The sequence below is a fragment of the Hemitrygon akajei genome, chromosome 16, assembly GCF_048418815.1.
Source record: "Hemitrygon akajei chromosome 16, sHemAka1.3, whole genome shotgun sequence".
Classification (NCBI taxonomy): Eukaryota; Metazoa; Chordata; class Chondrichthyes; order Myliobatiformes; family Dasyatidae; genus Hemitrygon; species Hemitrygon akajei.
In genome coordinates, this window is record NC_133139.1 from 89677519 (window position 1) to 89821697 (window position 144179).

The window sequence follows — 144179 nt, forward strand, 5'->3', positions numbered from 1 at the left end:
CTAGGGGTTTTTCTACCTTAAGCTCCCTAATCGCCTCCGGTTCATTACATAACACCCAACCCAGTATAGCTGATCCCCTAGGAGGCTCAATGACAAACTGCTCTAAAAAACCATCTCTCAGGCATTCAACAAACTCACTCTCTTGAGATCCATTGCCAACCTGATTTTCACAATCAACCTGCATGTGAAAATCTCCCATGAACTACCATAACATCGCCCTTTTGACTCGCCTTTTCTATTTCCTGCTGTAACCTGTGGTCCACTTCCCAGTCATGTTGGGAGTCCTGTTTATAACTGCTACCAATGTCCTTTTACCTTTGCAGTTTCTTAACTTAACCTACAAGGATTCAACATCTTTCAATCCTATGTTGCATCTTTCTATTGATTTGATGCCATTCTTTACCAGTAGAGCCACACAATCCCCTCTACCTATCTTCCTTCCCCTCCGATATAATGTGTAACCTTGGACATTCAGCTCCCATCTACAACTATCCTTCAGCCACGATTCGGTGATGGCCACAGCATCTTACCTGGCAATCTGTAATAGTGCATATACTTGTACTCTAGTCCTCTCGAAATTAATGATAACATTGCATTTGCCTTTCTTACTATTGACTCAACCTGCAAGTTAACCTTCAGGGAATCCTGCACAAAGACTCCCAAGTCCCTTTTGCACCTGATTTTTGAATTTTCTCCACTTTTAGAAAATAGTTGATGCCTTTATTCCTTCTGTCAAAGTGCGAGACCATACACTTCCCTACACTATATTCATGCCACTTCTTTGCCCATTCTCCCAATCTATCTAAGTCTTCATGCAGACTCCATGTTTCCTCAACACTATTTGCCCCTCCGCCTACCATCGTATTATCTGCAAACTTGGCCACAAAACCATTAATTCCATCATGCAAATCACTGAAATATTATGTGAAAAGAGCGGGACCCCTACTGAACACCATTGGTCACTGGCAGCCAACCATCTCCCAGATAGGGTCATAGAGAAGTATAGCACAGAAACAGACCCTTTGGCCAGTTTAGTCTATGCTGAAAAACTGCCTACTCCTATTGACCTGCACCGGGGACCATAGCCCTCTATACCCCTACTATCTGTGTACCTATCTAAACTTCACTTAACCTTGTGCTGGCAACTCATTCCACACTCTTACAATGCTCTGAGTGAAGAAGTTTCCCCTCATGTTCCCCTTAAACTTCTCACCTTTCACCCTTAACCCATGCCCTCTGGCTGTAGTCCTACTCAACCTCAGTGGAAAAAGCCTGCTTGCATTTACTCTATCTATACCCTTCATAATTTTGTACACTTCTATCAAATCTCCTCTCAATCTTCTATGTTCTACAGTCCTAACCTATTCAATCTTTCCTTATATCTCAGGTCCTCCAGACCCGGCAACATCCTTGTGAATTTTCTCTGTACTCTTTCAACCTTATTTACATCTTTCCTGTAGGTAGGTGACCAAAACTGCACACAATACTCCAAAATAAGCCTCACCAACATCTTATACAAATTCAACAGAACACCCCATCTCCTGTACTCAATACATTGATTTATGAAGGCCAACGTGCCAAAAGCTTTCTCTATGACCTCATCTACCAGTGATGCTACTTTCAACAAATTATGGATCTATATTCCCTGATCCCTTTGTTCTACTACACTCCTCAGTGTCCTACTGTTCTTTGTGTAAGACCTACCCTGGTTGGTCCTACCGAAGTGCAATACCTCACACTTGTTTACATCAAATTCCATCTGCCATTTTTCAGCCCATTTTTCCAGCAGATGCAGATCCCTTTGCAAGCCATGATAGCCTTCCTTGCTGTCCACTACATCCCTAATCTTGGTGTCATCTGCAAATTTGCTGATCCAGTTAACCACATTCTCATCCAGATCATTGGTATAGATGGCAAACAACAACAGACCCAGCATCAGTTCCTGCAGTGCACCACTAATCACAGGCCTCCAGTCAGAGAGACATCCGACTACTACCACTCTCTGGCTTCTCCCACAAAGCCATTGTCTAATCCAATTTACCACCCCATCCTGAAGGCTGAGTGACTGAACCTTCTTGACCAGCCTCTCAAGTGGGACCTTGTCAATTGCCTTACTGAAGTCCATGTAGACAGCATCCACTGCCTTGACTTCATCAGTATTCCTGGTATCTTCCTTGAAAAGCTCTATAAGATTGGTTAGACATGACTGACCATCAATGAAGCCACACAAAGAATATGCCACTAACTCTGGATGGGTTCCACTGTACTAGTTCTGTAATAATAGATAAAGAAAGAAAAAAAAATCTTACTAGACACTTATTTGAAACCTCTGCCTGTTCTCACTGAACCTGTTGAATCTGACACTAGCCCACTCCAACAATGACCCACAAAAGGTCCACTTCTCAATGCACAGATTAAAGGGAGAGTGATCCCACGGGATGGCTCACTCAGCTGTGAACAGGGGCATCGACTGAGGGGAACGTGGCCCCAAGTCCAATTCTAATCTTACCTACACCCAGGGGCAGGGAGAGGAATTTGTGATCTATTTCTATTTCCTCTCCAACTCAGAGATCTGCAACTGCCACAAATAGTTCATCGCCAACCTGCTGGAGCTCAGATTAGTCTGGACCCTCGTCATCGGGAGGACCCAGTTCTCCACTGCCCACCCAGAGGTACAGCTGTGATTTCATTCTTCAACTGAAGCTAGGAATGTCCTTTAATCTTCCTTTCCTTCCTGTACAAGTTTATATGGTCACACAAAGGTTATTCTTCTGTACGATGTGATAATGAGATGAAATTGTTCATATGCTCACATGACAAAGGCTGCAGTGACTGATTCAGTCTGCCTAAGACTTGTTGCATCCCTAATATCTATGGGAAATCAAATAGAGTTATCAACTGTTTCAACCTGCACTGGGTTAAGAGTCTAAGGCTTCCAGCCATACATTTCCCTCCTGATTCCAAACACTTGATTGGCATAACCATGGACCATGCCCTGGGCTATATCACCCTGTTGGCAATTTTAAAATTTCAAATACAGAGAATGTTCATAACAAAAATCTATACAATCTATACAATAGAAGAAACCATGCAAAACTTTATATTCATGGTCATTACATTCCATTGTTAATTGTTTTACACACACACACACACACACACACACACACACACACACACACACACACACACACACACACACACACACACACACACACACACACACACACACACACACACACACACACACACACACACACACACACACACACACACACCCCCAGATTGATTCACCCTTTCATTGTTCGGGGAGCTTCAGCCCCCTTTACGTACGGTAGTGGAAGGAGCCCCAGACAGTGGATCTTCCCTACAAAGCCTTTGTGTTGGCTGTGCCAAGCTTCATTGCATCCCTTAGCATGTACTCCTGCAGCCTGGAATATGCCAGTCAGCCCTTGCAGACACTTCACGGAGTTGGAAGAACAAGGTTCTTTCCTTTCCCGAGCTTATGACCTTCGAGCAGTGTGTTGGTATGTCACTCCGAGAAATCAGAATCCTTTCATACAACTGCTGGGGGTGAACCGAGATGAAGAGCCTTGTATCCTTCTAAACAACGTCTTGGTAAAGAGGTGGGTGCCCTGAGAGCAGCATGTGTTAGAACATAGAACAGTACACCACAAGAACAGGCCATCCAGCCCAGAATATTGTGCTGAGCCAGCTAAAATCCGAATCAAAAACACCCAAATCTAACCACTCCTATCTACACCATGTCCATACCCTCCATCTTCTTTACATCCACGTGCCTATCCAAATGTCTCTTAAAAGCCTCTGATGTATTTGCCTCCACCACCAGGCAACGCATTGCAGGCATCCACCATTCTCAGTAAAAAAAAAACTTACCATGCACTTCCCCCATGAACCTACCCTATCCCCTCTCACCTTCAATGCATGCCGTCTGGTATTAGACATACCAAACCTGGGAAACAGATATTCCCTGTCTACTCTAGCCATGCCTCTCATAATCTATGAAGCCTCTGTCAGGTCTCTCCTCAGCCTCTGGTGCTCTAGAGTTTATCCAGCCTCGCATGATAGCACATAAACCAGGCGGAATCCTGGTAAACCTCTTTTGCATCCTCTCCTAATCTTCAATATCCTTCCTACAGAGGGGTGACCAGAACTGTATGCAATACTCCAGATGTGGCCTCACCAGAGTTTCATAAGGTTGCAACATCAGCTCGACCTTTGAACTCAATACTCAATTAATAAAATCAAGCATTCTATAAGCCTTCTTAACCTCTCTATCAACCTGTGCAGCCACTTTCAAGGAGCTATGAACTTGGATCCCAAGATCTCGCCGCTCAGCAACACTGTTAAGTACCTTGACCTCGCATTTGCTTTACCAAGGCGCACACCTCACATGCTGGGGATGGTCTGTTGTGTGTACAGAAAAGATCTGACTGTAGGGCTTCTCTCACTACCAACCAAGCCAGGGCCTGGTGCTTGTTGGTGAGTTCAGGTGACAGGGCATTCTGGGATTGGGAAGTCTAGTGATGGTGTTGGTACCTAATTCAGGCTTCACATTTATTGTTTGTCAACCCAATCCAAATCACAGTAAGAGGAGGTAAAGGATACTGACATAGCTTTCTGTTAATTTTCTCTATTTCGTTCCGCAGTGATTCACTTTCTTCCCAGAGGAATGATTTGCTGCAAGAAACAAAGAGAACTGAGTTAACTGCTTGATCCTGATAATTGCACAGAAAAATTTACAATCAACACGTAGAAAAGATGTTTCCCCAGATCACTCAGCTCCTCCTCTTTCATGACTGGTCCAATTACGATAACAAAATATTCAATAGTTACTGTCCCCATCCTTCCCCTAAATGCATCCCAGACGAGTTTAAACTAGTTTTGCAGTGGGCTGGGAATCAGAGTCCCAGATTAGTAGGGGAAGGATTGGACCAGAAGGTAGATGTCAGGGGAAGAATTGAGAGGCAAAGTCAAAATAAACTGGGACCTTCTTAGTGCAAGGGGTTTAGATGGGGGAGAATTTGTTAAGTGTATCCAGGAAGGTTTCTTAAATCAATATGTGGATGGTTCAATGAGAGGAGGGCCTGTACTGGACCTGGTGTTGGTTAATGAGCCTGGCCAGGTGACTGACCTTTCACTGGCTGAGCAGTTAGGGAACAGTGACTACAACTCCTTAACTTTCAGGATAGCTATAGATAAGAATAGGTATGGTCCTTGGGGGAGAATTTTAAATTATGAGGGCATCAACAGGAACTAAGAAGCGTTAATTGGGAACACCTTTTCTCTGGCAAGTTTACATTAGACATGTGGAAGGTGTTTTAAGATCAATTGCACAGAGTACAGGAGAAGTATGTTCCTGTTAGAAGGAAAGACAGGGATGGAAAGATATGAAAGCCTTGGATGTCCAGAGAGGTGATGAACTCAGTCAAGAAGAAAAAGACTGTAAAGCTTCAAAAGATGAGGAGTATAAAGAAGCCCGAAAAGAAGTAAAGAAGGGAATTGGGAAAGACAGAAGGGGCTATGAAAAGTCCTTGGCGAGTAGGATCAAGATGAATCCCAAGGCATTCTATAAACACATCAAGATCAAGAGGATAACTAGAGAGAGGATGGGAGCACACAAGGATAAAGGTGGGGGGGGGGGGGGAGCATTAGCTTGGATGCGGAAAATGTGAAAGAGTTACTTAATGAGAACTTTGCTTCAGTATTTAGTAAGGAAAAGGGTTCAGAGGACCAGGAGATCAGTGCTGAATCTATAAATACTTTAGGGTATTAGAGGTCAAGGAGGAGGAAATGTTGGGCCTCCTAATGAGTACTAAGGTAGATGTCTTCTGGGCCAAATGGGATTTACTCCAGGTTATTGAAAGAGGCAAGAGAAGAGATTACTGGGACCTTGCCAGTATCTTGGTGTCCTCTCTAGCCACAGGCGAGGTCCCAGAAGACTGGCGAGTGGCTAATATTGTGCCTCTATTTAAGAGGAAAACAAGGGAAGATCCTGGGAACTATAGACAAGTGAGTCTCATATCAGTTGTAGGGAAATTGCTAGAGAAAATTCTTGGGGATCGGATATATGAGCATTTGGAAACCCATGGCCTAATTAAGGAGAGCCAGCTTGGCTTTGTGTGTTGCAGGAAGTATCTTACCAAATTTATTGAGTTTTTTGACAAGGCGATGAGAGACATCGATGAGGATTGGGCAGTAGATTTTGTCTATGTGGATTTTAGTAATGCATTTTTCAAAGTCCATCATGGGAACTAATCCAGAAGATTAAGGTGCATGGGGTCCATGGTGAATTGACTGTTTGGATTCAGAACTAGTTTGCCTTTAGAAGACAGAGGGTAGTGGTTGAAGGGACTTATCTGAGCCGGGGGTCTGGAATGAGTGGAGTTCTGTAGGGAACTGTGCTGTGACCTCTACTATTTGTGATGTACGCTAACTTCCTGGGTGAAAGTGTAGATGGGTGGGTTAGTAGATTTGTCGATGATACCAAGATTGGAGTGGTAGATAGTGTAGAAGGCTAGCAAAGAATACGATATAGGGCGATATAGAGCAGTTGCATATATGGGCTGAGAAATAGCAGATGGATCTTAATCTAGATAAAGGTGAGGTGTTGCACTTTGGTAGGGCAAATGTAAGGAGACAGTACACTGTTAAGGGCAAGATCCTTCACAGTATTGCTGAACAGAGAGATCACACGTCGATAATGTGGTTAAGAAAGCTTATGGAATGCTTGCTTTTATTAGTCAAGGCATTGAGTTCAAAAGTCAAGATGATACGTTACAACTTCATAACATTCTGGTTAGGTCACACCTGGAGTATTGTGCACAGTTCTGGTCACCCCACTATAGGAAGGGTGTTGTGGCTTTGGAGAGGGCGCAGAAGAGGTTTACCAGGATGCTGTCTGGAATAGTCGGCATGTGCTATCTTGAGAGGCTGGATAAATGTGGGTTGTTTTCTCTGAAGTATCAGAGGCTGAGGGGAGATCTGATAGAGGTTTACAAGATTGTGAGAGGCACGGATTGGACAGAGAGTATCTGTTTCCCAGGTTTCAAATGTCTAATACCAGAGGTCATGCACTGAAGGTGAGGGGGGTAGGTTCAGGGGGGATGTGAGGGGCAAGTTTTTTGTTCAGAGAGTGGTGGATGCCTGGAATGAACTGCCTGGTATGGTGGCAGAGGCAAATACATTGGAAGCTTTTAGAGCCGTTTGGAAAGGCACCTGGATATACGGAAGATGGAGGGACATGGACATTTTGTAGGTAGGAGGGACTGGGTGTTTTTGATGTGCTTTTTAGCTGATCCAGCACCTCATTGTGGGCTGAATGGCCTGTTCCTTTGCTGTACTCTTCTATGTTCTGGAACTCATCAGTTCTGAGAGCTTGACTGGGCAAGGTTGCAGAGCTCCTCGGGCAGCCCAACCGCCTTTCTCAGGTGCACAGGCCAAAATAAAATAAACTAAAATGTCACCGAAAACTAGCAAATGTTTACAGATGTACCGTGGAGAGCAATCTAACTGGTTGCATCACCGTCTGGTCTGGGGTGGGGCACTGCACAAGGTCAGAAAAAAACTGCAGAAAGTTGTAAACTTAGTCAGCTTCATCATGGGCACTAGCCTCCCCCAGCATCCAGGACAAAAGGCGATGCCTCAAAAAAGCGGCATCCATCATTAAGGACCCCCATCACCCAGGACATGCCCTCTTCATATTACTACCATCAGAGAGACGGAATAGGAGGCTGAAACAAACTCTCAATGCTTGAGGAACAGCTTCCTCTCCTCAAACGTCAGCTTTCTGAACGGGTAATGTACCAACTCATAAACACCGCCTCACTATTTTGCACTACCTTTTTAATTTAATATACTGGTTAATTGGGCCATCGGTTAATAGGGGCAGCTGTTTATGTGGGACAACACTTAAAGAACAAAAACTAATAGAGAAAATAGCAAGGATTCCTGTTGTTTGGGACGCAAATGCTGCTTAACTGGGGAAGGAGACTGTTGCCAAACAGGTTCTAACTGCACCAGTCACACCCACTTTCATGAGTGTTAAATGCTACACCGTGTTTAGAGCAAAGTGTTTAAATAGTGTCTGTTGCAAGTGCTTGTGTTCAAAAAGCAGTGATTTTTGTCACTGATTGTTGGCGAGAAATAAGCAGCAAGACAATTCAGAACTTGTTTGCTCACTGCGGCTTCACGCATTCAGGTTGGGAGAGCCAGAAACGACTGGGAGTAAAAAAAATCAAACAAATTCAATGACTTAGGAACCATGAAGAAATTGAAGGTGTCAACAATCATCTTGAACATTACAATGAAAATGAAGATTTGGAGGATGCAATCGGTGGCAGTATTGTAGGAAGGCAGTCCACTGTCTGCTCTAGGTGTGTGTGCTGATTTTGTTCATACACTGGACAAGTTCCTCTGTTGATCACTATTAGGAACTAATACAGCTGTATAGTACAGTAGAGCTTTTGGTAGTGTTCTAAACTGTTCAGTATTTCATTTAAATACATGTGTTACTCAGTTTTTGTTTTTATACCTTTTTAATTAATTCCATGGCACTGAGTGATTGGGGTAAAATGTACTGGTCCTGATGTGTCCTAATTAACTGGAATCCACTGTATTTCCTGTTGTAATTTATATTTTTTAATGTGTTGCACTGTACTACTGCTGCAAAACAACAAAGTTCACAACATGCAGTACGTTAGAGATATTAAACCTGATTCTGAAAACCTAGAACAGGAGAAAGCCCTTTATCTGATCAAGTTACATTCACAAAACATTTATCACTATGAACCTTGTCATACACTACGGTAATTAAAATACATGAGCTGCTCTATTTGCATTATTCTAACATTAAGCTCCCCTTTTAGCTAGATATAGGTCTAATCTCCTATTAAAAGATACTGGTTGCTATCAATGTCCAGTCCCTGAGTCTTTGCCATAAATGATCTTCTGTGTGAAGGACACTGCTGAACTGAAACAACCAGTGAAAGTCAGAACACAAATGCTTGTGGAATCAAGCCTATTACTCCTTGTGGTTTAGTACTTCAACAATGTGGTTATCAGTCACCACTAATCGGAACAATTACAATACTGAGCAGGAGTTAGTAAGAATTTGGCCTGGACCTCAGATCAGCAAATGGTGCTGGAAGCAACAGCGGCTACAGACCATTGATATGGTTCTACAGGTTCTAGAATGGTAAGCCTAGTCCATGCATGACCATACGTGGCTTGACTAGGGAGGGTTGACAATCAGTGGTCAGCTACAGTGGTCCAGAGGCCAAAGAGGTGGTTGGATTCTTGTCCACCTACCTGCCCCCACTGATCTTGAGTTGGATGTGCCCTAGTGGATTTTGGCCCAGATAGCATAAGCATGAGATAAATGGCACTCTGGTGCCCTGTTTAAAGCTCTGTTAGGAAGTGTAAATGTACTTTGCTGTGGAATCCTTCTCTATACTTGCATGTCTCACCTCTCATGCATTTCTGTAGCAGGATTTTCAGCCTGGTTGGCGGTATCTGTTGACTGCACCTGATTTTCTGCTTGCTGGCCGGATTGTTGTGGTTTGGCCAGGTTTGAGGACAGCTCTGTTAAATGTTCAATCCGTTTGTCTATCATCAAGCTAATCCTGTCCTCTTCGATGTTGCTGCTCATGTTGAGCTTCCTCACCTCCTCTGTGAAAGATACATGCAGCAATGAGACGGAAACTCCCTCGATGTCTGTCAATTCTAAGAACTGGTTTCTGGAGAAGACCCACCATGGCCACCTCAAGGCTTCCAGGCTGGGGTGCATTATAACATTATAAACATGTTGAATCACCTCACCTCAGCCCCACTGATGCTGGAAGGAGGTTTTCCCTACTGAATGTCCAAATTTCTCATTTGAACACAAGAAAACAGGAACAGTCTGCTCTGCCAAAGATGCTCTTGGCTGATCTGCCCCAACCTTCATCTCCCCACTTGTCACAGTACTCTGTCTGGAGACTTGATGTCAGGAGAAAAATCAATGATACAGGCCAGAATTATAACTAAATGAATATTATCTGATCCTTGTGCATTCTGGACAATAATTTCACATTTGTCTCAATTCAACAGTGTACATGGAGGAACTCAGCTGAGATTGGGATTGGGCTTGGCTTTGAGTAGATTTCCCCACTGATTGAACAACCTGCTGGGGTTGATTGGCTGGACACAACAGTGAGTGCTGAAGGGAGATAGGAATGTCAGCAAGAATTAACACCAATACCATGACGGGGATGGGGTGGCTTTCAAAATTAGTCGGAGGTCCACCTTTCAGATGAGCTCCATCTCTCCCCAGGATGGACATAAACGACGCCACAACATCATAAGTTACACCAGACTAAAAGACAGGAGGCCTGTCTGCGTGTGTGAGTGGGTGGGAAAGGGGCTTGGTTTACTGTTATTTTGTATTTTGTTGCTGTTGATGATGCTTGAGTTGTTCTTCTGGGCATGCCACGTGGGTGCTGGAATGTGTGGTGACACTTACGCCCTGTCTTCAGCACATCCCTGGGTGTGTTGGTTGTTAACACAAATGACGTGTGTGTACATGTGATAAATAAATCGGAATCGGAATCTCAGCCACACAGACCATCAAGTACCCATTTGAATGTATCCTACACTAGTTCAATATTTTTTGAATGATCCCCAAATTCCCATCGATTTCCAACCCCCTGCCCAACATTATACCACGTGCCTGGATCCTTTGGAAAAGTTACAGTGACCAATTAACCAACCAACCGGCATGTCTTTGGAGTGGGAGAAAACTGGAATACCTTGGGGAAACCCACATGGCCGCAGGGAGAATGCGCAAACTCCGTTCAGACAGCACTCACGGTTAGGACTGATCCTGGGTCACTCCACTGGCTGTGCTTCTGTGCCTGAGGTACTGAGGACAACAGCAGTCTCTAACGCGTCAGATCCCAGAGGATGTTTAGCTCACCTGCTGCCACTGAGCCACAGGGACCTCATTCAACCTCTGTGTAAAAGATTTTGGGTGGTCTTGAAGTTAGCTGACAGATTACAGGGCAATGGACCAAACCTTCTTGGGTACCCCACCCTCTTACCCACTCCAGACACTCCCCACCCGACTCCAGCTCTGACTTATAGCACCACAAAAATGTTTCCGAGAGATCCTTGCCCTTTACGTACCCTCCAACTGTTTGATCCTCTGCTGATGGCTGACTATCCCCTTCGCTAAGAGGCTCCCTGTTTGATTCAATGATTCAATGGTCTAGGAATAAAGCACACTATGAGAAGAGGAGCAGCTCTGCTGTGGCACCCAGCTCTAGTTAAAACAAACTACCATTTCTATTATGGCTATGTGTCACACCCATACTGTACTATGTGACGGAGCAAATTACACAATACAATGGACCTGTGGAGGGAGATGTGGACACTGAACAAATGATTGGGCAGGAAGATATAGGATTAGAACCCAGTGTAGTCTTCTGCTGCCATAGCCCATCCACTTCAAGGTTTGATGTGTTGTGTGTTCAAAAATGCTCTCTGCACACCACTGCTGGCTTCTTGAGTTACTGTCACTTACCTGTCATCTTGAACCAGTCTGGTCATTCTCCTCTGATCTCTCTCATTAACAAGTCATTTTTGCCCACAGAACTGCCACTCACTGGATGTTTTTTGTTTGTCATACCTTTCTATAAACTCTAGAGACTGGTGTGCCTGAAAATCTCAGGAGATCACCAGTTTCAGAGATGATCAAACCATCCCATTTGGCATCAACAATCTCTCCACGGTCAAAGTCTTTTCTTTCCCATTCAGATGTTTGCTTTGAACAACAACAGAACTTCTTGGCATGCCTGCATGCTTTTATGCACTGAGTTGCTGCCTAATGATTGTCTGATTAGATGTATGTGTTAATGAGCAGGTGTACACATGTACCTAAAGTGGCCACTGAGTGTATATTGTTTTGTTGTTGCTCTGCTTAGCAATGTGAAGGTACAGCTTCATCTGCTAATGTTTATGTCACAAAATATTGTATTCCTGAACTGGAGCTTGCCTGACTCTGTACTATGCAGGGAAGGGTCATTCTACTACAACTCAACTTTCAGAGCCCAGAAGCAAAAAACAAAGATGATGTTAGAAATCTGAAACACAAAGAGCTAAATGTTGAAAGACACAGAAGGGCATGCAGCATCCACAGAGAGAGAAATAGAATTGATGACCCGAACTCCCTACCCTCTGCCCCCGCCTTATCATGAAAACTCACTGACCCAAAAAGCCAACTCTGCCCTGAGTATGCCAAGTAGCAGTCAGTTCTGATACAAACTGGAAAGGCTGATTATCTGAAATTGTTGAATCCAATATTGAGCCCTAAAGGCAGTAGAGTACACAGAGGGAGGATGACGAGAAGTTCTTCAAGCTCACGGTGGTGTTTATTGGATCAGTGTGAGAGGGCAGAGTGGGAGATGGATGGAAAATTAAGGTGCCATGCAAAGTTCTTGTTTTTCTTCCCATTCTCTTTTTTCCTCATTTACATGCCCTCAGACAGATTAATTGACATTAGTGTTTTCATCAATTCCAACAAGCATCATCTATTTTCTGATGGTCTCCACTTTGTTAGACATTCTGTTTGTTCTCTCCTGCCTTCTGTGACCCTGCAAGTTAATACATGCCTGGATTCTGTGTTTCTCAGTTATGCTAAAGGTTTGTAAGAACATTAATGCTGTTCCTCACCCCCACCCATTCTGCATGACGTCCTGAGTATTTCCTTCATTTTCTCTTTTTAAAAAAATTTCAGATTGCAGTATTTCACTATGGGAGGTAAAAAATAAGCTGAGAAGTCATAAAAATAAATTCCTGCCTGAGTCATACTTTGGTTTGGATTTCAATCTGGAACTTGATGATCTCGAGTTCCTCTATCAGGTGCTTGATGTCTGGTGGAGATCCCGAGTGTGTGCCAGTTAAGCACTGTATCTCATTGAATGTGGTGTCTGAAACACAGGAGAGGTTCGTTATACCTGTTGATCAAACGATGTCTGTTTGTTAATCAGTTCTGATGGACGAGACGTCTGAGCTGAAATATTAAGATATATCTGAACCCACCTTTCTGGTGACAACTGCCAAACTTCAACATCTGCTGAGAAGGAAGAAAATAACATCAGTGACTCAAAACCAACTTCCAGGAAAGCTTCTCACTGACTGAAACCTTACTTGTTCTCTAAGCAAGAAAGGAATTCTCTTTGAAGTGTCTGCCACACTTGGTTAGCAAAGGCTTCTCCATCTCTTTGTACTAACATTTTTCCTGCTTAACAAAAAACTTATGTTGTTGTTCAACTCAGTGGATTCTGGAGTTTCAAATAAACCATCTCCCACTCTGCCCTCTCATACTGACCCAGTGAAGCCCAAAATGAAATCCTCACAAGTCATTAAGCCTCGAAGTTTTTGTTATCTGTACATTTAAAAAGTATGCTTCAGTGACCCCGGTCTAATTTATTAATTAACAGAAGAAACACAAGCTGACCTTGGGTAACAATGGTTTCCAGTTTTACAGATGTCTGCAAATCAGTTTTGTCCTCAAGTTGCAATCTGCACAAAATTAACTCTATGGGAACCATTCCTCCACAGTATTGTAATGAACGTCATCAAAAGCACTTAAGATCACCCCACTATAGGCAGGATGCTGAGGCTTTGGAGCGGGTGCAGAAGAGGTTTACCAGGATGCTGCCTGGTGTAGAGGGCATGTGCTATCATGAGAGGCTGGACAAACTTTGGTTGTTTTCTCTGGAGCAGCAAAGATCTGATAGAGGTTTATAAGATTGAGAGGCATGGATGAGCAGACAGAGAGTATCTGTTTCCCAGGCTTGCAATGTCTACCAGAGGGCATGCATTCAAGGTGAGAAGGTATAGGTTTAAGGGGATATGAGGGGTAAGATTTTACCCAGAGAGTGGTGGATGCCTGGTAGGCGCTGTCTGGTATAGTGGTAGAGGCAAGTACATTAGGGCTTTTAAGAGACGTTTGGATGGGCAGGTGGGTGTAAGGAAGGTGGAGGCATATGGACATAGGAGATAGGTGTAGATAGGAGAGATTAGTATTTGGGTGTTTTTGATTTGTTTTTAGCTGGTTCAGCACAACATTGTGGGCCGAATGGCCTGTTCCTGTGCTGTACTCTTCTATGTTCCATGGAAGATGGATAAGAAAGACCAATTACTAAAAGTAGAGAAAAGCCATGACTTATAGAACATAGAATGTATGCACATATGTTGGACTTCTGAACTTAATAATATTATGGGGGATTGTTTGTAGGGATGTCTTATCAGTGGGGTATTTTTAACCTGGGAATGGCCTGCATTTGAAATGTAAGAAAACTGCAGATGCTGGAAATCTGAAGTAGAATTAAAGTACAGGTACTATTCAGCAGGTCTGGAAGCATCTTTCGAGGTAGAAACAGAGTTAATGTTTTGGGTGGATATATCTCCATTAAATGTTTATAATGCCTGATATGCTGGGTGTGGCCAGCAATCTGGTTTTGTTACTTTCATCAGAATGTAATTAAAATCAGGGATGTAAAATCTGTTTCTCTCCCAGGAGGCCCTCTGAGCTACAGTTTGTGAAACGTTAACTGTTTCCCTCCCACTGAGCTATGGTATGGCTGATGTCAGTACGTGACCTACCATTGTATCTCCATTGTCATCAGTGACCTCTTGAGACAGTAGAGAAATATCTATATTCATCTTTCCAATTCAGTGAACTGCAAAACAAAAAGAAGGATCATTTGAAGCATTTCAAACTGCAAATGACTTTGACTTTGACCAATGACGGATGCTTTCCAGCAAGTCGCTGCCTTTTTTACCCTTGAACAAAGATCCTTGATAGGCATCAGTGTCCATCTCTCATTGTCCTTGAACTGAGTAACTTGATGCGATGTCAGAAGACTGACAGAATTGCTCTGGAAACATATGGATGAGGGGGACAAACTTCTTCTCCCAAAGAACATTAGTAAATTGGTCAGATTTTCATGATTCCAACTTATTGCTTTAAATTCCAAAGAACTTATGCTGAGATGCCATTTGATGCCACCGCTTCAAGCCATTATTCCATCCCTCTGGACCACCAGACTAGTCCAGTATCATTCCCACCAAACTATGTGCACTTTAGTGCAGGGTGTTCCAGAGTTTGCAAGATTTTACAGACACCTGAATGAGTTTTCCTAGCAACCCAATGAGATGGACCTTCAGATATTGTTGATTGAATTGGCTTCCATATCTTCCAAAGGAAGATTTTCTTTGTGGTTTGCCAGTGCTTTATGACAAATGGCAGAACCCCTGTCCTGTACCAAGCAGATAGGTTTCAGCTCTGTGCTCTCCAGTCGTGCTCCCTCCCTCTTCAGATTCTTTGTGATACTGCAAGAAAGTACAGGAGGTGACCATTCAGACCATCTCAAGCAATCTATAAACACTCTGCAATAAATTACCAACTTAATATGCAATTTCACACCAATATTTCTATCTGTAAATCCAGTCCATATCTTTCTCTTTCTGTAAAGTGCAGGATCCCCCAAAGATTAACTTGCAGATTGAGTCAGTGTTAAGCAAGGCAAATACAATGTTTGCATTGATTTGAAGAGGACTGGAATATAAAAGAAAGGATGAAATGATGACCATATGTGGGGAAAATGCAATTCTGGGCCCCATATCTAAGAAAGTAAGTGCTGGCATTTGGAGATGGTCAAAGGGAGGTTTACAAGAATGATCTTGATAATAAGAGCATTTGAAGGTTCTGGGCCTGTACGAAACAGAGTTTAGAAGAATGGGGAGGTTTACAACAACGATTCCAGGAATAAAAGGGTTAATGTATAAGGAGTGTTTGATAGCTCTGGGCCTATACTTGTTATAGTTTATTAGAATGATAGGGGATCTCACTGAAACCTAGATGAGATCCTAGAAAGGCTTAGAAAGAGGAGAGGATGCATCCAATTGTGGGAGAGTCTAGGACCAGAGGACATTGCCTCAGAATAGAAGAACATCCCTTTAGAATAGAAATAAAGAGGAATATCTTTAACTAGAAGATGGTGAATCTGTGGAATTCATTGCCGCAGTTTGGTGTAGGGGCCAGCTTATTGAGTACATTTAAGGTGGACGTTGATAGGTTCTTGATTAGTAAGAGTGACAAAGGATATGAAGAGAAGGCAGGAGAACGGGGTTAAGAGAAAGGTAAATCAGCCATGATCAAAGGAAGAGCAGACTTGATGGTCCATCTGGCCTAATTATGCTCCTGTGTCTTCTGCATGATGGTAAGAACTTTCTAAAATCAATACACATTTGTTCTGTTGTCATTATTTGGCTTGAAGTAATTTTCCAAAACCCTCTTTTCTCATAACATCTATATCCAATGTAAAGGGACTTCAGTGAGCCAGACAGACAATAATTACAATTTTGTCATTTCAAGGTTACTGCTTCTGTCACATAAATCCTCTTACTGTAAAGTGGAATTTGCCAGATAGAGGATTGTTCAGCCACTGATGTCAAATGCATAAGGTTGGGATAAAGGGTTGTGTCCACTGGAGGAGAGTACCAGAGGTGATGATGGCAGATGGCCCCTCCTTGCTCCATCTGTGGTGTCCATTCGTCTCCAAGCAGGTGGCACCTAGCAACAACTTAGAACTGATGTAGGGCTGAGGAACCTGACTGCCCGATTAACAACCAATCTCTGACGAGATTCAGAAGCTAATCCTGGAAAGAACAATGGGGCAGACACTTCCTATCTGGAATACATAAGTGCCCGCAGCCACAGCATTCAATATTCACCTGTACGTCCTTCCTCCTCTTCCCGCCAGCCTGACATACTTCCTACCTCAAGGACCTCTTCCTCTCTACCAACTAACATCTTTCCCTTGCTTGCTCTTATTCTGGATTCCCAAAGCAATGACTTGCTTCATTATGTTTATGGAAGCCCAGAAACAGCACGTTGTTGAGTTTTTCACTATTTACCAGTACATCAGAGAGGTTGGTCCCACAGGGTACTTCCCTTCTGCATTTATATTACCAGTTGTATTTTAGTTTAATATAATTGTGCAGATGGTCTAAATATTTGCATGAGATTATCACTTCCACTATCTTCCATGTTTAAAGTACATTTATTATCAAAATATGTATATATTGTACAACCTTGGGATTTGTCACCTTACAGGCAGCCACAAATAAGAAACCCAAAAGAACCCATAAAAAATTACCATGAAACACCCAATGTGCACAGAAGAGAGAGAGAGAGAGAGAGAGAGAGAGAGAGAGAGAGAGAGAAAGACAAATCGAGCAACCAAGAACAGTAAGCAAATAGCATTCAGAATGAAAGTGAGTCCACAGACACAAAGCCGGAACAGCCAGTGCAGGCCACAGACTCAGCTCTATGGAGCACTGAGTAAACATTGTGGAGTCCTCAGACACAAAGCCCAGAGCAGGCCTCAGCCTCGACCTTAATTCAGCACAGAGTCAAAACATCACGGAACAGTGAGCAGAACCGGCCCGGCCCTCGCCCGCCTTTTCAATCCACTTGGCTCGTTGTTTAGGTTGTCCAAACATCGGGTCATTCCTTGCTCTGAGACCCAGGCCCTGGACTCTGCCACCACGTTTCAGCCCATCCCCAACCCTTACAAATCAGCCTGGCACTTGGATCGATCAAACCTTACTCTCGGTTTTAGGTGGATGGGTCTCGAATCTGCCTCTCCCTCGCTCCAACTTGGCCTCAGATATGCCTCCATCGACCTTGTCTCATATCCGCATGCTCCGACCCTCAATTCAGTCTGGCCTTTGCTCACCTCCTCATTATTTGCAGTGATTGTTTACCAAGAATTTTACAAGAACAAGTGTTATTAATCAAGTATTTAACTGTATTCTTTGTTTTGCTTGCCATGACCAGTAAGTAGTTGCTGGATTTCACCAACACTGTCTTAAGCCCACTTGTATAGTTTTGAAGACCCAAGCAACCGATCAACACATTCTTAGACAATACAACGTCAGTGACGTTGGCACGTTGCACGTTGAGCTGACTTGAGAAGTTAAAGTCTGTCCCGAGCCATATAAGCTCATCAGGCCGGTGCTTATTTCCGGTTTCCGTGGCGTGAAGCGACTGAGAGTACGAGACTCTCCCCCGGATAGGACGCCAGTCTATCGCGAGGTTAACCCCCAGCATTTTTGCCGGTACCCATTTTCAGCTGGGTGGACTGGAGCAATGTGTGGTTAAGTGCCTTGCTCAACGATACACACGCTACCTCGGCTGAGGCTTGAACTCACGACCTTCAGATCGTTAGTCCAACACCTTAACCACTCGGCCATGTGCCACACGACTTGGGAAGTTGGGTAGTGGTAAAGGTACTCCCATGTAACCCAACTTCCATAGATAGAGCGAGAACACTTGGGTGCCTCTGACTTCTGCATAGTACTGCAGTAAATTTACAGATTGCGCACTCTACTGCTGCTGCTGCAAAAAACCCATGACCTATGTGAGTGATGATAAACCTCGATTTAGATATTGGTCTCGATTGTGGACTGGGAGCAGGAGGGGAGCGGGGAGAGGGGAATCGTGGTTGGGACACCCACTCAGAAACCAGAAACTGGTGGGGAAACTGTCGTTGCTGGGTCTCAACACCCCCCTCTGCAATTGGACACTGGACTTCTTAACGGTAAGGCCACAGTCAGACCGGGTGGGCAGCAATGTCTCTTGTCCTATTATGCTGAGCACAGGCGCTCTCCCCAAGGCAGTGTGCTCAGCCCGCTGCTGTTCACACAGCTAACTCGTGACTGTGTTGTAGGGTCCAGTTCAAACTGTGTCACCAAGTTTGCAGATGACACAACAGTGGTTGGCCTTATCAAGAATAACAATGAGGAGACAGAGTATAGAAAGGAAGTGGAGTGGCTGGTGGATTAGTGTGAGAAGGACAGCCTAAGCCTGAATGTGAAGAAGACAAAGGAAATTATTGTGGACTTCAGGAAGGTGCAGACGAATGATAACCCTCTGTGAATATATGGCTCCTCTGTAGAGAAACTTAAGTGCATCAAATTCCTGGGAGTTTACATCATGGATGACCTCACCTGGTCGCTTGATATCACTTCCCTGAACAAGGCAGCACAGCAGCGCCTCCACTTCCTAAGCAGACTAAGGCAAGCAAGGTTCCCTTGCCTGGTCACTCAGGGCATGCCAACCTTGACCCTGGCACTCTTTCTCTGCCACCTGTCCCACACCCTCCCTGGAGCACTCCTCCCTTTCCATTCCCATCATCCTTTGTTCCCACCAGATGTATAAACTCGCTCTCTTCTCCTTGTTGAAAAATATGGTACTGTGCAATTCCCCGTTTCAAAAGGAGAATTGTTGGACAAACGTGAGAAAGAGTTGCAGGGGTACAGGGAAATAGCAGGGAGAAGGAGTGATCCCCCGGAAGATGGTGTGGACCTGATAGGCCAAATGACTTGTCACACCTTTTTCTATTTCTTCTTCTTGTAAAGTTTATTGGTGGTTGGCAGATCAACGTAAGGTGCATGACCTTCACCTGCTGCGTTGGAGTGTGGAGGAAGTATACCCACTGAACTGCACTCCCCCCCCCCCCCAACAAGAACCTCATGATATCAAAAAGTCTAGAGCTTCAGAAAGTCAGATACGCACTACAATATCCATTACAATGTTGGTGATATCCTAACAAACTTTCCATGTTCAACCCTGTCTGTCCTAAAAATCTCAATTTAGTATCCAGATGTTTCCTTTGTGCCTCAGAGGAATTGCAATCAAACAGTGTATGCTGCACTGTTTCTTGACAAGTGCTCTCCTACAAGTGACCTTCTTATGCATATTAATTCGGAACAAGGAATTATTCAACCTTGTTTGACAAATACATAAACATTTAAGTATAACTTTGTCTCTCCTTTTATTCACCATCTCACAGTCGAGTTCTCACCATCCTCTGAATTTTATATAAACGCTGTCCTTTCTTTTCCTTATCCCAACTTTGTTGCCATGGTGATCGAAAAGACTTTTTAGTTAGGGTTTTCATCTTCCCTTTATGCAAAGACACCACTACTTTTATATCCTTAATCTTAAGTGATTGCTTGGCTAGAATGTCTGCCACCTCACTACTTTCAACCCCAACACAGGCGGGAACCAATAAGAATTGGATACAGAAGCCTGGCCCCGCAGCTTCAACAGATGCTGTCAAATCTCAAAAGGAATGTCTGGCTTACGATTTGAAGTACCTGTTTTAATTGATGTGAAGAGCAAGAGTGAATCAGAGCATAGAAGTACCTAATCAGGGCGTTCTACTTCCAATCATTCCAAGGCCAAAATGATAACAACCATCCCAGACGGGAACACTGATACTTTGATAATTTTTTCTTATCAGTCACCCAATTCTTGGAAACACAGACAGAAACACCTGAACAACTTGTCAGTGGATCTTTTGAACCATCTGTGTAGATTTGCCTATTGCCACCACAGACCTACAGCAGATTCTATCTCAATGGCTCTCTGAGCAGCCTTGGATCACCTGGACAATGGAAGTACCTATGTCAGGATGCTGTTCATAGACTATAGCACAGCATTTAACACCATCATTCCTACAGTCCTGATCAGAAAAGTACAGAACCTGGGCCTCTGTACTTCTCTCTGCACCTGGATCCTCGACAATCAACACTGGCACACTACAGGGACGTGTGCTTAGCCTACTGCTCTACTCCCTCTACACCCAAATTGTGTGGCTAAGCACAGCTCAAATGACATCTATAAATTGTTATGATACCATTGTTGGCAAATTCTCAGATGGTGAAGGGCGTACACAAGCGAGATACATTGAAATGAACTGAATTGGCTTTATAACTTATATCCTTCCTATACAAGGAGCAAAAATCTTTATGTTACGTGTCTAAATGTGCAATGTATAGTAATTTATAATAAATAGTATGTACAACAGGACAGTCAATATAACATAGAAATACAATTGTATCAGCATGAATTAATCAATCTGATGGCCTGCTGGGAGAAGCTGTCCCGGAGCCTGTTGGTCCTGGCTTTTATGCTGCAAAACCGCTTCCTGGGTGGTAGCAACTGGAACAGTTTGTAGTTGGGTGACTCGGGTCAACAATGACGCTTTGGGCACTTTTACACACCTGTCGCTGGAAATGTCCTGAATAGTGGGAAGTTCACATCTACAGATGCGCTGGGCTGTCTACACCACTCTCTGCAGAGTACTGCGATCGAGGGAAGCACAGTTTCCATTCCAGGCAGTGATGCAGCCGGTCAGGATGCTCTCAATTGTGCCCCTGTAGAATTTGGGGGGCCCATACCAAACTTGCTCATCTGTCTGAGGTGAAAGAGGCGCTGTTGTGCGTTTTTCACCACACAGCCGGTATGTACAGGCCAGACGAGATCCAGTTAGTTGAGTGGTGTTGCAGCAACAACCTTGCACCCAACATCAGTAAGACCAAAGAGCTGATTGTGGACTCAGAAAGGGTAAGACAAGGGAACACAAACCTACCCTCACAGAGGGATCAGAAGTGGAGAGAGTGAGCAATTTTAAGTTCCTGGGTGTCAATATATCTGAGGACTTAACCTGGTCCCAACGTGTTGATGCAGTTATAAAGAAGGCAAGGCAGTGGTTATCTTTCATTCAGACATTGAGGAGATTTGGTTTATCAGCTAAAACACTCAAAAACTTCTACAAATGTATTGTGGAGAGCATTCTGACTGGCTGCATCACCGTAGGTATGGGGGCGGGGGGGGGGGGTGTTGCTACTACACAAGATCAAAGTAAGCTGCAGAAAATTAGCTCCATCATAGGTACTAGCCTTCATAATATCTAAGACATCTTCAAGGAGCAGGGGTTCAGGAAGGTGGCAACCAGCACTGAGAACCCCCACCACCAGAACATTCAAGATTCAAAAACTTTATTGTCAATCTAACCGTACATCAGCTCTGCAGGGCAGAATGAGACAGCATTTCCCAAGAACAGTGCAATCAAACGTAACAAACGCAACACTAAATAATAAACATGCCCTCGTCTCATTGTTACTGTCAGGAAGGAGGTACAGGAGCCTGAAGGCACATACTCAACTTTTCAAGAACAGCTTCTTCCCCTCTGACATACGATTTCTAAATGGACATTGGGCCCATGATCACCATCTGACTAGAGGTACAGGAGCCTGAAGGCACATACTCAACTTTTCAAGAACAGCTTCTTCCCCTCTGACATATGATTTCTAAATGGACATTGAGCCCATGATCACCATCTGACTAGTTTTTTTATTTCTGCTTTTGTTGTTGTACTTATTTTAACTTAACTATTTAATAGACATACATATACTTACTGTAATTCAGTTCTTTTCTCAATGCTTATTTATTATGTATTTCATTGTACCATTGCCATAAAGTTAACAAATTTCACAACATTTGCGGTGATATTAAACCCGATTCTGATATATAAGAATCCATATTTGCCTGCATATATTGCTGAACTACTTGTGCCACTGATATATAATCATTCTTCATCTTGATTTTTTTCTTGAAGGTTTAAAATTAACCACAGGCAAAGGGAAAAACCATGCAGGAGTGGCAGAAAGGGGTACACTGGGAACATATTCCACATTAAACAACACAAGATTTTGTGCCCATTCATTTCTCATCCACCCACAACTGAAGTATTTATGAATGCCCCGCTCACAACACTGCTAATGTCACGATTATTGGATGACCAACTTTATATCCTCAGAATCAGAATGCAGTTACTATCACTGGCGTATGTTGTGAAATTTGTTGTTTTGCGGCAGCAGTAAATTGCAATACAAAACAATAAAAGCTGTAAATTACAATAAGTACATATAAAATTAAATTAAATTAAACAAGTAATGTGGAAAGAGAGGAAAAAATTACTGAGGAAATGTTCATGGGCTAATTGTCCATTCAGAAATCTATTGGTGGAGACGAAGAAGCTGACCTTGAAACATTGAGCATGTGTCTTCAGTCTCCTGTACCTCTTCCTTGATGGTAGCAATGAGATGAGGGCATGTCCTGGATGATGGAGGTCCTTATTGATGGTTGCTGCCTTTTTGAGGAATCGCCTTTTGAAGGTATCCTGGATGCTGGGGAGGCTGGTGCCCTCGATGCAGCTGGCAGACTCTACAACTTCCTGCAGCTTTTTCTGATCCTGTGCAGTGGCCCCTCTATACCCAACAGTGAAGCAGCCAGTTAGAATGCTCTCCATGATACATCTGTAGAAGTGTGCAAGTGTCTTTTGTAACATATCAAATCTCCTCAAACTCATAACGTAATCTAGCCACTGTTGTGCCTTCTTTGTAATTGCACCAATATATTGGTCCTAGGATAGATCCTCAGAGATGATGACACCCAGGAACTTGAAACTGCTCACCCTTTCCACTTCTGATCCCTCAATGAGGATTGGTGTGTGTTCTCTCGACTTCTCCTTCCTGACATCCACAATCACTGATGTTGAGTGCAAGGTTGTTGCTGTGACACTACTCAGCCAGACGATCTACTTCACTCTTGTATGCTTTCTCATCACCATCTGAAATTCTGCCAACAGTAGTTGTGTTGTCGGCAAATTTATAGATGGCATTTGTGCTGTGCCTAGCAACACACTCATGAAGCAACACGCACAAACTGCTGGAGGAACTCAGCAGGTTAGTGTCTATGGAAACAAATTACAGTCGACGTTTCGGGCCGAACATAATCTCACTGCTTGAGCTTGAACTTTATCTAGCGGCATTAAGACTCCCCGTAAGCAACACATCCATACTCAAAGACAGATCTGATTAAAGCAATAGATGTTTGTTTAAGTGACCTCCTACTCTCACCCCAAACAGTCCCAACTAAGCACAAGGGCTTTTTTAACACTTCTCTAGAATTTTATTCTAAAGCACCTTCCATGTTAGCCCCGTCTCCATCCACATACCTAGAAACATTACCACTGTCTCTCGTGTAAGAGATTTACCAGATAACTTGTGATCAATTGTTGGTGTAATGTTCCTTCTACAAAAACAAATAACTTGAGTCTTTGCAACAGCAAATTTAAACCCCCACCAATGACCCCATTCCTCTTCTTCATGAATAGCTGCCTGCAGTTTCCTTTCTGTCTAATTATATTCCTGCCTCTCTTCCGCACTCCATCATCATCAGCACATAACGATTTGGAAACATCCAAGCCAACATTTAGGAAAATATCATTAAACATAATATTAAAGAGTGGGCTACACATGCTACCCTGTTGAGTCCCATTCTCTATCTCATACTCCAAAGAGAATGTTGTTCCCACCCTAACTTGTATCTTCTTATCACATAAAAATCTTGAATCCAATTGAACCACCTGGTCCCATCTTTTCCAGAAGCCATGTGTACATAACATAAGGTTTCTCTACATCAAAGAAATCTACTACCTCAGATTCTTACTAGCTTGAACGTTATGAATATCAGATTCCAATCATAACATAGCCATTCTCCCTTTATGAAATCCAGTTTGGTTTACAGCTAATTTTCCACTACTTTCCACAAAATAAGAAACCCTTGCTATAGCCATTCATTCCATTATCCGGCATACATGTGATGTTAGCAAAATAGGTCTACAAGATCACAAGATATTGGAGCAGAATTAAGCCATTTGGCCCATCGAATTTGCTCTGCCATTTCATCATGGCTGATCTATTTTCCTTCTAAGCCCCACATTCCTCCCTTCTCCTCATGTCCTTTCATGCCCCGACACAGCAAGAATCTATCAACCTCTGCCTTAAAATATACCCAATGATTAGGCCTCCTCAGCAACCTGTGGCGACAGATTCCACAGATTCATCACTCTAAAGAAAGTCCTCCTCATCTCCGTTCTAAAAGGGATGCCCCACGATTCTGAGGCTGTACCCTCTGGTCTTAGATTTCCGCACCCCCCCCTCCCCCCCAACCTCCCACTATCTTTACCAGGTTTCAATAAAGGGATTAAAAACTGCTCATTTCCAGGAAGGAGAAGGTTGCCCTTTAAGTCACATTGTATTAAAAGATTCCAAAGCCAATATCAGTTTTGAGTCTGATAACCCTGTAAACTTATTATAGGAAATAACTTTTTCCCAGCTGATGTCTGAGCAGCACCATTAATAGCCCTTTTAAGTTCAGATAATATAAATTCAGCATCCAAGCAGGAACTGGAACGTGACTCCAATACGTTTTCTTTGCCCTTCTCACCACTTTTCTAAACATAGCCTCAGCTTTTTTTTGTAAACTGTATGAAAGATGAACAGGAGTAACACTGTCTAACTTTCCTAAAGCCTTACTCCACTCCCTCACAGCTCTTTTACAATCATCCGTTCACCAGGGAACAGCTTTCCTTTTATTATCTCCAGTGATCTGGGAATTGATTCTTTAGCTAATGATCAGGACATGTACTTTCACATAAATCATCCAGACTATCCTAAACAAGAGAAAATCTGCAGATGGAGGAAATCTGGAGGAACTCAGCAGGCCAGACAGCATCTATGGAGAAGAACAGTTGCTGTTTCAGGTATTTCCCAATTTGCCTTTTTAAAATTCCACCTGGAGACACAAGATCCTTTCCTCTGCACAGAAAACGGGGAAATAATCACTCCCCACTGTTGTATCATTATGCGTTTCCCAGTTACATACACTTGCAATATCCTCAAATGGATTTATCCTTGTACTCTTACCATCATTCAAGCACCCCCAAACACTTTTCTGACAGAAACTCTTCCACCACCTATTCACATTTATGTCACTGCAACCCCACATGGTAGGGCCAGCATTAAAATCCCCAGACTTTTTATTTCCCATTTCCAGCCACACTTCCCGATTTATCAAGGTTATAAAACTTATTATCTATGCTTTATTATTCTTTCCTCAAATTTCAACTACAATAGCCTCATAAACAACTCCAAATTCCATAATTTTACGCGCCGTCCCATTTTTGACAGGAGGTAGCCACTCATTCTCAATGATCGCGTCTTATATCAATGTAACCTTGTATCTTAGACAAGATTTCACCCAGGTACCCTGAACACATCAGGTTTATTTGTGGTCTAAATGAAGCGCCAGAGAGCGGATAATTTACACGGTCACCGGTCGCCGACCTTCGGCCCTCCGGCTGCTCCTATCACTCACCTAACTCGGCGCGCTCGCCACCTCCAGCTGTGGCAGCGGATTGACAGGCTCGTTCATCAACCAGTGACAGGGAATCCCGTTTCCCACCGGCCAAGCTTGTATGTTGGACCTGCAGGTTGAAGGAAAGTTGACAGTTTGACCCACTGAGCACCTCCAGCATTTTATACGTATAATGAAAAATTATATTGAAAATATATTCAAATTTTAGATGCTAAATTATCTTCACTTAAAATGAGCCTTTTTAACCTGAGACTTTGTGGTGTAAGATCTCTCTTACTGCTACTTCGTACGCATCTGTTATTTAATTTTGTAATTAAGCAGAAACGCGTTACGCCGCGAGGACTCGTTTGTTACACACCGACTTCCGTCACTGAGCTTGCCGGTGGCCCGCCGCCCAGTCTGTCGTCAACCAATTGCGGAGGCAGGACTGTAGATCCCGCCTGTATGACCGTGATTGGCTTGACCGATGAAAACCGACGTCAATCACAGGAATCCCTGTTACTGATTGATGAAGGAATCTGTCAATCAGCTGCTAAGGGTTTGGGCTGCGAGTCCGCCGAGTAGGCGGGTGATAGGAATTGGTGGAGTGGCCGAAGGGCCGGATAGGCAACTGTGTAAATTATCCGCTCTCTGTCGCTTCGTTTGGACCACGATTCCTGGTTGGTAGTCTCATTACCCCTATATTTAATTGAAATAGGAAATACCGGTGTGACAGGCGGTGACTGTCCTAGAATGAGACCATTCGGCCTGTCCTGTCTACAGACATCCCACTCTGCAAAATCTCATTTCAGGGAGAAATTCACCATTTCTCATTTCACCACCCCCGCCCCCCCAACGCCATATCCCTCCCCCCCCACCCCCGTCGACCTCCAAGGGTGTATGTATACAGAACATTTGATTATGAAAGAACACAACAACTTATTTGATCACATATTGAAGCTAATCACACACATTTTTTTTCCTTGTTGAGTATTTTGTTGGCAGTCTCAATGTTAATGCAAATAGCTTTTCTATTCTTTTGCAAATTTTCCTTGTACTGTGATGTGGCTTGCTTGGCAGATTTGAGCTCCTAAGCAGCTAGCTAGCTAGTTTAAATAACGTTAGCTATGCTAATGAACGAATGACACCTGTTAAACTCACCTCAACACGACTTTTACAGTCTTTTTTTATTAAACAAAATATACTTTATTCAAAAATAAAATTATGTACAATAAACCATTCAATGACTCTCAGTCCTTCACAAATGTTTCCTTTACTGTCTTTTACAGTCATTTAACCCACCATGAGCAATAGAAAAGTCACTGTTGCAAACAGTGCAGCGAGAAACACTCATTGTTTTGACCCCTATTAGGCAGGGGTACACTTTAGTGTAGTCTGGGGTGAAGTACGTCTTATATTTTCTTTTTTTGGAACACTCTGCCATGGTGGTGCAGGACACTAAACTGAACTGATGGACAGTTTAAAAAAGTTTAAGAAAGAGAGAGAGAAAGGTCGACTGTAAAGACCACCCACAGAGAAAACTGATAGGTCTACTTAGCACAAAGAGACCAATCAGGATGCTCTCTCTCTTATTCTCTCGCTACGTCTGTCACTTGCTCTCTCTGTCTCTCTCTCTCTCTCTCACAAAAAAATCAATTTCCAGGATATTGTATATAATTTGTAGGCGTCAGGGAGCTGCTATCCTGCTATCAATATGTGGGAGACTCCCGGAACTTCCTGGAGAGGCAGGATGTCTGTGTCTAAGCCGGCTCTCAGAGGAATCATCTTTTCTCCTTGCCATTTCCCTTCACCCTTGCAAATTATTCACTCTCGCGCTTTTCTAACTATTTCCCTTTTAGAAATGAAAAAAGAGAAAATATTGTAAACACTCAACAAGTCAGTCAGCGTCTGTGAAGAGAGAAACTTTACTATGGGTGAAATTACAGTGGGTAAAAAAAAATCCTCGCTCTCATTCCTCACAGGAGGATTCACAACTCTTGTCTCCCTGCATTCCTCCAAAACTATCTTTCACAAATACAGTTTGTCTACTGCTGCTGTCTCCTCACTTTGATTTACCTTTGCCCCTCTACATTGAATCCCTGTGTGTCTGGCACTGTGTCTCCCCATCTCCAGTCAGTATCTTTATTAATTTATTTATTGTTGCCTAATTGCAACCATGTGATCAATTAACCTACAAACCTGTGCGTTTTTAGAATGTGGGAGGAAACCGGAGCACATGGAGGAACACCATCCAGTCATGGTGTGAACCTTATAGACTGTGGCAGGAGTTGAACCTGGGTCACTGGTTCTGTGAAGTGTTACACTACCATGCTGCCTAGTCTCAGAATGAACTCCCCTCTGATCTGCTTATTCCCACCAATGCCTCCTTCCCATTGGTTCTGCCACACCCGCACTTCACCTGACCTTTTTGATTTTCCTTCCTCCACTCAAATTCCTGTTGCTGACTCCAACCACCCCCAATTCTGATGGTTTATCCCTCTTCCTCCCTGGCCCTATCACTGCCTTCTCCTTATTGCCACTTTCCCTCTGTCTAATCACCTACCCCCCCACTAGCCTCTGCATCCGGCCACATAATTCTCCGTAGCTACCGCCACCATCAAGCACATTTTTCCTTCCCCCACTTTTTGTTTTCCACAGTGATCACTCCCTATGCGACTCCCTTGTCCTCTTGTCCCTCCCCACTGCTCTCCCTCCTGGTACTTATCCTTGCAAATGGAACACCTTCCGTTACCCCTCATCCCTCACTACCATTCAGGGCCCCAAACAGTCCTTCCAGATGAGGCGACACTTCACCTGCAGGTCTTTTGGAGTCATCTACAGTATCCCAATGTGGCCTCCTGTATGTCGGTGAGACCCAATGTAGATTGGGAGACTACTTCGCCGAGCACCTTCATTCCGTCCGTCACAAAGAGCAGGACCTCTCGGTGGCCACCTATTTCAATTCTTCTTCTCTTTCCCATTCTGACATGTCAGTCCATGGCCTCGTTTACTGTTGCGATGATGCCGCACTTAGATTGGAATAGCAACACCTTAAATTCTCTCTGGGTAGCCTTCAACCTGATGGCATGAACATCGGTTACTTGAACTTCTGGGAATTGCCCCCCACCCTCACCATTCCCCATTCCTTTTTTCCTCTCTCACCTTATCTCCTTACCTGCCCACTCCTCCCTCTGGTGCTCCTTCCCCTTTCCTTTCTTCCATGGCCTTCTATCCTCTCCTATCAGATTCCCTCTTATCTAGCCCTTTATCTCTTTCACCAATCAACTTCCCGGCTCCTTACTTCACCGCCCCCCAGTTTCACCTATCACCTACCACCTTGTACTTCTTCTTCCCCTCCAGCCACCTTCTTACTCTGACTGCTCCTCTTCCTTTCCAGTCCTGATGAAGGGTCTCAGCCCAAAACGTTGACTGTTTATTCATTTCCATAGATGCTGCCTGGCCTAGTGAGTTCCTCCAGCATTTTGTGTGTGTAGTCATTGTTACAGCCTCTCATAGACATACTGTCTTTGCTGTCTCCGACTGTCCCTCACTCAGTTCCTATCCAGAAACACTGTCTACACCTGACATTGCCCGCCAACACTCTACCTCAAACACTGATCCTGGAAGATGCCACCTAAATATTGATCTCCACTTGTCGCCTTGCCCAAATCCAACCCCTTAATTCCAAAGCCTTAAACTCATGTTCATTGGGCTCAACAAGTTCAAGCTCATTGTCATTCAATTGTATACTTGTACACCGCCCAATGAAACAACGTAACTCTGGAGCAAGGTGCACAACACAGTACATATAACTCACACAGAAGCACCAGGTAATATTACCACTAATCAATTAACAAGCTACAAAATATATTCCAGATGATTGACATTTAGCATTAGGTGCGTTGATGACACAAACTAAAAAATAAAGGTGTCACACTACTGTTGCTTCATAAGTGATGAATTTGGGTGGTGGCAGGGAGCTCAGGAGTCTCACTGCCTTGGGAAGAAGCTGCTTCCCATCCTAACGGTCCTTATTCCAATGTTACGGTACCTCCTGCCTGATGGTGGGAAGGAGGGTCAAAGAGATTGTGGGACTGCAGGTAATAAAATCCTGTGAATCCAAGAGGGGAACAGAAAATTCTAGAAATGCTCAGCAAGCCATGCAGCACCTGGAGAGAAAGAGATAAACATTTTGGATCCATGACTTTCCATAGGAAATCATCAGTTTTCATCGAATTGCAACTTGAACTTTGTTTCTTACTCTACTAAATCTGAGTGCTTCCATCATTTTCCATTTTTATTGTAAATCCTCCCAAAGTAGCGTGGAAAAATAAGCAATAACAACAATAAGTGGCAGAAGGCAGAGGACCTGGTGAACCATCTATAGAACTTGGTTGCCACAAGATAGACTGTGGATACTGGGAACCTGGAGCAATGTACAAAATGCTAGAGGAACTTAGCAGGTGAATCCATCAGTGTCATATATCGTTGCCAATGCTCCAGGTGAGGCTTCCTCTATATTGGTGAGACCTGTCACAGATTGGGGGATATCGTTTTGGCGAGCATCATCCCTCCATCTACTGTAACAGCCAAGATCTCCCAGTGTCCATTTTAATCCTGTTATGTTTTGCAATTCAAGAACATAAAACCTAATTAAAAGAAAAACACAGAGCCACGAGATAACTCATGTATATTCATTTTTACTTTTACCGAGGCACATGTATGATGTGGCAACATAATGATGTATGCCATTTTCATACTTTTACATATAAACTGCAATGATTTATGTAAACAACATAGAATCCTTAATCAAACAATATATTTACAATATCATTGAAATATTAAATACACAACACTCCTCCCCACAAAGCTATAAACCAACTCAATATAGAATGCATCTCTCTCTCTCTCTCTCTCTCTCTCTCTCTCTCTCTCTCTCTCTCTCTCTCTCTATATATATATATATATATATATAGAATACTATGTAATACAACCACAACTTAGACATCTACAGCACAGTAAATTTCAAATTGTCCCATTCAGGGCTAAAGATTTAATTGCTGTGGAGGATTTCTTACTTTTGTGGGGCAATGTCTTTCCTGACAAATTGGGGAGGTGGGGGGTCACTCTGTTTGGCAGGTGAGACTTGTGGCTGTGAAGCAGTCTCAGGTTCTGGGGCCTCTCCATGACGATTGTAGGACTTGACTCTGACACTGCAGGAAGCGGTTCTGACAGCTCCAGACAGCATTCTTCAGGGTGTGGTAAGCTTGCCCGAACAGTGCATAGCAAGCTTCACTAGACGATGTGGATCATAATGTGTGAGTACAGTGTCTGACATCACCATTTCCTTCACCTTTTGGAAAGACACTGCTTTGTCCATTGCCATTTCTTCCTGATCTGTCATAATGAATTCAAGGGGTGGAGGACAGTAACCAGGTTTGGCTGGAGCATGTTATAGCAACCAACAAATCCTACAAAGGACCTCAAATGTAACATGTCCTTTGGCCTTGGGGCATCCACCATTACATGAATTTTCTTAGCACACTTCTATAAAACTTGAGCATCAATGGTGTAACAACAGTAAGTGATGCTTGGTTTAAAGCATTCACTGTTGTTGAGTTGTGCTCTGAGCACATAATCTTCCAATCTTTTTAATGCTGTCTTGAGATTTTAGAGCAAACATGAGGAAATCTGCAGATGCTGGAAATTCAAGCAACACACACAAAATGCTGGTGGATCACAGCAGGCCAGGCAGCATCTATAGGAGAAGCACTGTCGACGTTTCGGGCCGAGACCCTTCGTCAGGAGATTTTAGAGATGCACTTTGTTATTCTCACGGGTAACAATGATTTCATCTGGGAAACACTGAGTGCCTTGAATCCCCAAATACATTGGAAGATAGTGTGGGTAATTTCTAAGCTGGAGGAGTTGGGGGAACATCTGTGTCAAGTACTGCAATCCCGAGAACATTGCACACCAGATGACCAGGTACGTCGCAGTTATTGAGACAGAGCACTGTTTGCACAGTCTCAATTTCTGCTCTACCTTCCCAATCTGCCCCTTCTAATTCTTGTTACACCAACCCAGCACCTCCAAAATAGATCCCAAGCACCTTCAGGTAGTCAGACCTGACAGTGAAACTGGATCAGTTTATTTATTATGGTGTTTATTACTGTCATATGTACTAGTGAAAAGAATGTCTCACATACTGTTCATGCAGATCAATTCATGGTAGTGTTGTGGAGAGTGTAGGTTGGCAAGAGTTATACCGGGACATTAATATGATGCAGAGCTGGGCTGAAAAGCAGCAGATGGAGTTCAACACGGGAAAGTGTGAAGTGATTCACTTTGGAGGATTGAATTTGAAAGCAGAATACAGGGTCAATGGCAGGATTCTTAGCAGTGTGGAGTAAAAGGGTCAAAGGGCCTGTATGTGCTGCAATGTTCTATGTTCTAAATCACTGAACTTCAAGATGCACACTCAACATTTCAGGAGCGTTTCTGCTGTCAGATTTCTGAATGGCCAATGAATGCATAAACATAGCTGCAGCATTTCTCCTCCCTTTTTGCACTACCTATTTAATTCAATTTTCTTTTTATATACAATATACTTATTGTATTATACAATTTTTATTCTTATGTATTGCAATATACTGCTGCAACAAAAAAACAACAGATTTCATGATATATGTCAGTAATGTTAAACCTGATCCTGATTCATCATGCAGAGCATCGAGGTGGTACAAGGTAAAACTTGACCAGAATCTTCCATCTTCTGGTCAAGATGGCACCAGAAAACAACAATTCCTCAGGCAACGTCTTACGGATAGCCAATTTCTTCAATTATTTTACTTTTTCTACAGCTTCTGCTTGTGCAGAGATAGGGCCATGGTCGACTCCATTTCGAAGCATCGAGACAAATGCAGGGGGCAGCAGTCACTCGCCATGGAGGCCACGGGTCAATGGCATGGTGTTTGGAAGGCCGCAGTTCGGTGTTGCGAGGTCAAAAGGCCGCAGGTCAGCAGCGTGACAGTCTGCTTGCAGTAGGACTGAGTTCAAGCAGCTGCTGTCTTCGGTTCTGGCGGGAAGATGTTTTTGAAATTCTGAGATTTATTGGACTGTTTTTTATATTGCCCTCCCTCAGATTTCCGTATTTTCTTTCTTGTTGCTGATTAGAGGGTTGGGGTTCCGGGTAGGCTATGTATTGGTTTTTGTGCGAGGGAGGGGTCTGATGTTCTGTTGGCTTCTGTGTGTGGGGGTTTGGTGCTATTGACACTTCTTTTTTGTGGGTTGGGGTTGGGGGTTTGATGTTGTTTTCTCTGTTTTTATGCAAAGGAGACCGTTTTCGGTGTAGGTGATCTGTTAGCATTTTTATGCGAGGGAGAGGATAGGAGGTTTGGGGTTTGTGAGTTTTGTTTCTCCTTTTTGTTTGGGGGGGAGGGTGGGGTGGTTGATGTCTTTTCTGTTAAAGTCTTGCAAAGTTTTTCTGTATTTGATGGCTATCTGGAGAGGACTTATATCAGAAGTGTATTGTAGATGCCTACTTAGACCATGAAATGAACGGTTGAACTTTTGAACGCAGACTGTTTTGCATTCTAAACGCAGCTGTGTAACAGCTAGAGAGAAAGGGCAGTGCAGGCAGACAATATAAGGTGCAAAGAGGAAGCCAAAGGCGATTCAATAGTAAAATAAATATTCACAGAAATTTGCATCGTATTTTTCGATTGATTCGTCACCTTTTTGATATTAATACAACACACACACACACACACAAGCAAGTTTGTGTCTACGGAAAAAAAAACTTATGAAGGGTCTCGGCCCGAAATATCGGTTGTTTACTCTTCTCCATGGTTGCTGCCTGCCCCGATGAGTTCCTCCAACATTTTCCGTTTGTTGCCTCGGATTTTCAGTATTTGCATACAGTAGTTTCTTGTTCTTGATATTAATATTCATTAGAACACCTGACGTGTTTTGATTGGTTAAGCGAACTTCCTATGGCATTGGCGGACAGGTTCGGTACTTATAGAACTTCCGCCCCCTCGATTGGTTGGAGGTGTTGTCAGTCAGTCTGCATTCTTCCCACGGTCAAGGTGCTCCCACCCCCCGCGGGTCGGGTCGGGCCGAGCCGAGCCGAGCCGCGCCGCTGAGCGGAGCCGGCTCTAACTAGTGCGGCAGGTCGGGGTGATGCCGCTGGGTCGCTGGAAAAAAGCCGCGCCCCCTTTGGTCGAAAATGATGAGGCGGAGGCCGCGGCCCGGGAGCGCTGGCTGGAGGCGGAGCGGCCACGTACGGCTGCGCCGGGGGAGACCCCGTGGTCTGCGAGCGGGCCGGGCCCCTCGCCCCTCAGGCCGCGACTCGCCTTCCACACGCAGCTGGCGCACGGCAGCGCTACTGGCCGAGTGGAGGGCTTCACCAACGTGAGGGAGTTGTACGCCAAGCTTGGGGAAGCATTCGGCTTGCACCCGTCCGAGGTAATTATCAGCTGGGTGAATGTAGACCAGCGGGTCCTGGGACGGATGAGAGAGAGGGTGGGGAGAAGAGAAACAGCAGGGAGAACAGTTCTCACCGCTCCACCTGGATGATGGCGATGAGGGCAAGGAGGGTTCCCTTTGAGCTGAAAAGTGAGCCACTTGGGAGAGGTTGGGTGGGCAGGGAGCTGTAACCAGGCAGAGGGGGATAGAGCCCAACCTTCCTCTCAAGTGGAGGAAAGAGGGGGCAGGTAGTGAGAGAGACCTCAACGTGAGGAGGGAGCCTGCTGTAGTGCGGAAAAGGGACGAGAAAGTGTCATCAGGCTGATTGAGGGACGGGAGCGAGCTTTAGGAGGGGCTATCAAAAGTGAGCGGGAGCCCAGGGGTAAGAGAGAGGGAGAGATCCCTCGGGTTTGGGAAATCCTATCTTCTACTCTATCTGTAGAGAAAACACCTGAGGTTGGGGGGTAGTCGGTGGGGGTGAGATCTGCCTTGGGTGGGAGAGTTACGGAGTAACACACAGAATGTTTGATTTACTCAGCAGGTCAGGCAGTATCTATAGCGAGGAATAAACAGTTAGCATTTCAAGCTGACACGCTTCATCAACAGTTAATGAAGTCCCCAAAAGGTCTCTACATAAAGCATCAACTGGTTATAGATGCTGCCTGATCTGCTGAGTTCCTCCAGCATTTGTGTGTGTTACCTTGGATTTCTGGCATCTGCAGAATCTTTGTGGTATAGAGAGTTGCTGAATTGACCATGCTGAGCCTAGAGCTGGCGGTTGAAAGGAGAATTTTTATCTGTTTAGCGATGCAGTGTGCAATAGGCCCTGAGAAACAACCTGGTGCTCATTGTAGGCTCTGGGATAGTTAGGTGAATCCTGGAAGGTTTCCATGGATAAGGTAGAGTAATGTGTGGTGTAGCCATGAGAAAGACATGGCAGTGTCCTAGTTCATGGGTGGGACTGGAGTTGTATGTTATTTGCTTTGGGTTGGTGGGATTGCTGATAGACTAGATTTAATATTAGAGGTGGTGTATTTTGGGTCATGATTTGATGGTCCATAATAGTCTATTTCTGTACTGTAAAATTCAATCTCTTGATTTGCAGACTGTGCCAAGATCTGTCATTGTTGCCCTTGATATGATTTAGGAAGAGATATGGTAAAGACAGACCCTCCCTGGTGAGGCTTGAGACACCGTAAGTAGGAGTAAGAAGGCAGTGGTTTTGAGGACACTGACATGAAGCATTTTGGGCATGAGCAATTTTTGTTTTGAGTCTACTCAGCTGAGCATCCATAGTCTCCCAGTGAAGCGAATTGCGAAGATTTACAACCATTTGGAAAATAATTTCTCTTCCTTGGGTCTGAGGGCTGGCATGAATTTGAGATTCAGCCATTGTTCTTGTCTCGCCAAGCAGAGGACACGGTCTCTTGGCAACTGCATTATACTGAGAATGGTTTGTCCAGAGGCGCATCAGTGAGATTGCAAGCGTTTGTCCTTTTGTTCTTGCTGAATTAATGTGCAATGCAACTTCAAGGCAGCCAGCCAAAACAGTGTTATTAAAAGGGCTTTCACCCTGAAATACTGGCAGCGCTAGCCCGGTGATCTCTAGATGCATGAGGCACGATGGAAGTGTTCTAGAACGGGTTCCCAACTTTAATGCCATGGATCCTGACCATTTGCAGAGGGGTCTGTGAAGCGACCCTAGGTTGAGAACCCCTGTTCTAGAATATGCAGGAGTAAACGTGGCGATTTGCAGCTCCATTTTGAAGCTTGGAAGAACTGAAAGTCACAGGTGCAAGTGAGATGTGTTGATCTCTCAGTGCCAGTGAGGGAGGAAACCTCCGGAGAGCTTGAAAACCAACAACAGCTCACTGCAGCAGTGCTGCTAGGTCCAATGGATTCAACACTTAGTCACATGGGTTTCTGCCATTATAGGCACATGGTTGTGATCTGCACCTTGTAAATAACTCCATTATCGAAAGTGATTACAAACACAATTTAAATGCAAGTTGTTCATGTAGTAAAATATCCTGGGATTTAGTGAGTCAGACGACCAAAGAGTTGGACACGTTAGTTCATTTTAAAGAGTGTGATTTGGTGATGGAGAATTTAAGGCTGCTGCTAATGGGCAAGTAAGAACAATGAATTAAAAATGCAGAACTATGTAGCAGAGTGTTGTAGGTTGATAATTTTTAAGCAATTAGTTTGGGTCAGGGTCAGTGAAACACACTCTCAATGTGTCATCTTACCTTTCCACAACCGCTGCTGTTACTTGCTTCACTGTTCAGCCCATTCACTGCTTTTGTGAGTTTATTCCTTTGCAAGTTGAGAGAGTACAGTGTTTCTTTGTTGTGTGAGCTAGTTTGCATGGCTGTTGTGTAACTGGTGTTCAGCTGCTATACCAAAGCGTAGGATGATTCTTCAGGAATGCTGCAGAGGTGATTGAAGCCCCAAGGGAGAGCTGCTAAGACATGCACAAACAGCAGTGAATTGTATCATATGCGACCAACGGATCAGTGGAAACCAGCGGTAGTCTGGCCGTTGCTGTGGTTTGAGTTGCTGGATGTTTGGGGGTGGGTGGCAGAGCTGGTGGGGGAAAATGGTTCCCATCTAATGCCCCCCTTGACAGTTTCAATGGGCATTGGTTGAGTTAACTGAGTAATTTTTGTAGAACTGGTACAAATTAAGGACATTAACCATTTATTTACAAACAGTGAAATATTCAGACAAACATCCAAGTCAAACAAATACTCATCTAAACCACCTTAAGTTACAAAACTCCAACACTAAGCATTCAGTAACACTCCTAACTCCAGTCTCCCCAAGTTAAGCAACTACATACCAACATTCAACATCAGGTACTTAGCTAAGTATACACGAGTACCCTCCTATATAGAGCGCACTTTCCCAATAGTTCTTCAGTACTGGTTGCGACCTCAGTCTGAAGTGACCCCTAGCGAAAGAGACAGTCTTTGGCACATGTTATTCTCATACCCCTGAGGTTCCTGGAACCGCAAGCCAGTGTCATGGCATGAAAGCCAACCAATGAGAAAATTGCTATATCCTTTAAACCGGGCCAATCAATAACTGGTATGGCAGAATTGACTTTCAGCTGGCAGGTAAGTTAACCCTTCATGTTATATTCCACCTCTCAAAAGGTGTAACACCATGGCAATTCATCCCTCAGGTTGGCATTACCCCAGCGAACGCCCTAGTAAACTACGTGTAAAACACAAAAGTATCAAAAATCTATACTTGTACATTTCCTCCCTCAGAACCTTTGCAAATAACTGCAGAACTTAGAGCAATTACAGTCAGCCCTCCTTATCCGCGAGTTCTGCATCCGCGAATTCAACCAACCGCGAATCGAGAAAACTCAGAAGTGCTCTTCCAGCACTTGTTGTTCAAGCATGTACAGACTTTTTTTTTCTTGTTGTTATTCCCCAAACAATGCAGTATAACAACCATTTTACATTGCACTTACATTGCATTAGGTATTGTAAGTAATCTAGAGATGATTTAAAGCATATGGGAGGATGTGTGTGGGTTATTGTGGATCAGGATCAAAAAAAATCAGAAATTCTCTTATTAAGTAAGTCGGAACAGGTACATCCTGTATTATTTAGCGTCAGTTAGTCAAACTTAGTATGTAGTATATATTTTACCTTTTTATGCATATAAAACACTTAAGAACGTATGTTTCAGCACCAGGCTCAGAAACGGAAGTTCCCGAATGCGAGCCAGTGACACACCGCTCCCGAGTGTGCTCTCCATCCGTGCCGGGTTGATGAGAGGATCAAAAACTCAAAACCCAATAACTAAACCACTGCGTTGCTTAGTAATAATTGTAGCTTTTATGGGGGCAAGGCCTTTCCCACTTTATCCTTTAAAATTGTTCTGATCATTGACCGACGTAGCCTAATGTTTTTACAATGACCTTTTTCCCATTGCTTTATTATTTCAACTTTATTTTCAATCGTGATCATGATTGTTTTCGTGAACAGAAACACTGCACTGCGGATTCAGAGCTCTGGCGCTGGGTCCTAATGTCCACCGCACTGAGACAGGTTAAATAAGGTCTGGGGTTCCGCTGGGTCCTAAGGTTCACCGCATTCAGACAGGTTGAAATAGGGACTTGAGCATCTGAGTTTTTTGGTATCCGCGAGGGGTCCCGGAGCCCATCCCTCGATTGAGCAAACGTATGTGACATCCTTTGTACTCACTCACTCGCTTGTACCCACACCTCATGCAACACTTAAAACACATAAGCCATTCACACTTTAAACTTTTGAGAAGATGGCTTGCTCTTAAGGGTTAAACTATTATCAAAATATTAGGCAGCGTGCACAACTCCTCCCAGGTTTTAAATCCCTCTCAAGGAGGGAACGGTACCAGAGCTTGACCACTGCCATATTACCTCCTCGGGAAACAGATGGCATTCTTTTCTGTGCATTATTTATTGCTTGATGGGATGACAGCCCCCAGGGTGCTAATCTCTATCATATGAAAGGACTTCAGCAAAACCCATCCCCCTTCCTTGTTGGGTAAGGGACTGTGTGGTCACTGCTCTGGTGCTGTGGAGGGGAGCACAGTGGCTTCTGTGGAGAAAGTTCTAACCTATTAAACCTTTCCCAGTAATTAGGTCCTTGTGTCCTGGCAACATCCTGATAATTTTTCTCTATAGTCTTTGTATCTTGTATCTTTCCTGTTGGTAGGTGACCAGAACTGCACACAGTATTCTAAATTTGGTCTCACAATTGTACAGTCGGCCCTCCTTATCCACAGGGATTGGTTCCGGGACACCCCCCCGCAGATACCAAAAAACACGGATGCTCAAGTCCCTTATATAAAATTGCATAGTGTTTGCATATAACCTACGCACATCCTCCCGTATACCGTAGATTCCGGACTACAGAGCGCACCTGATTAAAAGCCGCTGGCTCTAATTTTAGAAATAAAATCAATTTTTTACTTGTACAGGCCGCACCAGATTTTCGGCCGCAGGTGTCCCACGTTGTAATATGAGATATTTACACAGAAAGATATTACACGTGAGGATTTTTTAACTTTTAATTAAATCCATATGGTAACAAACAAATATATATTGCAAATGCTTTTTTTCGAACCGTGCCTGTAATACGGCTACTTTTAAATATACATACGTATCGGTAACACAAATTACGTTGCATATACTTTTTTACTGAACAGCACGAACAACATTCCAATATCTCCTAGCGACTGGTAAAAATATATATACTGCAGCCTACCAGGAAATGTTATTGATCGCCTTTAACTTAAAAGCAGCGTTTTCGCTCGGGTCTGATGTGCTCGGGTCTAATGAGCTCGCGTAACGCGATCGGGTCTAATCGGGTCTAATGAGCTCGCGTAACGCGATCGGGTCTAATCTAGTCTAATGTGCTCGGGTCTGATGTGCTCGGGTCTGATGAGCTCGCGTAACGCGATCGGGTCTAATCGGGTCTAATGTGCTCGGGTCTGATGAGCTCGCGTAACGTAATCGGGTCTAATGTGCTCGGGTCTGATGAGCTCGCGTAACGCGATCGGGTCTAATCGGGTCTAATGTGCTCGGGTCTGATGTGCTCGGGTCTGATGAGCTCGCGTAACGTAATCGGGTCTAATGTGCTCGGGTCTGATGAGCTCGCGTAACGCGATCGGGTCTAATCGGGTCTAATGTGCTCGGGTCTGATGAGCTCGCGTAACGCGATCGGGTCTAATGTGCTCGGGTCTGATGAGCTCGCGTAACGCGATCGGGTCTAATCGGGTCTAATGTGCTCGGGTCTGATGTGCTCGGGTCTGATGAGCTCGCGTAACGCGATCGGGTCTAATCGGGTCTAATGTGCTCGGGTCTGATGAGCTCGCGTAATGCCCCCACCTTCCCGTTTATCGCAAACCGGTATCCCACAAGACGCGGCGAAACCGGGTGTGACGTCATAGCATCCCGGGATGTAGTACAGAAAACAAATATAGTTAAAACACTTCTAACTTTAACTAACAAATGAATTACTAAGCGAAAATATTATAAACTAAGTAACTGCCATAAAGGCAGCACAATGCTTTTCTTCGAGTGTTTTCCATGTTGATGAGGGTGAGTACAAATGACTGATTTACAATAATTTAATTGTGAAAGTGCGCTTGATTTATCGTACAATTTCATTGGACCTCTGTGAACTACTCATCAATTTTATTGGTCTACTGTTACGAGGCAAAATGTTTACGAGGCGGCATGAAAAAAAATCATGCATTAGCCGCTCTGGATTAAAGGCCACAGAGTTCAAAGCTGTTCAAAATGTGGGGAAAAAAGTAGCGGCTTATAATCCGGAATCTACGGTACTTTAAATCATCTCTAGATTACTTATAATACCTAATATAATGTGGATGCTATGTAAGTAGTTGTTATACTGTAATGTAGTGGTCACCAACCTTTTTACGCCCAAGATCCACTATCTCGGCCTTAGTGAAAGGCGAGATCGACTCCAAATTGATTAATCACACACATGCGCACTGGGGCAGAAAAGACCGGAAGTAAAACCCCGTAACCCGGAAGTAGAAATAATGCATAAGCACCAGGCATACCCACCCTTTTTTGCACCGTGGACCAGTTTAATATTGACAATATTCTTGCGGACCGGCTGACCGGTGGTGGGGGGGGGGGGGGGTGTTAAGCACGACCTTCGCGGCTCTCGGCACTTAGCTGCTGTCCCGCCCTGCTCACATTTTTTCCGCGGAAAAAACTCAGCGGGGTCCTCTTTAAGTGCAGGGTGCTTGGACTCAAGGTACTGAAGCAGTTTTGAGGGCTTCATTGCCTCATTAGACAGCCTCCAGGCCTGAACTCCCATCTTTTGCCTGCCCGCCGCCAGACGCCCTGGCCAAGTGCAGCTGGTCGTGGGTGGGGTGAGAGGACAAGGTCAAGGCTGGAGGTCCCTGTGCCAGGGCCACGGCTGTTGCAGTCCGGACAGAGTGACCGACCAAGCGAGGAGAGCGAGAGGCCCGCCCCCCTTGTAGGATCTATCGACCGACAGAAGTTTGTTTCAGCAGATCGCAGCGAGGTGGCTGCTCTGATACTTACAAAACCTTGAGCCCGAATTAGGTCGTCTGTGAATATTTTAGCACCGGATTTCCCACAAACATTTGGTGTGCTAAACTGGTTTAGAGGTGGCGCCCATCTGTCCGCGCTCCGGGCCAGTAGCATCGGCACTTCCCGCCGGCTGTGCTCCGGGCCAGTAGCATCGGCACTTCCCGCCGGCTGTGCTCCGGGCCAGTGGCATCGGCACTTCCCGCCGGCCGTGCTCCGGGCCAGTGGCATCGGCACTTCCCGCCGGCCGTGCTCCGGGCCAGTGGCATCGGCACTTCCCGCCGGCCGTGCTCCGGGCCAGTGGCATCGGCACTTCCCGCCGGCCGTGCTCCGGGCCAGTGGCATCGGCACTTCCCGCCGGCCGTGCTCCGGGCCAGTGGCATCGGCACTTCCCGCCGGCCGTGCTCCGGGCCAGTGGCATCGGCACTTCCCGCCGGCCGTGCTCCGGGCCAGTGGCATCGGCACTTCCCGCCGGCCGTGCTCCGGGCCAGTGGCATCGGCACTTCCCGCCGGCCGTGCTCCGGGCCAGTGGCATCGGCACTTCCCGCCGGCCGTGCTCCGGGCCAGTGGCATCGGCACTTCCCGCCGGCCGTGCTCCGGGCCAGTGGCATCGGCACTTCCCGCCGGCCGTGCTCCGGGCCAGTGGCATCGGCACTTCCCGCCGGCCGTGCTCCGGGCCAGTGGCATCGGCACTTCCCGCCGGCCGTGCTCCGGGCCAGTGGCATCGGCACTTCCCGCCGGCCGTGCTCCGGGCCAGTGGCATCGGCACTTCCCGCCGGCCGTGCTCCGGGCCAGTGGCATCGGCACTTCCCGCCGGCCGTGCTCCGGGCCAGTGGCATCGGCACTTCCCGCCGGCCGTGCTCCGGGCCAGTGGCATCGGCACTTCCCGCCGGCCGCGCATTTAGGCGACTGATGACCTTGCATGGGTTCAAGTTCAGCGGTGGCTGTGACAGGGAATGAGGAAAGGTGCAACTGACTCATATTGTTTCCTGGTGGCCGGTGGTTGGGGACCACTGAAGTACACTGTGTAGTGCGGGAGACCTATGCGCATGCGCACAGGGCAGAAAGAACAAAACTAAAACCCCGCAACCCGGAAACAATCTCTGGACAGTATTTGTGCATTTATTTTTCATATTTTTTCAGGATCTACTGGGAAAGTCTCAAAGATTGACCAGTTGATTGAGATCGACGGGTTGGTGACCACTACTGTATTGTTTAGGGAATATTGACAAGAAAAAATACTGTACATGGGAGGTGCAATGAGACCTGGGTGTCATTGTACACCAGTCATTGAAGGTGGGCATGCAGGTACAGCAGGCGGTGAAAAAGGCAAATGGTATGTTGGCATTTGTAGCAAAAGGATTTGAGTACAGGAGTAGGGAGGTTCTACTGCAGTTGTACAAGGCCTTGGTGAGACCGCACCTAGAATATTGTGTGCAGTTTTGGTCCCCTAATCTGAGGAAAGACATTCTTGCCATAGAGGGAGTACAGAGAAGGTTCACCAGATTGATTCCTGGAATGGCAGGACTTTCATATGAAGAAAGACTAGATCGACTAGGCTTATACTCACTGGAATTTAGAAGATTGAGGGGGGATCTTATTGAAACGTATAAAACTCTAAAGGGATTGGACAGGCTAGATGCAGGAAGATTGTTTCCGATGTTGGGGAAGTCCAGAACGAGGGGTCACAGTTTAAGGATAAGGGGGAAGCCTTTTAGGACCGAGATGAGGAAAAACTTCTTCACACAGAGAGTGGTGAATCTGTGGAATTCTCTGCCACAGGAAACAGTTGAGGCCGGTTCTGGCTATATTTAAGAAGAAGTTAGATATGGCCGTTGTGGCTAAAGGGATCAGGGGGTATGGAGAGAAAGCAGGTACAGGGTTCTGAGTTGGATGATAAGCCATGATCATACTCGAAGGGCTGAATGGCCTACTCCTGCACCTATTTTCTATGTTTCTATGTTCCCCTCGCTAACAACACAAGCAGCAAACAAACGAGACGCAAGGCGAACAATGATCAAACAACAAATAAAACTTGTAATACCTGTACAGTAGTTGTTACACTGTCTTGTTTAGGGAATAAGGACGCTTTGGTGGAGGCTCAATAATACTAAAGTCAGGAACTGTGGAGGTTGAGGGTGAGGTTTTTCAAGTGTTGAACGTTGAAGCTTTAGAATTGCAGATGCTTTAGTTAGAAACATTATAGGAAGCTGTCTCTTTTTCTTTGCATCATCAAACAAATCTTGCAGTGGTTGTAGGTATGTTGTTATCCCATGGGTGACACGGAGGCTTCGTTCCATCGAAGTATTGTAGTCGATCATATCCTTTAACACTTGCACCTGTTGAAAAACTGCTGCGAATTTTTCAAGTGTCAAGTGGGCATCTTCTTCCAGAACAAGTCCGTTTCATCACAATTGAAGACTTGCTCTGGAAGGTAGCCTTTCTCTTCTGAGATTCTTGAGCTCCTCTGCGAACGCTGCTGCAGCCTCAGCATTAGCCAATGCCGATTCTCCCGTGATCTTTACGTTCTTGAGGCTGTAGTGCTTTACATAGCCAGCCAGCCATCTCTTACTAGCCTTAAACTCTTTTCTCTCGCTCTCATCAACCCTGTCACAGTAATGCTTGTAGAGACTAAGAGCTTTTTCATGTATAATTTGTCCATCGACAGGGATTTGTTTCTGTGGCATATCTTCTAGTCACACACTTAATGCTTTCTCAGTCTTCGCTAGCACTTTATCACGAACCAGAGAGACCATTTTTGCCGTTGTAGGGGCAGCACTAACACTTCCATGAATTTCAGCTTCTTTCTGCTTTATTGTGCGAATGTTCGATTTATTCTTATTGACCTTATGGCCCACTTCGGAATGCGACATGCCACTTTTCAAAAGATCGATATTTCTACTTTCTTGGTGAGAGATAGCACTTTACACTCCCTCTTAGCCCTTGAGGAATTGCTTTGACCACCTCATTGCTTTTTAGGAGCCATTTTTTCACAGGAACAAAGTAGTCAACGAATGAGACGCGAGGCGAATAATGCTCAAACAGCAAGTGCTGGAAGAGCACTTATGGGTTTTCTCGATTCGTGGTTGGTTGAATTTGTGCATGCGAAACTTGCGGATAAGAAGAGCCGACTGTATTGTACAACTTTAACATAACATCGTTATTCCTGTATAATACCCTGATTTATGAAATATGCCAGAAGCTCTCTTTATGACCTTATCTAGCTGTGCCACCACTTTTAAGGAATTATGGATCTGTCTTCTCGGATCTCTCTTTTCTACTGCACTCCCCATTGCCCTACTATTCATTGTGTAGGTGCTTTCCTGGTTAGTCTTCCCAAAGTGCAACACCTCACACTTGTCTGCATTAAATGACAGTGAGGTGTTTGAGTGAGTGAGTGTGTGTGAGAAAGAGAGAGGTGCTCTCATGGTGCCGTTATGAGGGGGCTTCGATTTTGACCCAGTGATGATGGAGTGGTCTGTTTCGGTGAGTAAGTTGAGTGAGGGAAGTGCAACTGAAGATGGTGGTCTTTCTGCATGTCCTTGCAGCTGCTTATGGTTGAGCCTGTGTGTGTGAGTTGTTATTGAAGGAACCTTGGTAAGTAACTTTTGGGAATTCTTTAGACGGCACACTACACAGTGAGTTGATGATGGCAGGAGTCATTATTAAGGGTGTGGATGAGATGCTAGTCTAGTGAGTTATTTTTGTCTTTGACAGGCGGCAGCTCCCAAATATCATACAGTAGGCTTTTGAGTCTCTGCTGACTATCAAGGGCTATCTACCCCAGAGGTTCCCAACCTGGGGTCCGTCGACCCCTCGGTTAATGGTAGGGGCATGGCATTAAAAAGTTGGGTGCCCTGATCTACACAAACCCTACATTTATCCCATTTTATTCTCTTCATGTTCCTATCAATTCATTTTTGGTTGTAAAACTTGCTGACTCACAAGGGGTAATTTATAATGGCTAACTAACCTGCAAGCCCTCATGGTTTGTATCATATAAACCCCACACAGAGAGTAATGGAGTTCAGGATTGAACCTGTACCTGTGAGGCAGTGTCCTTCCTCTGAGTGCTACACAATTCCTTGTAGTGTTGGAGCTGCACTCATCCAAACTAGAGAGTGTAGAATCATTGGTGCTAGTTGGGGTAATCTCACGAGGAACTTGCACTCCTACAGTACCTTTCAAATCCTTTACACCTTGAGTTACCTTTGAAATGCAAACATTGCTTCTGCAGGCAGCTGTGCTCGTTTTGTTTTGGAGAAATAAAACCAGATAAAAATTACCAGAGGGAAGATCACCTTGATAAATTGGAAATTTGTGCACTGAACTAATTCACCACCAGCTGTGGTAAATTTTATTTTGTTCTTGAATTATGTCTTGCTTTGTGACTTCAGTTTTTGTTGTGAGTGTTTTCTTGGGCTAACTTGTCATGGACATTAGTGCATTAGAAGAAAATATGTTTACTGACTAATCAGCAGCCAGTGATGCTGGCAGCTAGATGTCTAAAGCCTCTTAGAAATCTGTACAAAATAGCACAATGTTTATCAGGTCCCACTGTAGAGCTTCAGGATCCAAGAATTGAGTTGTTCTCAGTGTTTAATATGAATTCTTAAGTCATATCACTTGCATCTCTAGACTCATTTTTGTTCAATCCACAGATGCAGTCTTTAAAACTTTGTAATTGTCAGGTTTAATAGGAGGCGTTCACAAGTTCAAGCTTGTATCAAGCTTAAATTTGTCTGTAAATTTGCTGCTGATTCATCTGTTGTTGGCAGGATTTCAGCTGGTGACGAGGAGATGTACAGGAGTGAGATATACCAGCTAGTTGAGTGCAGTTGAATCAACAGTCTTGCACTCAACGTCAGTAAGACCAAAGAACTGATTGTGGACTTCAGAAATGGTAAGACAAGGCAACACTCACCAGTCCTCATAGAGGGGATCAGAAGTGGAGAGAGTGAGCAATTTCAAGTTCTGGGTGTCAATATCTCTGAGGTACTGTGCTAGACCCAACATATCATTGCAGCTACAAAGAAGGCATGGCAGCAGCTATAATTCATTAGGAGTTCGAGGAGATTTGGGTATGTCACCAAAGACACTTGCAAATTTCTATAGATGTATCGTGGAGAGCATTCTAACTGGCTGCATCACAATCTAGTACGGGGCATGGAGGGGTGGGGTGGAGCGGGTGTCTACTGCGTAAGATCGAAACAAGCTGTAGAGAGTTGTAAACGTTGTCATCTTCGTCATGGGCACTATCCTCTGTAGTGTCCAGGACATCTTCAAGAGACAGTGTATCCAAAAGGTGGCATCCAGCATTAAAGACCCCCATGACCCAGGTCGTGCCTTGTTCTCATTGCTACCATCAGGAGGGAGGTACAGGATCAATGATTCAGAAACTGCTTCTTCCCCTCTGCCATCCAATTTCTGAATGAACATTAAACTCATGAACACTACTTCATACTTTTTTAAAATTTGTGCACTACTTATTTAATTGAACTACTTTTTAATGTACATACTTCAGTTTTGATTCTATTATTATGTATTGCATTGTACTGCTGCTGGAAAGGCACCAAATTTCATGACACATGCCAGTGATTTTAAATCCTGATTCTGATTGTAAGAACAGTAGTGAGCCAATCAGCTCTGTTCCTGTTCTGTCATTTGGTTGATCGTGGTTGGTAGATAGCTTAATAACCTTGCCCAATAAAATAAATCTGATTATTACACTAACCCCTTCAGTTTATTCCCAGCTTTGATAATGCAGCTTCAGGTTTGGAAAAGGTCCAGGTTTTGAACCCCTTTTGTTTAAAGAACTGCGTTGTGACACCACTTGTGAAGACGTGCAGCTCAAGTCTTATGGTTACAATCGTGGTTCTTGGCTCCACTCTCGCTTTCCAAAATCAGATACATTATCAACTGTAGCCTTTATAAATAACTTTACAATGTTGGCTCTGCAGTGTAGGAAACTAATGTTCCATTGTCTCAAACTGATGTTTACTTGGAAAGTTTGCGTGTTCCATGTTTAATTGGATGGCTTTGTTGTGATCTTTGTTCTTGAGCTGAAGCTGTCGATTTGGTTTGATTTTCCCTTCTGAATATCAGCTAAGCTAATGGATGCTGCACCACTCAAACAGGTGAATTTGCTCTCTTTGACAAAGAAAATTAGTGACATTTCTCTCCTTGGTTTGATCAAGGTGTCCTGCAGCCAATACCAATTAGCTGTTCAAGTAATTAGATGTGTTGCATTTTCCTCTACTGAAGAGATTGCTTTTCCGAGAGTGCTTCACTGACTGCAGTATGCTTTTGCATGTTCCATTGGTAAAAGGCAACATGTGCCTTTCATCTTGTTATTGTTAATGGAGCAATGTTATTTTGAAAGTTCATCAATGATACAAGGATATTTGGCATTTCCAGCAGTGTAGATGGAAGTACCATGTTGCAAACAGATTAATAGATCAATTAGATGGGCAAAGGTGTGGTAAATGAATTTCAGTAAATGCAGTTGTGTGAACACTTGACCTAAAAGGGATAAAGCTCGATATATCGTGGGCCCAATGGCGTGCTCCTGTGCTGCACTCTTCTGTGTTCTATATTGTAGCATTTCACCAGTTAGTGAATATGGAGCGACTTGTATGATGGGTGTGCATTTATTCTGTTGCATAAATTTCAGTAAATTATTTAGAAAGTAAAAAAAACACTTGATGTGTGAAATGGTGATCTTTGTAATTTGAAATCTTCAACTTGACGAGTGAAGTAAAAATCCTGCTACAGTTGTATGAGCGTTATCTATAGCAGTGAGCATCACATCTGGAGGTGGATGTATTGGCCGTGTGGGAAGAGCAGTGTAGAATCTGGACATTCCAGAGTTGAAGACGATGTTCCAAAACTAGGGCTATATTCTCTTGAATTTAGGTCAAACTATGATTTTTGTAAAGATTTACAAGGCAAACTGATGGGATGGATAGATGAACACTCGTCCGAAATCATCATTTAAAAGTTGGAGCCATGATTTTCAGGATTGAAGTTGGGAAACCTACAGGCAATCCCTGGGTTAGGACACAGTTCTGTTCCTGAGAACTGTTGCTCAGCAATAAACAATTGTAGAGTGGGAGAGGATCACAGAAACAGCAGTGATGGGGGAACAGCTGACTTGGTCAGTGAGTCTGCTCATTGTTCCCAACTCTGCTCAACTCGACCCAGAACTTGATCACTGCAGCTCGGTGGGAAGAGAATGTCCTGGTCCCCTCTGGCCAAAGATACGTGAAGCATCACAGCAGCTTGCACGTCCATCCCACTGGTCTCCCTTTTGTGTATGGTAACTTGGGGAGGATACAGAAAAACATAGAAAACCTACAGCACAATACAGGGCCTTTGGCCCACAAAGTTGTGCTGAACATGTCCCTACCTAGGAAATTACTAGGCTTACCTATAGCCCTCTATTTTACTAAGCTCCATGTACCTATCTAAAAGTCTCTTAAAAGACCATATCATATCCGCCTCCACCACCATTGTCGGCAGCCCATTCCACGCACTCACCACCCTGAGTTAAAAAAATCTTACCCCTGACATCTCCTTTGTACCTACTCCCCAGCACCTTAAACCTGTGTCCTTTTGTGGCAACCATTTCAGCCCTGGGAAAAAGCCTCTGTCTATGCAGACGATCAATGCCTCTCATCGTCTTATACTCCTCTATCAGGTCACCGCTCATCCTCTGTCGCTCCAAGGAGAAAAGGCCCTGTTCACTCAACCTATTCTCATAAGGCATCCTCCCCAATCCAGGCAACATTCTTGTAAATCTCCTCTGCACCCTTTCTATGGTTTCCACATCCTTCCTGTAGTGAGGCGACCAGAACTGAGCACAGTATTCCAAGTGAGGTATGACCAGGGTCCTAAATAGTTGCAACATTACCTCTCGGCTCCTAACTTCAATTCCACGATTGATGAAGGCCAATACACCGTACACCTTCTTAACCATAGAGACAACCTGCGCAGCTGCTTTGAGCGTCCTATGGACTCGGACCCCAAGATCCCTCTAATCCTCCACACTGCCAAGAGTCTTACCATTAATGCTATATTCTGCTGTCATATTTGACTTACCAAAATGAAACAGTTCACACTTATCTGGGTTGAACTCCATCTGCCACTTCTCAGTCCAGTTTTGCTTCCTATCAGTGTTCCATTGTAACCTCTGACAGCCACACTGTCCACAACACCTTCAACCTTTGTGTCATCAGCAAACTTACTTACCCATCCCTCCACTTCCTCATCAGGTCATTTATAAAATACACAAAGAGTAAGGGTCCCAGAACAGATCTCTGAGGCACCCCACTGGTGACTGACCTCCATGCAGAATATGACCCGTATACAACCACTCTTTGCCTTCTGTGGGCAAGCCAGTTCTGGATCCACAAAGCAATGTCCCCTTGGATCCCATGCCTCTTTACTTTCTCAATAAGCCTTGCATAGGGTACCTTATCAAATGCCTTGCTGAAATCCATATACACTATATCTACTGCTCTTCCTTTATCAACGTGTTTAGTCACATCCTCAAAAAATTCAATCAGGCTCGTAAGGCACGACCTGCCCTTGACAAAGCCATGCTGACTACTACTAATCATATTATACCTCTCCAAATGTTCATAATTCCTGCTTCTCAAGATCTTCTTCATCAACTTACCAACCACAGAGGTAAGACTCCCTGGTCTATAATTTCCTGGGCTATCTCTACTCCCTGTCTTGATTAAAGGAACAACATCTGCAACCCTCCAATCCTCCAGAACCTCTCCCATTCTCATTGATGCAAAGATCATCGCCAGAGGCTCAGCAATCTCCTCCCTCGCCTCCCACAGTAGCCTGGGGTGCATCTCATCCGGTCCCAGCAACTTATCCAACTTGATGCTTTCCAAAACCTCCAGCACATCCTCTTTCTTAATGTCTACATGCTCAAGCTTTACAGTATGCTGAAAGTCATTACCAAGATCCTTTTCCATAGTGATTACTGAAGTAAGGTATTCATTAAGTACCTCTGCTATTTCCTCCGGTTCCATACACACCTTCCCACTGTTACACTTGATAGGTCCTATTCTTTTGCATCTTATCCTCTTGTTCTTCACATACTTGTAGAATGCCTTGGGGTTTTCCTTAATCCTGCCCGCCAAGGCCTTCTCATGGCCCCTTCTGGCTTTCCTAATTTCCTTCTTAAGCTCCTTCCTATTAGCCTTATAATCTTATAGATTTTTAACATTACCTAGCTCTCTGAAACTTTTGTAAGCTTTTCTTTTCTTGACTAGATTTATTCCAACCTTTGTACACCACAGTTCCTGTACCCTACCATATCTTCCCAGTCTCATTGGAACATGCCTATACAGAACTCTGCACAAATATCCCCTGAATATTTGCCAGGTTTCTTCTGTACTTTTCCCTGAGAGCATCTGTTTCCAATTTAAGCCTCCAATTTCCTGCCTGGTAGCCTCATAATTCCCCTTACTCCAGGAAGGGTCAGAGCATTCTCTATTTCCTGAGGAGACTGAGGTCCTTTAACATCTGCTGGATGATGCTGAGGATGTTCTACGAGGCTGTGGTGGCCAGTGCTATCATGTTTGCTGTTGTGTGCTGGGACAGCAGGCTGAGGGTAGCAGACACCAACAGAATCAACAAACTCATTCGTAAGACCAGTGATGTTGTGGGGGTGGAACTCGACACTCTGACGGTGGTGTCTGAAAAGAGGATGCTGTCCAAGTTGCATGCCATCTTGGACAATGACTGCCATCCACTCCATAATGTACTGGTTAGGCACAGGAGTACATTCAGCCAGAGACTCATTCCACTGAGATGTAACACTGAGCGTCATAGGAAGTCATTCCTACCTGTGGCTATCAAACTTTACAACTCCTTCCTCGGAGTGTCAGACACCCTGAGCCAATAGGCTGGTCCTGGACTAATTTCCACTGGGCATGATTAATTTATTATTATTTATGTTTTTATATTGCTATATTTCTTCACTATTCTTGGTTGGTGCGGCTGTAATGAAACCCAGTTTCCCTCGGGATCAATAAAGTATGTCTGTCTGTCTGTAAATGCTTTTCTACCTTGTCTGTTGCTATCTCTCTCCAATGCTATTGTAAAGGAAACAGAATTATGATCACTATCTCCAAAATGCTCTCTCACTGAGAGATCTGACACCTGACCAGGTTAATTTCCCAATACCAGATCAAGTATAGCCCCTTCTCTTGTAAGCTTATCTACATATAGTGTCAAGAAACCTTCCTGAACACACCTAACAAACTCCACCCCATCTAAACCCCTTGCTCTAGGGAGATGCCAATCGATATTTGGGAAATTAAAATCTCCCATCACGACAACTGTTATTATTACACCTTTACAGGATCTGTTTCCCTATCTGCTCCTTGATATCCCTGTTACTATTGGGCGGCCTATTTAAAAATAAACGCCCAGTAAAGTTATTGACTCCTTCCTGTTCCTAACCTCCACCCACAGAGACTCCGTAGATAATCCCTCCATGGTGTTCACCTTTTCTGTAGCCGTGACACTATCTCTGATCAACAGTGCCATGCCCCCACCTCTCTTGCCTCCCTCCCTATCCTTTCTGAAACATCTAAAGCCTGGCACTTGAAGTAACCATTCGTGTCCCTGAGCCATCCAAGTCTCTGTAATGGCCACCACATCATATCTCCAAGTACTGATCCAGGTTTTAAGCTCATCCGCTTTGTTCACAACACTCTTTGTGTTAAAACAGACACATCTCAAACCTTCGGTCTGAGCGCTTCCCTTCTCTATCACCTGCCTATCCTCCCTCTCGCACTGTCTACAAGCTTTCTCTATTTGTGAGCCAACCGTTTCTTCCCCAGTCTCTTCAGTTTGGTTCCCAACCCCCCCCCCCCCCCAACAATTCTAGTTTAAACTCTCCTCAGTAGCCTTAGCAAACCTCCCTGCCAGGATATTGGTCCCCCTGGGATTCAAGTACAACCTGTCCTTTTTATACAGGTCACACCTACCCGAGAAGAGGTCAGAATGATCTAGAAATCTGAATTCCTGCCCCATGCTCCAATCCCTCAGCCACACATTTATCCTCCACCTCAGTCTATTCCAATTCTCACTGTCGCGTGATATAGGCAGTATTCTCAAGATTACTACCTTTGAGGTCCTGCTTCTCAACTTCCTTCCTAACTCCCTGTAGTCTTTTTTCAGGACCTCTTCCCTTTTCTTACCTATGTCATTGGTACCAATATGTACCACGACTTCTGGCTGTTCTCCCTCTCACCGCGGGATATCTTGGACACGATCGGAAACATCCCGGACACTGGCACCTGGGAGGCAAACTACCATCTGAGTTTCTTTTCTGTGTCCACAGAATAACCTGTCTGACCCCCTAACTATAGAGTCCCCTATTACTACTGCCTTCCTCTTCCCTTCTGTACCCTTCTGAGCTACAGGGCCAGACTCTGTGCCAGAGGCACAGCCACTGCCGCTTCCCCTAGGTAGGCTGTTCCCCTGCCCACTCCCCCAGGAACTTGACATTCAAAGAGTAGCAGATTTTTAGAATTAAAAAAAAAAGTTTGATGCAAGGTGCCATGTTCATTTTAAAATCTGATAGATTTTCATTCCTTGTGGGATATGGGGGGTGATGAAAGTCACAGGTTAGCTGCAGCTCTACCATATGATAGAATGGGCTTAAGGGACTGAATGAACTCTGCCCTGGCTTTGGAAGCTTAATATTTGAGTATGAAGTGATAAGCTGTAATTTTGAGTGGCCCACGGGAATACGGTGCCAACATTTAAAGTTGCTGGATAGAGCAATGGAGAGGGTATTTCCATTTGTGCTGGAGACCAGAACTAGGAACCCAAATGATTGTCATTTAAATGAGCTATAAACCCTTTTGGATGTTTAGCATAAATTTTTTCAACTGATGGGAATAGTTGAATTAAATAGTTGCCATGAGAGAAAGCTAAGTAAAATGAGGTAGAAAACTCGACAGTGTACTGTCAGGATTATAAGAAGGGCAAGTAGAGGCATAGTACTGCATTATGAACTAAATAATTTTCAGCAATTATTTTCCTGCTATGGACAAAATACTGGTTGAAATGAACTTGTATGTGTTCCTCTACTTATTAACAGATCATGTTCTGCACTTTGAACACCCATAAAGTGGACATGGACAAGCTCCTGGGTGGCCAGATTGGCCTGGAGGATTTCATCTTTGCCCATGTTAAAGGGCAGAATAAAGAAGTGGAGATCTACAAGTCAGAAGATGCTTTAGGGCTGACTATCACAGATAATGGAGCAGGCTATGCATTCATAAAGGTGAGTTCAGGATGACATGAAAAGTGTTTGAAGGTCTTGGGTTGTATATTGCCTTTTTATCTCACATTGGAATGCAGTCTAGAGAGAACAATGCAAATAACACTTCCGATTTGCACATAACTTGTGCCTTGGTTTTGGATATTTGCATTCCAGCATGTGCAGATGATTTCACTTTTATAGAATGTGGGCACTTTTGGGAAGATCAGCATTCAGGGCCATTCTTAACATGAGAAAATCTGCAGATACTAAAATCCAAAGCAACACACACAAAATGCTGGAGTAGTTTAGCAGGTCAGCCAGTATCTATGGGGAAAAAAAAGTAAACAGTTGATGTTTTGGCCAAGACTCTTCATGATGAAGGGTCTCAGCCTGAAATGTCGATTGTACTCTTTTTCATCGATGTTGCCTGGCCTGCTGAGTTCCTCCGGCATTTTGTGTGTGTTGCAATGCCATCCCTAAATTGCACTTAAATTGAAACAGTTAAAAGTTTATGGCCTACAGTCTTCAATTGATTGTGCTAAGTAAGTGATGTGCTCTGTTTCAGGGGTTGGGCTAGTTCGTTTAGTGTCATTCAACCATACACGTATGCAGTTAAATGAAACAACGATCTTCATGGACCAAGGTGCAAAACACAGTACATATTATCACATACTGGACATAAAATAAGACAATAATAGCAGATTTTAAAAAGTATTCTGTAGGTATGCAATTAAGTGCATTTATGACATTTAGTTAAATATACAACAGTATTGCAGATAGTGCCATTGTCATAAATAATGTGTACTGGGTGGTGGTAGGGTGTTCAGAAGTCTCTCAGCCTGGGGGAAGAAGCCCTTACCCAGCCTAGCAGTCTTTGTTCTTGTACTGCAGTACCTTCTGCCTGATGGTAGGAGGGCTGAGAGATTGTGGGACGTAATTGAAGATTTGAGGGTTCTGTGAATGCAGAGCTGCTGATGTGTTCTGGATGGGGTCGGGTGGAGGGAGAGACCTCGATGGTTCTCTCAGCAGCTCTTACAATCTGTTGAAGGGTCTTGCGATCAGATACCTTGTAATTCCCATACCTGATGGTTCTGAAACAAGTAGCATCTCACCTAATTACAGCTGTGTGGCACATCTGCCTACGTTTTGTATGGTGTGCAGCTTGCATTCCTGCCCTTGCGAAAAGGATTTTTGCATTGTGCCACTGAGAGCCAAGTTCCTAGCAGTGATATACCTGAAGTCTACAACCTGTCCTGCAGGTTTTGCAGACCTAAGTTGTGCTGGTCTTTCTGGAAGAGGCTTGAGAAAGTAAACTCTCAAAAACTAAACAGATTCTTAAACACTCAGGATGTCTAAATGGTAGTTGTCCCAGTGTTCATCATAAGCAATAACTTTTACAATTATAATTGTGACATTGGTGTGGTCTTGAAGGGAACACAGATTTAATATTGTAGGATATTGTGGTCTGCAATGAAAGGGTAAAGAACTCTCACAGTAATTCAAATCTTGCTCTTAATTTTACTTGATCCCCAGCACTCCCAGTGTTTGGCTGCTTGTGTATCTCTTATTAGAAGCTGTTCTATTGGTATGATCTCTGTGCTGCATGTTTTCAGTATTGGACTGGAAAATCCTTGCATTATCTTTCTTGTTAACTCTACCTTTTAATTGAGAGCTACCTAAAAGTCCTTCTGGAACTGGTTTGGAGATGCATACAGTTTGTACAGTTGGTTGCTTCTGAACATGGTAATACTGAACATCACCACTAAGCAGAGCTGCTGTTCATGAAATGGTGTTGCTGCAGGAAGTTAGGAGTGATGCCACAGCCATTAATTCGGACCTTGCAAGTTGCTTTCTGTTTTGCTGTATTGCCATGGAACACAGCTTGTGGCCTGTGGGTTGCCTGTTCTTGTGAGGTCTACTTCTCATCTGGTCACTCATTGACAGCAGGACTGCCAGCAATTCCTAGGAACTGCCAGGACAGCTGCAGTGTTTTGGGACATGCATTCCTATCAGGTGGAGACCAAGAGTAGGTCTCTGGGGTTGTGACTGCAGAATGCAGACTCGTCACCCCTCCAGCTATGCCTGGAAAGGGTCAATACCCAGGAGGTTATCAGGCCTGACCCAGATATATACAGCAGACCAGGAGATTGGAAATTAATGTGCAACACTGTAATTCCACTAAGTTTGACATCTCTTGTTGAAAAATTCTGCCCAGCAAATTGGTACTGGGTGTAACAGTACTACTTTTTGTAGTAACTTCTGCATCCAGTGCTGAAGAGGACTACTGCATAATCCAGAAACATTTGAAAACCCCTTTTACTGAGCATCACCGGAAATGCAGTTTGTTAGCCCCTCGCTAACAGCCACTGGATTCTATAGCAAGAATCCACCTTTCACCAGCTTTGTACGTCAGAGGGTATATGACTTTGGTCCTGCCAAATCCGTGCGGATAGGATGTCTTGTCCATCCAGATCCCAGTTTGTGTGAATGCTGTGTGATTTACTACCAGTTAACATGAAATAACGGATCGCACACTGCATACAATTAAACAAGAAATATGTCTGGGAATATTAACTTAACCAAAGAGTTAGTAAAGACGAAAAAAACCAAAAAGGGCCCATTATAATTAAACATTCAAATGTGCACAGGTTGGAGCTCAAATCTTCCAAAAGCCATATTGACAATCCTCAACAGACCTCTGTGCCTGGGCTCCATCGAATTGCGTTTTCCCACCAGATCGAATCCTGCGACCGGCTCTCTCCAACGTCTTCTCTCTTTATCTCCCCCTGAACAAAGACCCACCACTGGTGTCAGTCACAGAACTGCTCCCCAGCATTCTCTGGATCCTTCTCCCTGTTCCACTCTCCTGATTGGATGGGTCACTTTCCTAAGCATCCCTCATCTCCAGCAGTAACCCAAACACTGCTTCTACAGAAAGACCATTACATGAAATACCCTGCAACATTAGCAGTAAAACCTTTGTCAGGATGCTACACTCTCCCCCACCAAAATATCATGTCCTCATGACTAGAAATAATCCCCTCATCAATAATACAGTTTTCAAAGGAATTTCATGACCTCAGAACCTCTGATCCATGTCTAAATGGTACTGACATCTCACTAGTGAAATAGGTGCAGCACTCTGTTTCCCCCAGTGCGACATAGCCCATCCTATCTGGAGGTTTCCTGACTCTTTGAAACCTCCTTATCCCATCATCTACTTTAGTTTCGGACACTCTCTGGGATTTTCCCCGTCTACATGGAGTGTCCTCTCCCTGTCCGTTACTCGGGCCTTCCGGCAACTCAAGTCCTCCGTCACTTGGCTGAGCTCGGCTTCATTCCCAGTCAGTCTAGAGCCCAATCTCTCTTCATTGTCCAGCCACAAGCCTGCCTGTCCACTGCTAAGTCCCCCTGTTTCATCTCCATCAGAGTGGGGAGGTTTGGGAATCTCCTTGTCAGTTATTGGGGAGCTTGCATAGGGTAGCAAATGCCATACTCCATTTCCTCATTCTCTAGGTCTGTACCACATTTAGTGGTCAAGTCCCTTCCAGGCCTTTCTACTGCTTGTTCTTTTGTTCTCCCAATTCGCCGCAGAATCCTCTTAGTAGGTATGAGGTCCATGTCAGGCTCTGGGTCAATACGTACCTCTTGTCCCAGAGGTAGAAGGTGGTTCATGGTGGCTGCCCTCTGATCCTTTGTAGGAAAGGCTTGAACATATCTGGTGTAGTGATCAGTAATAACCAAGACATCCACTGTGTTGCTGAAATCAGGGTCTATAGAGAGGCAATCCGTGCATACTAGACCAAGTGGTTCCACACTGCAAATGTGATAAAGGAGCAGGCATTGTAGACAGCATCTTTGAATATATTGAATGCAGACTTGCAATAGTCTTTGACCGCGGGCTTCATTCGGGGTCAGTAGAACTGATTTCTGACCAATCCATAGGTCTTGTCAAACCCCAAATGACCTGAATCATCATGAAGTGACTTCAACACAATCCTTTGTTACTTCACAGGCAGAACCAACTGGTAATGCTGAGGCCTGTCTGGAAGAGACGTGACCCAGTATGGAACCTGGTTCCTCAGCTCCAGTTTGTTCCATTCGCTCAGCAGTAGAGATACGGCAGGGTGTTTCACCTTTTCAGCTTGGATTGTATCCCTTTCTGCAATAGCTGACAAAATGGTACCAATACAAGGGTCATCTCGCTGAGTGGTGGCCACTTCCCCTGGACAACTCAGGCAACTGCTTTGTGTTCAGAGTGGTCAGGTGGAAGTAAGCTTGTGGAATGGCACAACCATAAGCTCCCAAATGATCCTGTCATCGCCTTGCCTCTGACTTCTCTGTGAGGGAAAACCAGCACACTGCTTTAACTCCAGGTGCAGGAATGCTCTCCTACTCTCCATCCTTTTCCAGCCCTGCGGGACAAAGCATCCGCATCAGTGTTCCGGCTCCCTGGCCGGTACTTCAGGCTGAAATCATAGGCGGACAACGCCGCCAACCAGTGATGGCCTGTGGCATCTAATTTTGCCAAGATCAGGATATCAGTCAATGGATTGTTGTCAGCCCTCGTCTCGAACTTGGCACCATACAGATAATTTCAATTCCAGAAACTCCAATTCATCATTACATTCATCGGGAAAAGGTGTGCCATCGGCATTCCCCACCTGAAAGTGACCTCCCTCTCCAAGGTGTTCCTGACGATCGCTGTCAACCTGTTTGCCTGTACGATCAACAACTTCTGCAGTTCGGCCTCACTGGTACCCCAGCAGGTAAACTTGATTCCTCTTCACGGTCACCCACCAAGAGAGCCTCAGCATCAGGCATTCTGTGAAGTTTGGCACTTCCTGTCACTGTAGCTACTTCCCCAGGCCATGACGTGACGAGTTTGGGCTGGGTGTAGCACACAGTTCCTTGTTTGTGCTCATCATCCAGCCTAGAACAGGTGTGCACTTCCTCAAAAACAGCTCTGAACACAGGGTGAATGGGCAATGTTTTCAGAAAGCTCTCTCCGGCTTTCTCCTTGCAGGCTCCCACTAGCCTCCTCACAAAAGGAATATTTGTTCCCACAAGAATTTAAGCTTCACCTTTCTTGACCAGGTCTGGACAACCCAATACTTACCGTATCAAGGACCTCAGCTACTCCCACATCTGCCTCTGAAAATTCTCTACCAGTCACTGTCTTTTCACATTATCAGAGCACTGCCACTCATCCAGCATCTGACAGGTCTGCTCCACCCAAGTCTCATATTCTTCCTCCCCCTTGGGGGTGGGCTTCACTCCCGAGAATATCCTCAGCCTACAATAACTTTGACTTCCTGCCAGTGCACTTTGCCATTTATCTGCCAGGGACATAAGGGCCAATACCAGCTCAGAATTTTCACCCCGTGCTGGAGGACTCATTAAACCTTCCCCTTGCTCCGCAGAAATGAGAGCTACTTTTCTTTAAAGTCTCCGCCCTCAGCTTCGGGAAACTTGGCTTCCAATTCGGCACCCTTGCCTACACTCCCTTCTCTGAAAACATGGTTCTGCCTCTCTGGGTACTCCAATGGTACGAGGCAGATTCACTCCCATAACATCAGCGCTAATCTGATCTATAAAGGAACCTTTGTCCGCCGTTTGGCCAAACCATTGCTCCATGATCGTAACTTTATCTAAAGCATTAATAGTGCTCATAAACTCCAGTCAGCAATTCATCTGGGCTGTGGATATCTACCCTGCTCAGAACACAAGCGTTAGCTACAGGTAATCTCTTTGAATCGCACCAACATTTGACCCCTGCGGCGTCCATAAGCACGTATCTTAATCACCTTCCTGGACAATAGTTAACACAGGCTTAAACACAAACCCACTTAATCAGTTCTTGGGGCAATCACGCAGTGTTCAATGAATTCAATCCTGGATGAGCCCCCACAATGAAACACCCTTTTACTGGTGTTACGTATTCAGGCAACAATAAATATAGATGAGATAGGCAAGGGTTTTTATAACAAATAACACGTTTATTAAACACTGAAACAAACCCCCTCAAAAGTAAACAAACCCAAACGTAATCGGAACTCAGCTGCTGTGCGACACAGTCACAGTTCTTAATAGCGTGGCATGTTCAAACAGTTCTTTAAAGCGGTATTGAAAAAAAAACAGTTCTTTAAAACGGTATGCCGAAAGAAAACAGTTCTTTAGAGCGATATGCCAAAAGTTCAAAAGCTCACAGTACTTTTAAAAGGAGAGACTTTTTAAAACGATGTAAATTCTCTTCCACGTCGATGTCCTTCGATTCCCCGGCGTCGAACTTTCCCACGAAGAATTTTATAAAATATAATGGCTCAAAAGTACTGACCTTTCTTCCCACACTATTCTCAATCCTTTCTGGTCAACCCAGGGATTAACAACGAGAATAGTCAACGCAATCCTTCCGAATGAGTATCAAACAAGGTCGAACTTTTCCACCTTCGAAAATCGATTCTCCTCGATCTTTACCTTCCAAACTTTTGTTCACTCTCCATCAGCAAAGAAACCGTTGGCAGTGACCTTTTAAACTTTAGGCATTATATAAAACTTCATTTTTAACTAAACTGCGTCATCACATTAAATCACGCAGTGACATGAAGTCATCTTAGCAAATTCCGCCACGAACTGCCCCACCTGACAGGGTGGGTCTTCCTTTTATACCCTGTAGAAAAAACCTGTCACATGACCTCTACTGGCGGGAAAATGACATCACTCCACCATCACAAAACCATTACCTCATGTCCAGTATAACTTCAACCCCAGTCACGTGACAAGGGTACCACTGTCACGTGTCACGGGTACGTAACACTGGGCGTCTCTGGAAATGTGGCTTGGTAGCCCCTTGCTAACAACCATTGGCTTCTGTTGCGAGAGCCTACCTTTCTTCGGCTTTGTATGTCTATGGAGAATATGACTGGTCTTGCCAAATCCATGGGGTTGGGATGTCTCACCCACCCAGACCCCGGTTTGTGTGAATGCTGTGTGATTTGCTGCTCTGCCATAGCCAGTCAGTACGAAATAAGAGATTGCATACTATTATGAAGAAGTATATTTGGGAATGTAAACTTAACCAAAGAGTTAGTAAAGGAAAAAACAGAAAGGCCCATTATAACTGGGCAGTCAAATGTGCACAGGTTGTAGCTCAAATCTTCCAAAAGCCATATTTACTGATCCTTGGCTGATCTCCGTGTCTGGGCTCCATCAAATAGTCCTGCAGTTGGGTCTCTCCAGCATTTTCTCTCTTTATCTCCTGTTGAACAAAGACCCACCACCAACGTCAGTCACAAAACTGTTCCCCAGTGTTCTCTAGAACCTTCTCGTTCCACTCTCCTGATTGGATGGCCCGCATTCCTAAGCATCCCTTATCTCCAACGGTAACCCGAACACTCCTTCTGCAGAAAGACCATTCCATGAAATCACTGCAACATTAGCAGTAAAACCTTTGCCAGGGTGTTACACACGGTACCATTTCACTTTCATGTCAAGGGTGGTCATTAACTGCTCAGTAAGTGCTTCCTACCTCTTCCAAAGCTCCTGTAAAAGGCAAACGTACTTCCATCTACTAAGTGTCACCAATTTGTTTTTAGTAAGCCACTTCCAAGTGTTGCTATGTACCCTTACAATCGTTTGCACCATGGATTTGACTTATACTGTGTCAAGGAGACCTAGGACTCACATGGAGCCAGTGATCATTAATGGAGAGTGTGTGGAGCAGGTTAAGACCTACAAGTATCTGGGAGTACAGTTGGACGAGAAGCTAGACTGGACTGCCAACACAGATGCCTTGTGCAGGAAGGCACAGAGTCGACTGTACTTCCTTAGAAGGTTGGCGTCATTCAATGTCTGCAGTGAGATGCTGAAGATGTTCTATAGGTCAGTTGTTGAGAGCGCCCTCTTCTTTGTGGTGGCGTGTTGGGGAGGAAGCATTAAGAAGAAGGACGCCTCACGTCTTAATAAGCTGATAAGGAAGGCGGGCTCTGTCGTGGGCAAAGTACTGGAGAGTTTAACATCGGTAGCTGAGCGAAGGGCGCTGAGTAGGCTACGGTCAATTATGGAAAACCCTGAACATCCTCTACATAGCACCATCCAGAGACAGAGAAGCAGTTTCAGCGACAGGTTACTGTCGATGCAATGCTCCTCAGACAGGATGAAGAGGTCAATACTCCCCAATGCCATTAGGCTTTACAATTCAACTGCCAGGACTTAAGAACTTTTTAAAGCTATTATTAATGCTTTTTGAGCTAGTGATTTAGATGCATATCATATTATTACTGAGTTAAGTATTGTATTGTATGTAATGAGTTTTTGCTACAACAAGTGTACGGGACATTGGAAAAAATGCTGAATTTCCCCATGGGGATGAATAAAGTATCTATCTATCTATCTATCTATCTATCAATATACAGCATCATATCCATCTCTGTTGTATTTGTTTTACTGGTTACTGCAGTATTAAAAGTGAGTAGTTTCTGTCTGACACTAAATTAATACTCAGTAGCCACTTTGTTAGGTACACATGTACATCTTATTAATGTGAATATCTAATCAGCCAATCATGTGGCAGCAACTCTGTATAGAAGCATGCAGACCCGGTCAAGAGGTTCAGGTGTTGTTCAGACCAAATATCAGAATGGAGGAGAAATGTGATCAGTGTGACAATGAGGATGGAATGATTGTTGGTGCCAGACAAGGTGGTTTGAGTATCTCAAACTCCTGAGACTTTCACACACAATAGTCTCTAGAGTTTACAGAGAATTGTGTGAGAAACAAAAAACTTCCAGTGAGTGGCAGTTCTGTGGCTGAAAATGCCTCGTTAATAAGATAGGCCAGATTGATTCAAGCTGACAGGTACGTGACAGTAACCACACGTTACAGTGGTGTGCGGGTGGGAATCTAAATGCACAACATGTTGATCTTTGAAGTGAATGGGCTCAGCAACAGACGACCATCAACGTGTAGGATTAGATACCTCCTTTAATAAAGTGGCAACGGAGTGTAATTGTAAAAACCCTTTGAAAAGAGCTGTTATGGACACATTGGGCTGTAAGGTTCTCTAATTTCTGTCCTGGGGTTTCCTCTGTTTAAGGACAGGCTGGTGTACAGGAAGTTGAAATGCACTGGTATTGAGAGTAGAGAGGGAGAAAATGTGTTCTGACTTTAGGAGGAGGAGGAGGGTGGAGAATGGGAATTGCAGCCATCTGAAAGGGTGTTTCCTAAACATATTTTAAAAAGAACACTTCCTGAAAGGATTGTGCAAATTAAAATGTGGTTCTCAGACACTTGTATTTCAAACCTGGTCCAGTCCACAACAAAAATAGGACATTTTACTTTACAGCAAAGTAAAATGTCCTATCCAAGACAAAAGCGTTTCTGCAGTCGATGTTTTGTATTGAAACGCTTTGTCGGGATTCCTGATGAAAGGTCTTGGCCCGAAATGTCAACTGTTTATTCCCCTCCGTAGATGCTGTCTGACCTGCTGAGTTTCTTGTCTGTCATGTCCATATCAAGTTACAAGCTAGGCAAGACAAACCTTCTCTCCACCTGGGAGTTTGACTTCTCTCTCAGCAGCTTTCTCTTCACATCTGCCAACCTTTCTCTGAAAGAGCGTTGCACATCAGAGATCAGTACCATGGGTACTTCCCCATCATTGTAGAATGATGGCTGCATAGCTTTTCCTCACTGTTTCCACTTATCTCATTAATGATTCTTTTGTCGATGTCAATGCTGTCATTCTAGGCTCTTGGTGTAAAACACTCCGTTTTTCTCTACTCCCTTGACATTGGCAAAGTGACAAAGAAGTCTTTGCATTTTAGTATGATGAAGAAACAGGAGAGCTTAACCTCACCCCTGCCTTCCTTAACACTGTTTTAATTGACAGAGAATCAAGGAAGGCAGCCTTATTGACCGAGTGGAAGTCATCAAGGTTGGGGATCTAATTGAGGCGATCAACGGCCAGAGCGTCATTGGTTCCCGCCACTTCGAAGTTGCCAAGCTTCTGAAAGGTCTCGTGAAGGGGCAGTTATTCACTTTACGTCTTGTGGAGCCCCTGAAAGCTTTTGGTGAGTGAGTCATCTTCAAATTAAGTTATAATCTTCTATCTCCAGATATTTTCCAAAACCCACCCCATGACAAACATCTAGTCATCTAACTTGTTATCTCCTTGAATGACTTGATGTCACTTTCTGTTTGACAATGTTGCTATAAAGCACCTTGGAACACCTACTATACTTAAATTGCTGTTACCTCATTAATCTTTCAGGGATGGTATTGTAGTTAAGTTGGTTGATGGAAGGAAAGTGGGAAACTTGAGGGTGCCAGATTTCTACAAAGGAATGTAAACAAATTAATGGGTGAAATGGATTGTAATATGGGGAACTGAGCTTGGATGCATTGACAGGAGGAGTGGGAAAACAAGTCAATGGATGTTTATGTTCATAAAGATCTTGGTAACCGCTTGGTAACATTTAACATACACATACAGCAGGTAATGAAGAAGACTCACATTTTAATCGTAAAAGGAATGGAGTAGAAAAGCAGGAAAACGCTTCTACAGTTGTCTGGGACTTTATTGAAATCACATCTGGGTTGCTGTATAGTGTTTTGGTGATATGTTATATTTGACAGCACTTCAGGGGAGATGAACATAACAAAAAAAAACTCCAGATACTGGAAATCGGAAACAAAAGCTGAAAATGCTAGAGAAACCTAGCAGGTCTGATAGCATCTGAGAAAAGAGAAATAGTTAACATTTCAGGTTTATGAGCCTGCAGAATGAGGAAGCAAATTTGTTTTTACTTTGAGTCGATAAAGCTGGAAAAACCCAGCGAGCTTGCATCTTCCTCTTTCTGATAAAGATTTGCAGTCTCAAAATGTTGGCCATTTTCCTTCGCACAGTTGCTGCCTAACCTGTTGAGTATTTCCCCAGATTTTGTTTTTGTGACAGTGTTTCAGAGACTAATACCTGGAATGTATGGGTTTACTTGTGAGGAAACACTGTGCAGGTCCAGCTTGTATCTACTGGAGGCCAGAATTAAGAGCAGACTTGATTGAGCATACGATTGAGAGATCCTGACAGAGTAGGTGTAAGAAGATGTTTCCCCCTCTGGGATAATCTAGAACTAGGAATTTAAGGAGCTAACCAATAAAAGCAGTGAAATCATATGAGGGTGTGTGTCTGGAGTTGTCTTCAAAGAATGGTAGAAGTTTAGTCTTGAATCTTTAAGGTGGAGGCTTATAGATTCTTCAAGGGGGTTAAGGGTTACCATGGATAAATGGTAATATTGTTGATGTTATAGTCAGATTCACATGATCTGACTGAATGGCAGAGCAGTTTCAAAAGCCTCTGACCTACCTTCCCAGTTCATATGACCGCGTGTTATTAACTTAAGTTTAAGGGGACTTGACGGGCAGATACCAAAGAGGCTGTGATGTGATTCACCAAGATGCTGCCTGGATTAGAGTGTATGTGCAGTAAGGAGAGGATGGGCAAACTTGCATTGTTTTCTCTGAAGCCTCAGAGGCTGAGGGAAGACATGATCACAGTTTAAAGATTGATAAGCGTGGATGGAGAGTATGTGGCCAGTGCCTATTTCTTAGGGTTAAAGTGTCTAATACTAAAGGGCATGCTTTTAGGTGAGAGGGGTACAGTTCAAATGTGTGGGGCAAGTTTCTGATTTACACGCAGTGGTGGTGTCCAGAATGTGATTGCGGGGTGGCAGTGGTAGCAAACAGATTCAAATCATTTAAGGAGGCTCTCAGACCGGGACATGAATGTGCAGAGATTAGGGGGATATGAGCATGACGGAGGCAGAAGGATTAGTTTTGTTAGACATTTGATTACTAGTTCAACTAGTTCAGAATAACACTGTGAGCCAAATGGCCTGTTCCTGCACTGTTCTGTTCTGTAGTCTCAAGGTAGTATCATCGTCTTAAGACTGTGTTGGGAAGAGATTTCCTCTTTATAGATTGTGGATCTTAAGAATTTCTATCCCAGTGTTTGATTCTGTCACTATCTCTTCAAAGCTGAGAGAAATTTTTGGCCTACGGAGAACTGCAGAATATGAGGAGTACACAAGAAATGCAGCTAAAGCTAGGAACTCCACCTTGATCATGTGGAATTGGGGAGCATGCTCGAGTCCCCCATATAAATGCTGCTATTTTCAGTCTTGTTGGAAATTCACTCCTTCTAACGGGGTGGGTAGGGTAGGGGTAATTTGTTCCCTATCTTCAATCTGCCCTAAGATTTTATCATTTCATTAAGACCAGTTCCTCTTCTCCTAACTTCTTTTTGACATGGGATGTTAGAGCAAGAAGAATTTGCAGCCTCCACCCCTGATGCTTTTTCTGAAATTATCTGGCAACATAATTTTCAACCTGTGATTCCTTCTACTCCCACCTTTATATTTGTTAGGGGTACATCTTTGCATGCCCCTCCCTACTCAAGCAGTTCTGTTGATGCAAAACACCATAAGACATAAGAACATAATTAGACCATTTGGCTCATCGAGTTTCTCACCATTCGATCAAGTCTGTTTTATTTTCCCTCTCAACCCCATTCTCCTGCCTTCTCCCTGTAATCTTTGACTCCATTGACAACCAATCTGTCAAGCTCCACTTTAAATATACCCAATAACCTGGTCTCCAAGCCATTTGTGGCAATGAATTCCACAGATTCACCACCTGGCTGAGCAAATTCCTTCTCATCTGTTCTAAAGGGATACCTCTCTATTCTGAGGCTGTGCTGTCTGGTCCTATACTCTCCCACTATTGTAAACATCCTCTCCATGTCCACGCTGTCTAGGCCTTTTAATATTTGATAGGTTGCACTAGGACCCCCCTTCATTATTCTAAATTCTAACAAGTACAGGCCCTGAGCCATTAAATGCTCCTCATATGCTAACACTTTCATTCCCAGGATCATTTGTGTAAGCCTCCTCTGGACCCTTTCCAATGCTAGATTGTCCTTTCTTAGATATAGGGCCCAAAACTGCTCTTAATACTTCAAATGCAGACTGATCAAAACCTTAGAACCTCAGCATTACATCCTTGCTTTTGTATTCCCGGCCTCTTGCAATGAATGTGAGCAGTGCATTTGCCTTCCTTATTACTAACTTGACCTGCAAGTTCTAAAACTTCTATTAGTGAACTTCTGTGTTTCCTGGGGAAATCTCTTTCACTTGAGCCTCCTGCAGAAATTGGATGATGGAGAAGGTGGGTGTGTATCTTCTCTCTACCATCCTGAAACTTGCATTTTGAAGTGGGGAATCAAACATCTGTCTTTGGAAACGTGCCTGTTCCCTCACCCAAGTGAACCCTCTGTGTTAGGTTGATATGACTTTAGATTTATTATCACCTTTAGGTGTTTACATGGTAGTTGATTTGTCTCATCAGTAATATCATCTTGCAGCAACTGTCTATGCTGCTTCATTGAAGAGTTTTCTTTCAGTTCAGTAGCCTGTTCATTTCTTGTTCCAAATCTGCTTGTCTTTTTTAACAGTAAATTAGCTTCATATGCAATCGATTAAAATTTGGCCAAATATTTAACTGATTCCCTTAAGTTCTTTGTGATGTAGAAATCTTGGCATCCATTTTGTGCACATGGAAAACTGCTTTTGAGTGATGAATATTGGCCAGGACACCAGATTGAAACCTAGTTTTCTACCAAATGTGCAGGTGTACTTTTCTTTCTTTTTCAATATTTTTATTAATTTCTACATTGAAGAATACAGAGTACAAGAAAGTGTATATAAAAGGTCAAAAAGATTAAAAAAATCTACCAATTACATTATATCTGTTCATAATAACAATCTCATTACCCCGTATTCATATAAGTTAATCAATAGTTATATTGAACTATACTACCATAGATTTCGCACTACAGAGCGCACCTGATTAAAAGCCGCTGGCTCTAATTTTAGAAAGAAAATCAATTTTGTACTTGTACAAGCCGCACCGGATTTTAGGCCGCAGGTGTCCCACGTTGTAATATGAGATATTTACACAGAAAGATATTACACGTGAGGATTTTTTAGCTTTTAATTAAATCCATATGGTAACATAAACAAATACATATTGCAAATGCTTTTTTTCGAACCGTGCCTGTAACGCGGCTACTTTTAAATATACATACGTATCGGTAACACACAAATTACGTTGCGTATACTTTTTTACTGAACAACATTCCAATATCTCCTAACGACTGGTAAAAAATATATATACTGCAGCCTACCAGGAAAAGTTATTGATCGCCTTTAACTTAAAAGCAGCGTTTCGCTCGGGTCTAATGCTGCTCGCCCCCCACCTTCCCGTTTATCGCAAACCGGTATTTCCCACAAGACGCGGCGAAACCGGATGTGACGTCATAGCATCCCGGGATGTAGTACAGAAAACAAATATAGTTAAAACACTTCTAACTTTAACTAGAAAATACTAACAAATGAATTACTAAGCGAAAATATTATAAACTAAATAACTGCCATAAAGGCAGCACAATGCTTTTCTTCGAGTGTTTTCCATGTTGATGAGGGTGAGTACAAATGACTGATTTACAATAATTTAATTGTGAAAGTGCGCTTGATTTATCGTACAATTTCATTGGACCTCTGTGAACTACTCATCAATTTTATTGGTCTACTGTTACGAGGCAAAATGTTTTTGGCGGCATGAAAAAAAATCATGCATTAGCCGCACCGTAGTAAAGACCGCAGTGTTCAAAGCTGTTCAAAATGTGGGAAAAAAGTAGCGGCTTATAATCCGACATCTACGGTAATTTATTACAAAAAAATGAATCTAACCCCTTCCAAGACCGAAGCTGTTCATTAAGGAGAAAAGAAGGTAAAATATCTTCTCATATAATAAAAAATAATAATAGCCAACATCTGAGTTTAAACAGGTTTTGAAAATAATTCAGAAAAGGTCCGCACAATGTTTAGAAGTCTTGACAAGATTCAGAAATTGAACAACGAATCTTCTCTAAATCTAAACATGACATAATGTCGCATAACCATTGAGCGTGAGTAGGAGGAAAAACATCTTTCCATTTAAACAAAAGTGTCCTCCTGGCTATAAGAGAGCTAAAGACCAAAATATGTAAATCAGATGCCTTCAGCTTAATATCTTGTCCTGCAACAATACTGATTAGGGCCGTCAGAGGGTTAGGCTTAAAATTGACTTTAAAAGGTAAGGAAAAAGTTTGAAAAACTTCCAATATTTTTCAAGATTCAGACAAGTCCAAACCACATGAATTAATGAAGTTTCTCCAATATTACATATGTCACAGTAGGGAGATCTATTGGAATAAAAATGAAATAGCTTATCCTTAGTCATATGAGCTGTATGTACCACCTTAAAATGTACGAGAAATAATAGAAGGTAGAATATTTTCAAGGTGTGCTTTTGAGAGAGTGGACAAGGATTTGGTTTAGCACGTGAAGGGTAATGACTGCTGCACTGGAAACCTTAAAATTTTGTGCTTGAACTCTAAACTGGAACTTATTCCCACGAGGTTTGAGTATTGTCTGCCAGGCTGCTGCCACAGAGCTAGCTGTCCAACTGCTAAGTAGGAAGATTGGATCCTCTTTTTAAACTGTTAACAGTTCACTGTTTTTCCTTTCTGTGGACAATTTAAATTCTTCCTTCAAGAAGGTGTGGAAGCTTTGATCAGCATTGGGGCTCGATGGCAGTTTTTCACTCTCAGGCCTCATTGGGTTTAGTTACTTGAGTCTTTCCTCATTATTTTGAGATCCTGACTTGAAATCATTCCCTTTTTCTGAATTTTGAACCAGGCTCTATTTAACCAGAATCCTCATTCTATGTATCAGTTAAGAATTAGTACTGAGAGGTCACAGAGCCAGCAGAATGCTGCACTCTCGATTATATTGCAGGTTGTCAAATTCAATGCATTATCAAAATATGTACTTTATTAAGTACACCTGTAAATCTCATTAATGCAATTAATCACCAATCATGTGGCAGCAACTCAATGCATAAAAGAATACAGACATGGTCAAGAGGTTCAGTTGTTGTTCAGGCCAATCATCCGAATGGGTAAGAGATGTGATCTTCATGACTTTGTGGAATGAGAGTGGTGCGCGTATCTTAGAAACTGATCTCCTGGGATTTTCATGCACAATCATCTCTAGAGCAGAGGTTCTCAGCCTTTTTTAATGCCGCAGACCCCTACCGTTAACCAAGAGGTTCGTGGGACCCCAGGTTGGGAACCCTTGCTCTAGAGTTTATAAAGTGGTGCGATAAACAAAAAACATTCGGTGATTGGCAGTTCTATGGGAGAAAATGCCTTGTTAATGAGAGAGGTCAGAGGAGAATGGCCAGACTGGTCCAGCTGTCAGGAAGGTGACAGTAACTCAAATAACCATGCATTAAAACAGCAGTGTGCAGAAGAGCATCTCTGAATGCACAACACATTGAATGCTGAAGTGGATGGGCTACAGAAGCAGAGGATCATGAGCATACATTCACTGGCCACTTTATTAGGTATAGTAGGTACCTAATAGAGTGGCCACCATATTCTACTTTGATTCATTTTCTTGCAGCCATTCACAGGAAAATAAAGAAATACAATGGAATTTATGAAAAATACTACACATAGACTGACAATGTGCAAAAGAAGACATTGTGCAAATAAAAATACTGAGAACATGAGTTGTAGAGTCCTTGAAGATGAGCATAGTTGTGGAATTTAGGTGAGTGAAGTTATCCATGGTATGTGAAGGTTGTGAGCCTGGTTGTGTGGGACCTGAGGCTCCTGTGCCCTCTTGCTATTATATTTCCAGTTAGCTATGTATTTATTTTTTTCTTACTGCAAGTTATAGTAATCGTGTATTTGGGGTTCTGACTCAGACGTTGCTCATCCTTTGAGCCAAGTCTCTCAGTTCATGTTGGATTCCAGAAACTTGAACTCAAATGCAAAGCCCTATTGCAATATGAGAGACTGCCATTTCAGAAATAGTGCCTTTGAGATGAGCTGTTAAACCGAGCTACTTTCTACTCCTGTGGTTGTTAGAGATCTGAAGGCATAATTTTGAAAAGCTGGGAAGTTCTTTGGTGCATAATATTTACAATTCATTCTATATACCAATACTTATCTGATTAAGATCATTAGGAAACTTGCTGTGTGTAAAATTCCTGCATTGTAGTGGTGATTGTACTTTGCTGTTTGAGCTAAGGAGGTGGTGTCTAAGTGATCCTGTCTGAGGGATGGGGTTTAAGTCAGTGTGATCAGCTTGGAGTATGGTAGCCAGCCCTGCGACACCAGTTTGACTCCCTGTAGGTGGAGTAGTGGCCATCAAGTTGCAGACAGGGTAGTAGAAACTACAGCTGTCCCATTTCAGTCATTTGCTCATGCACTGCAGGAAGCGTGGTATACCGGCAAAGAACGCGGTGTTCCTGCTGAGATCAGTACAGCGCAGGTACAGGCCATTTGGCCCACGGTGTTGGTGCTGAACTAATTAAGCTAATGGCACTTAATCCCTCCTGCCAGCCCATGGTTCACATCTCTCCATTCTCTACATATTCATATGCCTATGATGCTATCTGTATAAGAAGAATTCTTTAAAGTAGTGGCATGGGATCTTTTATGTTAACCGAGAGCAGGAGCAGTATCTGTAAGAACTTGGCTCTGGTACTGAAAGCATTAGCCACAATTATCTGCACAGGTTTGTAGAAGGTGAACATGACTTTATTACAAATAGAACTGCTAACTGAGTTGGTATCCTAAACTAATGTTGCAAGGCACAATATCACAATATTTTTGGAGAATCCAATGTGATATTTTTTCCAGCAATATACAGACTTGCCACCAGGTGGCAATGTAGTATAGAGGGGGACTGTAGTCCTCTAGGAAGCAGCGTCAACCAATTAATGCTGTAAACAAAGCTAGTGTATCACACTGGCCAACAATCAGTCTCTTTAGATTTCTGCCATTCCACATGTATTTTCATCTGTTTCTCTTTTTGGACATTAGAACAGCATTTTCCCCCTTTGTCATATTTCTGAATAGTTAATGAAAACTACCTCATTATTCCTTGTTTTTTTTTGCACTATTTATTTATTTTGTCATTTATAGTACTTTTGTCTTTGTACAGTGCTGCTGCAAGACAGCAAGTTTCATGCATTTAAGACATTGGTATTAAGCCTGATTCAGAAAATCCCACGGATGGAAAAAGGTGCAGATGCAAACATCTCATTTACCTATGTATTTTACCAAATTACATCATGGGCAAGAGTAATGTTTTGTAATCCTTTTTCAACACCATCTGAAACTGGACTGCTCATCTGCCACAAGCTTCAAATGAGAGACACAGTGTATGCAGGATCACAATCAGGTTTAATTTTGCTGGCATATGTCATGAAGTTTTTTGTGGCTGCAGTATTGCAATATGTAATAAAAACTGAATTACAGTAAGGTATATTGAAAAGTTTAAATTAACTAGTGCAAAAAGGAGGAAAAAAGTAATGAGATATTGTCCATGGGTTCAACGTCCATTCGATAATCAGATGGCAGGAGGGCAGAAGCTGTTCCTGAATCGCTGAGTGTGTGTCTTTAGTCTTCTGTAGCTCCTTCCTGGTGGTAGCAATGTGAAAAGGGCAAGTCATGGGTGGTGGGGGGCTTTTATGATGGATGCTGCCTTTTTGGGGCACTGCTCCTTGAAGATGTCCTGGATGCTGGGGAGGCCAGTGCCCATGATGGAGCTGACTTTTCTACAGCTATACTTCAAGATTTTAAGATGGCAGTGCGTACGGCAGCCGTTTTGCGAGCTCCGTTCCAAATCTACAGTATACTACTAATTTCTACGATTTTCGTAGCATTTTCTGTTCAAGTAGTTGATTGTCACATCAGATACGATAGACTGACCCTATGTGCTGCCTTTCCTACACTGGGATCCCCTGCTTGTGCGATCCATGGGAGACTCGCCTCTCACATGGCCACTGCCTCGGGAGAAGGGCCGGTGTCTTGCTGAGATGGTGTGCAAGTCGGCCGCTGCTCCCTAGCATAATCCTGGCTCACACTCAACAAGCTTTGTGGACTGACAGCCAGAATCTCCTACCAGCGGGAAGCAAAGGAATGCAACGTTTTGTGCTTCCTGGAGACCTGGCTGATGGAAGAAATACCGGATCATGCCATCGAGCCCTCGGGGTTCTCCCTGTTCCGGGCAGACAGGTTGAAAAACCTCACTGGGAAGAGTAAAGGAAGAGGGGTATGCTTCATGGTCAACAGTGCTTGGTGCGACCCTCAAAATGTGCATGCATTCAAATCTTTTTGTTGCCCCGACCTGGAATACCTGGTGCTGTTGTGCAGACCTTAGTGGCTGTCTAGGGAGTTCATGGCTGTTATTATAGTGGTGTACATTCCGCCACAGGCTGATGCTGACCAGGCTCTCAAGGAACTGTACAACATGCTGGAGACTGCACACCCAGAGGCTGTCTTCATCATCGCTGGTGACTTTTATCGAGTGTCGCTGACAAAAGTCTCTCCGGAATTTTGTCAGCACATGCAGGTGAGCACTCGTGGAGATAACACACTTGACCACTGCTACACTCCCTTCCACAATGCTTACAAAGCTCTCCTTCACCCAGTTTTTGGAAAATCAGATCACTCTTCGATCCTGCTTTTACCGACGTACAGGCAGAAGCTGAAATGAGGCAGCCATAATTAAAACCATCCACTGTTGGTCCAACCAGTCAGCCTCCATGCTGCAGGACTGCTTCGATGACGTCGACTGGAATGTCTTCCATTCGCACTCACCTCAATAATAAGCAAATGCTTTGAGAGGCTGGTCAAGGATTACATCTGCAGCTCGCTACCACACAAACTGAACCCCCTACAGTTTGCCTGCTGACACAACCAGTTGACAGATGACGCAATAGCCAATGCTCTACATACCATCCTTTCACATCTGGAGAAGAGAGATGCTCATGTGTGAATGCTGTTCTTGGACTACAGTTCAGCATTCAACACCATAGTTCCATCCAGGCTCGACAAGAAGCTCAGAGACCTCTGCCTTGACCGTGCCTTGTGCAGCTGAATCATGGTCTTCTTCTGAGATTGCCAGTAGGTGGTAAGAGTGGATACCCTCACCTCCACCCCTCTGACTCTCAATACAGGAACCCCACAGGGCTGTGTATTGAGTCCCCTCCTTTACTTCCTGTATACCCATGACTATGTCGCTATCCACAGCTCTAATCTGCTAATTAAGTTTGATGATACTACATTGATTGTCTCTAACAATAACAAGGTGGCCTACAGGGAAGCAGTCACCTCTCTGACACAGTGGTGTCAAGCAAACAACCTCTCCCTCAGTGTTGCAAAAACAAAGGAGCTGGTTATGGATTACAGGAGGAATGGAGATGGGCTAATCCCTATTGACATCAATGGATCTGGGGTTGTGTTACACATCAGCTCCAAGTTCCTCAGCATCCACGTCACCGAGGACCACACGTGGTCTGTACACACCAGCTGTGTGGTGAAAAGGGTATAACAGTGCCTCTTTCACCTCAGATGGTTGAGGTAGTTTGGTATGGGCCCCTAAATCCTAAAGTTTCCACAGGGGCACAATTGAGAGCATCCGGACTGGCTGCATCACTGCCTGGTATGGGAAGTGTACCTCCCTTAATCGCAGGATTCTGCACAGAATGGTGTAGACGACCCAGTGCATCTGAAATTGTGAATTTCCCATGATTCAGGACATTTACAAAGACAGGTGTGTAAAAAGGGCTTGTAGGATCACTGGGGACCCGAGTCACCCCAACCGCAATCCATTCCAACTGCTACCATCCGGGAAATGGTACCGCAGTGTAAAAGCCAGGACCAACAGGCTCCCGGACAGCTTCTTCCACCAGGTCATCAGACTGATTAACTCATGCTGATTTGAGTGTGCTCTATATTACATTGACTGTTCTATTTATTATAAATTACTTGCACATTTAGACGAGACATAACATAAAGATTTTTACTCCTCATGTATGTGAGGGATGTAAGAAATCGTCAATTCAATCCTGTGCAGTGACCCACACCAGATAGTGATGTAGCCAGTTACAGTGTTCTCCAGTTACAAATTTGCGAGTGTCCAACTCTCTTCAAACTTGTAATAAAATGTAGCCCTTGTTGTGCCACCTTTGTAGCTGCATCGATATGTTAGGTTCAGGATGGTTCCTCAGATGTTGCACCCAGGCGCTTGATATTGCTCTCCCTTTACACTTCTGAGGCCTCTTGAGCACTGAAATGTGATCCCTCTGCTTACTCTTTCTGAAGTCCACAATCGGTTCTTCAGCCTTTTGTTGATTGCAAGGTTGTTGCTGCGGCACCACTCGTCCAGCTGATATGCTTCACTCCTGTACGCCCTCTCGTCACCATCTGAAATTCTGTCAACAATAGTCTGTTGTCAGCAAATGTATGGATGGCATTTGAGCTGTGCCTAGCCACACCAAGAAGACAGAAAGCATGGTCATCTCCAGAAAGACAAACATCGCACAATGTCTGATCAAGATTGGAAATACAAACATCAAACAAGTCAATAAGTTCAGGTATCTTGGCAGCCAAATAACAAGGGATGGCAGGTGCGACACAGATATCAAATACAGAATAGCAACGGCGAAAGAAGCTTTCCAGAAAATAAAGACCATATTAACAGACAAAGATGAGCATGTACACTAAAAACAGAATACTGCAGTGCTACATTTATTCTATCCTGACTTATGGAAGCGAATGCTGGACCATTTCCCCAGCAATGGAAAAGAGACTAGAAGCAGCTGAATTATGGTTCTACAGTTGAATGTTAAAAATATCATGGGCCACACACACACACATCAAATGAAGTTCTCAGAAGAGCCCAAGCAGTTAGATCACTCATACCAACGATAAGAGAAAGCCAACTCTGATTCCCAGGACACATGTGGAAAGATGAACTAGAAAAACTCGTACTCTCTGGAAAGATCGAGGGGAGCAAACCTAGAGGAAGACCTCGGTTTATGTACATCAAAAGCCCAGCCAGGTGGCTACACATCGAGGAAATGGAAGTCATCCAAAGAAGAAGGGATAGATCTGTATGGAAAACCATGGTCACCAATGTCCGCATCGGATATGGTACCTAGATGGACAGACAGACTAGCCACGTAGTCATGGATGTAGAGTAGAGCAGAGCAGTGGGCTAAGCACACATCCTTGAGGTGCACCAGTGTAGTTTATCAGCAAGGTGGAGATGTTATTTCCAATCAAAGTTTTATACTGAATTATGAAAGGACAGATGGTCAAAATCTTGGCCATTAGAAAATAATGTTGGGGGCAGTATAACTGGAAACATTGGTGTCAGTGAAAGGATAACCTCTTGTACAGTTCCAGTTGCTTGAGTTGGAGATGCTGTGTGGTGCTCAAATGTAGCACACTTTTACTCAGAAATGTACTAATACCCATTATCACTACTTTGTCATTTCCTGTTAGTCACCTTATGTACAGATACTCCTGTACCTAGTGTCACTTTATGTACATACAGTCAGGCTATGTATATAAACTAATCTTGTATCATTTGTTTTTAAGTTGTGTTGTTTATGCTGCATCAGATCTGGAGTAACAATCATTTAGTTGTCCTTTAGACTTGTGAATGATAATAAACAGTTGTGAATTTAGGAGTGAGATTAGGTTCTGTCCATGTCATTGTCATGCACCCATTTTATTCCCTAATGATGGCTGAGACTGGGAAGTGAGCAAAATCATGCAACACGTTTTTGCCCTTGACGAAGCAAAGTGAGAGACCAAGGATGGCAACACTGGCATTTTGACGGTGGAAAGTTCAGGGTCCACTCTCAGCATCAATTAGCACATCAATCAGAACAAGATTCCAGGAAAAAAAATCTGCAGTTTATTTTTCTTTCTGGATTCTTGTCCCCATCCAGTGGCTAATGTTCAGTTCATCTTTTAGTGTCGGGAGTGAGATGAGAAAGAGGAAGAGTGTTGCAGAACTTTACTCTTGCTGATTGTGGCAAGTAGCTAAAACCTTTAAGTGAGAGGGTTTTCATTTCAATGGCATGTTTTACTCAAAATACTCCAAAATGCTTCACTGTGAATTAAGTATATTTTTGATGATAGTCACTGCTACCGCGAGGGAATTGTGATTGAACTCATGTAAATAGGCTGTGTATCACTGTGAGCTAAACTTGGTCTTGGCTCATAGCAAATAATTTGTCCACTGTTTATCATTAATCTAATCTTGTTATTGCTATGTTTATTACCGGTCCAATCAGGTTAATGTGGTTGGGAATGCATGTTTTTGGAAACCACAACTCCTAATCACTAGACATGGAAAAAAAATTAAAATTGCACTCTGTCCTGTCCAGAATCTCTGCTCTCTAGAAGTCCATGGAGTAACCCGTTTCTTAAATCACTTCTGCTCTACATTAAGTAACAATTATTTGATCACATTTTAGTGAGTGCAATGTTATTAAAAGATTTTATGATTTGGCATTAGTTCCAGTCTTGCTTTTGGGAAGACAAGTATTAGTTGTATACTGCATACATACTTCGCTAATAACTGTACTTTGAATTTTTGATTCTTTCACCACTTGAAATAATTTTTCATTTACAGTCTAAATCCTAAATTGAACACATTCGCAGATCATTCTTGTCTGGCTGATCTAAATCAGCTCCCAGTTAGGGAATGTTCTTCTGTTAATTTTCTAATCCTTGTTTTCAAATCTCTCCACAGAACCCTGTAAATTTGTGTTCTTCCAGTGCAAATACCTTTGAAATTTGTGCTTTTTCTGTTTTGACTTGATTGCTGGCAAATTTAATCACTTCAACATTGGCACTCTGTCTTCAGTGGCTAATACCTTTTAACTCTAGAATTTGTTTCATAAACTCAGCTCCCTCTTTCTCAGTTGATCTACCTCAAAGGCTATCTTTTTAACCAAGCAGCAAATCTAATACCTCCAGACATGTCTCAATGTCAAATTTTATCTGATAACATTTCCATGAAGTACCTTGCTTTATGTTAAAGATGCTATCAAAATGTAAGTATGAGAAATTTGTGCATTTGTGTTACAAGCCAGCTTTTGAACTGGATGGTTGCCCCACTTCCTCAATCCCCAGCCTTCACTTATCTGCGGCATTTTACTGTGTCAACTAATCAGCAAGTGACTATCAACAGATGTTCACCCACAAGATCACCGGCTGATTTTGGAAAGTTACTGAATTGAAATCTCAGCTGTTCCTCGGATGTTGCCTGCTCTACCCTGCATCCTCTGAGCATTTTTCTTTATCTTTGTCTGTGTAATTAACCAGTGCCCAATCATTCTGAATCTTGGCCTGGAGTGGAGGGTTGTGCTGGTTCGAAAGTGTTCTGACTTGGGACTTGGTGTAGTCGTGAATTCCCAAGAACCAAGCTGTTGTTTGTTTTGATGCGTAATGCTGATCATTATATGCCTCTCTTACAGACATGATAAGTCAGCGTGGCAAAGGGGGAAAATCTGCATCAGGTGGGCAGCTGGGTACTGGAAAAGGAACACTACGTCTACGAGCAAAAGGGGTAGCCACTGTGGAAGAAGAGGTAGGCTGTTTCATGTTGACTCTTTGAAATAGTTTGGGGATGTTTTTCTCTGTTAAGTGATGGGAAAGAGTAGTGGGATATGGTTTTAGGGTCATACAACATGGAAATAGGCCGTTCAATTTGCCCATCCAAGTTTGGGTAATTTGCCAACGTTTGGCCCATAACCTTAAACCTTTTCTATTCATGTACCTGTCCCGGGTTACTTTCCTCAATGGCTGCACTTTCCAAATACATAACACCCTTCTTGTGAGGTGGGGGGAATAAAAGAAACAGTTACATATCTCTCAAGTTCTATTAAATCTTTCCCTTCCTGCTTTAAACCCATGTCTTCTATTTTGTCATTCCCAAAAATTGGAAAAAAGACTGTGCCTTCACCCTATTCATGGTCCACCTAATTTATATACCAAGGAATAAAGTTCTAGCCTGCCCAAACTCCCCTTACTAAGGCGCTTTCCTTTTTTGCCATCCTGTATCATTCTTGTTAGATGGTCACATTTGGCAGGGTTCAGGTGTGATTACTTTGTCTTGAACTTGTGGTTTCTGGGAATTTGTTTTCATACTGAAATGTTCATGACTCTGATATTTTGATCTCGATCAGCATGAATTACATTTTCCCCAGAAATATTCTGAGTACGTAAATTGATAAAAGCGGTCAGAGGAGATCAATTGTAGTCCAAAAGGGAAAGTTATTTAGAGAGAGTTATTTATAGAGAGATATTTATATAGTTATTTATAGGCTGCATTCATCTTCACCAAAAAAGAATATGCTTTTGGAACCTCAGGAAAGAGATGTAATTCAATTTGTTTTTGTTACGTGAATGTGGAAGCATTTGAAAGAGGGGGACCATATTTTGAAAGGCTGAGTGTATTAGGGCATTTCGAGCAGATGAATCACCTGATTGAGATGGAATGCAATTTTTGTTACAGGAAGTGATGGAAGAAATTGTAGCAGTGTCAGCCAAATGCACACACATTTGCAAATGGTACCTGGGGACTGAAAAATTGCAAATGTTATAGCCTTCAATGAAAAGTGTAGGTTCAAACCCATTAAGCCAGTCTGTTTTAGCTCCACAATTGGAAAAGTTGTAGAAATGTCAAGTAGAGAATTAGCAATCACTTGGATAAGTGGAGACTGATTTGAATGAAGCTGACTTAAATTAGTTCTAGACAAAGTGTACTTTGATAGAGATTTTTGATGAAGCAGTGGAGTTGATGACAGAAATATGGTTGATGTTCGTGGACTTTCAAAAGCCATTTGATAAGGTGCCAAGCAATAGGCTTGTCATCAAGATTGAAGCCCATGGAATAAATGAGGCAGTGCAAACAGAATGTTGGCTTGCTAACTGGTTAAAATAGCATGCAGGGTGCTGGGTAGACGTGAAAGGTGTGTAGGGTGCAATTTTCAAATCTGCAGATGACACAGAATTTGGTGATTGTAGTGACTGGGAGATGGGTAGTAATAGATTTAGAGGTACAGAGGTCTGCTTATGGTTTGAGTGAATAAGTGGCAGATGAAAATAAGTACTAAGAAAATGTGAAGTATCACAAAATGGCAGGAGGTATTGAACAGGCAATATTAAGTTGAGTGCACAATTCCAGACTATTTTTAAGAAAAGCTGAATGTTATATTATGGGTGTATTGTTTATTGAAAGTGGTTAAATGCATTCAGGAGCCTGGGTTATAGGAGTAGCAGGTGTAGCAGAGCAAGGAAATCTTAGTGGCAACAAACGAAGTATTGTTCAATTCTGGTTACACATCTGAAGGATGTTGTAAGGACTTTGGAAATGATGAAAGGTTTGCCAAAATGATCCTGGGGACTGGTTACAAAGATGCATTGGAGAAGTGTGGTTTCCTTGGAATAAAGCAGTTGAAGAGATTTAAAATGGTCAAGAATGTAGAGAAAGCTGTGTCCTATGGAGATGGCAAGGCCTAAAGGGTATCAAATGATGACTAACAAATTAAATTCTTCTTGCATAGTGAATGATTAGAGTCCAGCGTATATTGCTGGTGTTATAGAGGAAGCAGATTCAATTGCAGGGTTTGAAAAGGAACTGCTTAAGTATCTAAAGGGAAGAATTTGCAAGGTCATAGAGAGAGTGGAGGAATAAGACCAATTTGATGCTTATCCCAGAGCTACAGCAAAAAGGAGCTTTGGCACAATGAGACATATTTGGATAAATACATGGATAGATATAGGTTAGAGAAGGAGTTCTCAACTTGGGATCCACGAACCTCTTGGTTAATGAAAGGGATCCATAACTTAAAGGTTGGGGACCTCTGGTTTAGAGGGATACAGAACAAATGGGTCGAGCTTAAGTGGGCACTTTGGTCAGCATGGTTGAGTTGGGCCAAAGGCCTGTTTCCATGCTGTATTACTCCGACTCTTATACAACCATCACAAAAGAAATTATTTTTTAAACTATTTATTTCCTATTTATGTTTAAAATTTCTATCACATGGAACTAGTATGACTTGGTCTCGCCTATCCCCCTCTCTCAGCCTTCAGTCCTGTTCACATTCCAAGGTCTGTGCTCCTTCAGTTCTCGCCTGGCTTCCCACAAATTAATGCCATCCTTTCAAATGTCCTGAACCTTGGAGTTCCTCTTTGAAATTTCTATGACTCTACATGCAGGTCTTTAAAGATGTCCCTTAAAACTTGTACTTTAAGTTTTGGTCATCACCTTTAATAACTCCTCATGGATTGATGTAAATTCTTTTGTTGATGGCTCATCAAGTCTGCTCTATCATTCCATCCTGACTGACTTATTATCCCTCTCAAACCCATTCTTCTTTGCCATCCTTGCTAATTAATAATCTATCAACTTTAATTATACCCAGTGAGTGATCTCCACAGCTATCTGTGGCACTGAATTTTACAGTTTCACTGCTTGCTGGCTAAAGAAATTCAATCTCATCTGTTTTAAAGGGATGTCCTTCTATTGAGGCTGTGCCCTCTGGTCCTAGACTCGTTCTTTGAATCGCCAGCAAGTACAGGCTCAGAGCCCTCAAACTCCTGTCATACTTCTCATTCCTGGGAACATCCTCATGATCCTCCTCCGGACCCAATGCCAGCGCATCCTTTCTTAGATAAGGCCCCTAGAACTGCTCACAATTCTCTGTGTGGTCTGACCAATGCCATCTAAAGCCTCAGCTATAAGGTCAGAGTTTACAGTGAGAAGAATTTTGGGTGCCAGGGTTGAAAGGGAAATTGTAGGGAGCAGGGGCAGATGAGGATGGCGAGTCCTAAGCCATTGTGCCAAGGCTGTGTTACAACCAGATCAGGTATTTAATTGACCATGGAGGCCAGGTATTTGGGTATATTTAAAGCAGAGGTCAATAGGTTCTTTATTACTAAGGGCATCTAGGGTTCTGGGGAGAAGGCAGCAGAATGGGATTAGGAGTGAAGATGAATCAGCCATGATGGAATAGTGGAGCAGAGTTGATGGGGCCCAATGGCCAAATACTGCTTCTGTGTCTTGTAGTTGTATGGACCTGTGCTCATTGTTGACACACGTCACTTGTTTTAGCTGCTTATTTTCTTCATTCTGTTTCCTTTTCCTGCGCTTGTAGTATAGTGGTTAGCACAACGTTTTACCCGAATCCAGCGACCCCGATTCAATTCTGGCCACTGCCTGTAAGGAGTTTGTGCATTCCTCCCCATGACTGCGTGGGTTTCCACTAGTGATCTACAGTTCAAGCCCTACCATTGTTAATTGGTCGTGGTAAATTGTTCCGTGATTAGGCTAGGATTTGCTGAGTGGTATGACACAAAAGTCTAGAAAGGGCTATTCTGCGCTGTATCACAATAAAAAATGAAGATATTGGATTTATGCTGTCTATTTAAAAACTTATTCAACTTAATTTTCTGGCTCCTGCATGCTGTCCGATTTTTGGGTTGGATGATTCCCGTATCATGTCACATCTCCACTTGTATCCATATATTTGGCTCTTGTTGAACTTTACTGAAATAAAAACATAGTCAGTCATCCAGCATGACCCTAAATTGGAAAGGGCATGGCTCAAATGAGCCATAATATATTGCTCCTGATGTGTCCCAGTTAACAGGAATCCACTATTTGCATTTATGAGCAGGTGTACCCAGTAAAGAGGCCTCTGAGTGTATATTCCTCTTGCTAATCATTTTTCTAGGGTAATGGAAATGATCTCTCTCTGCTGTCTAGACCAGGGTTTCTCACCCAGGGTTTCATAGAACCCCAGGATTCTGTGAGAGATCATGTTTAAAAAAAAACACATGGTTTTTTGAACTGGTGGAACACACAATGCGAGCGCTCACAGTGTTGTGTAGTGACTGAGCAGCCCTGTAGCAATCTCGTTAGAGTTCTCTCAGTCCAGTCTGGCAGTACACAGTAGGACCCTGTTTATTTTCTTGAGTCCATTCTCAGTTTTTAACATGAGATGGGCGAGGCTGTTGATAATGAGTGAGCGCTGTATTGCACAGAAAGGGAGGATGGTAGTGAATGGACTTACCCAACTGTGACATCAGCCTCTCCTTCCTGAGTTACCTCCCCTAACATCTGTTTGCGTTCCCTTAAGGGAGGGAACAAACTCATTCTAAAGATGGTCCAGTGTGGCGATTATTGAGGAAGAGGAGGATTCTAGGCCTCGGCCTACAGACAATTCTGATAAGGTTAATGATGAAGAACTACAATCTTCTGAGTCATTTCACTGCTCTAATGCAACAATGGTCACAAAAAAAGTCCGTCTTTTGTTTTACAAAACTCTAAAAGTGTGTATTTATTGTGTAAATAAAAAGTACAAACATTAAGTATTTACAAGAGATAAATTCATATTAAAATGATTGCTACTGTCTATAAAAGTCAATTCCCTGGAAGGCCCACTGCTCCTGGAAATCCTCCACTGTACCCATTGTGACCACGTGGCTCCTCTCAAAGGAGACAGCCAGCCACGAACGTATCCTTGGAAGAGGGGCAAGCAATCAGCTCAGGAACAGCCCTCAACTTTCCACTGCCCAGACCTGTGAATGGCCATACTGGCCGGGTCCAGAAGCAAGTCCACCAGTAGATTCTCCTCGCAAACCATCCCCTCCAGTAATACTGGGTGCCCGTAGATGAGGAGTGCGAGGCTGAAGTGCAACAAGAACCTGAGCAGTGGCTCTTTCAGATACTCAAGCAGGGGCTGCAACCTTGCACACTCCGTATAAGCGTAGTACACTGACTTCTCCTGGTCACAGAATGGACAAGTGGACGGAGTGTCAGTAAGCCTGCTTAAGAGCCTGTTGTGACTTCCGGTGACGCCATGATTCAGTATTGACCTGCCTCGCATTCCCTCCCACGAAACTCGAAGAATAATAGCTATTAAGTTACTTTTGACCATCTGTGAAAGATATTTTTGCTAAGTAAAGAGTAGAGGAACACGATTATGGTGTCTCGGACTTCAAAACACACTGGAAAACAAGAAATACAAAGAGAAAGCAAAAACAGAGGTACAGCTAGCACCAGAACAGGCCGAAGCTAGCAAAGACGATGAGGAGAAAGATATGGCTGTGATACTACGTGAGTTGAAAGAGTTGAGAAAAGAAACTCGAGTCATTTTCAGACACCAAGGCATCCCTATCTAGACTGGAGACCTGGGTGACAGATCTGAAGGAACAACTGCAGAAATCTCCCAAGTCTGAGTCCAGAATTAGTGCTAACAAGGATGCACAGTTCCGGCATGACAGAGCACTTAAATACCCGTTGAAGCGAGAAGCTGCTCTAACCGTGGCTTGCGATGATCTCCAGAATCGCTTACGAAGAAATAGCTTAAGAATCCATCAAGTACCTGAGGGTAGTGAGAAAGGAGACATGGTGGGGTTTGTCAAACAGTTAATTCGACTGCCAGAGGACTTAAATATACACATTGAGAGAGCTCACCGATTCTTGATCACATAGCTGGTGCCCTCTGCACCACCGTGCTCCGTCATTGTATGCTTCTTGAGTTATACAGTAAAAGAGCCAGTACTGCATCAAGCATGGGCTCAAAAACAAATTATGTTTCAAAGCAGAGTCATCTAATTTGATCAGGACTACACTTCTGAGGTCCTGAAAAGAAGAGCAAAAGTCCGCGCCGTGATCAAACAGCTAAAGGAGAAAGGTGTGCAAGCAAGTTGTCGCTTCCCAGCGCAGCTGAGAATAAACTTGGATGCTGGAGCAAAGACCTTTCCTTCCTTGATTGAAGCTTTACCTACACTGACCAACCTGGGCATCTCCGTGCTGGTAAGTGGGAGGGAGAAGCTGGAGTAGCGACTCATCAGGCGAGGTATGGTAGGTGCAGCGGAGGAGGAGAGGAGGGAGCGATGCGAGTCGGAGGCTAACCTGAGAGCTTTCCTGACATAAGAGGATGATTACATTTTTTCTGTCAAAGGAGGAGGTATTATGAACGGAGTCTTCTTTGGACTGATTAATAATTTCTGGGTGTGAGTAATATTTAACTGTCTTAGCCAACGTGTACAGCTATTTACCAGCATAACTGACATATTTTGATATACAATGTATTTTCGTTGGGGGGGGGGAGGGCGAGTTAAATTTTGTAAAGCAGACAAAAGGAAAAAGAATCGCCAAGGGGAGGGGGCAACAACTCAACTAGGGGGATATGTTTTCTCTTGTGGTTTGTAGCTATGACAGCACTGTGTGTGTGTTCCCCAGAGAGAAGCAGGTGTCATTTCTCTCTGCCTGATTATCATCAGGGATGGTCTTGATGAGAGAAAAAGCAGTCATAATAATTTGGTTTATCAGGAATTTTATAAGACCAACTGGGTTTCTGGAAGTCTTGTTTGGTTTTGTTCTTTTGTGGGTTATATTCTTTTGTAAATAGTTCTCTAGGCATTGGCAGATCATCAAGTTTTTCAGTCATTATACTATAAAAATGCCGTGTTTGGTTGAAGGTGGGAGGGGATGGTGATGTATTAAGAGAGGTATTGTACCATGGCCACTTTGAACATAATTATATTAATGGAATGAATCACCCCATTAAAAGGAAAAAATATTGGCTCAATTGAAAAAAAAAACTAATTGCTCTATAGTTCTATTTCAAGAAACACATTTAGGAGACATGGAACGCAAAAAATTAAAAAGAGAATGGGTAGATCAAGTCTATTATTCATATTTCTCTAATAGTAGAAAGAGAGGAGTTGCAATATTAAAAAAGGTGGGAAAAGAGGTTAAAGACAAGCTGGGTAGATATGTGTTAGCTTTGGGCTCGATGGGAGGTGAAGAGTTTACTTTCATGAGCATCTATGCACCGAATTAAGATAACCCCACCTTTTTCAAAGAAATAGCTTTACTACTTGCCAGGGAAGCTAGAGGTACTGTTATAGTTGGAGGAGAGTTTAATTGTATTCTTAATAGGAGTTTGGATAAATTACCTGGGAATGGAGAACCCCTGAGCAAGAAGTCTAAAGCAGTAAAAATTATGTTGGATGAGCTTGGGCTAATTGATGGCTGGAGAGCATTGAATCCAGGTGCCAGGGGTTTTAGTCATATATCAAGAGCCCATGGCTCATATTCAAGAATTGGCCTTATTTGCATCCCAAAGAAGAATCTACATCAGCTGAAGGAATGTGTTACTGAACCCATTCTATTATCAGATCATGATCCTGTTAGACTTGTGCTGGAAGTAGGTTCTGAGCGACACTTCAAATATTAGAGGCTCAATGTTTCCATGTTGACAGACTCATCTTCCTATAATCAACTAAAACAATGCATTGACGAATATTTTGTGAGAAATGACAATGGGGAGGTTTCCCCCTCGATACTGTGGGAAGATACAAAAGCTGTGATTAGGGGAAAATGTATTGATTTGGCTGTTCAAATGAAAAAATACCGAAGCGAAAAATATACAGTCGGCCCTCCTTATCCGCGGGGGATTGGTTCCGAGACCCCCCCGCGGATGCCAAAAAAATGCAGATGCTCAAGTCCCTTATTTAACCTGAATCAGTGCGGTGGTTGTTAGGACCCAGCGGAACCCCGGACTTTATTTAACATGTTACATGTGGTGGACATTAGGACCTGGCGCAGCTCTGAACCCGCAGTGTTTCGGTTCACGAAAATAATCACGATCACGATTGAAAATAAGGTGGAAGTAATAAAGCGATTGGAAAGAGTTGAAACACCATCAGTCATTGGAAAAGTGTCAGGCTATGTCGGTCAACGATTGGAACAATTTTAATGGAGCATGTGAAAGGCCCTGCCCTGATGAAAGCTACAATTATTACTAAGCAACGCAGTGGTTTAATTATTGAAATACGTATGTTTCTGAAGTGTTTTATATGCATAGAAAGGTAAAATATGTACTATATACTAAGAAAAATGTTTGACTAACTGACACTAAATAATACCGGATGTACCTGTTCCGACTTCAAATCCGACAAAGACGGACTCAGGATGGAACTCGTTCATAATCTGGGGCCTGCCTGTACTTTTAAGTCATTTCTAGATTATTTATAATACCTAATACAATGTAAATGCTATGTAAATAGTTGTTATACTGTATTGTTTAGGGAATAATGACAAGAAAAAATAGTCTGTACATGCTCAAACAACGAGTGCTGGAGAGAGAACTTCTGGGTTTTCCTGATCCGAGGTTGGTTGAATCTGCGGATAAGGATGGCCAACTATAATCAGTTACAAAGTGAAATAAAAAGATTAGGACAAAGGCACAAATTAACACTGAACAAGGATGATTGGAAAAACCTCCAAAAGTGTAGAGATGCCTTGAATGAGTTGCTCACATATAAAGCAGAAGGAGCATTGAGACATACAAATTAAGAGTATTATGAGATGGGGAACCGGGCCGGCCGTCTGTTAGCATTTCAGATGAGAAAGGCACAATCTAAAAGTTGCAACAAAAATTAGACATCCTTTAACTTTCTCCAAGGTATCGAACCCAGACAATGTAGCAGAGGCATTTATGGCCTTCTATAAAGATTTGTATGATTCTTCAGATCCACCACAAAATAAAGGCAAGCTGGATGAAATTTTCAGAGACATCTGTATAAACAAATTTTCAGAAAGTGAGATTGTTTCACGACGCTATCAATTTCAGAACTAGAAATAAAAGATGTTATTAAAACATTTAAAAAAAAATTCAGGTAAGGATGGATTTCCGGGTGAGTTCTATGAGATATTTACAACAGAACTTACTCCAATTTTATGTAAAGTTTTTAATTATGCTCTGAATGAACATGACCCCCCTCCCCCCCGGAGAGCTGGTCAGAGGCAATCATATCAGTAATCCACAAGGATGGAAAGGACCCTATAGCATGTAGTTCACATAGACCAAACAGCCTGCTTGGTACTGACGTGAAGATTCTTTGTTCTATTTTTAGCAAAGAGTAGAGAAATATATAGGAAAATTGATTAATCCAGATCAAATTGAATTTATTCCAGGCCGTCAGAGAGCAAACAATATTAAAAGAGCTTTAAATATTCAGTCTTTAGCACAGAGATCCATCCACCCTTCAATGCTTCTTAGCTTAGATGCCGAGAGGCATTTGATAGGGTGGATTGGAAATACTTAGACTATACCTTAGAAAAAATGGGTTTTAATGCAACATTTCGAAGTTGGATGAAAACACTGAATAAAGATCCAATTTCCAGGGTTAGAGTAAATGGATACTGTTCCAATCAAAAGGGCAATCAATCAGGGGAATCTCCTATCCTCGATATTATTTGCCTTAAGCAATGAACCACTGGCTGAGTTAATAAGACAAAATGAACAAATTGAGGGTATAACAGATAAAGGAGGTATAACCCATAAGATAGCTGTATTGGTAGATGACATTCTTCTATTTATAAGGAATCCTCTTTCATCAGTTGCCCCGCTTATGCAATGTTTGAGAAGCTACGGAGAGGTCTCTGGATACAAAGTTAACGAAATGAAATCCGAAGCTGTGATGTTTACAGGGACCTGGGCAAGCCAGCTGCATGAAGAAGTGACTTTGTTGGCCAAAACAGGGCTTTAAATATTTGGGGGTTAGTTTACCTCATAGTTCCTCCCAGCTCTTTGCAGCTAATTATGTTAAACTTATTAATCAAGTGAGAAGAGATCTTGAACATTGGGAAATGCTTCCTTTATCACTGATAGGTAGAGTAGAAGTGATCAGGATGAATATTTTGCCCAGGTTTCTTTTTTCTTTTCAGTGCTCTACCCATAATAGTTCCTATATCTACTTTTAAAATGTTGGATAGACTCAGCAATAGATTTATATGGCAGAAAAAGATGGCAGGGTGAGACTAAAAGTGTTATATTTAAATAAAAAAAAGGAGGTTTAGCATTACCTCATTTAAAGACCTATTATTGGGCTGCCCAATTAAGAGCAATTGTGTCACAGATCAGAGAAGATGTGGATTTAAGATGGGTTCACATAGAGCAAAATTCAATTGGTGTGTTATCTTTAGCAGCTCTTCCCTTTTTAAATCCAAATGTGGAAGAATGTTGAGACTCAGAATGAATGGGTTAACTATATGTCGAATGGGATAGAATTAGGAAAAAAAAATTAGATCTTCCAAGGACTATATCAAGGGCAACCAGAATTGCATTCATTTCAGATTTTATTCCAGCAAGACTGGATTCTGGTTTTAACAGGTGGGCACAAAGAGGCCTTGTTCTTGTGGACCAAATGTTTGATGGTGAGGCGCTCAAATCTTTCTCCCAAATATATAAATACATACACCTGGATACAATGGATAACACGTTAGATAATAAACATAAGTGGGAATTGGAGGTAAATACCATAATAGAAGAGGAAGAGTGGGAGAGGTCTTGGGAGTCATGGCATAAATGCTTGAATAGTCCCAATTGGAGGGAATTTGCTTGGAAAATAAAGATGAGGTACTTTAAAACCCCGTTAGTCATACCATTATACGCAGAAAAAAACCAGACTTTGCTGGAGAGGCTGTGGGAGATTTTGCACATCTATTCTGGGGCTGTCTCAAATTAAGGGAATTTTGGTATAAGGTCACTGAGGAAGTAAGGATTTTAGACATAAGTATACCCTTTGAACCTAGTCATTTAATTTTGGGCAACCTTCTGCAGTCTGCATTAGAGAAGAATAAACTACATGTTAAGAGTCTTGATTCTGACTGCTCATAAAATGATAACTGTGAACTGGCTTAAATCTCACCCACCCACTTTGGAACAATGGATACAGAGACTGAAAGAAGTGAACTGTATGGAAAATGTCATTGCAAGTTTACACTGAAAATGGACTCTTACTTGGAAAGATGGAGCTGTGTTATAGTGTACCTGGCACAGTGAAAGGCTTATACAGTGGTCTGGTAAAGTGTAGGACTTGGAGTTGATTTACTGAGGACTGTGATTTTATTTAAAATAGATGTAAATCTACATTGAGGGGTGATGTAAAGTATGTAGATCATGTGTATGTTTGTGTTTGTATGTAATTGTATGTATGTGTTTCTTTTTTTTCTCTTGCTCCTATTCTACCCCCAGTATTGTTAATATAGGTAATTACCATTGTGCTGTGAACTGATAGCTGATGCTTGTTTGTAGATATGTGCTCATTAAAGTTTAAAAGAAAACCTGTACAGTACTGTCCTCTGCAACATCTTCCATCCCAGGTCCCAATGCCCAGAGGAAGGACCCCAAAATAGAGAGATTTCCACTGGGGACCACCTGTACAGCCAGATGGTAAAACAGACTGTCTGGTTGGCAGATGGGGGCAAGAAAATAAAAGGTGTGCAGGAGCAGTCCGCACGAGAAATGCTTCAGAGCATCACGAAAGGGTACAGTGGGCATCCCCGTGATTTAGCTCATGTTATGAGAGACCTCTCCCATGTGGTATCCAAGGGCCTGGGTCTGATGAGCACTTCTGGCCCATCAGGTGGCAATGCAGCCGGAACACCTCCACTTCCCTGAGCTCCTTTGACACCCACCATGATAAGATGGGGACCAGTCCCCCTCACAGCCAGAGCACCCTGTCTGGATGAGACTGGACCCCATACCCTCAACAGCTCTCAGTGAAAGCGAGGCAATTCCCTCAGAGCGGCGTGCCTGATGCTGTCCACTGCAAGCTGCGTGCCCTCCTAAAGACCTGGTTGGAGAAAGTGCATTGCCAGTGCATGCCATCTTGGAGGTACAGGTATCTCTGCAGGGTCCTGAGATGGACGGCCGCCAGCTGGGTGCTCTCACACACAGTGACCAACCTTCCGCGATCAGAAGAATCAGGACCACAGCAGAGACTCAGTGCCTCCTGTTGCCCCAGAAATCATCCACCAGCCTCTTCTAGGTCCTGGAGACAAAAGCAGTGGATGGGACTTGAGAAATCAGCCGGTACCATATCTTTACAATGAAAACTACTTATCAATGGGTTTTACATGGACTGGGGATCCAAGTTGTCCTACTCCATTGTGCCTCGTCTATGGCAAACAACTTACTAATGTAGAAATGGCTGCAGCAAAATTGAAAAGACATTTACTACAGATCCTCAGTCTCTCATGTCTCTAGTCTGTCTATTCCTGGAATTATTCTTGTTAACCTTTTTCATACGGTTTTAAAGCCTTCATGTCTTTGAATCCTCTTTCAAGTAGAATATGTGTATCCCACAATGGGTTGTTCATGTTTTAGTTTTTAGCATCTTAGGTGAAGGATAGGTTACATATCTGCTCCTTTGCAATTCTAGGGTGCTGTATTTTTAGAGAGATTTGTTATTTGTCACATGTACTTGGAAATGTACAGTGAAATGATTTGTATCAATGACCGACACAGTCCAAGGATTACGCTGGGGTCAGCCTGCAACTGTCGCCATGCTTCCATTGCCAACATAGCATGCACACAACTCACTAACCCTAACTATGTCTTAAAAATGTGGGAGGAAACCATAGCACCCAGAGCAAACCAATGCAGTTAAAGAGGATGTGCATACTCCTTATGGACAGCAGTGGGAATCGAACCCTGTTCGATGATCGCTGGCTCTGTAAAGGATTGTGCCTAACTGCTTTGCTACCGTGGTATAAGTGGTGTTGAGGCGAGCAAAGCTTGCATTTATATCTTGCTGTCCATGCCTTGAGAATGGCCCAGAACTGTTTGGTCAATTGAATAATTTGAGATGCACTCTCTGTTAAAGTTTGGGATAATGTGGCAATAAAGTTGTGTGCAGCAAGCTCCTGCTCACAGTGATCTTTGTTTTAGGCAGGCAGCATCAGGTTTAATTGTTGTCCTGTCTACAGTTGCTTTTGGGTATTTTCAGCACTTCCAGTTTTAGTCTGCATTTCCGGCGGTTCTGCTCTTGGATTATATTCGTGAGGGTCTTTTTGGTTGAGGAATAGACATTGGGTGGGATACCTCTGCTGTCCTGCTAAACAGCACAGCATTCCATGTGCTATTTCAGAGGGCAGAGTGATGTTTGGTTTAATACTCCAGTTAGCTAACAGTGAAGCAGCAAATGTATTAGAGCTGGCAAGTATTGCAGTTTTGTTTGTTTTTGTGTGTGGTATTCAGAAGCAAGTGACTGGGGGTACAGGATGAAAAACTGACAAATCACAAAGCGATATTTGAGGGAAATGAATAGGAATGTGACTTTTCCTGCATGTGGAGGAAATTGGCTACCAAATTTTCTTCATGCTTTTATGACCAGGTACATAATTGTGTTGTTTTCACTGAAGTTGCCTTGTTTTTCCTGTTTTCTGATGTTTGCTCTTGTTGACTTGCTGGATTCTGTTTGTTTTTATCTTAGCCATCGGCATTCGAAGAGAAGGCCATCGAGAAAGTGGATGATCTGCTGGAAAGTTACATGGGAATCAGAGATACTGAACTTGGTAAGTAAAACAATCCCTTACTTCAGGAAGATAATTTAGCACCTTACTAGAGTTAATTGTCTTGTAGTTAATTACTTTTGTATGCTGACTGGTGGTGTGTGTACGTATTATAGACATGTTTCTTTTTGCTTTTCCCTTGTACTTTTGGATGTTATTCAATGTCAGTAACCCGACGCATATGTAATTAACTCTTTAGATCTTGTACAGCTTTTTAAGAAATTTTCCAGGGAATTTTAAAGGGAACATAGGAAATGTGACCCTGGTCAATTTAAAAAGAGGTGGCAACCAGGGGGAACCTCAGCAAGTGGGAGGGAAGCGTGGCAAACATTGGCCAGTGAGGCAGCTGTCATCCTGTGAGGTTTCCAAATAATGTTGGCTGTTCAGCTGTCTGATGCAGTTACATTCAATAATTTTGTAAAAGATTGGTAGGTAGGTGCTGATAAGGTCAAGGGCCATCTTAATCATTGAGTAGGAGGTATGAAAGCCTTGGGTACACCAGCACCAGATTCAGGAACAATTATTACTCAGATTCCTGAACAGGTGTGAATAACTTCACTCACCACAACTCAACCTACTGACTCGCACTTTCAAGGACTTTTTACAACTTGTATTCTCAGTATTATTTGTTGCCTTTTGCGCTTTAGTTGTTTGTCGGTCTTTACGTATAGCCATTTCATAAATACTATAGTATTTCTTTATTTTCCTGTAAATACCTGCAAGAAAGTGAATCTCAAGGTAGTATATGGTAACATATGATAAATTCTGCTTTGACTTTGAGGTATTCAGTCACAAGGAAGTTAAGTTTCAATGCTGTGGCACCCAATTTTAATACAGCTCAGACAGGCTCATCTTCTAAAGGATTCTAAAGTGGATAGCCATTTAGCACTCACAGTGATGTTTCGTATCTTCAGAAAAGATTCAAGGAGGTAAGGGGGCTAGATGCTTATTTTTTATCTATTAAAGCTTGTGCTTTGAGATGGGTACAGGCAAGGTAATTTTGCGATTTGAGCATACATTTTTTGTTTTCTGTTCTCATTTCACAAACCTTTTGTTCCTTTGCAATCCCTGATGTATCCTTTTTTTATATTAAAGAGTGCTGCTATCTGCTTTGGATTCATTGTATTTAGAACACCATCAGTAGTTTTACAGGAATGAAACATCGACTTTATTTTAACAGTGGTTAATTTGTTTATTTTGAAACTGTGTTTTGCACATTTCCCCTGTGACTTGCATTGCTTTGCACTGATGCTCTGGTTTCCTCCTGTGTCCCAAAGCTATGCCTGTTTATAGGATAATTGCAGTGTTGGGAGACTTCAACCACGTTTCTCTCACAACAGCCCTACCCACTTTCGATTAGTTTGTCAAGTGTCATACAAGAGGAAATAAAGCACTGGACATCTTGTATGTAAATATTAAAGATGGATACAGCTCTCCCTCCTCTTGGACGATCAGATCACAGCCTGGTTCACCTCATGCCCTTGTTTAAGCCTAAAGTACAGCAAGAGCCATTTACCTCCAAGACAGTAAAGAAATGGTCTCTAGAGGCCTTCAGGGGCTGCTTTGAGGTTACTGACTGAACTGTGCTGGACCAAATGGGGAGGACATTAACGTACTTACTGACGGCATCACTGGCTTTATCATCTTCTGTGTGGACACCGTGATACCATCAAGGACTGTCTGCTGCTTCCCTAACAACAAACCATGGGTCACCAGTGATCTGAAGGCTCTTTTTAAAAAAAAAAAATTAAAAAATTAATTTTTAATTGGATTTTCAAATAGGTTACAGAAGAATAAAGAAAATTATCAACCCTTCCCCCCCTCCCCTTAACCCCTCCCCTTAACCCCTCCCCTCAACCCCTCCCCTCTAGCATATCCCTATAGAAAAAAAAGAAGAAAGAAAGAAAGAAAAAAGAAAGAAAGAAAGAATGCCTGGATTTCGGAAGATGCCCACATGCTCCATGGAGTTCATAATAGCTTTAATATGTATATTTCTTTCTTTCCTCAGATAACCAATAATTTTATCTTCGGAGCACCCATATATTTAATCCTAATTTTTGTAAATAAGGGTGCCAAATTTTCAGAAATATTTCTTATTTATCTCTTAAATTATAAGTAATTTCTTCAAGTGGAATACAGCTAAAAATTTCATTCTTCCAACGATCTATACTTAAGTATGAATCCGATTTCCAAGTAACTGCAATAGCCTTTTTGGCTACTGAAGGCTCTTCTTGACCACAAAAAGAGACCCTCTAGATCAGGAGACAGAGGAATTGAAACGTGTATAGGGAGCTAAAGGAAAAAATCTAGGTGGCTAAAGAGGAATACAGGTGAGAGCTGGAGAACAAGTTTGGCAGAGTAGCATCTGGAGAGGCATGGAGAACATCAATGGCTTCAATCAACCTAGCTGTTGAGCCCTGGAATGCAGCTGTGAAGGGGCTAATGAGTTAAATTAATTCTTTAATGGTTTGACAATTGCCCTCCCGTTCACACTCTCCCCCCTCAACACACCAATCCAGGTGCTGAGGCACCCAATGCTCCCTTAGTATCAACACTTCCCCTCCTCCCCCCTCCAGTTCAACATATGGATGAACTTCTGCTTCTGATTGGTACTGTGCAAGCACTGCTGGACGGCTTTTATAATGTGCAGTCAGTGTGAACGGCGTGAGAGTTAAATTGTAAAGTGAGCTTTTTTGACTAGATCCCCTAAATTGATTTGATTGAGTCTATCTTTCAAAATATTAATGTCAGAAATACTGCGCAGGTCTGGCGGCAGAAGATATCCGCTCTCTTGTTGATCTTGGGTAGAGGGAGTACTGGTAGCAAATCTTGTTGAATGAAGGGGTTTCCAGTATGTAAGGTCCAGTTTGCTGTCGAGTTGAACTGACCCTGTGACGAATTTGGATGTTTGATGGAGTTATGTTGTGAACTTCTTTGAAAATGGAGATTAACTGTAGTTTAGCACCTCGGTTTTCAAGTGGTTGCCATTGAAGGTTAGAGAGCATGTTGGTGACACTGGATTTCCTGCTGTAATCGTTTAGCACAAAGCAAGCAGCACGGTGTTGGATTTTTTCGTTGGGCTTCTTATTGTTAGCTTGATGGGGATCCCATATGGCTGCGCAATACTCGAGCTTTGGACGGACGAGTATCTTGTATGCCATGACCTTGACGGATTTACTACATGAGTGGAGGTTTCTTCGCAAGATATCCAGCATTTAATTTGCTTTGACTGTAATCTGATTGATGTGGCATGCCCAGTTAAGATCCTTGCTAATTTCAACACCAGGATATGGGTGGTGAGTGACTGGTTCAAGAATCTTTCCTTTCATGTTATATGTTGTGTCGATTTGTTTAACTTTGTGAACAATACAGGCTCCTACTGTTTACAACCTCCCCTTCCCTTGCAGCTACCATCCACATCTCCTTATACCAACTGCTATTGACCCGATCTTCACCTCCCTCAACCCCCACCTTCCACCAACTCCAGAGTCGTCATGGGCTCACCTTCACTACTGAGCAGGTGAGAAGGGCTTTGGGGAAACTCAGACACCGCAAAGCATTGGGACCGGATGGTGTGAACCCCAGGGTCCTGAAGGAGTGTGCTGAGCAGCTGTGTGGAGTTCTCCAGCGCATTTTCAATCTGAGTCCCAACCTGGAAAGGGTTTCGACTGTGTGGAAAACATCATATGAGGTTCCAGTACCCAAGCAGGGCCGACTAAAAGTCTTTAATGTCTACCGTTCAGTGGTCCTGACCTCACATATCATGAAGACCCTAAAGAGTCTGGTCCTGGCTCAGATCAGCCCTCGATCCCCTGCAAGTCTGCCTACCAGGAGCACATTGGAGTCGGCGAAACTCTTATCTACCTGCTAAATAGAGTCAACTCCCGTTTGGATAAGCAGGGCAGAACTGCGAGGATTATGTTTTTTGATTTCTCAAGTGTCTAAAATATCATACAATTGCTGGAGGAAAAACTCTGTTCAGTGCAGGACGGCACTTCCATTGTATCCTGGATAATGGACTACCTGACTGGCAGACCACAGTTTGTGTGGTTTCAGAGCTGTGTAAGCAGCATTGGGGCCTCATTGGCTCTCCTCTTGTTTCCTCTATACCTCGGACTTTAGATACCACACTGAGTCATGCCGTCTGCCAAAATTCTCTGATGACTCAGCAGTAGTTGGGTTTATAAAGGGAGGACGGGAGGATGAATACAGGGTCCTGGTGGAGGACTTTGTTGAATGGTGCAAGCTGAGTTATCTGTGGCTCAACATCAGTAAGACAAAGGAGATTGTGATGGACTTCAGGAAGATTAAGCCTGCACTGCTGCCTGTTACTATTGATGGTGGGGATGTTGTGAGGACCTACAAGTACCTGGAGGTGCACCTGGTGGAGCTTTGAGTGGAGCACCGACATAGAGGCTGTGTATAAGAAGAGCCAGAGTCACCTCCACTTCCTGAGGAAACTGGGGTTCTATGGAGTATACAGACCTCCCCTTCACATGTTGTTGTCGCCAGTACAATCTTCTATGTGGTTTGTGCTGGGGCAATGGCATCAACATGGGTGAGACTAACAGGCTCAATAAACTGATTAGAAAGGCTGGCTCTGATATAGGAGTCAAACTGGACACTCTGGAAGTTGTGGTAGAACAAAGGACCCTATGCAATTCTGGACAATATTTCTCAGCTTCTGCATGCCATCATGACTGAGCAGAGAAGTAATTTTAGTAATAGGCTATGACAATTGCACTGCTCCAATGAGTGCTAGAATGTGCTGCTGGGGTGGTGATAGAAGCAGGTATTTTTGGGACACCTATGAGACTCTTTACATGGATGAAAAAAAATGGACTATGTGGGAGGGGGGCATTAGCTTGACCTTTAGAGTAGGTTAAAAGTTTGGCACAACATTGTGGGGGTGAGGGGCCTGTAGTGGACTGTTCTATGAATTACATGCCTATACAATAGTGCAAAAGTCTTAAACGCAAAAGAAAAATCTGTAAAGTGAAAATGCTTTCAAAAATAATTAAATGGAAAGCTTCTAAATATATAAAAAAACTACAAAGCAATAGAAAAATAACAAACTAAATCAAATCAATATTTGGTGTGACCACCCTTTGTCGTGCAGTTTTAGAGGAAAATAGGCTATTAGGTTGGTCCGAACACCTCCGAGAAATGCGGCCCCAAACCTGCAGGGAAACTTCTGCTGTTGCATTGCACTGCACACATCTGCATTGTTTGTTGCAGACACATAATCAAACTCTTCTACTGACAAACTGCCTCTTGTTTCAACAAAACATTTCAGACTTTGACTTGTCAGACCAAGGCACTTGCTGCCGTTGTTCAGCACCCCAGTTCTTGTGTTTGTGCATAGGTGAGTCTCTGTTTTGTTTCCACTTCAGGGGGATGGCTTTTTGGCAGCAACTCTTCCATGAAGACCACTGTCAAGACCTCTCTAAGCTGTACTTGGCTTTCAGTGGTTTCTGTGAGGACAGAGCTGACATCGGTGCTGGACGCCTTGTGATTTAGAAGGGATGTAAGATTTTTGGATCTCTTGCATGCTGCACTCAGTCCCCATGGCCATCCACTGCATTTCTGGTCTTCAACCTTGCCTGTTCCTTTGTGCTTCGGAAGAGCCTGAACAGCACATCTTGAAACTCCTATCTGCCACAATTTCTGTTTGGGAGAAACCTTGCTGATGCAGAATGACAAGCTTGTGTCTTGTTGCTATGCATATTCTTGTCATGGTGTAAGAATTGATGATTGGAGGGTTAAACTCACATCTGCCACACCGTTACCTTTTAGTTTGGTTGCCCTTTGCCCAACTTGATTCCTTCTACACCCATTTCTGTTCCATTTCATTCAATTCATTGTATTGTAGCGGTGTGCTACACGCAGCGCTGAAATAACGACACGGAGTCGATAAACTGCAGCCAAAGAATAAGTTTATTTCAAATTCACAGTCTTGCTTTAAAGCCTGTCTCCCCCACCCGATACCTTGAGAGGCACGTACTGAAACCCCTTGAGGCTATCTTCCTTTGTGCCTGCGCTCTGGCTAATTGTCAGCCGGTTCGAGTGTGCTAGTGATTGGGTCGCCACATAACCCCCCCCCAGAACCGGCGGTACACCCCCCAATGTCCACAGTCTGGGCTGGGCTCTGTTTGGGAGTTCAGCCTCTGCGCCACGATGCCGGAAACTCGACTGGTTGCGCCAAGTCCACATGGGCCGGTTTGAGTCGGTCCACCGTGAAAACCTCCTCTCTCCCCCCAACGTCCAGCACGAACGTGGACCAGTTGTTCCTGAGCACCGTAAATGGCCCCTCGTAGGGCCGTTGCAGCGGTGGCCGATGCCAGCCCCGTCGTACAAACACAAACTTACAGTTCTGCAGGTCTTTGGGTACGCAGGTCGGGTGCTGCCCATGCTGCGAAGTGGGTATGGGGGCCAGGGCACCGAGCCTCTCATGTAGTCTGCCCAGGACTGCTGCGGGTTCTTCCTCTCGCCCCCTTGGGGCTGGTATGAACTCCCCGGGAATGACTAGGGGTGCGCCGTACACCAACTCGGCCGACGAAGCGTGCAGATCGTCTTTGGGCACCGTGCGGGTGCCGAGTAGGACCCAGGGAAGCTCGTCCACCCAGTTAGCTCCTCACAGGCGCGCCATGAGAGCCGACTTCAGGTGACGGTGGAAACGCTCCACCAGTCCGTTCGACTGTGGGTGGTAGGCAGTGGTGTGGTGCAGCTGAGTCCCCAACAGGCTGGCCATCGCTGACCACAGGCTGGAGGTGAACTGGGCGCCTCTGTCGGAGGTAATGTGGGCCGGTACACCAAAGCGGGACACCCAGGTGGCGATCAGTGCCCGGGCGCAAGATTCAGAGGTGGTGTCGGTGAGTGGGACCGCCTCTGGCCATCTTGTGAACCGGTCCACGATAGTGAGGAGGTGCCGCGCGACACTGGCAGGGGGCCCATGATATCCACATGAATGTGGATGAAACGCCGGTGGGTGGGGTGGAAATGCTGCGGCGGGGCCTTGGTGTGTCGCTGCACCTTGGCCGTCTGGCAGTGCATGCACGTTCTGGCCCAGTCACGGACCTGCTTGCGGAGTCCGTGCCAAACGAACCTGCTGGAGACCATCCGGACGGTAGTGCGGATGGAGGGGTGGGCCAAGTTATGAATGGAGTCGAAAACAAGTCGTCGCCAAGGGGCCGGGACGACGGGACGGGGCTGGCCGGTGGCGACGTCACAGAGTAGGGTCCTCTCACCTGGGCCTACGGGGAGGTCCTGGAGCTGCAAGCCGAAGACTGCGGTTCTGTAACACGGGATCTCCTCAACTGCCAGCTGTGCCTCAGCCAGTGCCTCAAAGTCTACCCCTTGGGAAAGGGCGTGAATGTTGGGGCGACAGAGCTCATCCGCCACGACATTGTCCTTACCCGAGACGTGCCGGACGTCCGTCGTGTATTCAGAGATGTAGGACAGATGGCATTGCTGGCGGGACGACCAGGGATCGGACACCTTTGTGAATGTAAAGATAAGCGGTTTGTGGTCCGTGAACGCGGTGAAGGGCCTACCTTCTAAGAAGTACCTGAAATGCCGGATTGCCAGGTATAGCGCCAACAGCTCCCGGTCGAAAGCACTGTATTTGAGCTCGGGTGGCCGCAGGTGTTTGCTGAAAAACGCCAGGGGTTGCCAGCGGCCTGCGATGAGCTGCTCCAGTACCCCACCAACTGCCGTATTAGATGCGTCCACTGTGAGGGCGGTAGGGACGTCCATTCTGGGGTGCACTAGCATCGCGGCGTTCGCCAAGGCATCCTTCGTTTGAATGAAAGCGGCGGCGGACACCTCATCCCAGGTAATGTCCTTGCCCGGACCGGACAGCAAGGCGAACAGGGGGCGCATGATCCGGGCAGCTGAAGCGAGGAAGCATTGGTAGAAATTGACCATACCTACGAATTCCTGGAGGCCTTTGATTGTGGTGGGTCGGGGGAAATGGCGGACCGCATCTACCTTAGCGGGCAGAGGGGTTGCCCCGTCTGTGGTAATCCTGTGGCCCAGGAAGTCAATGGTGTCGAGCCCGAACTGGCATTTGGCCAGGTTGATCGTTAGACCGTAGTCACTCAGCCGGGCAAAGAGTTGTCGGAGGTGGGACAGATGCTCCTGACGACTGCTGCTGGCTATGAGGATGTCATCCAAATAGATGAATGTGAAGTCCAGGTCGAGGCCCACCGCGTCCATCAACCGCTGGAACGTCTGTGCGGCATTCTTTAGGCCGAACGGCATGTGGAGGAACTCAAAAAGACCGAACGGGGTGATGAGAGCCGTTTTGGGGACGTCATCCGGATGCATCGGGATTTGATGGTATCCGCAGATGAGGTCTACCTTGGAGAAGATCCGCGCGCCGTGCAGGTTTGCTGCAAAGTCCTGAATGTGCGGCACAGGGTAGCGGTCCGGTGTTGTAGCCTCGTTCAGCCTGCGGTAGTTGCCGCACGGTCTCCAGCCCCCTGTCGCTTTGGGCAGTGATCCCCAATTCCTCCATCCTCTTGAACTCCTCTTTCGCCAGTCGGAGCTTGTCCGGGGGAAGCCGCCGAGCGCGGGCATGGAGGGGTGGTCCCTGGGTCAGGATGTGGTGCTGTACGCCGTGTCGGGGCATGGCTGCCATGAACTGCGGTGCCAGAACCGATGGGAAATCCGCCAGGACCCTGGTGAAGTCGTTGTCGGACAGCGTGATGGAGCCGAGGTGAGGGGCTGGCAACTGGGCTGCACCCAGGGAGAATGTCTGAAAGGTCTCGGCGTGAACCAGTCTCTTCCTGGGCAGGCCGACCAGTAGGCTGTGAGCCCGCAAGAAATCCGCACCCAGAAGCGGTTGGGCTACGTCGGCCAGTGTGAAGTCCCACGTAAACTGGCTGGAGTCGAACCGTAGTTGCACTGGACGGGTGCCATAAGTCCTTATAGTGCTGCCGTTCGCGGCCCGCAGGGGGGGACCCGGCGCCCTGCTGCGGGTGTCGTAACTCGTCGGAGGTAAGACGCTGATCTCGGCACCGGTGTCGACCAAAAACCGGTGTCCCGACTGCTTGTCCCAGACATACAGGTGGCTATCCCGATGGCCAGCCGTCATAGCCATCAGCGACAGCTGGCCCTGGCGTTTCCCGGGAACTGGCAGGGCGGGCGACAACAGCGGGCTTCTGCGCCCCACCGCTGGTGGTAGAAACACCATTGCTCGTTGGGCTCCACACCCCGGCCTCTGGGTTTAGCGGGCTCTGCGGCCGGGCCTGGACTGGTTTGCTGCTGGGAGCGTGGCTGGGTGATCTGTGCGATGGACGCCCCACTCACCTTCTTGGCGTTCCACAGCAAGTCCGCCCGGGCTGCCACCTTCCGGGAGTTGCTGAAATCCGCGTCGGACAGCAGCAGGCGTATGTCCTCAGGCAGCTGCTCCAGGAATGCATGCTCAAACATGAGGCAGGGTGTGTGTCCGTCGGCCAGAGACAACATCTCATTCATTAAAGCTGATGGGGGCCTGTCTCCCAAGCCATCCAGGTGCAGTAAACAGGCAGCTCGCTCGTGGCGGGAGAGCCCGAAAGTCCCTATGAGCAGGGCTTTGAATGCCGTGTACTTGCCGTCCGCCGGGGGAGACTGTATGAACTCCGCGACCTGGGCCGCTGTGTCCTGGTCGAGGGAGCTCACCACGTAGTAGTAACGGGTGTCCTCTGAGGTTATTTGCCGAACATGGAATTGGGCTTCTGCTTGCTGAAACCATAGGTGAGGTTGTAGCGTCCAGAAGCTTTGCAGCTTCAAGGAAACCGCATTAACAAATGCAGCGTCTGCCACCTCCGGTCTAAAAACGTTTGAACCGTCGGGGTCACCAATTGTAGCGGTGTGCTACACGCAGCGCTGAAATAACGACACGGAGTCGATAAACTGCAGCCAAAGAATAAGTTTATTTCAAATTCACGGTCTTGCTTTAAAGCCTGTCTCCCCCACCCGATACCTCGAGAGGCATGTACGAAACCCCTTGAGACTATCTTCCTTTGTGCCTGCGCTCTGGCTTATTGTCAGCCGGTTCGAGTGTGCTAGTAATTGGGTCGCCACAGTATCATTGATCACTGGCACCCTGTTTGTTACTGTTGTTTAATCATGCATTGAGCTATATGTATACCTAAAAGTAATCAAGTTTTAATTTGAAAAGTTGGCACTTAGTTGCTTGCTTAATCACCAACCTTATCAGCTCTGGGGATCTCCCATCCACTGCCACCAACCTCATAGTTCCCACACCCCACACTTCCCGCTTCTACCTCCTACCCAAGATCCACAAACCTGCCTGTCCAGGTAGACCCATTGTCTCAGCTTGCTGCTGCCCCACCGAACTCATTTCTGCATACCTCGACACTGTTTTATCCCCCCTTGTTCAATCTCTTCCCACCTATGTTTGTGACACTTCTCACGCTCTGAATTTTTTCAATGATTTTAAGTTCCCTGGCCCCCACTGCCATGGATGTCCAGACCCTATATACCTCCATCCCCCACCAGGAAGTTCTTAAAGCTCTCGGCTTCTTCTCCGATTCCAGACCTGACCAGCTCCCCTCTACCACCACCTCTCCTCCATCAAGCAGAATTACTTAAAAATTTCTCCTTTGGCTCCTCCCACTTCCTCCAAACTAAAGGTGTAGTTCTGGGTCCCAGCTATGCCTGTCTTTTTGTTGGCTTTGTGGAGTAGTTCATGTTCCAAGCCTAGACTGGTATCTGTCCCCCACTTTTCCTTCGCTGCATTGACTGCATTGGCACTGCCTCCTGCACGTATGCTGAGCTTGTTGACTTCATCAACTTTCACTTTCATCCTGCCCTCAAATTTACCTGGTCCATTTCCAACACCTCCCGCCCCTCTCTTGATCTTTCTGTCTCTATCTCTGGAGACGGCTTATCTACTGATATCTACTATAAAACTACAGACTCACAGCTACCCAGACTATTCCTCTTCCCACCCTGTCTCTTGCAAAAAGGCTATCCCCTTCTCGCAATTCCTCCATCTCTGCCGCATCTGCTCTCAGGATGAGGCTTTTCATTCCAGGCCGGAGGAGATGTGCTCCTTTTTTTAAAGAAAGGGGCTTCCCTTCCTCCACCATCACTCTGCTCTCAAACGCATCTCTCCCATTTCACGCACATCTGCTTTCATTCCATCCTCCTGCCACCCCACTAGGGATAGGGTTCCCCTTGTCCTCACCTACCACCCCACCAGCCTCCGGGTCCAACGTATAATTCTCCGTAACTTTTGCCACCTCCAACGGGATCCCACTACCAAGCACATCTTTCCCTCCCCCCACTTTCTGCTTTCCACAGGGATCGCTCCCTACACGACTTCCTTGTCCATTCATTCCTCCCCCCATCCCTTCCCACCAATTTCCCCCCTGGCACTTATCCTTGTAAGTGGAACAGGTGCTACACCTGCCCTTACACTTCCTCCCTCACCACCATTCAGGGCCCCAGACAGTCCTTCCAGGTGAGGCGACAGTTCACCTGTGAGTCGGCTAGTGTGGTATACTGCGTCCGGTGCTCCCGGTGTGGCCTTTTATATATTGGTGAGACCCGACGCAGACTGGGAGACCGTTTCGCTGAACACCTAAGCTCTGTCTGCCAGAGAAAGCAGGATCTCCCAGTGGCCATACATTTTAATTCCAGGTCCCATTCCGATATGTCAATCCATGGCCTCCTCTGCTGTCAAGATGAAGTCACACTCGGGTTGGAGGAACAACACCTTGTATACTGGCTGGGTAGCCTCCAACCTGCTGGCATGAACATTGATTTCTCTAACTTCCGTTAATGCCCCTCCTCCCCTTCTTACCCCATCCCTTATTTATTTATATTTTCTCTCTTTTTTCTCTCTCTGTCCCTCTCACAATCACTCCTTGCCTGCTCACCATCTTCCTCTGGTGCTTTCCCCCCCCCCCCCCCCCATTGCTTTCTCCCTAGGCCTCCCGTCCCATGGTCCTCTCCCTTCTCCAGCTGTGTATCCCTTTTGCCAACCATCTTTCATCCCTCCCCCTCCTGTCTTCTATCATTTCGGATCTCCCCTTCCCCCTCCCACTTTAAAATCTCTTACTATCTCTTCTTTTAGTTAGTCCTGACGAAGGGTCTCGGTCTGAAATGTCGACTGTACTTCCTATAGATTCTGCCTGGCCTGCTGCATTCCACCAGCATTTTGTGTGTGTTGCTTCAATTTCCAGCATCTGCAGATTTCCTCGTGTGTGCACGCTTACTTAGTATGTTACTTTCTTTAACAAAATACAAAAAATCTCTCCCATTTACATTTTTTGAGAAATGAATGAAAATCTAAAATTTGCTTTTTTCTACTGATATGCTAATGCAGAAGACAAAAAAACATTTAAACAACGTATATAAAGACTCCAGGGTGCCTAAGGCCTTTGCACTGTAGATAGCCTTTTAAGTAGTTAACCGTCCTAAGGGGCTAGCAGGAGGGTTAGTTTTTATATTTTAAAAAATCTGAATATTTAAGTATCTTCTGCTTTTCCAACATTGGCATTGTTTTGCTTGGGACAGTCAAGCAAAAGCATGGTGAAATTAAAGGAAGTGCCAAGGAAGTTGGGGAGGGAGTCCCATAGTTTATCTAGGACTTCCTCGGTGAATCCAGGCACAGCTACTAATGGAGGAACAGTTGAATTATTGGATCAGCATGAAGTTAAAATGGAAACATCTCAGATCTCGAGGTTACGGGGTTTGGAGAGGTAACAAATTGAGAATTATTGCTGACAAACAGTGTGCACACCTGTGACAGGGTGGCGATAAGTCTTTACCAAGGGAGATGTAAGGCACTCCTGCTCTCCAGTAGCCTGCACATCATTCTTGGGTAATGTGTAACATCTGCTTAGCCCCTCAATCAGGGTCACGTGAAGCCATAGGAGCAGGTGGTGGATGGTTGTATGAGCAGCCGGTGCATATCAGAAGTTCTGGTTATGCAACCACTGACACCTGGCAGACAATCTCTGAAGAGTATTGATAATGACTTGGGTCACCCGTCTTGTCAAGACACTGCCCAGAAAAGGCAATGGCAAACCACTTCTGCAGAAATAATTGCCAGGAACAATCATGGTCACGAGACCTTGATCGCCTATGTCATGCAACACAGCACGTACAGTAATAATGATATTGCACGTCTGTGAATGCAATTTTGGAAGTGCAGGATATGTTGGAGGAGGCTAGAGGAAGAGAGGCATGAAAATCACGTTGAGGTGGGAAAATTGACCAGACACATCCTAGTAACTATTGCTTGCATTTTATTTTGTGTTTGAGGTCAGACAAATGCCTGTTGACATAATGTTATGGAAAAACACAAGTTTTGGTAGTTTCCTTCTGGCTGTCATGAAAGGAGGCCACTTCCTCAATTGTTTTCAAGCCAAATTAGTTTTATTTCTAACAATAAAATACTAGATTTTGATTTGCAAGCCAAATAAAAAAACTGTATCTTTTGGATTTTATACCTCTTAAATCCCTGTTTTATTTTTGAGTAAAGCTGCAGTTATATATTGTCCACTCAATCCTGTCCTCCAACCTCCATCCATTCCCCAGAGTGCTCATCTTAAAACTTCCTGGGTTCCAGCTTTGCCCTGAATTTTCGTTTGTACCGAAGATACGATGGTTTGATTGTTGTAGGGCAGGGCAGTTCAGCCAGGGTGGTGGGATCGAGCCCTACAGTTAATTTTCCCAGTGTAAATATATTTTGAAACTGGCTATTAGGCTGTCTTTTCTAAGAGTCCAAGCGATCAGGGATAGTCTTGACTAGAGGGATAGAAAATATGAATTAGCTGCACCCCTACCGAAACTAGCAATGCTATCATTGAATGATAACTTGCTCTTCAGTACAAAAAAGATAGTACTTTTTTTTGTAAGGAGAAAGAGTTGGGACAAATGATTGACAGCATTCAACTTGTAGAGAAGGAAGTAACATAATTAGAAAGCTCTCTATCAGTTTTGAACTTAATGTATTTTGAACGCACTTTTACTGAAAAAAGCTTCTATCTGGCTCCTTAATTTCTTCCTTTCACCCTGGAAGATTAAGCTAAAATTCAAGTAATTTAAATAGGAAATGATATTTTTGATGCATAGCAGGAATGGTTACTCTTGGAAAAACCTGCACAAGTTAAGAAATAAACATGGTTACTTGAATGGAAGAGAATATTATGAAGACTGCCCTGGGCACATTATGTGCAAAGAAAACCAAAACAGGATATGATGTTATCAGGCTTTTACACTGTTTACTGTAAAATACATTGAGTGCTATCAGCTTCTATCTCCCATTAATGGGTCACTACATCACTAACTACCAACTCAGTGCTCTTGAGATGTCCATGCTCTCACTTCTAGTCTTATTTATTCTGGTCTTTATATGCTGTGCTTTCATCTACTGCAGCCTAAACTACCTCCCTCAGTCAGTTTTCTCTCCTCATCAAGCTGCTTAAAACCTACTGACTACCTTTAGGCAGTATTCTAAATGTTGATCTCTAGATTTGTTAGAAGAAGCTATTGCGAAACACCCAGGCAATTTCTTTGAAGGTGTTGTACAGATGTTTTTCTTGACTAAGCTCCCGTCATGTTTCTGTTGGATAGGGGAGAAACCACCAGTAATCTGTCTGTATTTGGTAGCAAGGAGGGAGATAAGGTAAAGGTTTATATTGGCATTGTGGGTTTGTTATATCAATATTAAGAATTTGCTCACCCTCCTCTGTCCTATGTTACAGCTGCTACCATGGTGGACCTTGGCAAGAACAGGAGGAATCCCGATGAGTTTGCACAGGCACTCGACGAGGAACTTGGTGACTTTGCATTTCCTGACGAGTTTGTCTTCGATGTCTGGGGTGCCATCGGAGATGCAAAATCTGGCCGATGATTATCAAAAGCCAGTTGCAAAGACTTGAAGCTCATATGGAAGCATCACTAAAAAGCATTTATATAGAAAGAAAAATAATCTAATAATTTTAGAACTTTGGGTGCTGGGCTACTTTTTACAAACATTTCTGAATGATTTTATAAGTTTGAATAATTGTTTGTAGACTACATCTGTTTCCTAGGGAGATGTATGTTGCTTTTGGGTGCTAAACTGGTGTGCTGCTGGAGTCTGCAAAGTGGAAGCTGAAACGTTGAGAACATTTTTCCATAACACAATTGTGCAAAGAAATTATTTTTAATATTTTTGTAGATATGCTAATGAGAATTTTGGGGGGGTGTCGAGGAAAAAAAACTCTAAAAATTGAATTCTAACCAGGTTTTGTAGATTGCAGATACGAAAAATTTAAGCCCAATACAGTAAGGCACTGGTTCCTAACTTTAGATTGGCACCCACCTAGAAAGTCCAGATGTCCCAAGCTCTCCTTTTGAGGAGCTGCAGATTCCTGGGGGCTGCCAATAGTCTTGCATCTGGAGCTGCAGGTGCACCAAGTATATTTTTATTTATTACTTGTGAACTTTTAAATTAAATTACCTCAAATGTTATTAAAATCTTTCTGTGATCATCATCATCGCTCCCTTGATGCACAGAAAGGTCATGCAGTTTAATCTGGGACCACTGCACTAAGGGAATCCTTTCACTGAAACACTTTGATATATCGTAACTTTCTTATCTGATGTTTTATATTTTTGTCTGTACTGATTTTTCTTTCTAGGATTTGTGTCATTTCAGGCTCAGAATTGGGGAGCAGTACCCTTGGAAAAGGGAGGAAAACGCTTGTCATTCCATTCCTCTCGCAAAATGTTTCACCTCCAATATTATGAATTTCAGGAAATGGCTTAACATTATTTTTGTTTGCGAGATAAATTAATGATTTAAACAGTAGATTAGAAAAGAGGGCTGTGGAATTGAATTGTGCATTTCTAGTGATTGCTCTATAGTTCCACAGTACAGTTTTTTATCTAGTTAAGATGTCACTAGTGTTTAAATTGTAAAATTGTATGCGTGAAATATTCATCCTGTTTCTAGTCAAATGGAATGAAAGTACCTGGTGTCACAGTAGTGACCTTCCAGCATAAATAATGCCTTTGGTGAGTGTTCCTGAAAGTGTCGACATTTCACAACCTTGAAGCACTTTACAACAAATTAAGTACCCTGTAAGTGCAACTGAAGTTGTAATGTAAGCAGCCAGGTTGCACATGGTAAAATCCCACCAACAGCAATGTGATAATGTCTTGCTATATAGACTGCAGGTTAAGTGTTAGCCATGACAGTTGACAGGGTTCCCCAGCTCTTTAAGAGTACTGTAATGCTGAGGGATCTTCAGTCCCTGTATAATTTAGGTGTAACCTGGAGGTCTTCTACTGCTGCTTGGTGTTACAATATTTAAGCTGAATAAGCATATTCATTTTTGTGTTTAGTCGATCAGAGATTATTCACTGTACATTTAATCACTGTACAGTAAATAAAAATCAAAAAGAAACAAAATGCTGGGAGTCTGATATAAGACAGAGCACTCGGCTGATCAGGCAGCATTTCATGAAATAAAAGCTATCAACGTTTTGCATTTGAGACCCTTTGTCAGAAGTGGGAATGATAAACAACACTGTCTTCAGCTTAGACTTATTCAACTCTTAATGAATTCTCCAGTTTTAGATGCTCTTTGTGTTAGAACAATCAATTTCTGTTGGTCATTCAGTGATATTTTTAAAAACTTTTATTTCTGTCAACCTTGGTATAGCCTTTGACTGGATATGTTCTACAGCTCTGTTATTAGTAACACAGCACAAAGAAGCTTAATGTGTTGCATTAACTTTGGTTCCACTCTTTCAGCAATTTCTTATTCTTCCTAACTCTCTGTACTTCTACAACTGAAACCAGCTTTCCTCTTTGTCCCACTTCTGACTCTGTTTCTCCCTGTACAGTTGCTGCCTGATTGCCGAGTGTTTCCAGTATTTTATGTTTTAATGCTTGTATTGCTCCTGATTGTGTATGACTTTATTTAAAGTGATAGGCTCTATGCAGTTTCCTTCCTGAGAAGGACAGCTACATTTTTATATAACTTAATGCAGTTTATCATCTTGTAGTCAATGATTATGTTTGAATTATCTGGTTCAAATAATACCATAAATCAAAGTCTTAGTAATTTTTAAAGAAAATATTTTGTATGGAAACCTTGTGGTGACCAACAGTAGAAGATTGAATCAATTGCCCTGTCAGAATAATGGAGCCAAACCTTGAAAATAGTATGTTATAGTACTAGATGTGGCTGTTTGGCCAATTATTAGCTCTTCAAAAGAACACTGCTGACATCACCATTGCCCTTCTGTTTCCTTGTAGCCCTGCAAAATTTTATCCCTCTTTTCAAATCACTATCCAGTTTGTTTTTGAAAGTTCTATTGAATCTGCTTTGACCATTTTTGGACTTATTTCCAGAGCGTAATTTGTTTTTTTGCGCGTTTTCCTTGTAATTAGTATGCTCTGATCATTGAGCCAGCAGGCTCTGGAAACATTTCTTTCAAGTTAACCTTAAAGATTTTGACTGCCTGTGTTAAGCATGCTCCAGCTTTGAGTAATGTCTGGAAGGAGATGAATTAAAACAAATCTATTAAATATTTTAGACGGAAAAGTCTGCAAATCCTGCAAGTCCAAGCAACACATACAAATACTTTTTCCAAGTTGTTCAACTGGAGTTGAAAAACAGAAAAAATGCAGATGCTGTAAGTCTAGAAATCAAAACAAAACACTGCTGAAGTATTAACTCTGTCCTGCGATGCTGCCTGACTTGAGTATTTCCAGCATTGTTTTGTTTAGAAGTTCTGTAAACAATGTATGAGAATGATGGGTAGTTAGTTGTTATTGTCACATTATTTTGAAATGTCATTCATACAAGTAATTTCTAAATGTAAGTACAGTGCAGTAGTTCAAAAGGAAGAGCTGGATGTGTTATGGTGATAATTACTGAGAGTGCAGTACAGGTTGATTAATGAGGTGTAAGGGCTATTACAAGATAGTGTGAGATAGAATTAATCTTTATTGTACAGGAGGTGCATTGAAGAGTCTGATAACAATAGGTAGAAGATGCCCTCAAGTCTGGTAGTTGTATCTTCCTGATGGAACGGGGGAGGAAAGAGAATAACTAGGATGGGAGTGGCCTTTACTTATGCTGCTGCATTCCTGAGGCCACAAGAGCGTGGATAGTGTCGGTGGAGCGGTGACTGTTTTCTGTGTTGAACCAGGTTGCGTCAGTTAACACCGCTGCTGAATCTGTTGACATTAAAGAAGTGGTTTCTTCAACCTAATTAGCTGGTTTGGATTGTCTTTTTGCTTCCTAGATAAGGGAGGATGCTGGGACATACTTTGGTATTTAAAGAGTTAAATATAAAAGATTTGTTTATAGGACATGTTGAGCAGCAAGCATTTTTGGGAGATGTGTAATATTTTGAAATGTGATTTTAAATTAACGTATTTGGAAAGCACAAATTCTCCTTAAATTGAACTCGTAACAGATCACAGTAACAAAGTTAATTATACAGCATTGAAGCCCATGCGGTCAATTGTAAACTGTTTGCTGCCTTGGTTGAACTGAAGGAGTGATCCATTTGGTTCACTACTGTTTTCCCCAAAACTCTGCAAATATTTAAGTGGTTATTTTAAAAAATTCTTGCTTAATCTGTTTCCATTCGTCTATAAAGGCAGTGCAATCCGGAGCATAACTTGATATTTAAAATAAATTCTTTCCCCATTACATTTTGCTCAGTTATTTAAACGAAAATCCTTTCTGGTTACTGATGCTCTGCTACCAATTGTTTCTCCTTATTACTCTTAGCAAAACATTTTTTATAATCTTCAATACATGTAAATCAACTTCTCTGCTCAAAAGAGGTGATCTCTAGTTTTTCCTGCCCCCATGTAACTTTTGCCCCTCTTCCCTGTTGTAATTATAGACTCACACCACTAAACAGATTAAGAGAAATACTCGCAAATGGCAGCAAGCTGCCTGAGTTTGGCCATCCAGTTATATAATCAACCTACACTAATAAACATTTGTCATTAACATGTGTCGTCAAATGAAGAATAGATGATTGTTATCCAATGTTTCATTTGAACATTTTTGCCCTTCTGTTCTCCCCGTTGGAGTGCGGCTATCAGAATTGCATACAGTTGTTTTATCTACATTTGATTCCAATATGCTTCTGACTTTACATCTGTAACACAACATGCTGTACATAGTCAAAGATTTTGCCATGACTAATCTCTCTCCATAGCCCTCTTATTAAAATCCTTGACAAGCTATTAACAGTTGAATGGTATGTATTTTAGTACTAACATTTAATGCTTTAAATATAGCTGATAGGTCTTTGTGCTAACAGCAAATGTGCTTCATGTTGTTGTTGAGCTCCTTCATCTGAGCCTGCTACCATCTCACTTATGTGAGAAGGTAGTTTGTCTTCTCAACATCAGCTTGGAGAAAGCACAGCTTTGCAGGTGAGGACTTCACAAACACAAGAAAATCTGCAGATGCTGGAAATCTAAAACAATACACACAAAATGCTGGAAGGGCTTTGGCCCAAAATGTTGGCTGTTTACTCTTTTTCCATAGATGCTGCCTGGCCTACTGAGTTCCTCCAGCATTTTGTGTGTGTTGCTGAGGGACTCAGTTCTGTTTTCCAGGTTCTCTCCGTTGAGCATCTCATTGCTGGAAGTGGAGAAAACATTTTTATAGTGGCTTTTTCATCTGCTGATCCTGTCACTTCAGAATAATCAGCTGACTCATGCATACCAGAGATCACTCAATAGACAGTAGGTGCAGGAGTAGGCCATTCGGCCTTTCTAGCCAGCACTGCCATTCACTGTGATCATGGCTGATCATACACAATCAGTACCCCGTTCCTGCCCTCTCCCCATATCCCTTGACCCTGCTATCTATAAGAGCTCTATCTAACTCTCTTGAATGCATCCAGAGACTTGGCCTCCACTGCCTTCTGGGGCAGAGCATTCCACATATCCACCACTCTCTGGGTGAAAAAGTTTTTCCGCATCTCTGTTCTAAATGGCCTACGGCTTATTCTTAAACTGTGGCCTCTAGTTCTGGACTCACCCATCAGCGGGAACATGCTTCCTGCCTCCAGCGTGTCCAATCCCTTAATAATCTTATATGTCTCAATCAGATCCCCTCTCATCCTTCTAAATTCCAGTGTATACAAGCCCAGTCGCTCCAATCTTTCAACATTTGACAGTCCCGCCATTCCAGGAATTAACCTTGTGAACCTACGCTGCACTCCCTCAATAGCAAGAATGTCCTTCCTCAAATTTGGAGACCAAAACTGCACACAATACTCCAGGTGGGGTCTCACCAGGGCCCTGTACAGCTGCAGAAGGACCTCTTTACTCCTATACTCAATTCCTCTTGTTATAAAAGCCAGCATGCCATTAGCTTTCTTCACTGCCTGCTGTACCTGCATGCTTGCTTTCATTGACTGATGTACAAGAACACCTAGATCTCGTTGTACTTCCCCTTTTCCTAACTTGACTCCATTTAGATAGTAATCTGCCTTCCTGTTCTTGCCACCAAAGTGGATAACCTCACATTTATCCACATTAAACTGCATCTGCCATATATTTGCCCACTCACCCAACCTGTCCAAGTCACCCTGCATTCTCATAACATCCTCCTGACATTTCACACTGCCACCTAGCTTTGTGTCATCAGCAAATTTGCTAATGTTACTTTTAATCCCTTCATCTAAATCATCAATGTATATTGTAAACAGCTGCGGTCCCAGCACTGAACCTTGCAGTACCCCACTGGTCACAGCCTGCCATTCCGAAAGGGACCCGTTAATCACTACTCTTTGTTTCCTGTCAGCCAGCCAATTTTCAGTCCATGTCAGAACTCTGCCCCCAATACCATGTGCCCTAATTTTGCCCACTAATCTGCTATGTGGGACTTTATCAAAAGCTTTCTGGAAGTCCAGGTACACTACATCCACTGGCTCTCCCTTGTCCATTTTCATAGTTTCAAGTAGTAAATAAGCTAAGCATTTGTTTTTTTTATTCTAATGTTGGCTGAAGGCTAAATGTTAAAGCAAAAGAGGATCTTCCAACTTGAGTATTGTGGAATCTGTGTAGTATATCCATTTTACATTGGAGTTGGAGAATGTCACCGTTACACACAGGCCCACTGCTCCAGAGACCCAGTTCAATCCTTCCTTTGGGTTCTGTCTGTGGAGTTGTGTGACTGTGTGTCTCACCTCCTGCATCTCAATGATAAGCTGGTCAAGTAATTACCCTTAGTGTAATTAATGTGGGGGAGAGTGTAGATTGCAGGGAAATAAGAGGGGTAATGGACTGATGGGAATTCCGAGTGCCAACTTGACTTTCATGGTCCAAAATGCTTCCCATATCAAAAGAAAAAATATGGAAAATGTAAAATATGGACAATTTTCTGGCTAACATTAAGTTGAAGCTGACATTTGGTTACTAGGAATAGGAGCAGGTCTTTCATTGCTTGTAGTTCTTCCTGATGATCTGTATAACTAGATCAAGAATAGTTTTTATAAGTAATATTGCTGGTACATTAACACAGAATTGTTGTATAATGCAGCTGCAATTTGCTCTGTTGGTGAACTGCAAATTTTCTGCTATTGACACTCAGATTACCTTGGCACTTTATAACCCCTTGCCTCCCTTTGCCTCTTCAGATTTCAGGGTTGTCATGAATTATGTTCTCTCAAATTTTCAAGGCTCTTGCTGTGAAGCTTTGTCATCTGGCAGCGTGCAAAAACAACATTTGTTTTGGTCAAGAGTGTGTAGTTAGGGATGGCAGAGTTTGCATGAATGGTTGCTGGCAGTAATGGGATGAAAATCGAGAAGGTGAGCAAAGTCTTTAGTTTGAGACAACTTGGCTGGACTGTTAATGTTGGAGTGTTTTAACTTTAATGCACTTATTAAATGAACTATTTTCTATTGCACCCTAGTTTTTTTTTTAAATTTGCAGTTTTGGCCTTGTTACTTAAGCCCACCTTTCATGCTCTCACGTGCACAGATAATAATGGTATTGACATCTTCAGTAGTTTACTGCCATAAAGTAATGTGGCACAGAATCAGGCCCTTCAGTCCATCTGGTGCATGCTGACTAAGATTCCTTTCTCAGCTAGTTGTATTTGGCCCATATTCTTCGAAAGCTTTCTTGTTCATGTATCTGTCCAAGCAAGTTAGAGTTTTGAAGTGGGGAATGCTGATGTTGCAGGCCAAGACACTTCATCTGGACTAAACTCTGGTATTCCTTAACTCCCAGAATCATAGGAGCACCGTCAGCAGAAGGACTGCAGTAGTTTAAAGAGGGGCACTCACCACCTTACATTCTGAGAATGAATAAATAAGGACTTCAATGTAACTATGCATCTCCTTTGAATAATTAAACAAGAATGGGCAAAGAAGTGGCAAATGGAATACAGTGTAGAGGAGTGTATGGTCATCTACTTTGGTAGAAGGAATGAAAAGGTTGACTATTTTCTAAGTGGAGAGAAAATACAAAAACCAAGGTACAAAAGAACTTTGGAGTGCTTCTGAAGAATTCCCTAAAGGTTAATTTGCAGATTGCAGCTGTGATGAGGAAGGCAAATGCAATCATTCATTTCGAGAGAAGTAGAATGTAAAAGCAAGGATGTAATGTTGAGATTTTGTAAAGTACTGGTGAGGTGTCACTTGTGAGTATTGTCAGCAGTTTTGAGCACCTTATCTTAGAAAGGATGGGATGAAACTGGAGAAGGTTTAATGGTGGATTATGAAAGTAATTCCAGGTTTGGATGGCTTGTCATATGAAGAGTGTTTGATGGCCTGTATTCACTAGAATTCAGAAGAATGAGGGGTGACTTCACTGAAAGCTAATGAATGCTGAAAGGCCTTCATAGAGTGGATGTCAAGATGATATTTCTTATTGTGGAAGAGTCTAAGATTAGAGGACAATAGCCTCAGAATAGATGGGTATCCTTTTAGAATGGAGATGAGAAGGAATTTCTCTAGCCATATAGTGGTGAATCTATGAAATTCATTGCCACAGGCAGCTGTGAAAGTTAAGTTTGTATGTATATTTAAGGCAGAGGTTGATAGATTCTTGATTGGTCAGGATATGAATGGATACAGGGAGAAGGCAGGAAATTGCGGATGAGAGAAAAATTGGATCAGCCATGATGATATGGCACAGCAGACTCAATGGACCAGATTGCCTAATTCTGCTGATATATTTATCGTCTTATTGTCTAAATCAAGTTTAATTATCATTCTACCATACATGAATACAACCAAATGAAGAAGTGTTTTTCTGGGGCCAAAGTGCAAAACATACACAGCACATTCAAAATAATGAGCAAAAAAAGACGCACAGAAACACATGAAGCCCAAGATCCTGAGCGACATGTCCCACAAATTGACGGTACAGTTCCCAGCAGTGTGCAGACGCACACAATCCAGCCTATTATTCCACTGATCGAACACTGGAGGACATCACTGACAGAAGAAGCCGGTCCCCAACCAAGCAGAGATGCCACGATGCACCACCTCTGGCGTCTCCTCTCCTGGACTGCAGCAGCAGGCAAGCCAGCAGCTTGAGACCTAGTCCTTGCTACAACCAAGGCTACGCAGCTTCCCTGCTGCCTGTTGCGTCACCACACAAGGGAAACAGGCCTGCGACATCTTACGTTATCAATGTCCACCAGGGTCTTGCAATCACAAGAGAAACATCCAAGGTAATCACCCACAGTTACACTGCACACCACCTTCACACACCAACTCTGATGCCTTTGACTAACAGGGAGCTCCATCAAACCCAACCCAGCTCCGCCGAAATGCTGGCCCACTCTTCTCATCGACAAGCACACTGATGTGGTAGAACTGCTGTACTCGAAGTTCTTGAAGTCCAGTGTTGTCTTGCAATCATTTTTAAAAAACCCACATTTAACAGAGGAGAAAGAAGATCTTTGGTTGGCCCCTGAGAGGCCACTGCATCCAAACGTGCCACCATCTTACTGGATGGTCTATAGAGAGGAGAAGCTGTACTGGATCTGGTGTTGGGCAATGAGCGTGGCCAGGTGACTGACCTTTTAGTGGGTCAGTAGTTAAGGAACGTGTTGGCGCGTGGCCAAGTGGTTAAAGCGTTCGTCTAGTTAGCTGAAGGTCGCTAGTTCGAGCCTTGGCTGAGGCTGCGTGTGTGTCCTTGAGCAAGGCACTTAACCTTGCTCTGCAACGACACCGGTACCAAGCTATATGGGTTCTAATGCCCTTCCCTTGGACTACATTGGTGGCGTGGAGAGGGGAGACTTTCAGCTTGGGCAACTACCGGTCTTTCTTTTAAAAAAAAAACCTTGCCCAGGCTTGCGCCCTGGAAACATTCCAAGGTGTAAATCCATGATCTATCGAGACTAATGGAGGCCTACAGTTAAGGAACAGTGACCACAACTCCTTAACTTTTGGCATAGCTATAAAGAAGGATAGGTATGGTCCTTGTGGAAGAGTTTTAAATTGGAGTAGGGTAAAATATGAGGGCATTAGGCAGGAACTAAGAAGTGTTAACTGTGAACACCATTTATCTGGCTTGCCCTTATCAAGCATGTGGAGGGAGTTTAAAGATCAATTGCACAGAGCACAGGAAAGATATGTTCCTGTTAGAAGGACAAGGATAGAAAAATTAGAGAACCTTGGATGGTATAGACAGCTGATGAATTTAATCAAGGAAAAGGAAAATATGTTAAAGCTTCAGAAATTAAGATCAAAACTTGAGTGCATGGGATTATAAAAGAAGCCAGAAAAGAGCTAAAGGGATTTAGGAATGCTAGGAGGGCCCTTGAAAAGTCCTTGGCAAGTAGGGTGAAGGTGAATCCCAAGGCATTCTATCAATACATCAAGAGAAAAAGGATAACTAGGGAGAGCATGGGACCACTCAAGGATAAAGAGGGGAACATCTGCTTGGATGCAGAGAATGTGGGTGAGGTACTTCGTGAGTACTTTTTGTCAGTATTTAGCGAGGAAAAGGATATGGCGGACCAGGAGTTCAGGGCTAAGTGTATAAATATGTTAGGGCACTTAGAGGTCAAGGAGGAGGAAGTGTTTGACCTCCTAATAAGTATTGAGACCATAAGATATGAGAACATAATTAGGCTATTTGTCACATTGAGTCTGGTGAATAAGTTGTGGAAAGTCCTCAGGGCTTGATAGGATTTACCTCAGGTTATTGAAGGAGGCAAGAAACATGATTGCTGGGGCCTTGACCAGTATTTGTCCTCTATAGCCACAGGCCTGGTGAGTGGCTAATGTTGGACCTGTACTTAAGTGAACAAGGGAATATGCAGGGGTCTCACATCAGTTGTAGGGAAATAGCTAGAGAAAGTAATTAGGGATAGGATATATAACCCATGGCCTAATTAGGGAAAACCAGCATAGTTTTGTGCAGGGTAGGCTGTCTTACCAACTTGATTTGAGTTTTTTGACAAGTTGAAGAGAGAGATTGATGAAGTAGCTGTTTACATGGGTTTTAATACGGCGTTTGACAAAGCCCCTCATGGGAGGCTAATCTGGAAGATTAAGATGCATGGGGTCTTGGTTGTTTGGATTCAGAACTGGCTTGTTTATAGAAGTCAGATGGTAGTGGTTGAAGGAATTTGAGCCTGAGGTCTGTAATTAGTAGTGTTCTGCGGGGATCTGTGCTGGAACCTCTGCTGTTTGTGATGTATATAATTGACATGGATGAAAATGGTGGGTTCATAAGTTTGCAGATGATACCAAGATTTGTGGAGTTGTAGATAGTGTAGAAGACAGGCTAAGAACAGTGCAATATAGATCAATTGCAGATATTATCAGATAAATGGCAGATTGAGTTTAACCCAGATAAATGTGAGGTGTTGCTCCTTGGTAGGGCAAATGCAAGGAGATAGTACACTGCTAAGCACAAGTGTTACTGAGCAGAGAGATCTTGGGGTCCAGGTTCATAGCTCCATTAAAATAGCTACACAGGTCAATAATGTGGTTAAGGTGGGTTATAGAATGCTTGCTTTTATTAGTTGTGGCATCGAGTTTAAAAGTCGAAGATAAGTTGCAACTTTATAAAACCTTGGTTGGGCAACATCTGGAGTATTGCATACAGTTCTAGTCGTCCCTCTATAGGAAGGCTATTGAGGCTTTGAAGAGAGTGCAGAAGAGGTTAACCAGGTTACTGCTTGGTTTAGAGGGCACGTGCTATCATGAGTGGATGAACAAACTGTGGTTGTTTTCTCTGGAGCAGTGGAGGTATAAAGAGATTCGATAGAGGTTTATAAAATTATGATGTTTGGTTTTCTGTTTCTTGGCCCATTTTCCCACACCCAGACCATAGCCGTCCATACTTCACTCTTCCTTTCTTTTTCAATCTTTTTATTAATATCAACATGATAAGATTAGTACATAGATAATGGGATTACAAACTTACAAAATTAAAATGAACATAAAAGGATACACAAGCAATAGTTACAATATAGTTAAGTTTTCCCAAATCATGAATGATACAAATGTCATATAAACAAAACAAAAAAAAAACTAGGTAAATCATGTTGGAAAAAAACGGAAAAGAGAAAAAAGATATTAATACCCTAAGAAAAACTAAATTAACAAACTAACCACTAACTATTAAAGAAAAAAAATAAAGAAAAAAATGGGCTGTTTATAGTATCTATTAAAAAAATTACAAAATCATCAGTGTCCCCAACTCTGATCCTCTCAATATATATATATATATAATCAAAACCAGAAAAACAAATAGGATTGGAACAGGGTCAAATTACATCATGTGAAAATATTGAATAAATGGCCTCCAAATCTTTTCAAATTTAATAGAAGGGTCATATACGACACTTCTAATTTTCTCCAAATTTAGACATAACATAGTTTGAGAAAACTAATGAAATACGGTAGGGGGATTAATTTCTTTCCAATTCAACAAAATAGATCTTCTAGCCATTAATGTAAGAAATGCAATCATCCAACAAGCAGAAGAAGATAAATGGAAATTTTTTGGGTTGAATCAATTTGTTTTAACTATTCCTATTGTATCCAATTTCTTTTTTCATCCTTCTATTATGGACCAAGCTTACTCAGCTTGGAAGACTAAAGGAATGCTATGATTTTCTGATTTATTTTTGGATAATTGTTTTATGTCTTTTGAACAATTATCTAATAAATATAATTTGCCCAGACCTCATTTTTTTTAGATATTTACAGATTAGGAATTTCTTAAACACTGTACTTCCTACCTTTCCAAATCTTGATTCTTCGGGTATTTTGGAGAAATTGGTGTAATATCAAATGTTTACAATATAATTATGAAAATATGTTCAGAGGCCTTTTATAAGATTAAAAATGATTGGGAAAGAGAATTTAACTTTACTATCCCTATTGAGAATTGGGATAAAATTCTTCAATTAGTTAATTTATCCACTATAAGTGCTAAACATTCATTGATACAGTTTAAAGTTGTGCACAGGGCACATATGTCCAAGGATAAATGGGCTCGATTTTATTCCCATATAAATCCTATATGTGACAGATGTCATTCTGAGATAGCTTCTTTAACTCATATGTTTTGGTCATGTCCGCTTTTGAAAAAATATTGGAAAGACATTTTCGATATTATTTCCACGGTATTGAACATTGATTTGCAACCACATCCTATTACTGCAATCTTTGGTTTACCATTGATGGAGTCAATCCATTTATCTTCTTCATACTTCACTCTTCCATGTACCTATCTAAACTTATACTGAAATTGAACCCACATCTACCATTTCCAGTGGCAGCTCATTCCACATACATTTCCTTCCAAATGAGGAATTCCCTGGCACAGAAAAGGCTAGCATAGATCATAGGGATCTACGCTGGCCTCTGTGTCAGGTCCCCATAACCCTCAATTCCCTGATCTTTCAAACAGATACGAATCTCCACTTTAAATATGCAGGTATCTAATGATCTGGCCTCCATCCTGCTCAGGCTGAGAATCCCAGACTTCCATTATCCTCTGGGAGAAGGAATGTCTATGTACCCCAATTTTAAATGACCAGCCCTTTTTTTTAGTGGCAATAGTGGAGAGCTTGACAATGGCAATGCTATTGAAAGTCAAAGTTAGCTAGTTTAGTGTCTATCCCTGCCAGTCAAGATAGAAGTCCTTCTCTAGCCTCTCTACTTCCTCAAAACTACCTGCCCCACCACTTAACTTTGTATCATCTGCAAACTTTGCGACAAAGCCATCAATTCCATCATCCAAATCATTAACATACAACGTAAAAGAATCGGCCCCAACACAGATGCCTGTAGAACACCATTAGTCACAGACAGCCAAGCAGAAAAGGGTCCCTTTATTCCCACTCTTTGCCTTCTGCCAATCAACCACTGCTTTATCCATGCTAGAATCTTTACACCCTGGGGTGTATACCATCTAGTCTAGGTGACTTATTTACTTTCGGATGTTTCTGTTTCCCAAGAACCTTCTCCCTAGTAATGGTAACTTCACACACTTCATGACCCTAACACTTGGAACTTCCGACATATTGCTGGTGCCTTCCACAGTGAAGACTGATGCAAAATACTTTTTCATTTTATCCACCATTTCCTTGTTCCCCATTACTACCTCTCCAGCATAGTTTTCCAGCGGTCTGAAATCCGCTTTCACTGCTGTTCTACACTTTATGTATCTGAAGAAACTTTTGGTACCCACTGATATTATTGACTAGCTTACTTCTGTATTCCATCTTTACCTTAATGATTGTTTAGTTGTCTTCTGTTGGTATTTAAAAGCTTCCCAATCCACAAACTTCCCGCTAATTTTTGCTTCATTATATGCTCTCCCTTTGGCTTTTATGTTGGCTTTGACTTCTCTTGTTAGCCACAGTTGTGTCATCTTGCCTTTAGAATACTTCTTCCTCTTTGGGATGTATATATCCTAAGCCTTTCAAATTGCTTACAGAAATTCCAGCCATTGCTACTCTGCCGTCATCCCTGCCAGTGTTCTTTTCCAATCAATTCTGGCCAACTCCTTTCTCATGCCTCTGTAATTTCCTTTATACCACTGTAATACTGAGACATCTGATTTTAGCTTCTCAAAGTTTGGGGCGATCTCAATTATATTATGATCAGTTTCCCTTAAGTATTCTTTTACCTAGAGCTCTCTAATCAATTTTGGTTCATTACACAACACCCATTCCAGAACTGTTGATCCCCTAGTGGGCTCAACCATAAGCTGGTCTAAAATGCCATCTCATAGGCATTCTAGAAATTCCTCCTTCTGGAACCTGATTTTCCCATTCTACTGTCATATTGAAATCCCCCATGACTATTGTAACACTGTCCTTTTGCCATGCATTTTCTATCTCCCATTGTAATTTGTAGACCCTATCCTTACTACAGTTTTGGAGTCTTTTTACCCTTGCAGTTCCTTAGCTCTATCCACAATGATTCAACACATTCTGACCTTGTATCACCTTTTTCCAATGATTTGACTTCATCTTTTACCAGCAGAGCAATTCAGCCCCCCCTGCTTTCCTGTCTATCCTTTCGATACAATGTGTTTCCTTGGACATTAAGCTCCCAGCTACATTCTTTCAGCCATGATTCAGTGATGCCTACAACATTATACATACCAATCTGTAACTGCTACAAGTTAATCTACCTTAATCTGTATACTGCACGCATTTAAATATAACCCATCCAGTCCTGTATTCACCCTATTTGATTTTGTCTGTCTTTTATGTTGCAACTCATCCTGTTGAGTTCAATTTTGCTCTATCATCATCAGCCTCTCCTTGATAGGAGTCTTGCTACAGCTTTCCTCCGTTTGTAAACCAGCTAACTCATCTTCAGCACTATCACTCCAGTTCCCACCCCCCAACCAAATTAGTTTAAACCCACCTGAGCGGCTCTAGCCAACCTCTTTTCAAGGATATTGGACACCCTGGGGTTCAGGTGTATCCCATCCCTTTTATACAGGACATACCTTCCCCAGAAGAGATCCCAATAATCCATAAACCTGAACCCCTGCCCCCTGCACCAGTTCCCCAGCTACACATTCACCTGCCAAATCATTTCTATTTTTGCCATCAATCCTGGAAGTCCTGTTTCTAAGTTTTCTACCTTGCTCCCTAAAGACTCCCTTCAGGTTGTCCTCAACTGGTCTACCTATACCGTTGGTGCCTATATGCACCAAGACTTCAGGCTGTTCACCCTCGCCTTTGAGAATGCAGTGGACCCGATCCGAGACATCTCTGATCCTGGCACCAGGGAGGCAACGTACCATCGGGATGTCTCTGTGGTGCCCACAGAACCTCGTCTCTGTTCCTCTGACTGAAGGATCTCCTATCAACACAGCAGTAATCTTCACCTCTCTGCTCTTAAGAGCACAGCAGTAAACTCAGTGCCAGAGACCCAGTTGATGTGCCTCTCCCTCAATAGTATCTAAAGTTGTATACATTATTGAGGGGAATGGCCATAGGTGTACTCTGCACTGGCTGTGCATTTCCCCTCCTCCTGACATTCACCCACTTACCTGTCTCCTGCAACCTAGGGTGACTACCTCCCTGTAACTCCTGTCTATCACCCCTATTCTCCCATATGAGTTGAAGGCTGCAGTGCCAATTCGCTAATGCGTTCTCTCAGGAGCTGCAGCTCGGTGCACCTGGTGTTAGATGTGTTTTATCTTGGAGACTGGAACTCTCCCAGAAGTCCCACATCCCAGACATAGTACAAAATACTGCCCTGGAGCCATTCTCACTGATCTACAAAGAAGGACAGGGATAGAGTAAATTACAATGTACCTCACCCAAGCCTGGTGAGCCAAAGGCACTCTATACACTGGCACCCTCACAACAATTGGCACTCCGCCTGCACCTGTGCTATTTTTATTGGCCCTTTCTAACCAATCCTTCTTGCTGATTGGTTGCTCCTCAGCTCAAAAAATCTGCCGCAAAACTCTGCCTTCAAAATCTTGATCACCACCCTGATTTAAAACATAGCTCTTTACACACACCCTTGGCGCAAAGCTCAGCTTTTTAAACCTTGAACCTGAAAGATGCACTGCCGCTTGCTGATTGATCGCCCTTCAACTCGGGAAAAACTACTGTGGAACTCTTGCCTTCAAAATATTGATCGCCACCCTGATTGGAAAGTAGCTCTTTACACACACCCCTGGTGTGGATTTGATCGCCACCCTGATTGGAAAGTAGCTCTTTACACACACCCCTGGTGTGGATTTGATATTGGTTTAATAAACCTTCCTGGGGGATTTGGGGGGCTGCTTTGTCGAACACCTTAGCTCCATCCTCAAAAGCAGAACTTCCTGGTGCTCAACCATTTGAATTCTTATCCCCATTCCTGTTCCAAGTCATCTATCTGTGACCTCCTCTTCTGCCACAGTGAGGCCCCTCTCAGGCCGGAGGAGTAACATCTCTTATTCTGTCTAGGTGCCCTCCAACCTGATGACATGAACATTGATTTCTCCATTTTCTGATAATATCTTCCCCTCCCCTTCCTGCCTTCTATTCCTCACTCTGGATATCTCACGTGTAGAAACATTAACTTTGTATATTTTGATTATTGACTTCAGGAGAAAGAAACTTTATATTCCTTGGTGTTACCATTTCGGAAGACATGTCCTTGCCCAGCATGTAAGAGCAATTGCGAAGAAGGCACAGCCTCTACTTAGGAGTGTGTGAAGATTCAGCATGGCATCTAAAACTTTGATAAACTTCTATAGGTGTGTAGTGGAGAGTATATTGACTGGCTGCGTCACAGTCTTGTATAGAAACTTCCTCAAGTGCCCTTGATCAGAAAAAAAAGTTGTGGAAATGCCCAGTCCATCATGCGTAAAGCCCTTCCTAACATTGAGCACATCTGCATGTGTTTTTGCAGGAACACAGCATCCATCATCAATCAGGGACCCCCATCATCCAAGTCATGCTCTGCAATTGGAAAGAACATACAGGAAACTCAGGACTCATACCACCAGGTTCAGGAATAGTTTCTACCCTCAGCCATCAGGCTCTTGAAACAAAGCGGATAACTTCACTCAACTTTACTTGCCCCATCTTTGAAAAGTTTTCAAAGCCTATGGACTTACTTTCAAAGACTGCATTTCATGTTCTTGATATTTATTACTTATTTATTATTATTATTTCTTTTTTTTGTATTTGCAGTTTGTTGTCTTTTGCACACTGGTTGAAATTCTAAGTTAGTGCAGTCTCTCATTGATTCTATTATGGTTGTTATTTTATTATGAATTGAGTATGCCCACAAAAATGAATCTGAAGTTGTACCCAGCACCCAGGGCATGCCCTTTTCTCATTGCTACCATCAGGCAGGAGGTACAGAAGCCTGAAGGCACACACTCAGCAATTCAGGAATAGCTTCTTCCCCTCTGCTAGCTGATTCCTGAATGGACATTGAAGCTTTGGATGCTACCTCACTTTTTTTAATATACAGTGTTTCTGTTTTTGCACATTTTTTAAAAGTCTGTTCAATAAAAGTAATTGATTTACTTGTTATGTTTTATTTATTTTTTCTCTTTCTGCTAGATTATGTACTGCGTTGAGCTGCTGCTAAGTTAACAAATTTCAAGTCACATGCCAGTGATAATAAACCTGATTCTGATATATGGTGACATACATGTACTTTGATAATAAATTTTACTTTGAACTTTGAGAAACCTGCTTTTCTATCTGCCAACTGAGAGATCTCACATTTCCACACTTTCTCTCTCATTTCAACTATTACTGTTCCTTTGCAGTCTTGTCTGAGTTTTTGTAGTATTCTCTCTTTTTACTTCAGGTCTCCAACATCACCATGCCGTTTTGCTTTTCAGTTGGTGTGGCAGGTTCATTAGCCAAGTTGTAGATCACAGAAGCAGGCTCTTCCATCCGCCTTGTAGTGGTTGGCACAGTTGCCTTACAGCACCATCGATAACTGATCAGGGTTCGATTCCCACCGCTGTCTATCGACTGCCCTCACTGTGTGCACAGATACAGCTATACAGTTGTGGTGAACTACATATACCTGTCTGGACACACCCCTCTGCTGACTGCTCCTGTGGCTCCTCCCACAGACCCCTGTATAAAGGCGGTTGGAGGCACTGCTCCGCCCTCAGTCTCCAGGATGTTGTGTGGTGGTTTCTTGCAGCTAATAAAAGCCTATCGTTTGCCTCCCATCTCCGAGAGTTATTGATGGTGCATCAGCAGTGTACTAAACAACTTCTCAAACATCACCCGAGATGGAAGCTTTCTTTCAGGGTTTTTAATGAGATTTGTTTTCTTTTATGTGAAACTACAAAGAGTTAAATAAAAATTATTATTAAATTCAATACAGAATCATGGTGTGCCCAAATATACTAATACTGCTGATTTTTCTCACAACAGGTGTTAACCAAGGTAGTACTTGTAGGCAAAACTATACAGTGTAAACAAGTGGCATAAAGAAACTTAAAATGTGCTTCCTTCAAAACGTATCTACTAAATGTCTACCAATATTACCAAAAACATAGATCTCAGAAAGATTGCTGATTCAAGGGCAAATAAAGAGTTGGTGGAAATGAATATCTTTCCACTGTGCGCTTCAAGTCAGAATACAAAAAAACTAAACCGCACAGGAAATAGTATAAAAAAACAGCCTATGTACGGGAAGTGATGTCGCCACAAAATGAACTGCACCTCTAGGGGGCAGAAGCAAATGTAGGGAGTTTGTGTGCTTCCCCGTGACCACCTGGGCGCCTCGGTTTCCTTCCATGTACCACAGCTGTACGATTTGGGAAACACAAAGTGCACTGCAGATGCTGTGGTCAAATCAAGAAGTACAAAAAAGCTGGATGAACTCAGCAGGTCGGGCAGCATCCGTTGAAAGAAGCAGTCAACGTTTCGGGTTGAGACCCTTCGTCAGGACTAAAGAAGGAGGGGGCAGGGGTCCTATAAAGAAGGTGGGGGGAGGGTGGAAAACCAGTCAGAGGAAAGATCAAGGGGTGGGGGAGGGGATAGGCAGGAGAGGTGAAGAAGGAATATAAGGAGAAAGCACTATGGGTAGTAGAAGTACTCTGCCTTCTACCCATAGTGCTTTCCCCTTAGATTCCTTCTTCACCTCTCCTGCCTATCCCCTCCCTGCTTCCCCTCCTCCACCTCTTGATCTTTCCTCTGATTGGTTTCCACCCTCCCCCCCACCTTCTTTATAGGGCCCCTGCCCCCTCCTTCTTTAGTCCTGACGTAGGGTCTCAACCCGAAACGTTGACTGCTTCTTTCAATGGATGCTGCCCGACCTGCTGAGTTCATCCAGCTTTTTTGTACGTCTTGTACGATTTGGGGTAGTAAGTTGTGGGCATGCTATGTTGTGCTGGAAGCATGGTGCTTGTGGGTGCTCCTGGCAGAACCCTTGTACTGTTAGTTGTTGACGCAAAGTGAGGCATTTCACAGTTTTGATGTTACAATGCACATGTGACAAACAAAACCAATCTTTCTTTTTTCTACATTGATTCTATTTACCCTCTTTTTGTTCATGGCCTTCTATACCTGTCTCCATGTTCTGGTTATTTTGGCTAGGTTTCAATCTAGAGTTAAGTACTTTGTGACCACAGTTACCTGTGTTCTGATATAAAGGAACGTGAGGTGGTTATTCAACCTCCCGAGTCTCTCTTGATTTTCAGAAACATGGAGACTGGAAATTGAAACATTTTCTTCATCTCTTTGCCACCTATTGATCCACCAGTCACAGTTTTGCCATTTTTAATTCACTCCCCAGTGTTACAGTTTTTATTTGGGGCAAGAGAGTTTAATCTCTCTGTATGTAGAAGTGCTTCTTGGTATCTTTCTGAAACACCCTGGCTCTAATTTTAACTTTCTTGCCACTTCCTTCAGCAGAACACACTCCATCTTACTCATTCCATTCATCATTTTAGGCACTTCTATTAGATTAGCCATTTTCAGATGCTGGGCTTTTGACTGCTGGAGGCTTAGATACTGCAATCTTCTGTAAGATGGATTGTTTCCAGATGGCTGTTGAAACTATTTCCCTCATGGCATAGGAGGCTGTTCTGCCCTTTGAGTCTATGCTGGCTCCCAGAGCATTCTACCTCCCAATCAGCTTGGCTTTGGGATAGAGCTATAGAGTCAGGAAATGCAGAAATAGACCCTTCAACCCATTCATCTGTGCTAACCTTTTTGCCAAATTGTACTAATTAAATTTGTTTCTATTATAGCTCATTCCTGCAAATCCAGGCAGCATCCTCTCGAAACCCAGGTTCAGCCTTGATCTTGAGTCTGTGTGAAGTGACAACATCCTAGGTCAGATTCGAACTGGAATCCCTGGAGCTGCAGGGGCACCAGCACACTCACAGCTTGCTGACTCCAGATACGTGGAGGATCAGATTTGCATCCCCACTTAAGTGCCTGTCTTTGTTTTCCTTTTATTTATTTATTTATTTATATTTTATTTAGAGTTACAGCATACTGATAGGCTCCTCCAGACCAATGAACCTGCGCCTCCCAATTACACCCATTAACCTACTAACCCGTATGTCTTTGGAATGTGGGAGGATACCAGGAGGGACAGGAAGCCACACGGTCACAGGAAGAAGGTGCAAACTCCTTACAGAGCGTGACAGGGTTGCTGGTACTGTATTAGTGATAGGCTAACTGTGTCACTCATGGTGTCTGTTGTAACTACCTCTCAAAAGTAGTTATTGTAACGGACTTCCCTGCTGACAGCATGTTCCACATACTATCCACTGTCTATGTAAGTAATTTACTCCTCAAATCCTGGTTAAAGCCCCTACCTCTCACCTTAAACCTGTATGTCATCTTGGCTTGGATGTGCTTACCATGGGGAAAAATGATTTTGCCTATCTACCCAGTGCCTCTCATAACCATATATGCATTTCTATCAGGCCATCCCTCAGCCTCCTTCACTCCAGGGAAACCAAGCCCAACCTGTCTGGTTGGACAAAATTCATTTGTTTTCTATGGAGTTTTGGGGACTGAGAGGAGACCAGATAGAAGTTTATAAAATTATGAGAGACAAAGATAGGATAGGCAGTCAGAATCTCTTTTTTTCTTTCCCCAGGGTAGAAATGTGAAATACTAGAGAAAATGTATTTTAGGTGAGAGTTGGAAAGTTCAATGGAGATGTGTGGTCCAAGTATTTTCTTTTACCCAGAGAGTGGTGGGTACGTGGGCAATGGTGGAAACAGATGTGATGGTGGTGTTTTTAAGAGGCTGTTAGACACGTGATTATGGAGGGATACTGATCATGTGCAGGTAGAATAGATTTAGTTTAAATCAGCATTGTGTTCAGCACAGACTTCATGGGCTGAAGGACCTGTTCCTGTGCTGTACTGTTCTATGCTCTGTGATGCAGTTTAGAAGTAGGGGTATCTAAAGCTATCAGAAATAGGTTTAGGTGAGGGATAAGAGGTTTTAGACAGGATGCAAAGGGGAATAATTTTCCCCTAGGGAAATCATGAAAGCTTGGGTAGGTGGTGGAGGTGGGCAATCTCACAACACCTCCCCTTAGTTGAGTAGTTGAATTGTGAAAAGTAATGGACCAAGCACTGGGAAATGGGTTTGGTATAGATTGGTACTTGGTAGTATGAACACAAAGGGCTGTTTCTTTGCTGTATGTCTATGCATTAAAATTGAGGAAGTAACTTTGAATATGCCGTATTTCATTAGCAATGGAAATTAATCTGGATTCCATTTCCTAGTAACACAAATACCTTTTGTTTAATATTGGTAAGGAACTACCAGGCTCCTGAATCTGGAGCAGAGGAATTGATGCACCATCAATAACTCACTCTGAGACGTAAGAAGCGAGATATCGGCTTTTATTGACTGGAAGAATGAACAACACTACATCCTGGAGAATGAGGCCGGGCATCAGGCCTCAATCGCCTTTATACAGGGGTCTGTGGGAGGAGCCACAGAAGCAGTCAGCAGGGGTCTGTGGGAGGAGCCACAGGAGCAGTCCAGACAGGTATATGTAGTTCACCACAGGAATGTAACAATGGCATGTTGATGGGGTAAACTCATTGCCATCGGGCAGAGAATGGGCCTCAGGGTGACGGGGGAATGAGTAACCCCTGTGCCACTGGTTCAACCAACTGATTGCCCCTGGGTGAGGTGGAATCCTTTAATAGCTCTGTGGGAGGAAGGGATATGAGAGTATAGAGGAACCAGAGGTTGTAGGGGAGAGGAAAAGAGAGTGAAGGAAGAGAAAACAATGAGGGAAGGAGGAAGGTAGAGGCAACATCTTTACTTTCTTAGAAGTTTGTGTAGAGTTGACATGCCATCTAAAATTTAACAAGCTTCTATGGATGAACAGTGGAGAGTATCCTGACTGGTTGTATTATGTAATGCCTAAGAATGGAAAAGCCTACAAATAAGTAATGGATACTTGTTCATCACAAGAAATGCCTACCCCACCACTGAGCACTGCTACAAGGAGCACTGCCACAAGAAAGCAGCATCCATCATCGAGGATCCTCACCAAGCATGTCATGTTCTCTTCTGACTGATGCCATTGGTATTCATTTCCAGTTCTCTGGCTGCTGTCTCCATCATCATTTGTCTTCACCTTCCTCTTGCTTTCTTCCCTTCAATCTTTCCCATAATTACCATGCATTCTAACTTCTCTTTCCTAATCATGTCCAATGAAGTTACGTTGCCTTTTCACGATCTCATACATTATTCCTCTTTTTGTGCTTGCTCTGTTCATGACATCCTCGTTAGATATTCGTTCGTCCATGATATTCTTTGCATCCTCTCAAAAACCACATCTCTGTTGCTTCAATTCATTTCCTCATGTTACTAGATGTTGTCCAACATTCTGACCCATATAACTGGATAAACATAACATTTCAGTACTCTGAGGCGGTTGTCATGCCTAGTTTTGTGTTGGTCAGTATACTCTTCATTCTCGTAAAGGTGTCATCTGCATATCTGAAATTATTGATGTTTTCACTGCCAACTTTGATTCCCAAGATGTCTCTTATTCTTTGTAATATTGTTTCACTGTACATGTTAAACAAATCAGGGGAGAAAACACACCCTTGTCTAACGCCTCTCGATTTTTGTAAACAGACTCACTTCTCCATCTATTCTTACAGCCGCTCTTTGTTCCCAGTACAGATTTCTGATTAGGCGGAGGTCTTTTGAATCTAGATCTAGAGTTTCCTGTAATATTTCAAATAACTTATTGTGCTTCACTTTATCAAATGCTTTTGTGTAATCAATAAAACAGACAAATCTTTTTGCACTTGAATAGCTGTTCTGATAGTATCCTTAACATCAATATTGCATTTCTTGTACCTTTGTCTTTCACAAAACCACATGGTGGTATATATGTACCTTACTAATACATTTACTTTGACTTTGAAAGAATAAGTAGGTAGAAAAAAGGTTGAGAAGGAAAGTGGTAGAAGGAAGGGAGAGCGAGAAGAGATTAAAAATAGAAGAGTGAAGAAAAAAAGAAAAGTGATAGAGAAGAGGAAGAAAGAAAAAGTAGAAAAAGGAATGCAGAGAGGGAAGAAAGATAAAGGAAGGAAATGTTTGAGAGTAAAGAAGTTTGGAGAAGAAGAGGTAAAATGTGCAGATAGGGGAGGAATGGGGTAGAGAATAGAGAGGAGGAGGGAAAGGGTAAGAGGAAGAAGAGCGGAAGGGACTGAGATGGTGTGTCAGTCTGTCTCCAATAGAGTGAGCTGGTTAGCAGCCTCTGTGCTTGCTGAATCACCACCAAGTCAGGTTTAATATTGTTGCTTTGTAACCTTGTTCCCTGCCTGTCAGCTCTGGGTCTACTCTCCAAGTGTTGTTGTGATGCATTCCTGTACTCTTGATTCAAAAATCGATCGGTTTCTTCCAAGCACTGAACAAAAAGGCACTTTTATTACTGGGGCAGGGACTCCAGTTTGGTTTCTAGCTCTGATAATATTTCTGCAGAGCTACTCCCTTCAAATCAAGATTATAAGGTAGATTTGGATCACAAATGGCAGGCATGAAATGTGGCCATTCAGCCCGCTGTACTTGTGCTGACCCTGGAGAAGCTGTCTCTAATGCACAGGTGTCAGGGTCAGTTTGAACACACATTCCCATTCCAAACCCTTTGCCAGTTACCTGGAGTGCTGATTCTCTTCTGCTTTTCCACCCAGTGCTGACATTGCCCCCCTCCACTGATGACCAGGTTATTCAAGTTATGCCGGTTATCTTGTAGTAGTTTTCAAAGGATTCTACTGGTTTATCTACACAAAGCATCAATGGCATTGAATCTGTTTCCGTTTTTTAAAATTTGAGGTCTATTTAATTCCATTAGACATTCAAGTGGAATTAGGCCATTCAGCCCATCAAGTCTGCTCTGGCATTCTATCCTGGCTGTATTATTTTTCCCCCTCTATCCCATTTCCCTACTTCTCCCTATAATCTTTGAAGCCCTGACTAGTGAAGAAAATATCAACATCTGCTTCAAATATAACCAGTGATATGCTGCTGGAGATAGTAAAATTAGGTGGTTTTGTTTTAGGGATTAGCCTTCTTAAGACTGAGATGAAACCATGGAACAGTTCAGCACAGGAGCGGGCCACTTGCCCTTCGTTTTGGAATCCTCCATTGCTGAGACCATAAGACATTGGAGAAGTATTAGGCTATTTGGCCCACCATCTTCTGCTATTCACTCATGACTAGTTTATTTTCTCTTTCAAAATCCCATTCTCCCCTCTTCTCCTCATAACCTTTGATGCCCTTACTAATCAATAAAATATCATGCATGGGCTTCTCTCCTTCACTCAGAGGGCGGTGTGAGTGCGGAACGAGCTGCCAATAGAAGCGGAGGATGCAGGTTTGATTTCAACATTGAAGAGAAGTTTGGATGATACACGGATGTGGAAGGGTTTGGAGGGTCATGGTCTGGATTCAAATCAATGGGTCACTGCAGTCTAATAGTTCAGCATGGACTAGATGGGCCAAAGGGCGTGTTTCTGCGCTGTGTGCTCTATAATTCTGACCAAGACTGTAAATACCTGAAGCTCATGCAGTCATCATGTTGTTCCTTCTAGTTGTAGCTTGTTAATATGTAAATGATTTGTTAGCACACTGTTTACTAATCTCAACCCACTCAAGATTACTGTGTTAATCTCATAAACTCACATGTCAGCCTTTTTCGTGTGGCCCTTTATTGAAAATCTCAACATACTGCATTCACTGGGCAACACACACACACACACACAATAAAAGTGATGGTGGAACTCAGCAAGTCAAACAGCATCTACGAAGGGAAGTAAATAGACGAGGTTTCGAGTGGAAACCCTTCATCTATTTCCGGGCCATGTTTCTTTCCCTCCATGGATGCTGTCTAAATTGCAAAATCCCTTCAGCACTTTTTGTGCATGTTGTCCAAGGTTTCCAGCATCTGCAGAATCTCTTCTCTATGTTCATTGGATTGCCTTTATCCAAGTTCACGGTTCAAAGTGCAAAGTACATTTACTATACAAGTATACATTATGCAACCTTGAGAATTGTCTCCTTACAGGTGGACTCAAAACAGAGAAACCCCCCAAAAAGTTTAATTATCATTCAACCATCCATGAATATAGTTAACAAAACAGTGTTCCTCCGGGGCCAAGGTGCAGAACACATTACCCACAGCACACTTCAAATAGCACATAGCACAGATAGTTATGATTTCAGAAAAACATATAGTTACAAATAAAAAAGAATAATATGACCCAAGTCCCTGAGTGGCATCACTGTAGAACCGATGGTAAATTGTCCTGGTTCTTCTATCGAGTGAATACCAGAGGGCAGCACTGACAGGAGGGGCCAGACATTAACCCAAGTACAAATTCAATTGCATCCTGCAGGAACTCTCTCTCACCGCCTCAGCATTTCTTCTGTTCGGCTGCAACAGGCGACCCCGTGGCCCCAGCCTAGGTCTCGTCACGGCTCAAGCAATGCAGATACCATGCCATTGATCTCACCAATGAACTGGACTTGCAGTATTCTACATTCCCAATGTCCAACAGGGTATTGTGATCACAATAAAAATGCCCAGAAAAATCACTTGCACCGTGCACCGTCCAACATTTCACGACAAGGCCAAGCAACGATGTGCAATAAGTCCAGCTCCATCACTATCGAGCAACTCCTTGATGGGATCGTCCTGCAGAGCTTGATGTTCTTAGTATCCAACAGTGACTTGCGATCATAAAAAAGACATACAAGATGAACAAATACACTTTTGATTAGTCACGGACTGGCTGCTGTGGCCGAGCACCACCACCTTCCTGTCTGGTAATTACAATCTTGAAGCTCTGAACAGATCCCCCTTTCATAAATCCACCCAAGCACATACAATCAAACAATAATTTTCTAAATATAGATTTAATAATCTTACCATACCTCTAAATACAGATTTTGGCTTTTCACTACTGATATCAAACTAACTGGCCCATAATGTCTTTCATTACTTTTCTTAAAAGTCAACTGTTACCAATATGATCTTTCAGTTTATTGAGGCAGTTCTAAAACCGGGAGGGTTCTGGGAAAATCAAACCACTGCCACCCCAAATAACACCAAGGATATGGACCCATAGGTTTTGGAGATTTGTCAGCTTTTGGTCAGTAATTTTTCCAGTACAATTTCTTTACCAATGATAATTATTTTAATTCTTCACCCTCATTTTTTTTTACAATTTTACAATTCTACCGCCAGGACTTAAGAACTTTTTAAAAGCTATTATTAATGCTTTTTGAGATAGTGATTTAGATGCATATCATATTCTTTACTGAGTTAAGTATTGTATGTAATTAGTTTTGCTACAACAAGTGTATGGGACATTGGAAAATGTTGAATTTCCCCATGGGGATGAATAAAGTATCTATCTATCTATCTATAACTTTAGTTCCCCAGTGTATCAGGAATGTCTTTTTGTTCTTCTAAACTGGGGCATTTTTTCTTTGAACTGAGGATGCTGAGGGTGAACTTTTTGAGGTATACAAAATCACGACAGGTCGAGATTGCATGCCTTTTTGTCAGGGTAGGGGGAGCATGAAGCTACAGAACAAAAGTTTGACATGAGAGGAAAAAACATTAAATGGACCTATGGAGCAACTTTTTCAACACACTGTATATAAGACATAGGAGAAGAATTAGGTCATTTGGCCTATCGAGTTTGCTGCACCATTCCATCGTGGCAATTTATTTCCCCTCTCAACCCCATTCTCCTGCCTTCTCCCTGTAACATTTGATGCCCTGACTAACTGAGAACCTATCAACCCCTGCCTTAAATATACTCATCTGGAAGGTTTTGCCAGAGGAAGTGACAGGGGTAGGTACAATGGCAATGTGTAAAAGACATTTCCTCATGTACGCAGATAGAAATGGGTTAGGGTGGGGGCTCCCCGACTTTTTTCTTCCATGGATCTCTATCATTAACTGACAGGTTGGGAACCCCTGGTTTAGGGGGATGTGGGCCAAACTGATGCATATGGGACCAGCTCGGATGGACACCTAGGTCAGCATGGACAAGTTGGGCTGAAGGGCCTGTTTCTGTGCTTCCTCTGCTGTGAATATGGGTACATAGTTTTGCTTAATATCTCTGCCATTTCATTCTTCTCCATTATAATTTCTCCCACTTGCAAGGGACCCAGTTCACTCTTTGTCAATCCCTTCCTCTATTCCTATAGAAGCGTTTACAATCACTGTTTAAGTCTTGTAATTTTCTCTAATGTTCTATTTCTTCTGTCTGTTTATTTATCCTTTGCTCAATTCTAAAGTCCTGTTAATCCACAGGCTTACTGTTCGTTTCACAAAGTTCAGCCTCAGTTTACAGTGTCCTCCTGTGTGGGTTTGCTCCAGCTTTCTCCCATCTTCCAAAAATGCATCCACTGGTAGGTCAATTGACCATTATAAATTGCTCCTAATGCGTGGATGGATGGCATGAAGAATGAAATGGGCTAAGGAAGGACTAGTGTAAGTGTGGGTGCTTTGATGGCTGGCACAGGCTCGATGGGCAGATTGGCCTGTTTCCATGTTGTGTGGTTCTAGGATAATAGACATTTCTATTGAATTTCATTCCATCATCAGCTTCTTCTGGACGTCACATTTCCTTCACAGACTATTTTGTGAAATACTTAGCTGCCATCACAAATATTACTCCACTTTCCTGCCCTGTCTGAGGCTCTTGGCCTCCCAAGCACTGCTTCTTTCGGACTTAAAATCCTAGTTTTGAACCTGTGCAATTTGCACTCTTTCCTTCCTACACAGCTCTGAAAACAGTCAATCTTCATGTATTTTTAAACTTATTTATTGAGATACAGCACAGGGCTGTGCTGCCAAGCAATCCCCAGCAATCACAGGACAATTTTTATTTTAGAAAGATGCTGACATTGGAGAGAGTTCAGAGAAGATTCATGAGAATGATTCCAGGAATGAAACGATTACTGTATGAGGAACATCTGGTGGCTCTTGGGCTGTCTTCCCTGGAGTTCAGGAGAATGTGGGGGGGGGGGGGGAGGATCTCATAGAAACATTCCAAATGTTAAAAGGCATGAACAGATTAGATATGGCAAAGTTATTTTCCATGGTAGGGGAGTCTAGGACAAGAGGGCATGAGTTCAGAATTTAGAATAGAGATGTGGAGAGATTACTTTAGTCAGAGGGTGGTAAATCTGTGGAATTTGTTGCCACGAGCGGATGTGGAGGCCAAGTCATTGGATGCATTTAAGGCAGAGATAGATAGGTTCTTGATTAGCCAGGGCATCAAAGAGTATGGGGTGAAAGCAGAGGAGTGGGGATGATTGGAAGAATTGGATCAGCCCATAATTGAATGGCAGAGCAGACTTGATGGGCTGAATGGCCTACCTCTGCTCCTATATCTTATGGTCTTATGGTCTAATTTACAATGACCAATTAACCTATCGACCTTTGGACTGCGTAGGAAACTGAAGCACTTGGAGGAAACTCAGACATTCCACAGGGTGGATAGACAGACTCCTTACAGATAACTTTAGATGGGTTTCTCTCTATTCATCATTTTTATGTTGATCTGTAGGTTATCTGAGTCCAAAGTTTCCTAGTTTTGTCTGGTTTAACCTTTTGTTGGATTCTATTCTTTGGGGATGATTATTGTGTTTAAACTCCAGAGAAGCTCACTTTAATTCTTACACAACCCAAAGTACTTTTCTCCTTTGACAAGCCATGGCGCACATATGTTTATTGTTTCCTGTCCAGCACTATCAGAACAATCTGTTAATTGGCACAAGTGTTTTGTCTGTTGTTTGTTTTGTTCATTTAGTAACTTCTGATTTCTGAAACTCATCAGAAGTTATGTTCAAACATAGCAACATCCTGATTTCATTTTCCAGCAGTCTAAATCAGGAGAGACAAGCTAGAGCCATAGACTTGTAGAGAATGGAAACAGGCCATTCGGCCCAAGTTGTCCGTGCTGACTGTGTTACCTAGCCAGCCAGTCCCATCTGCCTGCAGTTGGTTTGTAGCCCTCTAAGCCTCTCCTACCCACATTCTTATCTAATAACTTCCGTCCGATCCACTATGTCTGGCTGCTCATTCCAAACGCGCACCACACTTTGTTTATGGTAGCTGCCCCTGATTTCCCTTTTTCATTTCTTGCCTCTAATCATAATGCTATGCCTGTTTATTTTTACCACTCCCTCTCTGGGAGAAAGATTATTTGCTTTCACCCTATCCAAGCCCATGATATGCATGGTAGGGCAGTGATGAGTGCGGTAGAACAAAGGGATCTGGGAATACAGGTCCATAATTAGTTGAAAGTTGCGTCACAGGTAGATAGGGTCGTAAAGAAAGATTTTGGCACTTTGGCCTTCATAGATCAACGTATAGTGTACAGGAGATGGGATATTGTATTGAAATAGTTTAAGACATTAGTGAGGCCTAATTTGGAGTGTTGGGTGCAATTGTGGTCACCTATTTACAGTAGAGATAAAAACAAGGTTTCCTGTCAATCATTTAGGATATTCTTCTCTCCTCTCTCTACATCCATGACTAGGCACTGACTAAATGCTATCCATACATTTGATGGCAGCAGTTCAGATGGTGACGAAAGGGCATACAGGAGTGAGATGTATCAGCTAGTTGAGTGGTGTTGCAGCGACAACCTGACACTCACCGTCAGTAAAATCAAATAACTGATTGTGGTATTCAAAGTGAGTGGGGCCTGTCAGGACTTGTCTGCAGAGCAGGAGATTGCTTGGGTTAATAGTAACTAGGGTTAATTAGCAAGGGCCAGTAAAAAGAAGCAAGGTTTCAGCAGGGCAGCCATTGTGTGAGTGGACAGTTTTAGAATGGTCAGGCTTTGGTGCGAAACAGACACAGGCTAGAACTTAAGCTTGAGAAGTTAGAGGCATAACAAACTGTAGGCAGGATGGCAATTAAGGCAGTTGAAAGCTCCTCCTGTGAGATGTGGGTGTTCAGGGTACCTGACAGTCTCCTTGATGACTATATCTGCAGGAAGTGCATTCATCTGCAGCTCCTGACTGACAAGGTCAAGGAACTGGAGCTGGAGCCTAAAGTACTTAGGATCATCTGGGAGGCTGAAAACCTCATAGATGAAACTTTTACTGAGGTGGTACCACCAGAGCATGGGCTTCAGGTAGTAGATGGGTGACCACCAGGAAAAATAAGGAGAATAAGCAGTCAGTCCAGGGTTCCCCCTCAGCAGCAAGTATACCCCTTTGCATACTGCTGTGGGAGATGAACTATCAGGACACAGCAGCAGCTGTCAGGCCAGAGGCACTGTGACAGGCACTGAGGCTGAGCGGGGAAGGGGGAAGTCAAGCAGAGATATAGCGATGGGTAGCTCAATAGTTAGGGGGACAGGCAGGAGATTTTGTGGTCACAAGAAAGAATCCATGATGGGTGTTGCTTTCCAGGTGCTTGGGTCCAGGATCTCTCAGAGTGGCTTCAGAAGATTCTCAAGAGGGAGAGTGAGCAGCCAGAGGTCATGGTGCAAATTGGCACCACTAACATAGGTAGAAAGGGGGCGAGGTCCTTAGCAGTAAATATAGGGAGTTAGGGACGATGCTGAAGAGCTGTACCGCCATGGTAGTTATCTCTGGATTACTCCCAGCACCACACGCTAGTCAGGGCAGGAATAAGATGATAGTACAGATGGATGGGTGGCTGATGAGTTGGTGCAGGGGGTAGGGTTTCAGATTTCTGGATCATTGGGGTCACTTCTGGGGAAGGTACACTTGTACAAACTGGATGGGTTACCCCTGAACCCACAGGGAACCATATCCTTGTGGCCAGGTTTGCTAGAGTTGTTGGGCAGGGTTTGAACTAATTTGGCATGGCGATGGGAACCGGAGTGATAGGGCGGAGGATGGGGCAGTTAGCATATAAGTCAATGTAGTGTGTAGTGAGGCTGTGAGGTAGGACAGGCAGGTGACAGGTGAAAATTCCAGTCTGTGGGATGAGGTGAAGTGTAACATGGGGGCAAAATTGAAAAGGGTGATGAATACAGGACTGGAAGTGTTATAGTTGAATGCACACAGCACATTCAACATAGCACAGCTAGAGACTGGAAGGTATGATGTTGTGGGCATCACTGAGATGAGGTTAACCTCCGTGGGTACACCTTGTATTGGAAGGGTAGGCAGATAGGATAGGATGGGCCAGTTGGCAAAAGTGAAGTCAAATCCTTAGAAAGATGTGACATAGGATTGGAAGATGTAGAATCGTTGTGGGAGAGTTAAAGAACTGCAGGTCTCTAATGGGAGTTATATACAGGTCTCTGAGCAGTAGCCAGGCTGTGGGCTACAAGTTACAACAGGATATAGAAAGTGCATGTCAAAAGGGCAATGTTATAATAGTCATGGGAGATTTCAATATGCAGGAACATTGGGAAAATCAGGCTATTGCTGGATCTCAAGAGAGGGAATTTGTAGAATGCCTATGAGATGGCTTTTTAGAGCAGCTTGTGCTTGATTCCGCTACGGGAAAGTCAATTCTGGCTTGGGTGTTATGTGATGAACTGGATTTGATTAGGGAGTTTAAGGTAAAGGAACTCTTAGGAGAAAGTGATCACAATATGATAGAATTCACCCTTCAGTTTGAGAGGGAAAAGATAAAGTTAGATATATCAGTATGATAGTGGAGTAAAGGGAGTTACAGAGGCATCAGAGAGGAGCTGGCCAAAAGTTAATTGGAAGGGAACACTAGCAGTGGTGATGCCAGAGCAGAAATGGCTGGAGTTTCTGGGAGCAATTCGGAAAGAGTAGGATCGATACATCCCAAGATAAGGAAGTATTCTAAAGGCAAAATGAAGCAATCATGGCTGAAAAGGGAAGTCAAAGACAGTATAATAGCAAAAGAGGATGCATAAAATAGAGCAAAAATTAGTGTGGAGTTAGAGGATTGGGAAGCTTTTAAGAACCAACTGAAGGCAACTAATAAAACCATAAGGAGAGAAAAGATAAATTTGAAGGTAAACTAGCCAATAATATAAAAGAGGATACAAAAAGATTTTCAGATATATAAAGAGTAACGAAAGTCAAGAGTGGATATTGGACAGCTGGACAATGACGCTGGAGAGATAATAATGGGGGAGGGGCAAAGAAATGGCGGACAAACAATAAATATTTTGTGTCAGTCTTCACTGTGGAAGACACTAGCAGTATGCCAGGAATTTAAGAGTGTTAGGGGGCAGAAGTGAGTATAGCTGCCATTACTAAGGTGTTTGAGAAACTGAAAGATCTGAAGGTGGACGAGTCACCTAGACCAGATGGACAGAACCCTTGCATTCTGAAAGAAGTAGCTGAAGAGATTGTGGAGAAATGAGCAATGGTCTTTCAAGATATACTGGATTCTGGAATGGTTCACAATATCACAATATGATTGAGTTCATATTGAAATTTGAGAGGGAAAAATAAAATCTAATGTGTCAATATTTCAGTAGAATAAAGGAAATTACAATGGGATGAGAAGGGAACTGGCAGAAGTTGTCTGGAATGGGACACTTGCAGGAAGGACAGCAGAGCGGCAATGGCTGGAGTTTCTGTGAAAAATGAGGGAAGTGCAAGACAGATATATTCCAAGTAAGAAGAAATTTTCAAAGGGAGAAGGACACTACCGTGGCTGACAAGTGAAGTCAGAGCCAAAGTAAAAGCAAAAGAGAGGGAAGATAGAGGATTGGAGAGCTTTTAAAAACTTGAAAAAGGAAACTAAGAAGGTTATTTGGAAGGAAAAGATGAATTATGAGAGGAAGCTGGAGACTAAAATCAAAGAAGATACTAAATGCTTTTTTTTTAAGCACTGAATGGGTAAAAGAGAGTCGAAGGTAGATATAGGACAAATACAAAATTATACTGGAGATACTGTGATGAGAGATGCGGAGATGGCAGAGGAACTGAATGCGTATCTTGCATTAGTCTTCTCAGTGGAAGACATCTGCAGTATACCGGACATTCAAGAGTGTCAGGGAAGTGAAGTTTGTGCAGTGAAAATTACGACTGAGGAGGTGCTCAGGAAGCTTAATGGTCTGAGGGTGGATAAATCTCCTGGATCTGATGGAATGTACACTTGGGTCCTGAAAGAAGTAGCTGGAGAGATTTCGGAGGTGTTATCGATGATCTTTCAGAATCGATAGTTTCTGGCATTGTACCGGATGACTGGAAAATTGCAAATGTTACTCCACTATTTAAGAAGGGTGGGAGGCAGCAGAAAGGAAACTATAGATCCATTAGCCTGACGTCAGTAGTTGGAAAGCTATTGGAATCGATTGTTAGGGATGAGATTACGGAGTACCTGGAGGCACACGACAAGATAGGCCAAAGTCAGCGTGGTTTACTGAAAGGAAAATCCTGCCTGATAAACCTACTGCAATTCTTTGAGAAAATTACAAGCAGGGTAGACAAAGGAGTTGCAGTAGACGTAGTGTACTTGGATTTTCAGAAGGCCTTTGACAAGGTGCCGCACATCTTGGCCCAAAACGTTGACTGACTGCTCATTTCCACGGATGCTGTCCGACCTGCTGAGTTCCTCCAGCTCGTTGTACGTGTTGCTTTGACCACAGCATCTGCAGTGTACCTTGTGTTTGCTGCACATGAGGCTACTTAACAAGATAAGAGCCCATGGAATTACAGGGAAGTTACTAGCATGGGTGGAGCATTGGCTGGTTGGCAGAAAACAGAGAGAGGGAATAAAGGGATCCTATTTTGACCGTGACTTCAGGATTGATATTATCCAGACTTCAGTGATTGGGATGGTGATGGAGTCCATTATTAATGATGAGATTTTGGAATACTTGGATGCACAATATCTCAAAGTCAGCATGGCTTTCTTAAGAGGAAATCTTGCCTGACAAACCTGTTGGTATTCTTTGCGGAAATAACAGGCAGGATAGACGAAGTCAGTGGATATTGTTTGATTTGATTTTCAGAGAGCCATTGCTGCACATGAGGCTGCTTAACCAGATTAGAACCCATGGTATTACAGGAAAGATACGAGCATTATTTTCTAAACAAGGAGAAAATTCAAAGATCAGAGGAGCAAAGGGTAAACACAAAGTACACTGCAGATGCTGGGGTCAAATCAACACATACAAACAAGCTGGATGAGTTGTTGAGTTCAGCCAGCTTGTTTGTACATGTTGAGAGGAGAAGGTACTTGGGAGTTGGGCGTTGGGACTTGGCAGTCCTCATATCAGATTCCTTAAAGGTTAACTTGAAGGTTGAGTCAGGCAATATAATGTTAGCGTTCATTTCAAAAGGACTAGAATAGAAGAGCAAGGATGTGATGCTGAGGATTTATAAGACATTAGTCAGACCACACTTGGAGCATTGTGAGCAGCTTTGGACCCCTTATTTAAAGCAAAATGTGCTGGCATTGGAGAGGGTCCAGAGAGGGCTCACAAGAATGATTATGGTTAAAAAAAGTGATCGTTTGAGGAGCGCTTGCTGGCTCTGGGACTGTACTCACTGGAGTTTAGAAAAATGGGCTGGGGGATCTCATAAAAACCTACCAAAAATTGAAAGGTCTAGACAGACTGGATGTGCAGAAGATATTTCCTATAGTGGGTGAGTCTAGGAGCAGAGGGCACAGCCTCAGATTAGAGGGACATGAAGTTAGATCAGAGATGAGAAGTAATTTGTTTAGCCAGTGGGCAGCAAATCTGTGGAATAAATTGTCACAGATGGCTGTAGAGACCAAGTCATTGAGTATACTTAAAGTGGAAGCTGATAGGATCTTGGTTTGTCAGGGTGTCAAAGGTTACGGGGAGAAGGCAGGAGAATGGGGTTGAAAGGGATAATAAATTAGCCATGAAGGAGTGGTGGTGCAGACCTGAGGGGTTGAGTGCCCTAATTCTGCTCATATGTCCTATGGTCTTTCTTGCAAGTGACAGAGTGGAAAGAGGTGTTGTTGAGGTAATTATTATAGTTGGTGGGTTTGTGGAAGATGTCAGTGGTTAACCTGTCCCCCAAGATGCAGGCAGAGATAAAGATAAAGGTTAGCTTTAATTGTCACAAGTACATCAACACATACAGTGAAATATGTCATGAACACAAGGGCCTCTGCAGATACTAGCAATCCAGAGCAGCACACACAAAATGCTGGAGGAACCCAGCGGGTCAGGCAGAACCTATGAAGGGGAATAAACATTTGCTGTTTCAGACCAGAACCCTTCATCAGGACTGGAAAGGAAAGGGGAAGAAACCAGAATAAAAAGATGAGGGGAGGGGAGGGGTTAAGATGGGTAGGGTGGAGGTGGCATGACGTGAGAAGCTGGGAGGCAATAGGTGGAAAAGGTAAATAGATAAAGAAGGAGGAATCTGATAGGAGAAGAGACCATGGGAGAAAGGGAAGAAGGAAAGAGGCGAAAAGAAAGTGGAGTGGTAAAAGAGAGAAGGGGGAGGGGGAGAAACTACCAGAAGTTGGATAAATAAATATTTATGCACTCAGGTTGGAGGCTATACAATGGAATACCAGGTTTTGCTCCTCCAACCTGAGGGTGGACTGGAACAGAGAAGTGAAATGCACCATTTGCATCAACAATCGACACTGAGGAGGTGCTGGGCAGCCCAGAAGCACAATGCTTCTGCCATCAACACAGCATGCCCACAACTCACTAACCCTACCCCTAACCATATGTCTCTGTAATATGGGTGGAAACTGGAGCAGCTAGAGTAAACCCATGGAGAATGCATTAACTCCTTACAGATAGCAGTGAGAATTGAGTCGGTGATCACTCGTACTGTAAAGCGTTGTGCTAACCACTTTGCCACAGAGAGATCAAGAAAGAGGAGGGATATCAAAGATGGACCAAATGAATTTGAGGGCAGGGTGGAAGTTTGCAGTGAAGTTGATGAAATTGAGGAGTTCTGCATGAGTGCAGGAAGTGGCACCAAGGTAGTTGTGGAGAAAGAGAAGGGGAGTGTTGTCACTGTGGTGGGGAAAGAGATGGGAAGTGTTGTTGGTGTTGGAGAAAGAGATGGAGGAGAGTTGTTGTTGGGGAAAGAGATGGGGAGTGTTGGTGGTGTTGGGTTGTCAGTGTGTTGGGGAGAGCGATGGGAGTGTTATTGGCGTTGGTTTATCAGTGTGTTGGGGAGAGAGATGGGGAGTGTTGTTGGTGTTGGGTTGTCAGTGTGGTGGGGAAAGAGATGTGGAGTGTTATTGGTGTTGGGGAAAGAGATGGGGAGTGTTGTTGGTGTTGGGTTGTCAGCGTGTTGAGGAGAGAGATGGGGGAGTGTTGGTGTGGGTTGTTGGTGTGTTGGGGAAAGACATGGGAGTGTTGTTGGTGTTGGGTTGTAAGTGTGTTGGGGAAAGAGATGGGAGTGTTGTTGGTGTTGAGGAAAGAGATGGAGGAATGTTGTTGGTGTTGGGTTGTCTGTGTGTTGAGGAGA

General features: G+C 43.4%; 1 protein-coding gene across 1 annotated transcript; it reads left to right on the forward strand.

Moving 5' to 3' along the window:
• The first annotated feature begins 34167 nt into the window (after positions 1 to 34167).
• Positions 34168 to 114242, forward strand: LOC140740286 (PDZ domain-containing protein GIPC1-like). Its single transcript, XM_073069422.1, has 6 exons — positions 34168 to 34588; positions 53818 to 54003; positions 63869 to 64049; positions 78433 to 78545; positions 92258 to 92339; positions 107063 to 114242. Exons 1-6 carry the CDS (start codon positions 34304 to 34306, stop codon positions 107209 to 107211), a joined length of 996 nt encoding a protein of 331 aa, XP_072925523.1. The 5' UTR covers positions 34168 to 34303; the 3' UTR covers positions 107212 to 114242.
• The last annotated feature ends 29937 nt before the right edge of the window (positions 114243 to 144179 follow it).

What these genes read in the sequence shown, in the direction of transcription:
- LOC140740286 (XM_073069422.1), top strand. Translation starts at nt 34,304, where the DNA reads ATGCCGCTGGGTCGCTGGAAAAAAGCCGCGCCCCCTTTGGTCGAAAAT. An exon ending in CAGGCTATGCATTCATAAAG is followed by an intron (nt 54,004 to 63,868) that starts GTGAGTTCAGGA and finishes TTTAATTGACAG; the next exon opens with AGAATCAAGGAAGGCAGCCT. An exon ending in GGAGCCCCTGAAAGCTTTTG is followed by an intron (nt 64,050 to 78,432) that starts GTGAGTGAGTCA and finishes CCTCTCTTACAG; the next exon opens with ACATGATAAGTCAGCGTGGC.